The sequence below is a fragment of the Balaenoptera ricei genome, chromosome 14 (genome assembly GCF_028023285.1).
Source record: "Balaenoptera ricei isolate mBalRic1 chromosome 14, mBalRic1.hap2, whole genome shotgun sequence".
NCBI classification, from domain to species: Eukaryota; Metazoa; Chordata; class Mammalia; order Artiodactyla; family Balaenopteridae; genus Balaenoptera; species Balaenoptera ricei.
This window is the reverse complement of record NC_082652.1, coordinates 25,987,859-26,121,498: the sequence shown is the minus strand read 5'-3', so window position 1 is coordinate 26,121,498 and position 133,640 is coordinate 25,987,859. Positions and strand designations below refer to the sequence as shown.

General features: G+C 49.5%; 4 protein-coding genes and 1 long non-coding RNA gene across 8 annotated transcripts; 3 read left to right on the top strand and 2 right to left on the bottom strand.

The window, feature by feature from the left end:
- The first annotated feature begins 6,672 nt into the window (after positions 1-6,672).
- On the top strand, positions 6,673-13,613 carry LRRC75B (leucine rich repeat containing 75B). 2 transcript variants are annotated; one of them, XM_059894034.1, is made up of 5 exons: positions 6,673-7,172; positions 9,689-9,817; positions 10,126-10,218; positions 11,378-11,493; positions 12,873-13,613. In XM_059894034.1, exons 1-5 carry the CDS (start codon positions 6,996-6,998, stop codon positions 13,396-13,398), a joined length of 1,041 nt encoding a protein of 346 aa, XP_059750017.1. In that variant the 5' UTR covers positions 6,673-6,995; the 3' UTR covers positions 13,399-13,613. The 2 variants fall into 2 exon arrangements, with proteins under 2 accessions (XP_059750017.1, XP_059750019.1); XM_059894036.1 differs by lacking the exon at positions 10,126-10,218 and having other exon boundaries at positions 6,677-7,172.
- Positions 13,614-30,559: 16,946 nt separating this feature from the next.
- On the bottom strand, positions 30,560-41,198 carry SNRPD3 (small nuclear ribonucleoprotein D3 polypeptide). The gene is made up of 4 exons (XM_059893751.1): positions 41,071-41,198; positions 39,565-39,708; positions 32,550-32,742; positions 30,560-30,790 (listed from the first exon to the last, which is right to left on the bottom strand). Exons 2-4 carry the CDS (start codon positions 39,688-39,690, stop codon positions 30,729-30,731), a joined length of 381 nt encoding a protein of 126 aa, XP_059749734.1. The 5' UTR covers positions 39,691-39,708; positions 41,071-41,198; the 3' UTR covers positions 30,560-30,728.
- A 615-nt stretch (positions 41,199-41,813) lies between these two features.
- On the top strand, positions 41,814-54,023 carry GUCD1 (guanylyl cyclase domain containing 1). Its single transcript, XM_059893750.1, has 6 exons — positions 41,814-42,119; positions 46,441-46,525; positions 47,375-47,540; positions 48,721-48,812; positions 50,693-50,934; positions 51,639-54,023. The coding sequence occupies exons 1-6, from the start codon at positions 42,077-42,079 to the stop codon at positions 51,728-51,730; spliced, it is 720 nt and encodes a 239-aa protein (XP_059749733.1). The 5' UTR covers positions 41,814-42,076; the 3' UTR covers positions 51,731-54,023.
- Positions 54,024-63,714: 9,691 nt separating this feature from the next.
- On the bottom strand, positions 63,715-91,592 carry UPB1 (beta-ureidopropionase 1). Of its 3 annotated transcripts, XM_059894421.1 has the most exons (10): positions 91,425-91,588; positions 85,628-85,799; positions 84,180-84,267; positions 77,593-77,687; positions 73,834-73,995; positions 72,077-72,246; positions 68,128-68,209; positions 67,174-67,216; positions 65,861-66,015; positions 63,715-64,116 (listed from the first exon to the last, which is right to left on the bottom strand). In XM_059894421.1, exons 1-10 carry the CDS (start codon positions 91,526-91,528, stop codon positions 64,033-64,035), a joined length of 1,155 nt encoding a protein of 384 aa, XP_059750404.1. In that variant the 5' UTR covers positions 91,529-91,588; the 3' UTR covers positions 63,715-64,032. The 3 variants fall into 3 exon arrangements, with proteins under 3 accessions (XP_059750404.1, XP_059750406.1, XP_059750405.1); XM_059894423.1 differs by lacking the exons at positions 85,628-85,799; positions 91,425-91,588 and adding an exon at positions 84,649-84,952; XM_059894422.1 differs by lacking the exon at positions 67,174-67,216 and having other exon boundaries at positions 64,028-64,116; positions 91,425-91,592.
- On the top strand, positions 86,760-89,184 carry LOC132347678 (uncharacterized). Its single transcript, XR_009497259.1, has 2 exons — positions 86,760-87,118; positions 88,835-89,184. It is a non-coding gene; the product is annotated as an uncharacterized LOC132347678 (long non-coding RNA).
- Positions 91,593-133,640: the final 42,048 nt, after the last annotated feature.

The following is a 133,640-nucleotide window of genomic DNA, read 5'->3' as shown; positions in this document are numbered from 1 at the left end:
AAAGAGGGGTCCCACAGTGCTGGGGCGCAGCCAGATGCCTCCATCAACAGGGGTGGGTGTGTGAGCATCACAGGCCCCGCCAGGTCTGAGAAGCCTGACGTTTTCTCTAGAGTTCTTGGTCAGGGGATGCCCTCTCCCCCGCCCCCGGGGATGCAGATGTCCACAGGCTGTCACTCCAAGGACCCTGGTCACCGTCACCAGGACAGAAAGGAGTCACATGACCCAGGGAGCCTTTCCTCATCCCTCAGCTTTCTGGGGTTGAGGAGGCAGGCTGATGGAGGATGGGGCCATCTGCTCACATCCCCCCACCTGCTCCAGCCCAACAGGATGGGGTGGGTGCCCCCACAGGACTGGGAGGCCCAAGCCTGCCCATTCTTCTGAGGTCCACACGCAGCCTGCTGCTTACATGTATTCATCCATCATTCATTCATTCACTCACTCTCCCATCTGATCCTGGCCCATTCAGATTCTTCTCTCAAGGAGCCCCCAGCCAGACTGAAGATGGGATAGTATAGTCAACCAAGGAGGAAGAGGAGCCCAGGACCCCCAGGGAGGGGCAGAAACTATGGGGGGGATCCAGACAGCACTGGGATTGGACTGTGGAGGCCAGCCAGGCAGAGGGAACAATTTGAGCCTGGGGCATCTCCACAGCAGTGAGGGTACAAGGGAGACTCTTGACCGCCCTGACCCTTCCCGAGCCCTGAGGCATCAAAGCTGGAAAAGGAAGTGGCTGAGCTCAGACCCTGAAGGCCAGGCCAGTGCATCTGGACTTTGAGAGCCGGGGGAGGCTGGTGAATGTGCCACCGGGCTGGGTAACCCATTAACCCCAGCTCACCCATTAAGACCCTGGTGGGTGACCATTAGCTCCTCAGCCATTCCGGGAGTCAGGCAGAGGGCAGGGGCCATGGGAAGAAGGGAGTGTTGACGGGGTGCTGGCTGGGGGCTGCCTGAGCTTGGGTCTCTGTGTCCCTGCTCCTGGAGGAGCTCCCCTGGGTCAGGCTGGCCTCCAGCCAGGGGAGCTGCCAAGGCAGCCTGGGGGCCCCACCCCACCATCCCGAAGCCTTTCATCAGCTAATCACCCCTGCGGTGCTGGCACCAGCGACCTAGAGAGTGTGGGGGCCTTGGCCAGACAGGAGGCTCAGGCCCTGGACCAGTGGGCAGGGAGGCAGGCACCTGGCCCATCCCCCCGTCTGAGAAATGGGCCCACAGAGGCCTTGGAGGCCACTTTCCTGCTCTAACAGGCTCAGGTCTGCCCCACTTCTATGCCTGGAAAAACAAAGCACTGGTGGGGCAAGCAGGGTGCTCCTGGCACAGGAAACCTCAGCCTAAGCGGAAAAAGGACTTACCCAAAGCTACTCGGCAGGACAGCAACCCAGGAAATGGGGAAGGACCTGCAAACCACTTCCTGCCAGTGGTGCCCCACCCTGCTGTCAGGTCCTGGGAGGGGCTGTGTTTGAGCCCCCGGAAGTGCCAGTGTCTGAGCTCCCGGAAGTGCCAGGTGAGCCTGTGCCCCAGGTGGGCCACATCTGGCTGGTAGAGACACAACATCCTGGGCGTTCCCTGGTGGCCTAGTGGTTAGGATTCTGGGCTTTCACTGCCGGGGCCTGGGTTCAATACCTGGTGGGGAACTGGGATCCCACAAGCCACGCGACTCGGCCAGAAAAAAAGACACAACATCCCAAAATGCAGTTGGGAACCTCACAGTGAGTGAGCCAGGCAGGCAGGTCCAGACGCAAGCAGCACCTAACCCATCCTCCAGAACTGCTGGGCCAGGATCTCAGGGCCCACCGGGAGTCAGGAAACCTAATATCATCCAAGACATTTTGTGTCCCCTGGTATCTGCACCAAGGAGATATCTGGTCAGTTGGCTGAACAAAAGTTCATCTTCATCAACTTGAGGACCACAGAATCTCAAATGTTTGGCCTCTGAGCTCCTATCTCCATCACCCCAGAAAGGTCGGCTTGCACACCTGCCCTGACAGGGAACTCACTACCTCTAAGGACAGTGAGACTGGTTGTTTGGCAGGTTCTTCCCAATGTCAAGCCCCAATTTCCCTTCTTGGAATGCCTTCTGCACCTGCTTCAGGGGGACCTGGCCTAACACCCTACCCACTGTCAGAGGCCACAGAGCAGGGCTCCCCACACCCTATGGCTATTTGGCCACCACCTCTCAGAGCCACACAGACCACACTGAAGGGATGGAAGGAGAACTCGGGCTTGGTGAAGGGGCTGGTGAGGCCCAGTGGTGGTGGGAAGTGAGCTCTGGCCAATTGCAGGCATAGGCAGAGAGCCCCCTGTGCCCCAGACACTCCCTGGCGCCCTTGGAGCGGTTCACCTTCTCAGCACCCACCTTTGATGTGAGGACAGAGGCTGGAGCTCGGGCAAGTACATGGGCCTCCAGGGCTAGCAGCTTCTTAACACCTGGGAACTTCCGGCAGCAGAGCCAGTCTGGCACCTGCTGGACCAAGCCTAATTCCCAAACTCATAGGCAGCGCAACCAAGGGCATGGGCTCTACAGTCCCTAGGTTCAAGTTCAATCCCAGCCCTGATGGCCCAGGGTATCCTCTTCCTGCCTTCAGTTTTCTATCTGGAGAGCAGGGATCATTAAAATAGTTGTTGGGCAGATGCACTGAGACGGCCATGCACAGGCTGCTGTGAGCACCATGACCTCCATGGTCCAGCACCCGGGCCTGCAGCTGCCTCTCCCTCCTGGATGAGCAGCTAAGAGCCCAGAGGTCATAAGTGGCCCCCTCCTGGCTGCCCCATCCTCCCTGCCTATGGCTCCCTGCACAGGTAGCATTTATCACATCACCTCATAATTATCTGCGGTGTCTGGGAGCTTCAGGGGGTGGGGGAAGAAGGCTGCCTCATCCACACCCCAGCCCCCAGCCCAGCACGTGGCTTGGTCTCCCGGAGAGCTGACATACTCCTATCTCCAGGTGGGGGGATGGGTGCAACGCCCAAGCCCACCTGTCCACGGCTGCCATCCCCCACCCCGTGACCCTGCACAGGGCTAAGTGGATGTGCAGTTCCGCTAATGCCAAAACTGCCCCACACTCTCCATACACACCCTGCTCAGCCTGCCTGGGCTTGTAGAAGCCCTGCCCCCACCCCCCTTTTTCAGCATCTCTTTGGCCCCCTTCACTGAAACATCCTGTTGCCTGATGTTTCAGACGCCTTGGGTTAACCAACAAGCCGGAACCTGAGCTAGGCAGCTACCCTCCCAGACCTCCACCGGCCACGTTAGCCAGGGCCTAGCCCTGGACAGCAGCCCACGCATCCTCACCGGCCCTGTCCAGCAGCCCCTACCTCTACACCCCCTCCCGCTCACCACACCTGACCCCCAGCCCCCCGCACCGCCCCCTCTCACCTGGCAACTTCGCAGGGTCCCCAGCCGCTCTACTACTGCATCCTCAGTGCTCTGAGCACATCCCTCCCCCACTGAAAAACCCTTCAAAGGTTCACGTGGCCCTCCAGATAAATTCCTGTCAGCTGGGGCCTGCCCCTTTCTCTGTGCGATTCACCCACTGCCCTACTGCTGGGACTTTTCCATCAGGCCCCAACCTCAACGCCACCGCCTCCTCATTGAAGCCCTCCTCTGTCTCCTGGTCTGATGTCTTCCTGGGCTCCAGCAGTGTCTGGGACCCCCATCACAGCTCCCCACCTCCGCTGTTCCTTTAACCTCCTGCGTGTTTGTCTCTGAAGTATCCACAGGGCCCAGTGATCATCAGTAAATGTAAGTATAATGGCTGTCAGGTGGCTGGGTGGATTCGGCATGAAGCCACGGAAGATTGATTAGAGCCTACACATGCCACGTGCATGTGCGCTGGACGCTTTCCTTGCTGCGTCTAATCCTACACCTTTGCCAGATGGGCATTCTATTTTCCCCATTTTACAGAGGAGGAAACAGTTTTGCAGAAGCTACTGTAGTGGGCTGAATAGTTTTCCCCAAAATCGACATCCATCTGGGAGCTCTGAATGGGACCCTATTTGGAAATAGAGTCTTTGTAGAAGTCATTAGTTAAGATGAGATCATCCTGGGTTAAGGTAGGCTCTAAATTCAAGGTAGGCTCCCTGTAAGAAGGGAGACACACAGACACAGTGAAGGAGGACTTGTGGCCATGGAGGCAGAGATTGCAGTGAAGCAGCTACAAGCCAAGGAAGGCCGAGGACTGCTGGCCATCACCAGAAGCTGGCAACGGGCAGAGAAAGATGATTCCCTAGCACCTTCAGAGAGCACAGCCCCGCCAACACCTTGATTTCAGACTTCTGGCCTCCAGAACTGGGAGAGAATACATTTCTGTCGTTTTAAGCCATTATCAAGTTTGTGGTAATTTGTTATGACAGCCACAGAAAACTAATACCACTAACTACCTTGCCCATGTTTATATACCCCAAAAGAGGGCAGGTCCAGGGGATTAGGAGCTGGGGCCTGAGCCTACACCTGTGACCCCCGTGGTGACTCCTAGCCCTGCAGGAAGCTCACAACCTATTCCTTAGAGCCAGATCCAGGGGAAACTGTCTCCATAGACTGTCTGTCTGCTTTCTTCCTCCTAGTGAGTTCCGAATCCATCCTGCATCCGTCTCTGCAGTGGCTGCCAGGAGGCTCAGTGGCACCTGGCTCCTTGCTGAGGTACCATCAGCCCTGGGCTGCCCTTCCTCCTCCTGGGCTTGAAATATCCCACTGGGTGGGTAGAGAAGACGCCCGAAGGTGGGACAGGTCCAGCTGCAGCACCAGCCACAGCCCTCCACCCCACCTGCTGGGTCATCAGGACCCTGCTTCCCTGTCATTCCACCTGCGCCACCAGCTGTCGGTGCTACTTGTCTCCTGGAAGTTCCCACTTGGGGCCCAAGATGCCCCCAGCAGGGCCTGGGGTCCGTCCACCTGACTCTCTGGCTCCCCAACCTCCCACCTCGCTGGCTCTCAGGGGTGGTAAGGCTGCCCCGAGAACCCCTGAACCTCCACATCAGCCCTGGGGGCTGAGAGGGCAACACCACAGCCCCCCACCTACAGAGTCTCCCCAAACACAGCTCAGCTGCCCAGGACAACTCCAGGGAGAGGGGCCAGCAGGCTTTAGTTAAGCATACATGGAGGCCGGCCAGTGGGGGGACAATGCTCCCACTCCCGAGGGCACAGCTCTGTCTCTGGGGTCCCCTGTCCCAATCAGGTTAGGCCAGAAAGAGTTAACCTCGCCACCCCCCATAGGAGGCTGAGGGAGGCCCATGCAGGGATTTGGGCCCAGATGCCACCCCTCCCTCCTTTCCTGGAAAATGTTCTCCAGGAATCTCTCAGCCAAGGACACAGAGGGTGGGGCAGGGGGTGAGGGGTGGGGCTGGGGAGCAGTTCTCCACTTTCCATGGGACTCCAAGCTCTGGGCATACCCCCTCGGCCGCTGCCTGATGCCCCCCCTTCATGACATCCAGGCTCAGCCCTCCTTTGCCTCCCTCCGCCCCCGCCCCCCCAACCTCGGCCTTCTCGCTTTTGAGGCGACAATGTCCAGACCTGGCTCAGCCTCTGGAAGGATATGGTCACGATCTGGGAATCATCCCAGCTCTGGCTCCAGCCCTGAGATTGGGGTGGGGGAGGTCTTACCAGCCTGCCAGCTCTGGGTGGGGGTCTGCGAGGCCCCTGGGGCAACGGGGCTGCTGCTGAAGTCTCTGGCTCAGTTTAGCGACAGCACCTTCCTGGAGGAAGGCAGGCCGGGCAGTCATGCAGGTTTGCCAGGGAGGAAACCTGTGGTGCCAAGGTGGCCCCAGGACAAAGCTGGCTACATAGCAGGGAAGGGAGGTGTCTGGGTCCAGTCGCAGATGGAAGGAAAGAAGGGGGTCCAGGATAGGAAGGCCCCAGGAACAGGCCCAATGGGGGCGCCCAAGCAGGCAATGACAAGGGCTGGGGTTCAGTGGGTGGTCAGGCCCTCTGCCTTGTCTCAGGGGCTCAGCCTCAGGGCACCACAGAGCCCAGCACTCTGTCTTGGACACAGTCCTGGGGGGGCAATTCTTAACTCAGAAGAAGGAGCCTAACTCTGCCTTCACTTACCACAGGCCCTCGGACAGCCTCCCCTCCCCCTATCGCTGTCCATGATCAACCCCCTGCACCCGTGCCCAGCTACACTGTCCTCCCAGGCCGGACACACCCTCCTTGCTGTGGAGGTCAGGGTCTGGAGCCCCCTACCCTGGGAATGTGAGGGGCCCAGAGCTGGGTGGGGGGTGCTATAAGGGGCAGCAAGCCTCCAACAAAGACCCCTCCAGCTAGTGGGTTCCTGGCTCAAACCTGGTCCCTGGAGTAGCCAGCCCCCACCCCATACACTTTCCCCACTTCTGTCACGGGGAAGACTGAAGCAGGGGCAGGTGCGGCTGGCCTGCTGCCAGCCTGCCCACAGCCAGGCTGAGATAGTTAACCAGCATCCCCCATCCCATTTATCTCCCAGGTGGCTGGCAGAGGAGGCCGGCCTGCCCAAGTCTGCCCCCAACCAAGCAAGGAGGGGTGATAAACATTTGTCAACTCATTAGTGTCCACGCAGGGTGGACAGGTCAGATGCTACAACTGCTCGCTGCGGTTGGGGCGGGCGAGATTCTGAAAGCAGGCGCTGGCACTGTCTAAAGCTGGCAAACGGCAGCGGAACCCCCACCCACCCCGCCCTGACTCCAAGTCCAGTGCTCTTTGCCCCGCCAAAGCGACTGTTCCACAATCAGCACGGGGGCGCGGAGCCTTTAAAGGCGCCGAGCGCCACCTCGTCCCGGCGGCTCCTGTTCCTGGCGACAGGGCTCGAGCCAGGTCTAGCGCGGGCGAGGGCCTCCTCCAGCGACACCCCCAAACCGAGTGTGGGAGCTCCGGGGCCCCCAGCAGGAACCCTCCCCCCTTCCTCCGCTTCGGCCCGGCCGGGGCGCGCAACCTCGGATCCCGCGCTCCCCGCCCGGAGCATCCCGGGCGGGGCCAGAGGCGGGGCGCAAGCGGCCCTTCCTCCAGCCGGCTCGGCGCCCGCCGCGCGGCGACCATGGGGGCGCGGCTGGGCCGGCGGGCCGGGCCCGAAGCGGGCTCGGAGGCTGGGGCGGCGGCGGGGTGCGGGCCGGCGCCCTATGAGCGCCGGGTGCGCTGGCTCCGCGAGATCCAGTCCACGCTCCGCGAGCGGCGGCCAGAGCGCGCCCAGCAGCTGCTGCGCCTCCTGCGCCAGGTGAGAGAAGCAGCCAAGCAGCCGGCCGGCCGGCCGGGGCTGGAGACCGAGGAGGGGCCGGGAGGAGATGCGGAGCTGGCCTCGGGCGCGCGGGCCGGGCGGGTTCCGAGGGGAGGGGACGACTGGCTTCAGGGGGTGGGGGTCTTGTCTGGGCCGGAGGGCGAGGGAGGGAAAGCAGTCAGCTAGAGTTGTGGGGTCGGGGGGACTGTGAGTGTGGAGGGGGTCCCATGACTGTATGCGTCTCTGGGGTTTGAGGTCAGTTGTGGGTGTTGAGGGTGCTCCCAAGCCTGGAGCTATGAGTCCACATTCAGGCCCTGCCAAGAAAGGAGGGCGGCTGGGAAGAGGGCAGGTGGGGGTGAATCATCTTGTATTGAGGGACAATGGGAAGAGGATGGTTCCCCCCTCCAGGGTGAAGGGAGGCGCTGCACTGGACCCCGGAGCAAGGACCTGGGGAAGGGACAGCCCAGCTGGTCAGCGGGTGCAACCTCTCCACGTCAGCTCAGACAAAGCCACAGCACACAATGCCCATCCTCCTAGCAGGCAGCTCTCGCCCATTGAGTACACACACCTGGCATCTGTACATCACAACATCACATCACGACGGGCGGGGGCTCTGGTTCCACATACACCAGGTACCTGAGTCCCATATCCCTAGCCCTGGGTTGCCTTAAGAGACATGAGGTCTGATCCCAGCATCACCACTGAGCAAGCCACTCCTCTCTCTGCCCACATCCCTATACCCTGCAGCAGCTGCCACCACAATCTGCCCCATCCTGTAAGCCGAAATCAGCTGTGCCGGTGGTCTTTGACCTGCAGGTGGATGATTGGGAAACTGAGGCTTGGAGAAAAGCAGTGAGCCTAGGGCCACAGAGCAAATTGGGGGCCAGCCAAGGCCAGAGCTCACCCTCCAGTCTCCCAGCTCTGCTCCTCCTGCTGCACTGGGTTTCATTTCTCTGGGCTCAGCAGGCTGGAAAGGTGGGGCTGGCCCTTTAAGAGGAGCTGTCCACATCAGCAGAAGGCAGGCTGTGGTCTGGGACCCTGACTGGGTCAGCCCAGGCTCACCAGCCATCCTTCCCTTCTACTGGATCCTCCCTAGCTGTCATCTCCAACTTGAGCCGTGTTTAAAATGCAAACAACAGAGCAGCACAAATCAGCCAGAGACTATTCAGAGGCACTATCTCTGTCCAGCATGGCGTCTGCAGCCCAAGGCACCAGCTGGAAATTTTAGCTGGGGAACGAGCTAGGTTGCCCACTGGTGTCCCAAAGGTTGGAATTTGAGGCCCAGTGAGGGGCCTGTCCTGCCCCATAACCTTCAGGGACTCTGCAGTTATGGACCTTGGTCATTCTGGCCTGGCCTGGCCTACTGTGCCCTGGGCTTATACACAGAACATGTTACTCCCTGGCTTGGGGAGGGCCCACATGGGGTCTCGAGGCCCCTCCTGGCTGTGCCTGTCCCATCAGCTTGTCGGCATATCCTCTAAACGGACCCCCTAAAGGACACCACGCCAGGCCTATGGGAATAACAGGAGGAAGAGGCCAAGGGGTGAAGGCAGGAAGGCCAGGGCAGGCCAGGGACCTGACGGTGGGATCTGTGTGAGGGGTGGGAGGCTTGGAGGCTGGACAGGAAGGCTGGTGGGCGAGAGAGGGTGTGAAGGCCAGGCCACGGGGAGTTCTGAGACTGCAGGCTGTGTGCGAGTCTCTGCCATCACACAACCTTGAGAGCATTTGGTTTCCACTGAAGGGGTTAAGGGGTCAAGTGTGTGTTTCATAGAGCTGGCTCTGGCAGCATTAGGGTGGACGGGAAGGGTATCAGGAGGCCGGGAGCCCCGGGAGGAGGCTGTGAGGGGATGAGGCCTGAAGCTCCTTGAGCAGTGGGTTGGGGTGGGGAGAGCTGGGCAGAGGAGGGATGAGAGAAGAGTGTGGGGTGATTCCTGGGCTCTGGCCCAAGTGCCTGGGAAGATGGGATGGTGGCACCCTTTACTGAGCGGAGGCACAGGAGGCGAGACACACCCAGTCTGAGCTGCCTTTGTGTCGTATGAGCTGAGAGAGAGAGAGTTCCACCCTGACAGGAACAGTCTGGACCCGTCAGCAAAGAGGTGGCAGCCGCAGCTCAGGAGTGCTCGGGGATAGGTGGATAGAGGCAGGGGGCCCAAAGGGAATGAGGAGGGCAGGGGCATTTGGGGATATCAAGGAGCCCCAGAGAATCCCCCAGACAAGCCCAATCCCAGAGGAGCCAGGGGGCCTCAGCAGAACGTTTCACCTCCAGGGAACCAGTCTAAGGGTTCCCAGACCCACTTACCGCCTCCCTGAGGCCCCCGATGCACCGACCCTCTGCTCATCCAAAGGGTCCACCTGCCCCGGACAGTTGGCCCATCGCCACTGTGGGGAGGGCTCCAGCAAGCCTCAGGGGGGAAATGGAGAGAGGGGAACGGATGTGAGAGCCTCTGGCTGGCTGGGATGGGGGCTAGGGGAGGGAGGCCTCGACCCCTGGCTCACTCCACTCTCACTACCTGCAGGACCTGGGCCTCGAGGGGACCCTCCTCACAGACATCCTCTACAGGAATGTGGCCTTCCTCAATCTGGTGGACCCCATCTCCCACGACCTGCTTGTGAACCTGGCCCGGGACCTACAGTGCCCCAAGTCGGTGAGGCACGGGCCCCAGGCTGGGTAGTGTGGTTGACAGGCCAGAAGAGCCCAGAGCTGGGAGCTAGGATCTGGGCCTTCACCTGGTCTGCTGCGTGGCCTTAGGCGGGTCACTGTCCCTCTCTGGGACCTGATGCCATTTTCAGTGTATGAGGCTGGCCAGCAGCTGGAGCACATGGGAACTCTGCTTTCCCAGCCCTGGAAAGTCATCTGTTGGGTAGACCCGTTTCCTCTTTTTTTTTTGGCCCTGCAGCACAGCATCCAGTATTTTAGTTCCCTGACCAGGGATTAAACCTGTGCCCCCTGCAGTGGAAGCACGGAGCCCTAACCACTGGACCGCCAGGGAATTCCCTAGACCCGTTTCCTGAATTTCAGCACTGTGCGCCAGGCCCTGGGACCCAGGCAGGTAGTCGTATGGGGACCCTTCGGGATACAGGACATTCTGACAAATCCACTGATGTAACCAGGCTCCCAGCCCCTGAGTCCCAGAGCCAGAAGAGAGCGCCCTTGGCTGGAACCCCTGTCCACATGTTCCCACTGCGTCCCACAGCAACTCAAGCCACAAGAAAATCCCTCCTCGTGTTGAGCTGGCACCTGCCACCTGCAGCCTTGACTCCCCTCCTGCCACCGCGTCTGCCCAGAACACCTGTCCCCACCTGCTATGTTGGCACCTGCGGACGTCCTGCCATAAGCATGGAAGGTGCCGCACTCCTGACACAGCCTATGGCCGGCCCCCAGCCCCCGGCCCTTTGTCACAGTGAGCCCCCGTGTGAAACAGGAATGCCCACTCTGGGCCCTGCCAGCTCTGAACTGCCACGTCCAGGTGCACTTGTCACTGAGGGGTCTCTGAGGCTAGCCTAGAGCCATCGCGGTGACCCCTGGGGCTTGCTGCCACTGTGTGTGCCCGCTGTTAACAGAGGGACTGGATAAAAGAATGTGCTGGGTGGTGGAGCGTGCTTAGTGCCAGCTTGTGGAAAGCAGTCCACCCCGCATCCTGCCCGAGCTGGGCCTCTGCAAGGGCCCACTTGGGAGCCAGAGAGAGCCAGGTGGTGGTGCTGGAAAATGGTAACCCTCCCCGCTGGCAGCCCAGACCCAGGCCCCACGGGTGCGGTCTCGCTTGGAGAGTGAGAGGAAGAAGAGCGTGCTGACCTGGCTTGTTCCTATTCCCTGGGGGTGGCGTCAGTGGAGCAGGGCTCCCTGGAGAGGCCTGGTCCTGCCTCCCCCTGTGGTGAGTCCCAGGGAGGCACCGAGGGTAGACAGGGAGCCAGCGGCTGATAGCCCGAGACTCTGGCCCAGGGCCTGAGGACAGGGAACAAGTGCCCATTGTCTAGGCTTCCTCCCGCCGGGCACCACGGGCCTCGGACCAGCCTGTCCAGCTCCCAGTGGGCAGCCTCCCCTGGCTCTGTGCCAGGCCACGGGGCAGGGGGGCGGGGGTGGAGGGGGAAAGCCAGTGGGCGGCTCAGTGATCCGTGATGAATGGCTGTGCGCATGCACACACTTGGGTCCCCAAGGCCTGGGGGCGCACAGGGCTCTGCCTCCCCTGACAGCGCTGCCCCCGCAGGACTATGAGCTCTGGAAGTCCTCGGACAAGACCTGCCGGCAGCTCATCTACCACCTCACCCCTCACTCCAAGTGGCAGCAGGGGTCCAGCCTGCCCCGAAGGAAGACCCAGAGCTGGTAAGGGAGCCCAGACACAGCCCAGCCGCCTGGCCCCTGGGGGTCCCTTCCCAGGCCTCTGTCAACAAGAGCTGGGGCCTGAAATCCCACCCTGCAGGCCCTCACCCTTGGCTGCATCACAGCCCGTCACTGGCCAGTGGCAATGGAGGCGGATGCTCCCCAAGGCCAGCTCCTGGCCTTGACTGACTGCCAGTCAATGGAGGTGACTGCCTCCTGCCATCTGCCTGTCCCTCAACGCCCCGCCTGTCACAGGGCCTGGCCCCCCTGGGGGCCTCAGCTGGAGTCAGCAGTCCCTAGGACAGGCTGGGGGGGAGGTGGAGTCTGGGTCATGATTCCCATTTTCCAGGGAAGGAAACTGAGGCCAGGGGAGGCAGAGTGTCTTGCCCAAGGCCACACTGCCCTGCTTCCTGAAGCCCTCTGGGGACTCTTTGCCAGGCTGCCTGAAGCTGAGGCCTCCACGGCCAGCCCAGCAGCTCACTCTGCAACGGGGTCCCCCTTAGTCACTCCATCACAACCTCGTGGCCACAAACTCAGCCTGGGAACAGGCCACTGGCACCTGGGCCCCGGTGCTCTCCCCTGCTTGCCCCCCAACCTCCTGCCCCCTCCCTCAGGCCTGGTGGCCCATGCTGAGCCTGGAGCCCATGGGGTTGTTCCCTGCCTTGGCAGGTGAGGGCCCTGGAGGTGTTCCCACCTCTGTCAGCCCCCAGGCAGGCCCATGTTCAAATGACAGGAGAGAACTAGAGGGGGTTCTGGGGGTAGTGGGGGACCGTCCTCAGTCTCTAAACCTCCCTTCCAGCTTAGGACACAGGGAGCCCTCCCCTAGGGCAGATCCCACCCACATCCCCCAACATGGCCCTCTTGCTTACCCTGGGCCTGTTCCCACATCTATCCTTATTCCAAAAGGGTCAACCTTAGAGGAGGCACGTGAAAAAAAAGCATGGGCTCAGGGGTCAGAACACCCCGATTTGGAGACCTGGCTCCCCCTTAGTGGTGTGTGACCGTGGAAGGGTCACGTCACCCCTCCAAGCACCCGTTTGCTCCTCTGCAGAATAGGATAATCATTCCCACCCCACTGAGTTGGCATAAAAATAAGAGACAACAGATGTAACAGGTGTGGTGATGCAAGCACACAGAGGGTTTTTGTAACAGCTCATGGAGCCTTAATGCAAGTGCATCTAATCCTCACAGGCAGGTCACCTCTTAACCAAAGGGGACTAAGGCTCAGAGCGATTCAGAGTATTGCCCGTGGCCACTCATCTAGAAAGTGGCCATCTGCAGGGCCTGGGCCTTGCTGCCCTGCGCTGCCCTGACGGAGGGGTCACTGTCTGAGGCAGGTGGGGCCCTTGCTCAGTCCCTCCCCACCCTCGACCCTCCCGCAGCCTCAAGAGCAACCTCCAGAAGACTCTGCCGGCGGGGGAGACCGTGAACCTATCGGGGATACCACTGTCAGTACAGGACGTGCAGCATATCATGCACTACCTGGGCAGCCAGGGCGCCAGGCTGGCAGTGCTGGACCTGAGCTTCACGGGGCTGAGTGATGAGCTGCTGCACCAGCTGCTGCCCAGCCTCTGGACGCTGCCCCGCCTCACCCAGCTTCTGCTCAACGGCAACCGGCTGACGCGGGCTGCCGCCCGTGAGCTCACTGAGGCCATCAAGGACACCACCAAGTTCCCGGTGCTGGCCTGGGTGGACCTGGGCAACAACGTGGATGTGGCCTCCCTGCCCCAGCCCCTGCTGGTTGGCCTGCGCCGGCGGCTAAGCCAGCGCACCTCGCTGCCCACCATCTACGAGAGCCTGGACCCAGAGCCTGAGGGTGGCGTGGCCGGGGCCACGGCCCTTGCCTCCACCTGGGGCTCTGCAGCTGCTGGGCCAGGGCCCGAGCCCCAGGCCTGCTGCACCAGGTGACCCGCCGCCCGCCCTGGCTCCTTCCTGACTGGCAAAGCACTCGAGCACATGGGAGGGGGTGATGGAGGTGGAGTTACCCCCCAGGACCCAGATCCAGTGCACAGAGGAGGATGGGCTCATTGGAGACTGGATGGTCGGTCCAGGCTGGAGTCTCAGCCTTCCCTCAGCAGGCACCTACTGTGCAGACCCCACAATAAAGGCTGTTGCCACCTCCACCTCAGCCTTTCTGCATTGTGGGCGTCAGGGCCACTGAGCACCAGCCCTGCGGCTGAGTTTGGGAGAAGGGGTGGCTGGGACTCAGGGGCCTTGCCTGCCCAAAAGGGAGGGACCAAGCTCACACTGATCTCCCCTGGGTGCTCCCTGGGCAGGGTTCCCATGGAAACCAAAGAAGGGGGGAGGGTCCGTCTGTGGTCGGGGAGTTAGAGGAGGCCTCCAGAGACCTGGCACTCACGTCTGGGCAGTGCTTGGGCACTTTGAGGAAGGAGCAGGGGAGGAGCAGTTTGGGAGCCCAGAGAGGAGCGCAGGCTGCTGACCTCCCCACCAGGGCCCCCTGGGCTGGGCACGAGACTGTGCAGACAGGGGGCAAGGATCATTTCCCACAGGGCACAGCACTGCCCACCAGCCCTGGTACCCACCCCCCAGGCCTCCTGTACTTGGCGAGTGGGCAACTCCATGGGGTGGGGGAGGAGAGACATCAGGCCAGAGACAAAGAGCTCTGTGTTCCCTCCAGGCCCTGGGGGCCCACATGCAGAGTCCTCCCCCCATGCGGGACCCCAAGGGAGCATGCAGGGGTGAGGTGGGCACGGCCCACAGAGGTGGGGGGCCCCAGGAGAGAGCAGTACTGGAGCTGCCCCAGCAGGGAGCCGTCTCCTGTCTTCCCCAAGCAGCACAAGGGCAGGCTCCAGACCAGACACCACAGTCACCTCCCAGCCCAGTGTGCGGAGCTGGAGTTCAGCCCCACTAGGAGTTGGGCCGGGACAAGGAAGGAATTTCGAGGTGTCGGGTGGACTGAGGCTGCAGCAGGGGAGCCAGGGCCCAAGGCTCCCCTGCAGCGCTGGGAGGTCAGGACTAGGGTAGCTGGATCCTGCAGCACGAGGAGAGACCCGGCAGCGGAGAGAGCCCCACAGGCCAAGGAGAAGGTGGGGGTCCCCCGGGCCCACATCCCTGGGCCCACCAGCTGACCTTCCCCCATAGCTCTGGCCCACAGGGGACTGTGAGTCAGCACTGATTACACACGTCCCCAGGCAGCCGGATGCACAACGGCCTCTTGGGACAGAAGGGAGATGGCCAAGAAGGGTGACGTCGGTCCCAGGACCAACAAGAGGCAGTGAGGAAAAGGAGCTCCTCTCCTGCGCTGCCTGCCAGCCCCGAGGTCAGGCCCAGCCGCCCTCACTGCTTTTGGCGGAACCCCTATCGGGAGAAAGCCAGAAAGGCATGAGGAGCACCCGGTTCAGCCCAGGTCTGCTTCCTCTCTGGCCCCCGGTCTCTCCTCTCCTCTGTCCACCATCCCTTCCAGCTCTCAATGCTCCATCCTGGGGTCCTGGACCCTCCCTGGCCTCCTTGCTTTAAAGACATGAGCCTGCGCAGTGGCTTGGGAGCCACAGAAGTATCTCCCTGTGTCCCCTGCTCTGGGACAGGGGGCTCAGGCTCCCCAGGGGAAGGCAAAGCGGGTGGGGGTAGAAGAGGCCACAGAGAGGAGAAGGATGAGGAAGCCGGCCCAGGGCCGGGCAAGCTGATAAGCCCGTGTCCTGCAGCTCCCGGCTGGAGAAACGCCAAGCTGTCTGTGTCCCTCCTGCCCCTCGCTCCCTGCCCATCCCTGGCCCTCATCTGCCCACAAACGTTGAATGTGACGAACATGACCACTCAAAGAGATTCTTACCAGGATGGTGTGAGGACCTTGGCCGGGTGTTGCCAGGCGAGCTCTGGGAGAATCCAGGCGAAGACAGCTGTTCTCAAGCTCCCCGCCTCTCAGGTGGATGCACGCAATGCACTGGCTGGGCCGGAGCATGAAACAGCTGGAGAGAGACAGGCTGCCCTTGTTCCCACGCAGGTGTCCAGGGCCCCTTTGAGGGGTCCTTACGACCACCAGCGAGGCTACTCTGCAGGCAGGGACACCCCAGTAAGTCACGCAGCCTGGTGGGCAGAGTGTGCCCTCCAGGCCGGCTCCAGCCCGAGTTCCAGACCAAGGAGGCGCTAGGTGGGCCTCGCTTGGGCCAGTCCTCTCCTAGGCCCAGTCTCGGAGGCAGACAGACCTGGCCTGGTCCCACCGTGTCACCTGCTGGTGGTGTGGTCCCCTCGGGGTCTGTTCCCTCATCTTGGGAATGAGGCTCACGAAGCCTCCCCTTATCCTGCTGGAGTGAGGCTGAAACAAGGATTGGAAAGTGCCTGCCGCGTGGGGGGCACAGGGCAGATGCTCTGTAGTGTCAGTGGGGCCTCCACCCAGGGCTCTCTGGGTGGGAATGGCAGGAGCCCAAACCTCGGGACTAGACAGGGCTGAAGCCATTTATTTATTTAAGAGTGCTTCTGTAGCCTCTCTCGGGGCCAAGCACTGTTCCAATGGCTTTACACCCCTTTAATTCTCTTTGCACTTGTAGGAGGTGAGTGCTATTACCACCTCCGTTTTGGAGGTGAGTGAGCTGAGTCAGGGAGAGGTTGAGTGACCTGTCCAAGGTCAAAGGGCTAGAACTGGAGATGCCGAGAAGTGAGCCAGGTGGCCTGGCTTTAGTCTGGGATGCTAACCCCTGCCTGCTTCACCCAAATTCCTGCCAGGGGAATTCCACCAAGCCCTGCCAGAGGCCATTCGAGGCAGGAGACATCACGGTGGCCCTGCTGGCAGGTGCCCTGCAGTGGAGAGCGACCTCCAGCTGCACTGCCCTGGAACAAGACCAGGCAGGACCTCCCTGGCCTCCATTTCCTCATGTGCAAAATGGGTGGGGAGGGGAGCCCTCTTCTGGGATGGAAAGGGAGTGGTGAGGAGTGGGTTTGGAAGTACATGTCAGACTGAGCTCCACTCTGGGGTGTGGGATTCACGCCCACTTCCGGTGGCCTGGCTGGGACAGCTGCAGGTGAGGTGCCTTCACCTCCTCAGGTCTTGCTAGGATGTTGAGAGCATCAAAAGGAAAGATGTAGAAAAGATGCCTGTTCTCTGCAGGACCTCGGTGACCAACACTTGGGAACATCTGTTCTGTCCCTGAAGGGAGGACATTTGAGTCCAGATAAAGTTCTTTAAGATATGAGTCTCCACAAAGGTCAGCCTCTGCAGACAGTCTTTTTGAGAATCCAGAATCTCAGATGACTGATCATCCCAGTGGCTGATATTAACGCAGCACAGAAGTTTTTCTCTAGGTCCTGGAGAGAAAGGAAAACATACTTCTTCCTCTTAGAGATAGTTGCCAACCAACAATGGAAAGCAGTATTTCCTTTCCCAGCTGTATACTTTAATTTTATTTTTAAAAAATAATACCGGGAGTTCCCTGGTGGTCTATGGTTAGGATTCAGCACTTCCACTGCTGGGGCCCAGGTTCAATCCCTGGTCCAGGAACTGAGATCCTGCAAGCCGCGTGGCGCGGCCAAATAATAATAATAATAACAACAACAATAATGATAACAATACCTTATTTAAAAAACAATTCTTCATTGTCATACAACTAAAATACAATTAAGTACACTTCCCTGGTGGTCCAGTGGTTAAGACTCGGTGCTTCCACTGCAGGGACTCGGGTTTGATCCCTGGTCGGGGAAGTTCCACATGCCATGTGGTACAGCAAAAAATAAATAAATAAAAAACGTTAAAAAAAAAACAAACCCAATTAAGAGGACATCCCAAGTGTTACAAGTTGAAATTGTGCTACATGGCGCATTCTGACTTGTGTTTAAATCCATGAAGTAAACGTATCTGTCACACCCAAAAGTCTCCTTGTGCCCCTTGGCAATGTCTCCCTCCCACCGTCCCTTTCCCCTCCTTCCCCAAGCAACAATTGACCTGCTTTCTGTCTCTATAGATTAGTGTGCATTTTCTAGTTTTAGATATATGGAATCATACAGGGTGTACTCTTTTTTATATGACTTCTCTCACTTGGCATAATTGAAACTCCCACAGTGATGCATGTATCAATGGTCCCTTTTAATTGCTGAGTAGCATTCTACTGGATGGATGTACCACAATTCACTCACCTGTTGGTGGACATTTGTGTTGTTTCCAGTGTTTAGCTATTACAAATAAAACTGCTATGAATATCATGTACAAGTTTTTGCATGAACAGATATTTCCTTTTCTCTTGGGTAGTGATATCTCAGTGTGGTTCTCTCTTCTTGTAATATCTTTGCCTGGTTTTGGTGTCAGGGTAATGCTGGTCTCATAGAATGAGCTGAGACATATTCCCTTCTCTTAAATTTTTTGGGAACGGTTTGTGTAAAATTGATATTATTTCTTCCTTAAATATTTGATAGAATTCCTCAGTGAAGGCACACAAGCCTAAGGTTTTCTTTGTGGGAAGGTTTTCAACTACAATTCCAATTTCTTTAATAAATGTAGGGCTTTTCAGGTTAGCTATTACTCCTTGAGAGAGTGTTTGTATTTTGGATCTTTCAAAGAATTTGTCCATTTCATCTAAGTTGTGGAATTTGTTGACATGAAGTTGTTCATAACATTCTCTCTCTCTTTTTTTTGGACGTGTCGCGCAGCTTGTGGGATCTTAGTTCCTTGACCAGGTATTGAACCCGGGCCCTTGGCAGTGAAAGCGCAGAGTCCTAACCACCGGACTGCCAGGGAATTCCCTGTAACATTCTCTTTTAATATCTGTGGAATCTGTAGCAGTCACCTCTCTCATCCCTGAGATTGGTAATTTTGTCTTCCTCTTTCCGCGCCTCCCCCCCCATTGCCTGAGCAGTCTGACTAGAGATTTATCAATTTTATTCATCTTGTTAAAGAATCATCTTTTGGTTTCACTGATTATTCTCTATAGTTTTCTATTTCATTGATACCCACTTAAATCCTTACTTGTTTTCTTCCACTTACTTCAAATTTCATTGGCTCTTCTTTTTCTAGATTTTTTTTTGGGGGGGGCAGCTTGTGGGATCTTAGTTCTCCAACCATGGATTGAACCCGGGCCACGGCAGTGAAAGCACAGATTCCTAACCACTGGACCGCCAGGAAATTCCCTCTAGATTCTTTTTTTTTTTTTTTGGCTGCGTTGTGTCTTGCTGTGCATGGGCTTTCTCTAATTGCGGCGAGCTGGGACTACTCTTCGTTGCGGTGCGCAGGCTTCTCCTTGCGGTGGCTTCTCTAGTTGCGGTGCACGGGCTCTAGGCACGCGGGCTTCAGTAGTTGCAGCATGCGGGCGCAGTAGTTGTGGCGCACGGGCTCTAGGGCTCACGGGCTTCGGTAGTTGTGGTGCATGGGCTCAAGTAGTTGTGGCTCACGGGCTTCAGTAGTTGTGGTGTATGGGCTTAGTTGCTCCGTGGCATGTGGGATCTTCCCGGACCAGGGATGGAACCTGCATCCACTGCACTGGCAGGCAGATTCTTTTTTTTAAAATAAATTTATTTATTTATTTATTTTTGGCTGCATTGGGTCTTCATTGCTGTGTGCGGGCTTTCTCTAGTTGTGGCGAGTGGGGGCTACTCTTTGTTGTGGTGCGTGGGCTTCTCACTGCGGTGGCTTCTCTTGTTGCAGAGCGCAGGCTCTAGGTGCGCGGGCTTCAGTAGTTGTGGCTCGCAGGCTCTAGAGCACAGGCTCAGTAGTTGTGGCACACAGGCTTAGTTGCTCCGCGGCATGTGGGATCTTTCCAGACCAGGGATTGAACCCGTGTCTCCTGCATTGGCAGGCGGATTATTAACCACTGTGTCGCCAGGGAAGTCCCATGAAATCTTCTTGTCTGATAGTAATATAGCTGAGATCATTGACCTGAGACCTTTCTTTTTTCCTAATATAGGTGTTTACTGCTACTTAAAAAAACAAAAACAAAAACGCACGATGTACAAGCTGTGAGTGGAGTTTATCCAGTGTTTTACTGAGGACTGTAGCCCGGGAGAGAGCCTCTCAGATAGCTCAAGAAACTGTGCAGAAGAGGTAAGGGGAGAGGTCAGTATATATGTGATTTTGGCAAAGGGGGTAGGTGCAACCAAGCACACATCTCAGTAGAAGGTTGCTGCTAGTCACAAGGAATGCAAATCTTAGTTAATGATTTAGTGCTTTTCTAAGGGAAGATGCAAGAATCCAGGTTCATAAAAAATTTCTCCTGAAAATATCTAACTATCTTATGGTCTGTTCTGCCAGTTTTCCCAGAGCACGGAGTGCCTCATTCCTGATCTCTGCCCTGAACTCTTTTCAGGGTGTGTCGAAGGTCAATGGCTGCAGTGGCTTATATTCAATCCTTGTGGAGCCAAATGTCTAGTGACATTCTTTAGTGGGTAGTGCTATAAATTACTTCTCTAAGTTCTGCTTTAGTGGCATCCCACAAATTCTGATATGTTGTGTTTCCATTTTCAAGTCAGTACAGACTACTTTCCAATTTCTCTTTTGGTTTCTTCTTTGATCTATGGGTTACTTAGAAATGTGTTATTTTGTTTCCAAATATTTAGAGATTTCCCAAGGATCCTTGTGATAAATGATTTCTAATTTAATTACAGTGTGGTCAGACAACATAATATGGCTTGAAGCCTTTTGAATCTTGATAAATGTTCTGTGTGCACTTGAGAAGAATGTGTATTCTACTATTGTTGGGTGTCCTGTGTTAATCAAAGTCAAGTTGACTTACCATGTTGTTCGAGTCTACTATATCCTTGCTGATTTTCTGCTTACTTGGTCTATCAATTATTGAGAGGAGAACTGAACTCTGACTGTACTTGTATTTGTCTGTTTCTTATTTCTATCCATTTTTTGTTTCATGTATTTTGAAGCTTTATTATTAGGTGCATAAATGTTTAAGATTGCTATGGCTCCTTGATTAACTGACCCTATCATCATTATGAAATAACCTTCATTATCCCTGAAACCTACTTGTCTGATATTAATATAGCTACTCCAGCTTTCTTTTGACTAGTGTTAGCAATGGTATTCTTCTCCATCCTTTTACTTTTAACCTATTTATGTCTTTATATTTAAAGTGTTTCTGGACTTCCCTGGTGGTGCAGTGGTTGAGAATCTGCCTGCCAATGCAGGGAACACAGATTCGATCCCTGGTCTGGGAAGATCCCACATGCTGTGGAGCAACTAAGCCCATGCACAACTACTGAGCCTGCGCTCTAGAGCCTGTGAGCCACAACTACTGAGCCCACATGCCGCAACTACTGAAGCCCGTGTGCTTAGAGCCTGTGCTCCACAACAAGGGAAGCCACCGCAATGAGAAGCCTGGGCACCGCAAGGAAGAGTAGCCCCCACTCACTGCAACTAGAGAAAGCCCGTGCGCAGCAATGAAGACCCAATGCAGCCAAAAATAAACAAATAAATAATAAAGTGTTTCTTGTAGGTAGCATGTAGTTGGGTTTTGTTTTTTTAATCCAATCTGACATTCTCTGCTTTTTAATTGGAGTGTTTATACCATTTACATTTACTGTGATTATTGATATGGTTAGACTTAAGCCTATCATCTTGCTATTTATTTTCTATTTACCCCATCTGTTCTTTTAAATGTATTTATTTATTTATTTTTGTCTGTGTTGGGTCCTTATTGCTGCACGCGGGCTTTCTCTAGTTGCAGCGAGAGGGGGCTACTCTTCGTTGCGTGGGCTTCTCATTGCGGTAGCTTCTCTTGCTGCGGAGCACAGACTCTAGGCGTGCCGGCTTAGGTAGTTGTGGCATGCGGGCTTCAGTAGTTGTGGCTCGCAGTCTCCAGAGCCAGGCTCAGTAGCCAGGCTCAGTAGTACCTCATGTGGTGCATGGGCTTAGTTGCTCCGTGTCATGTGGGATCCTCCCGGCCCAGGGCTCAAACCCGTGTCCCCTGCATCGGCAGGCGGATTCTTAACCACTGCGCCACTAGGGAAGCCCCCATCTGTTCTTTGTTCCTCTTTCTCTTTTTCTGCCTTATTTTGGTATAATTATTTATTTATAAATCTCCTCTGTTGGCTTAACTCTTTTTATTGAAGTAAAATCCACATAATATAAAATTCTTCATGTTAACCATTTTAAAGTGTGCAATTGAGTTGTTTTTAGTACATTTTCCATGTTGTGCAACCATCATCACTATCTAATGACAGAACATTTTCATTACCCCAAAAAGAAACCCCATACCCATTAAGCAGGCACTCCGTATTCTCCCCTCTCCCAATCTCTGGCAATCACTAATCTGCTTTGTGTCTATGAATTTGCCTATTATGGACATTTCATATACATGGAAACGTACAATATGTGGCCTTTTGTGTCTTCTTTCACTTACCATGTTTTCATAATTCATCCATGTTGTAGCATGTGTCAGTAATTCATTCCTTTTAATGGCTAAATAATATTCTAATTGTACGGATATACCACTTTTGTTTACCCATTCATCAGCTGTTGGATATTTGAATGTTGGCATAATTCTTTGTTATTTTAGTGTTGCTTTGGGGTTTATATTATACATTTTTAAATTATCACAGACTTCAAGTAATATACCACTTCTAGTATAAGAAATTTACAGTAGTATATGTTTTCCCCTCTTGGCCTTTATGCTAATATTGTCATGCATTTTACTTTTACATGTCATAAGCGCCATAATACAATCTTCACTCGTTTGTGTAGATCCAGATTTCCATATGGTCTAGTTTTCCTTTTTCTAGAAGGATGTCCTTTAACATTTTTTGTATAGCAGGCCTCCTGGTGATGAATTTTTTTCAGCCTTTGTGTGTCTGAAAACATTTTATTTTGCCTTCATCTTAAAAAGATTTATCCCCCCCCAGGTATTGAATTCTAGATTGATAATTTTTTCTGTCAATACTTCGAAGTTGTTGCTTCACTGTCTTCATGTTTGCATGGTTCCCAATGAGAAATGTCATCCTTATCTTTGTTCCTCTAATATAACATTTTTTTTTCTCCAGCTGCTTTTTGGAATTTTTCTCTTCACCACTGGTTTTGAGTTATGATATATGCTTTGGTGTCGTTTTCTTGTGCTTGGAGTTCATTTAGCTTTTGGGATCTGTGGGTTTATAGTTTTCATCCAGTTAGGAAAGGTTTTGGCCATTATTACTTCAAGTACTTTTTCTGTCCCCTCATCACCTCTCTTTTGGGGACTCCAACTACCCATATATTAGGAAACTTGGAGTTGTCCCAAAGCTCTTTTCTTTTTCAAATTCTTTTTCTCTGTGTGTGTCTCACCTTGGATAGTTTCTATAGCTTATGCCTTAAAGTTCATTGAGCTTTTCTTCTGTAATGTCTAATCTGCTGTGAATCCCATCCAGCTATAGAAATTCAATGAGAAGTTTCTCTTTCTCTTTTCCTTCTCCTTTCTCCTTCTGTTACACCCCCTCATCCTTCTTTTTATTTTTATTATTATTATTATTATTTTGGCTGTGCTACATGGCTTGTGGGATCTCAGTTCCCCAGCCAGGGATTGAACCCAGGCCACGGCAGTGAAAGTGCTGAGTCCTAACCACTAGACTACCAAAGAACTCCCTCGTCCTTCTTTTTAGATAGTACATGTCTCTACTTAACTTTTTGAATATCTGAAAGAGTTAAAACAACCGTCTTGGGCTTCCCTGGTGGCGCAGTGGTTAAGAATCCACCTTCCAATGCAGGGGACACAGGTTCGAGCCCTGATCTGGGAAGATCCCACATGCCATGGAGCAACTAAGCCTGTGTGCCACAACTACTAAGCCTGCGCTCTAGAGCCCATGAGCCACAACTACTGAGCCCACCTGCCACAACTACTGAAGCCCACATGCCTAGAGCCCGTGCTCCACAACAAGAGAAGCCACCGCAATGAGAAGCCCACACACCGCAATGAAGAGTAGCCCCCACTCGCTGCAACTAGAGAAAGCCCGCAAACAGCAACAAAGACCCAACACAGCCAAAAATAAATAAATAAATTTATAAAAACAAAACAAAACAAACAAAAAACACAACCATCTTAATGTCCTTCTCTGCTACTTCTAACATCTGTGTCAGTTTTGGATGTTTTGATTATTCTTATTACGGGTTGTGCTTTCCTGCCTCTTTGCATTCCTGGTAATCTTTGACTGGATGCCAGACATTGTGAATTTTACTTTGTAGGGTGCTAGATGTTTTTATGTTCCTATAAATCTTTTTGGACTTTGTTCTAGAATACAGCTAATTGACCTGGAAACAGCGTGATCCTTTCAAGTCCTGTTTTTATGATTTGTTAGCTGGGTCCAGAGCAATGCTCAAACTAGGGCTAATAGTTCATTTACGAGGCGAGACTTTCCTGGATACTTGTCTTAAAATACATCATATTTTTGTATTATTCATGTTTAATGTTTTTTTATTCAATGTTTTAAAATTTTTAAAATGGTGCTTTGACATCTTGGGGCCTTGCTAATCCTGGAGAGACTGCCCCTCCTAGAGTTAGTTATTTCCTAGAGATAGTAAACAATTTGCCTGCACAGTATACCTTTCACATAAAAACTAACCAATCCAAAGTCTACCCGCAACGATGTTTAACTCTCACACACCAAGCCATTATCTGCCCTGCTATAAATCACCACAGGGCCAGGTACCACATAACTGTAGACTACCCCTATAGCTTAAAGCCCTCTGATTTGTTCAAATTATCCAACTCTAGACTTACTCAAACTGGCCTACGCTGCCTCACCCATGCTTTCCCTATGGAAACCATAACAGAGGCTCTGGGCCATGCTCTCCTTTCACTCCTGCCTCTTGACCCACCTGATGTTTCCTCGTGTGACCCTGCATGGCATGGCATGCTCCCTGCTCTTGGGAATTGTAATAAACTCTTCTTTCAAGGAAGTCATCTCATGTCTGTCACCTTATTATACCTGTTTAAAATAAAATTATTGGTATAATAGTCTATCCACTATCCTGTGAGTTGAGTTTTTCTCTGGCCGGTGGGAAGGCACTGTTATAATCCTTTTTTTTTTTTTTTTTTAATTTTTTTTTATAATCCTTTTTGATGGTTCCTTCCCCATCCTGTTTCCTCACACTCGTATGCTGATCGGTATTCTAAATAGTCAAGAGGGATCTTCTGCAGACCTCCTGGGTCCTCTGTGCAGCTTTCTTCTCCTGCTGTTCTGTCCTATGAACTCGAGCGGCCTCCTCAACCCAGATAGCCTGGTGGTTCCGCCTGTGTCATAGTCTGGAAACTCTCACAAGGCAGTAAGCCCACCTTATTTGTTTCCCATCTCTCAGGGATTACTCTCCTTCAATGTCCTGAGTTTTGATTTTTTTTTGAGGTATGAGGGTAAGTCTAGGCAATTACCTCCGTCTTGGCCAGAAGCAGAAAAAATCCTGTGTGCTTTGACTTTATTTTTTTGAAAAGGTTATGAAATACTCAGCAGGTGAGTATAGAAGCTGAGACAGTATCAATGAATCAACTGAGTCTAAACCCTCCCTTGTATAGATAACAAACCAGAGGCTTAGACAGAATTGGTAGTGGAGGTAGTCAGAGCCAGAATCCATTTCTTAAGTCTTGGTCTAGTTATCTTTCTATGACATCATCCTTTGTTCTGTATCTTCTTTACCTTGCCAAGTTGTTTTCAATTTTAAAGTAGTATATTTTCCAAGAAAAGACATGTTTTTTAAAAAGAGAGAACGTGGGGCTTCCCTTGTGGCGCAGTGGTTGAGAACCTGCCTGCCAATGCAGGGGACACGGGTTCGAGCCCTGGTCTGGGAAGATCCCACATGCCGCGGAGCAACTGGGCCCGTGAGCCACAACTACTGAGCCTGAGCGTCTGGAGCCTGTGCTCCGCAACAAGAGAGGCCGCGATAGTGAGAGGCCCGCGCACTGCGATGACGAGTGGCCCCCGCTTGCCACAACTAGAGGAAGCCCTCACACAGAAACGAAGACCCAACACAGCCAAAAATAAAAATAATAAATAAATAATAAATTAAAAAATTAAAAAAAAAAAGAGAGAACGTGCTTAAATATTCAGACCTTCATATGATCTTGAGACTGCCCCTTCCCAACTTTGGCAAAAAGTTGGATGTGTACTCTCTAGAGGGGGTTAGAAGCTTTCTGGACTAGGAAGCCTTCCCAGAGACCTGGAAGATGAAGTGAATCTGGACATGAATGCTGAAAATCCCCAGTCCTCTTCCCCTACTGAGCTCCCAGTAGGCCAGCAGTTCAAGGTAAACCCACCTGACAAGACTGAAGGTTTCTCCAAGGAATCTGACCAGCCCAAGAGGAAAGTCCTAAAGATATGGACATTGGAGATTTACTCAAAAAAGTTCAATCAGGTCACCTTACAAACATATATTCTTTTTAATACCCTGCTCTTAAATGTAAGTAGACTACCAATGATTGCCAGGCAGCTAAGGAAAGTCTATAACATGAAAGACTAAAACAGAAAGGAGTAAGAAAACATCACGCAGGAGATGAAAGTTTCAACACAGCATATTAATTAACGTCCTCAGAGATAGGAAGATATTGCAACCCTGGAATGAGGTCCTATTTTTTTTTTTTTTGCCCGTGCCTCACGGCATGTGGGATCTTAGTTCCCCAACCAGGGTTCGAATCCGTGCCCCCTGCAGTGGAAGCGTGGAGTCTTAACCACTGGACCGCCAGGGAAGTCCCAAGGTCCTATTAAAAACAACAAAACAGGACTGGTGTTCCCTGGTGGCGCTGTGGTTAAGAATCCGCCTGCCAATGCAGGGGACATGGGTTCAAGTCCTGGTCCGGGAAGATCCCATATGCCGCGGAGCAACTAAGCCCGTGCGCCACAACTACTGAGCCTGCACTCTAGAGCCTGCGAGCCACAACTACTGAGCCTGCACGCCTAGAGCCCGTGCTCCACAACAAGAGAAGCCACCACAATGAGAAGCCCATGCACCACAAGAAGAGTAGCCCCCACTAGCCGCAACTAGAGAAAGCCTGCACACAGCAACGAAGACCCAATGCAACCAAAAAATAAATAAAATTTAAAAATTAAAAAAAAAAAAAAAGAAAAATGAACCTTCAGAGAATCAACTTGGGGAAATCTACAAAGGAGATCAAAAAACAAGAAAATGGGGGATAGGGGAGGCAAGGAGAGAAAAGAGGAGAAACACAGGTAAGTCCAGGAGATCCAACATCTGAATAACAGGAATTCCAGAAAGAAAAATCAGAAAACCAAAGGTAGGAAATCATTAACAAGTAATTCAAGAAAGTTTCCCAGAAATGAAGGATTAAAGTCCATTCTGAAGAGGTACAGCAAGAGCCTAGCACAATGCACCAACAGACCTTTGCCAAGGCACGTCAGTGTGAATCTCAGAACACTGGCAACAGAAAGGAGAGAGTCACAAAGGTCAGCACTCAGAACGGTCTCAGACTTCTCCACAGCAACACAAGATGCTAGATGAAAAAGTAACGATGCCTTCAAAATTCTAAAGGAAAACAAACTCCAACCTAGAATTTCATACTCAATCGAGTATGAGAGAACAAGCCACTTTCAGACATGCAACGTCTCTCAAAAAATTACTTCCCATGCACCCCTTCCACAGCAGGTCTCTACTGGACGAGGTAATAAACCATGAGAGGAAGAGGTTACACAAACAACAGGAGATTCAACAGAGGAAAGCCCATGATAACGGAAATACCTTAGGCACAAAGGAAAGCCAGTCCAGAGTGGGGCCAATCAAGAAGAAACTGATCAAATAGATGATGTATTAATGTCTATAGAGAAGTCTGAGGTTAAACCAGTGACAAGTTGACAGAAAATTAAGCCAATAAGAATGTAAGCGAATTAATTCTAGGAAAAAGAAAGTTCTGCAGGAAAGTAATCGAGTCTACCACCTGGCTCAGCTGTGATTTAAATACCCAGCCCTAATAACATAAACACTGAATATGATCTAACCAGAATTATAATATCAGGGAGGTGGGCGATGGGGAGTCCACACATGGTGGGCAGGAGGAAGGAGAAGCTGAAAGATAAATGCCTAAAACGAAACATCAAGGAGTAGCCATACAAACAGGTTTAAATTGAGACATGGAGGCAAATACAAACAACCAGCCAAGAGTTGAAAGGGACTCCCCAGAAGCAGGGGAAATGGGGGAGAGGGTCAGACAGGGCAGGAGGGCTGCTGTTTTTCATAATAAGCCTCTCAGAACTATTTGCTCTTTCAATGTAACTGATTTTTTTCTCAAGTGCAGGATATAAAACTGTTTATAAAGCTCTATGTTTTAGGTTAATCTTCTTTATTGTTTTATAAAATTTCCAGGGAATTCCCTGGCAGTCCAGTTTGGGACTCAGCTGCTGAGAGCCCGGGTTCAATCCCTGTCAGGGAAGTGAGATCACACAAGCCGTGTGGTGCAGCCAAAAATTAGAATTAAAATTAAAAAATGTAGCGCTTACATAAAATAACACACTCCACACCAGGGTCAAAATGTGGCCTTGGATATACCGAATGAGACTCATGGAGCCGTGGCGGCAAGGGCATGGTTTAAAATGCAGATTCCTGGGCTCCAATTCCAGACCAAGTAATAGGCACCTCTAGGGCTGGTGCTGTGGAACCTTCACTTCTAACAAGATCTCTAGCTGATGTGGAAACCACTGCTCTAACTCACTATATTACTAATTCAGGAGGCTCAATTAAGAAGCCAATAAATCAATGTCTAAATCAAGGGGAAGGGGGAGGGTATTCCAGACAGGGCACTATGGGTATCATAACTTCTACCTGAAAGAAACCCACTCTATATGTAACTCAATGTGCATGTTTCTTTTCTTATCAGAACAAGTTAACTCTTTGTCACATCTAAAACAAACTAACTCCCTTCCACAGTGAGTTCACTGGAAACCACCCCATGTGCAGGAAACCCTCCACTGGAGCAGCACTGCTTGTGGAGCCACTGGCCACACTGCATCCGAATGTATCAGAGGAGCTGGGGGTGGGGGAGCAAGAGACACAACACAGGGGCTGCTCTTGGGCGGAACGGTCTTGTTAGCTGACAGACCCAATGATGCTCACTCTCCTCAAGTTATTACAGGAATGATACAAGGTCTGTCACCATGTGGTTGTGTCATGACCACAAGACAAAGCTTACTAGAAAATCTCTACTTGATACAGATGGCCAACACATGAAAAGATGCTCAACATCACTAATTATTAGAGAAATGCAAATCAAAACCACAATGAGGTATCACCTCACACCAGTCAGAATGGCCATCATCAAAAAAATCTATAAACAATAAATGCTGGAGATATAAATGCTGGAGAGGTTGTAGAGAAAAGGGAACCCTCTTGCACTGTTGGTGGGAATGTAAATTGATACAGCCACTATGGAGAACAGTATGGAGGTTCCTTAAAAAACTAAAAATAGCACTACCATACGACCTAGCAATCCCACTACTGGGCATATACCCTGAGAAAAACAATTAAAAAGGATACATGTATCCCAAAGTTCACTGCAGCACTATTTACAATAGCCATGACATGGAAGCAACCTAAATGTCCATCAGCAGATGAATGGATAAAGAAGATGTGGTACATATATACAATGGAATATTACTCAGCCATAAAAAGGAACGAAATTAGGTCATTTACAGTGATGTGGATGAACCTAGAGTCTGTCATACAGAGTGAAGTAAGAAAGAGAAAAAAATATACCGTTTATTAACACATACATATGGAATCTAGAAAAATGGTACTGATGAACCTATTTGCAGGGCAGGAAAAGAGACGCGGACATTGAGAACGGACTTGTGGACACAGAGGGTGGGGCGAATTGAGAGAGTAGCACTGACATATATACACTACCATGTGTAAAATAGCTAGTGGGAACCTGCTGTATAGCACAGGGAGCTCAGCTCGGTGCTCTGTGATGACCTAGAGGGGTGGGATGGGGGGTGGGGGGTGGGAGGGAGGCTCAACAGGGAGGGGATATAGCTTATTCACTTTGTTCTACAGCAGAAACACAACACTGTAAAGCAATTATACTCCAATAAAAATAAAAAATCTCTGCGTGATCTAGGTTCTTCCTCTCCCTCCAGTACTTGAACCATCTGTTCAATGAGCAACATTCTAAGGGCCGATAATTGATCCCTTTTCCTCAATAGTTTTTGCTGTAGCTCATCCTTCACGGAATCCCTGCAAGACCTCTCTTCAGTGTCTGACTTCTCCAGGTTGCTTTCCCAATTTCTGTGCTTTTGTCAGCTATTCACTTTGCACACCCTGTGCTCTTTAGTTACCTTCGCTGCATTAAGAGCTGCAGCTGTTTCAGTCCATGCTGAGATACTCTGATAAACGCACAAGAACCTGTCCCCTGAATCACCACAAAACTGCTTATGAAGCCAGTACAGCAGCCACTAGGACTCTCTGAATTACCTTTTTTTTTTTTAAAGTCCTGACACATCAGGATCATTTTTTTAAAATTAATTAATTAATTTGGTTTTGGTTGTGTTGGGTCTTCATTGCTGTGCGCAGGCTTTCTTTAGTTGCGGCGAGTGGGGGCTTCTCTTCATTGCGGTGCACGGGCTTCTAATTGTGGTGGCTTCTCTTGTTGCAGAGTACAGGCTCTAGCCGCGCAGACTTCAGTAGTTGTAGCACACGGACTCTAGAGCACAGGTTCAGTAGTTGTGGCACACGGGCTTAGTTGCTCCGCGGCATGTGGGATCTTTCTGGACCAGGGATGGAACCCGTGTCCCCTGTGTTAGCAGGCGGATTCGTAACCACTGTGCCACCAGGGAAGCCCTGAATTACCTTTTAATATTGGATTACTTTTGCTAAATGCTGAGTCACTGGGGTTTCCAGGCTACAAGGTCACAGCATTAGGTTTTTTTCACAGACCATGACCACGTGTGTTGTGTTGTTCAAGCTGAACTGATGGTGCGCCCACAAACGCTGCCTGAACAAAGTGCTGCATGAATGTCCGTGCCGACAAATGAGGCAATCTGTGCACCCTCGGAGTTGTTCCAAGGGCTTAACCAGCAACTGGCCTGGAACAGCAGCTTACGCTCTTATCAGTAACTATGCTACTTCAAACTGGAAAAATGCAGGGCATCTCCCAGGGTGTGAAAGTTTAACCTGCTGCCAAAGCAAACACACACACACAAAAAAAACTACAAAATGAACACACAGTCCTTATAGTCTCAAAAAGAAAAGAACCCACATTTATTTAGTTTAACATTTACCCAGATCTAAAGAAAAAGATGTCAAAAGATAACCTAGGACATATACATACGCACGCACCTCCTGACCCAGATAACCTAAAAGAAAAAAATAAGGGCAAAGTTCTGTCCAACAGATAAATTTATCTTCGCTTCTGGAAGATGTTTCCACGTCCCATTCCACGTCCTCTCCCTCTTGCGGCCACTGAAAGAAAGGTGGGGAAGAGAAAGGACAAGGCCAGGTCAGTAAGGACTCATATCACAGAGCAGCCAGAGACCCAGGACATGGCCCAGGAAGGGGCCTGAAAGGCCACCCGGTCCAGCACCACGCTCACCCCGTCACATTTCACGGGGGAAACAGAGACCCTGGGCGGGGCAGGTGCCTGGCATCAGAGCTGGAGAGGCCCTGGACTCCTGCCTTCCAGCCCAGCACTGTTCCCCACCAGAGGCAAGGCCTTGTGGCAAAGGTGGTTTGGGGACCCAGTCTGGGAACCATAGAAAAGATGACTTCTCAGAGCTGGCCCAGGGTGAGCTAATAAAACACGACAGATGCATTTAATTCACACTTAAAATTCTGAAACAAACAGATGTTAAATGTTAATATCTATTAAATCTGGGTGAGGGGTTTTATTATTCTTCGAGCTATTCTGCAGGTGTGAAATATTTTGGAATGGGGGGAAAAAACCAAAACCACTCCCCACATAAAGATAGCTGTTCTCTGTGACCCAAAGGTTCTAGAAAACCAGTGGCTTTGAAGAACAGGTGAAAATATCCTGATGGCTACTAACTGGAGCCTCACCCCTCTCCTCTTACAGATCCTGGGGCTGGCGCAGGCAGTGGCTCAGGCAGAGGTCAGCGGGCCGAGGCAGACTCACTGCCAAGCGCCTTCTAGTGCACGACCACTGGGCTCCTCCCTTTGCTAGAGAAGATGGTATCGTTACACAGTGACAACGAGGGCAGCCTTCCTTGAGGAAGCAGAGAGAACAACAGCTGTAGCACAAAGCTGGAACTTCTGAAAATCGTTCCTTCTCCAGGACAAAGGTCCAGAGCTTTGGTCCCATCTCCCCACAACTATCTCTCTTCCAGGAAGGGCAAGGAGATTCTCTGATCAGTTTTTCTGGAGGGCATTTTAAAGGGTTACTCTACTGTGTCTTTAAACTCAACATATGTACTGCAGCTAAAGATACTGACAGAGACGCCAGTGACCTTCCTGCACTGTAAAGCCTTTTACCAATAAATACTAAGACGGTTCCTAGCGACTGCATTTGCTTTCTTAGCTAATCAACATGGCAGAACTTTTCAGGACCCACATACAAAACTCTGGTTGGGCTAACCAAGAAAAGAGGTCAGACCAAGTCACTGGGAAAAGGCTAGTCCCACTTTTGGAAAGTGGTAAAGGAAGGACTTATTTTCAAATGTAAGAAGTTTTGAAAATTAAGTCAGCCCCCTTTAATGGGTAAAGATGGCTCAAATCTGCTTACTTCTTATCTGAAAGTGGATGCCCCCCCCCCCATTTCCCTTATTTATGTTGCGTATCAGTAGACATCCCCAGCCTCAAGAGGAACTATTATCCCATTGCTTTAGGAGTCAGCTAATCAATACCACAGTGCCTCTACTCAGCAAACTAGACCAGGGCAAGCTTCCCCCAGACACCCCAGAATTTCTGAAAACAAAGGGCTTCCTAGAGAGTCATTATAGGAGACTTATCTACTCTTTCATTTAAGTCCCCATCTTCTTTCTAAGGAGCCACTTTGGATTTTGCATAACTCCTGTGAATGGGATCAGGTGAGGCAGACAGAGAAGGCAGGGTACTTGGATCCCCCAAGACTGAAGGGAAAAGGGGTGGCAGTGGGTATGGAAATGGCTCAGGTCAGGTCCACCCCCATGCCCCAGCAATAACAGGGCATTTCTAAAAGGTACACGACACACCCACATGTCACAACCAGTGCACGAGGAGCACCTACCTTGGGCCTTCAGAATAGCAGCCTTTCCCCGACCGGCCCCCGAGCCTTGGTTTTTATTTTTCATGCTCTTTAACATGGGTGCGTTTTTCAGCATGTCAGGCAAAATCAGAAAGCGGATCTTGCTGCCACGGATGTACACCTGCTCCAGCTGTGCCACTCGGCCATCTCTGTATGTGACTGTGATGTTGGACATCTGGAAGGGAACCACCGGCTCATGAGTAAAGGCCAACAGCACCAGTGGAGAGCAGGGTATGTGAGACAAGCCTTGGCAAGGAGGGGAGTCCAGAAATGCAGAAACTCACATCACTAAATAAAGCTGGGGGAACTCCAGAGGGCCTACTGTGTGCGCCAGGGACTGCGCTCAGCACTTCACAGAGATGGCCCTAACAGTATGAGATTTCCCATTTTTAAAGATAAAAAAACTAATGCACTTGTCCAAGATCCAACAGCCAGAAGGCAGCGACTCCTGATTCAAATGCCTGGACTGGCCCCCAGAGCCCCAGCTCTGCCATCCTCGCTCTCCCACCAGCACATGATAAACTAACTGAAATGGCTTAGAATTGCTTGTCCAAACCCTGTGTCCCCTCCCGCATCTGCCCAGCACACGGACTGCAAAGGCACCGTGAGGGTTACGAGCGTGCACCAGATGCTGTCCCTGACCTCCCAGGGAACACACTCGAGCAGGTGAGACAGAGCCCCTCTGGCTTGGCTGACAGGGACTGAGAAGTGGGGGTGGCAGTGCATGCATGAATGGCCCAGAATACAGGACAGGTGTGAGGCGAGAGTTCGCACAAAGACCAGACAGGACACGGAGCAGGGGAACTGGGACTGAGCGCAGGGTCGCCACCTCAGAGACTATGGGGCCGTGCAAGTTTGTGGACAGAGGCAGGGCGGACAGGGCTAGGGCGGCACTTCGGACAGATGAATGCGTGAACCGTGGGACAGGGGGTGGGGGATGGAGGGGGGCTTAGAGGAGAATCCAGCCAGGATAGGCCGGGCGCAGGAACGTGACACAAACCTGCCAGTGCCAATCTCAACAGGCACCACGTTTATCAGATAAAACAGCTTATTTTACCAGCCTTCTGCATGGAAAAGGACTACAATTTATTCAGAATGGGTCAAACCCACATGGGAGAGAGGTGTGCTGGCTCCCCAATTTCTGACTGCTTGTTGTCACCTCAGCCTGACTTGCTCTTTTCTTCAAGTGTTAACTGGCCCCCGCGGCCTCTGCATGAGCACCCAGTGGCAGAAAGATCAAACACGCTCTAAGGCTGCCCTGCCGCTGCCAAACCGCCTCCCCTCCAGCACATCCTGGTACATCTCACTCCCTCCTCTGTCACTGCCTCCCCAACCCTCTCTGAGAATCCCTGACAGAGGCTGTTACAGAAGATCAACAACACTTACACTGAGTGCTTTCACAAACGGCACATGTCCACCTGGGCTGAAGCAAGAAGGAGCCCAGCATCACTAGTCCTATTACAGCCTAGGAACCAGGCGGGCCGCTGCTCTCGCGCTCTCTCCACGGCACCAGCAGAGAAATGGCCGTGCCGTGTATCCCTCTGCCGGGTACACAGCTTGTCAACAAGCCCAAGCCGTACTCGCATCATGAGCTAAAGGCAGCAACTTGCGTGAACTCGGTTTAAATGAAAGTCAGGCAGGAACACACCATCCATTCAACTCTCCCAAACAGCCACAATGAAACACAGATGACATAAGCCAGGTGCCCAACTGCAATGACACTTTGGGGAGAGAAGATCTTAGTACAGACCGTCTCTGTACTCATTACCCACATGTCTGGGGCCGGGATGGAGAGTGCCGGGTGGCCACGGAGAGTCGGTCACAGCATCCCAGCTGCGGGGCACACGGCGAGCAGCCAGCAGATGTTCACCCCCTCCCTGTCCCACCATCCTCATTTTCCTGTCTGGAATCTGACAGTCAGAACTGAGGGCTTGATGCTTTCAGAGGCAATGGGATCCAGCAGGTTTACTCTAGGCCTCATTTTAGAGACTGTCGCCAAGTTCACAGACTTGGGAGTCAGACACTTGGGTTTAGATCGGCTCCTTCCATGCTTGGTCACCCTGGGCATCTGGAAGCTTGTCCTCGGAGAGGTCCTGTGATGACTCAAGGACCTATTGTGTGTAAAACCCCAGCATAGTACCTGGCACAGAATGTGCATGCAATGAACAGAACCTTCTGGCACTATTAAGCACACAGCCGTTTGGAGACAGGTCCTAGTTTGACAAGTTAAACTAAGACTTTAAAATACATAACAGCACCCAGTAGAATTTAGAATTTGGTTTCTAAATTCTACTCCCAACCTAAAAGAAAGCAAGGCTCCTGAAGAAATGGCTGATTTCAGAGCTGGGTTAGGGAAGGTAAAAGATGAGCCTGTAACAAGCATCTTATACCAGAAGGTAGGGATGTGCTCCCCCAAAATGACCAGGACACACCAAAGGACACAGGAGTCAGCTTGAGAGGCTCCTACTGGTCAAATCTGGGATAACTGGAACATCAAAATAAACAATGACAGCAACGGATTATAACACCCTTAACAAAACATATTGACAGTATGAGCGTATATTGATAGTAAATGAATGGATAAATGGGGGGTAAGGGAAGGCACTTCCATGCAGCAGACCCAATAAATACAGAAAGAATGATGGAGGAAAAAAAAATTATTCTTTGCAACCGTAATAGTAAAAAGATTCAAGCAAGAATCTTCACGGGAAGCTAAAAGGGGCTGAGGAATGGAACAATAATGAGGAACCGAATGCTCACAAGGTATTCACTTAAAGAACCTCCCCACAAAATTCTCATTAGTTACAAAAGGAAAAGGAACATACAGTGGAGAGACCACATAACACCTTAACCAAAAGATCAAGGTTAACATTGCAAACAAGGGGCAAACAGGTGTTTAGGCCTGACTGACCCTCTGAGGAGACAAAAATCACACAATAACAGCCCATAAAAGCATAACCCAAATCTAATTAGGAAGAAGCATCAGAGAAACCCCAATCAAGGGACATTCTAACAAAATAACTGGCCTCTAGTCTTCAAAATCATCAATGGTGTGAAAAGCAAACTTGGAGGAACCGTCCCAGACCAAAGAAGCATCAAATGAGTTGACAACTAAACCCAGGAATGAGGCAGAGGACTATACGGCCAGAAAGGACACACTGTGCACCTGTAGAAACTGGTTACACTGCAGGTTAAAGTACTGACTCAATCTTGGAGTTCCTGAATTAATAACTGTACTATGGATACAGTAAGAGGAAACATACACATATATACACAACATATTATGCAATAAAGGAGTATGATGACTGCAATCCACTCTCAAAGAGCTCAGAAGAAACATCTAGGTAGATTTTTCCACAGACCATTATGCCACAGCCAAGAAAACAGTTCAAACAGTCCTGTCACCGATGGGGTGATCATGCCAAAGCCCCCAAAGCATCATTTCTGCAGAATCTATTAACTATCACTTTTCCCCCACCAAAACGTCTAGGAATTACGTCACTTTAAAGATAATGAAATTTTGGATTTGGTCCTTACTCTCTTTTTAAAAAATAACATTTACTGTGCTTTATGATCACAAGCTTAACACATGATTGTCATTTTAAAGTAAGAAAAATATTTTTTAAAATTCCCCCCCGCCGCCGCCGGCCCAGCTATTTTTTAAAATTTAATCACATATAATTTCCCACGAAAAAACAACAATTCACTTTGGTCCTCCTCAAAAACTTTTTTTTTTTTAAATTTTACTTATTTATTTTTTGGCTGCATTGGGTCTTCGTTGCTGCGTGCGGGCTTTCTCTAGTTGCAGTGAGAGGGGGCTACTCCTCGTTGCGGGGCATGGGCTTCTCATTGCGGTGGCTTCTCTTGTTGCGGAGCACGGGCTCTAGGCACACGGGCTCAGTAGTTGTGGCTCGCAGGCTCTAGAGCACAGGCTCAGTAGCTGTGGCACATGGGCTTAGTTGCTCCGCGGCATGTGGGATCTTCCCGGACCAGGGCTTGAACCCGTGTCCCCTGCATTGGCAGGCAGATTCCTAACCACTGTGCCACCAGGGAAGTCCCCCACACCATTTTTATAATAGAAAATGTTATTAAAACCCAACATCAAATGGCAAACACTGAACTCCAGCTGCCCTCTAGCAAAGAACAAGCAGAGGGAGAGCCAAGAGGACACTCTCATCCCCAAAGGGCAGACTTACTGGGACTAGGAAGAAAGGAGAATAGCAGGCACCATTGGCCTCCCACCCCGGGGACACGTGAGTCAACTGTGCTGGGTGCTCACCACAGCGGGCTCAGCTCCGCCACAGCCTGCTGGGGTCTATCCAATGCGCCAGGTTTCGCTATACACCGTGAGGCCTCGAATCTTGGCATGGGCAGGGTAACAGGCTGAATTGTACCCACCCCCCAAATTCATATATTGAAGTCTTAGCCCCCACCAACGTGACTATATTTCAAGACTGGATCTTTACAGAGGTAACTGGGCCGTAGTCCAATATGACTTATGTCCTCATAAGAAGAGATTATGATATGGACACACACAGAGGGAAGACCACGTGAAGATAAAGGAAGAAGACAGCCATCTATAAGCCAAGGAGAGAGGCTTGGAATAGATCCTTCCCTCACGGCCCTCAGAAGAAACAACCTTGCAACACCTTGATCTCGAACTTCTAGCCTCCAGAACCCTGAGAATAAATTTCTGTTGTTTAAGCCACCCAGCATGGGACTCTGTTATGGCAGCCCTAGCAGATTAACACAGGTGGAAGGAGGTGGCAGGCCCCCACTATCTGACATGCAACGGCTCATTTATTCTGCACTACAGTCCTGAGGCTGAGGTGCTATTTTTATCCCTGATTTAGAAAGGAGGGAACAGAGGGTGAGGGAGGTCCAAAGCTCACGAAAAGTCACACCAGGTGGCAGGCTGCAATGATTCCAGATCCATCACAGGGTCTGTGTGCTTTACTTCACACTGGCTACCATCAGAGAGAACACCAAGGTCACGCGGTCAGACACCTTACCTTCACGTTACAGATGGGAAGTCTGAAGCTCTGCAAACTCAGAAAGTTATCCAAATAAACAGCTGAATAAACACACGAAGATTCCCTATCCTAGTCTTGCATTCTACTCACCAAACTGAAGCACCTTAAAATGGATGAGGATGCCTTCAGTCAGAGGACTGGACCTATGACAGCCATACCTCACGAAGGCAAAGGAGGCCTGGCTCCACCAGACCTGCAGAGAGCCCACCCACCCACCTCTGTGGCGTTAACACCGAGGAGAGAAACCTGCAGTCACCAGATGTCTATTTCCCCAAACACGAGGGAACCCCCAGCTGGTCAACCTGGCAGGAAGAGGATGCTTAAAGCTACAGAGAAATCACAAATAAACCAATGAACCCCGTGAAACAATGGATACTTAGGACACGTGTCCTGCAACATGACCTTGGGTAAGTCACCTCACCTCTCTGACCTTCAGTTTTCTCACCTAGAAAATATCAACAGGTACCATATGTTGACATTTACAATGTGCAAGGCGCTGAGCTAGTTGCCACACACACTCATCTGATCTTCAGAACAGCCCTGGGGTGGGGGTGTTACCCCAGTGGCAGTCTTGGGAGTGCACTGCTCAGACTGGGATCCACCACAGCATTCACCCTGAAGCCACTCTCTTGTCAAGCTGCCAGCCAATGACTGACCACAGTGGGGGTATAGCGCCAGGCCACCTGTGCCCCATGCTAGACTCTTCCAATGAGAAACCTTCCTTTGCCTGGCTGAGACTTCCTCAGAGATACACTACCGTCTAAGGCTCTTCCTACTCAACCCTCCTTCCTTTCCCCTCTCCTTTCCCCAGTGTCAGACCAGCACCCCAGACTGAAAGCTCTCCTGCTCCCTCTCCTTTACCCTTTATTGTTAGCTTTCCCAGTCAATCTCTTGCAGAACTAATTCTGTTCTCATTTCACAGATGAGAAAACTGAGGTGATTAACATGCCCAAGGTCAATCAGAATTCAAAGCCACATCTGATTCCAAAGTCCAAGCTCTTAAGGAGAAATTATGTTACACACTTTGTAAAGCGATGCCATACAAATCCACATGACTATTAGCAAAAAGCAACGCTGTGCCACGGGAAGGGCACCACATCAAGAAGTGGCTCCAACATTAACAGAGTGACGTTCAGTAGATGAGTCCTTTAATCTTATTCTTCCTATCTTTTTTTTTTTAAGGTTTATTATTTATTTATTTTATTTATCTCTGGCTGCGTTGGGTCTTAGTTGCGGCATGCGGGATCTTTCGTTGCGGCTTTCCTCTCTCTGGTTGTGGTGCGCGGGTTCCAGAGCACGTGAGCTCTGTAGTTTTCGGCACACGGGCTCTAGTTTAGACATGTGAGCTCAGCAGTTGTAGCGCTCAGGCTTAGTTGCCCCATGGCATGTGGTATCTTAGTTCCCTGACCAGGGATCGAACCCACGTTCCCTGCATTGTAAGGCGGATTCTTTACTACTGGACCACCAGGGAAGTCCCCTATTCTTCCTATCTTATGGATGATAAAACTATCACCAAACCTGCTTACCTCACAAGGTAGTTGCTATAAATGCAATCAAACGAGATGCCTCCCCCAAGAAAAATGGCAAATAAACACAATATGTGAGCGGAGGATTCTGCTAACTGCAAAGCACTATGCAAACATATGGGGGTAATGAACAGTGGCCCCGAACCCGATGGTTCTCTTGAAGGTAGTGTCACTTTTCTTAAACAGGTCCCCAAAATACGGGAGAAAATGATTATGGGATTGGGAGACACAAAAGAACAAAGTTAAATATTCCAAACTTCCGAATGGCTCTTATTTATACTCACATCCCCAGTACCTGTAGCAGTGCCTGGCACACATTAGGCACTTGGTAAATAACTGCTGAATGAGAACTTCAAAAAGACCCCCCACCACCATCTTTCTGTCCTCCAAGGCACAGGCTCAAGCTTCCCCCACAGCCTCAAGTGCAAAGCAGGATACCTGGCAGTTCATGTTGTCCTCTGCTTCAATGAGCTTCCCTCGATACACCTCACCAGTGTTTGTCTCACATGTCACAATGTGACCCTCAGCCTCATGTAGGACTTTAATCGGTACGCCAATAGACATCTCGGCAGGAAGAGAGTTCTACAGTGAAAAAGACAACAGTTAGTTCACCTTTCAGAGCCCAAGAAGACATGTGGCAAACACCACGCCCTCAAGGCCTGAAACTACACAAAACTTAGCAAAGATGCCAAAGGTGCATTTGTTATTTTTTTTTTTTTTTTACAGAAAAAAGTAGCTTAACTCCTAGCTTGAAGGCCCTATCTGGCAAACACATGCAAGATGTGGGTGGGGAGGAATAGGGGGGCTAGAGGGAAAGCTAATGGGAATGAAAAGTGCCTCCCACTGCAGATCGCTTACTTTTCATCAAATAACTATGTGTTCCCCAATACTGTGTGTTGGAGAAGAGAAGGTTGGAATGCATGTATATTTGTCAACCCTCAGTTGTGGGTAACATCTCTTGGAGAACCTATGACACAGACCTGAGCTGTCCAAGGCAGCAGCCACTGTCTGCATGCAGCTACTGAAATTAAACTCAATTAAAATGAAATAAAATTAAAATAGAAAATTCAGTCCCTCAGTCACATTAGCCACGTTTCAAGAGCCCAATGCAGTGGGCACTAAGCAGTGCAGATACAGACCAAAAGATCCAGGCAAATCTAGAAGAGGCTGTGCATTTAATTCAACCCATTAAGTGCTCTCTGACCCTCCACTTACTTCACCATCAAGGCTAAAGAGAAAACAGCAAAGTGTTCACAAAGTGACAATGTGCTAAAAGCAGGAAATGCTTATCTTGGAGGAAAAACATAATCAGGGCAAGAGACTGACTTGACCTAATTAAAAAGGAAAAGCAGTGGACTTTTTCTGTTCCAAGATGGGCACATCTTGTGTGGTCAAGAGAGGAAAAGGAACAGGAGAGGTTGGGAAAGACTTAGGAGTGTGGATTTTATGCTGAACGCAGTGGGGGATCCACGGCAGTATAGGAATTATCCGATGGAAAGGCATCCGCACTTACAAGATAAATCGAACACGATTTAGAAGCAGGGAAACTTGATAAAAACTTGTGTACAGTGTAGAAAGCACGAGGGGACCAGTGTCTGAAAGGGGGATGGAGGCAGAGATGCAAAGGGCTTTGAAAAGGATCACCCAGGTAGGATTTGGGGAAAGGAGGCAATCAGCCAGAAATGATCTCAAGACCATTACCTGGATGATTCAAAAAACACTGGCCTGGAGAGGTATAGAAACTGAAGAGCATGTACTTTGGGGAAAAGCTAACGAACTCACTCCCAGGCGCTAGTGAGGCGACGCTCATGTTTGTGTGGCCGAGCTTCCCGCTCTTCTCCCTCCCCGAGCACCGCAAAGCTTCCCGGCAGCGAGTCCTCCTCCAGCCCCCGGCCCCTCGCGGGTACCTCGGCCTACCCTCGCCCGCCCCCGGCCTCTCCTCACCGGTTCCGGTCTCCTCTTCCTTTCTGGTGCAGAGGTATCTCTTGCGACTGCGAAGGCGTGAAGCGAGTGAATGGCGGCTCCCACGCTCCCAGAATACCACGCGTTCCCAAGATGCCTCGCGCAGGGCCCGCCCCCTTCCTTTTCCTAGTGGCGGGCGCAGTCTCGCCTCCGCTTCCTCCTCACCCCGCCGGCTGGGAAACTTGGGCTCTGGTACAATAGTTCCGGGCCCGGAAGAGAGGGCTGATGACCGGACCCAGGTGCCGCCGGAAACATCGACCCTCGGGCCGGCAAGGGCAGAGGGGGGTCGCGTTTCCAAGCACCCCATACCAGCGACGGGCTGGACGGCAAGGCGGGCATCGGGGGCGACAGGCGGTGGGGCCGAGGGTCAAGACCTGCCCTCACAATCTAACCTTGAGAACCCGGCAGCGCCAGGTAAGGGGCGCCCTAAGCGAGGCGAGTATCCCACCATACGGAAAGGGAAACAGGGACGGAGCGGAGCGGGGGCGGCCCGTGACCGTCCCTCCAGGGGGTCGGAGTGGGGCTTGGTCTCCCGGAGCCCCGCGCTCTGCCTCAGCCCGAGGCTGGCGGAGGAGCTGGCCGGGCAGAGGCGGAGCTTGCCCGGGGAAGAGCCTCTGGGGAGCCCGCGTTCGCGGAACGCCCGGGCCTGGGCGGAGCTTCCGGGGAGCCGGGCGGGGAAGGGGTGCGAGGCCCGGGAGGCCAGGGGCGGGGCTCCCGGGAGCCGGGACCGCTAGCGACCAGACGCGCTGAGATCCCGAGCCCGGGGGCCTGGAGGCGTAGGAGTCGGGGCGGGGCGGGCCGCGGCCTGGAAGGGCCAGGGCGGGGCTTGGGGCGGCCCAGCCGCTGCCTCCCCTTCACCCCAGCGCGCTGGTGCTGGCGGTGGCTGCCCAGGAACCCGGCGCGCACGGGTCCCGCTCCAGCCCCAGTCAAAGCCGAAGCTGCAGCCGGCTCCGGGCCGGGGCCATGGGAGCCCCCCGCCGCCCGCGTCATGAGGACGGAGGCGGAGGTAGCGGGGCCGCCGCTCGAACCCGGTCAGTGCTCCTCGAGGGCTCAGCTCTCACCCCGGGGAACAGGGGGGACCCCGCCCTAGCGCGGGGCAGGGTACGGCCGCGCGACCTTGGGCCGACGGCCGCCGCGTCCCGGGCTGTAGAGCTTTGAGCGAAACCTGGCCAGGTGTGCACTCCGCCTTGGCCACCCCACCGCCAGCCCGGGTTAGTTGGGGTTTCCTGATACTCCCTGGGCTGGGACCCCAGGCAGCTCTGATTGCGGTCATGGTGGGAGGGTCCCCGTTGAGAGGCAGGAGCGGCACCTTCCCCAGAAGCGAAAAGTCCTCCTGGGGCTTGGAAGATCTTGTCCCCTCGGGTAGTTAAGGCCTAGAAGGACTGGGAACTGGTTGGGAGTACAGAGCAATGGGGGAGGGCCTTCCCCTGGCCTTCCAGACTCGGCGTTTTGTCTTGCTATAGTTCTTCACTCTCTAGTTCCTCTGGCCCAGGTGGCCTGAGTTCCTTTGGGGCGGAAACACAGACTGACCCGTTCAGTGCCGCGGGCCTCAATTTGCTTTTCTAAGTGGGGGAGGGGGAAAGCAGTGATTCCTGCTCTGCTTAAGGCACAGGGTTGATGAGAAAGAGAAAGGGGTGGTAAACTCTAAAGTGAAGTGCCAACACACTGAAGAGGTCAGGAGCACAGGAGACCCCAACCCTATGGCATTAGTGGGACACTGTGATTGCAGCAAGGAGTAGGGCCCGGGGCTACCCTGGGATTTGCCTGCCTACTCCTCTAATTACCTAACTCTTGTGATCTTGGATCAGACACTTGCCTTTCCTGAGCCCCTGCGGAGTAGTGACTCAAGTTTACAGGGAGCTTTCTGTGGGCAGGCACTATGCTAAGTTGTTTACGTGCAGAGCCTCGTTAATGCTCATAATGACAAAGTCGGTTACCAATGTTATTTGCACTTTTGCAGATGAGCAGACTGAGGCCGAGAGGGGTTAAGTATTCAGGGCCAGTGAGCTGTCTTCCTTCCTTGGCGACAGCTGCCAACTGAAGCCAGGCCAGCACTTTCCAGGCAGACCCTAGCTCTCAGGTAGGACAGTCCCTTGGCTCCAGGCATCAACATCTGGCAGCAGTTTGGGCTTGGAAGGCCTCGCCTACTCTTATCACCCCCCACAGGAGTATCTCTGGGTCCCTGTTGGCTGACCTGCTTGTGCCAGGATTCGGGATGGCCATGTGGGGACGTTTAGCCACATTGGGGGTGGGGTAAGGATAAAAGAGTTAGAGATCAGGGCAAGAAGAGAAGGGGCAGCAGAGTTCCCGAGGGCCCTAGAGAGCCGCCGACCTCTGCGAGGTTTACAGCTGGGCATAGGGGAGGCACAGGAAGAGTCAAAGCCTGGCCAAAGATGGCCCAGCTAGCTAGTGTCAGAGCCCAGGCCACAGAGCAAGGAGGGAGCTGTGAACAGAGGGCCACAGTCTGGAAGCCTGAGGGAAAGGGGAGTATTGTGGTGACACATAGGCCTAGGTATCTCGAGGGATAAGGCCTTTTTGGAAAAAAACGCCTTCCATTCGCAATTCAAGCATGTCTGTGTTCCTGCTGTGGTCTGAGGGTTGGGAGGAGGCAAAGGTTGTCTGCCTGCCACTGAGGAATTCCCAGTCTGTCCAGTGGGGAAGTTACACACCACCTCCAATCCTCCATATAGAGGGCCTCAGGGAGGGAAAGAGACCAGAACATTTGGATGGGAGACCACCTTTCGGACTAAGGGATATGCAAGAGCAAAGACTAGGGAGTAAACAGCCCATGTAGAGAAAAACAAAAAGGCAGTTTAAAGCCACAGTGAGGGGTTCTTGAAGAGGGAGGCACCCCCCACAAGGGGACAGCACACCGCATAGGCTTCTCCCTCCACTCAGCCCATTGGGGGATTACTTTAGGATGTGAACACCTGGAGGGCAGGGCTTGGTCTCAGTTACCTGTAATGTCCCCAGAGCCTGGCACAACAGTGGTGCTTAATAAGTTCGTTTTTTTTTCCAGCAAAGGTTTGAGTTACTACTAAGCATCAGACACTAGGCACTGGGAATAACAGTGAACAAGATTAGCACATTCTCTGCCCTTAGGAAGCTTAAAGCCTAGTGGGGAGACAGGATAGCTTTATTTTATTTTTCTTGTTTTTGTTACTTTTGCTAAGTACTGTGAAGGAAACAAGGAAGTACTGTGAAGAAGAGCCCCTTCTCCCAAAGGTACAGTCAGAAAACACCTCTCATGGGAGGAGACTTTGAGCTGGGACCTGAATGACAAAAAGGGGAAGACTTGAGTACTGAGGGTAAGAGAGTTCCAGAGCTGCACATATAAAGGTCCTGGGGTGAGGGCCAAGGTGAAGCGAGTGGGGTGGGCCCTGCAGGCCTTAGTAAGAGATAAGAACGTTATTCTAAGAGCAATGGGAGACTGTGGAAGGGATCCCTCCAGCTGCTGTGTACAGAAACAGGAGAGGGGCTGGGGGTAGAAATTGGGGCAGAGGACAGGCAGAAGTAAAGCAGGATGGAGCCCTGGGGGCTGAATCCATGACAGTGGGTGGAGGGGAATATCAGAAGGCCTCTAGTCATGGCCTGGGTTCCTTTTAGAGCCTCCTGGGGTCGGGGAAGGAGGGAGCAAAGCCTGAGCCTGCCTGGTCTCAGTGTGCCAGACCCCAGCTAGATGGAGGTCAGGGCTCACGGCAGCGCCTGTGAAGGGCTTCGCACACATTCTTGCCCCAAGTGCCCACAGCACCCTGCGGGCTGGCGTCTGTGAGAAAGGAGCAGGCACCGAGAGGCCGTGTCACTCAGCCAGCTGGTGACCTGCACTCACCCGTGCCATCCTGCCTTCCAAGGGCCCCGCAGGTGAGGCATAGGAGGAGAGAGGACAGTACAGTGCAGCAAAGGAGCAGTCACGGGTCCCTGCCTCCTGGGAATCCGTGACAGCCCAGCAGGGCACAGATGAGCTCGATGCGAGGATCTCCTCCTGTGAGCCAAAGCATGAACTCTGGCCCGGCAGAGTGCAGATTAGGGAAGGGGCATAGCCAGCCTGGGATCAGGGAAGGCCGCAGAAGTGCTGGCATCTGAGCCAGGTCTTGAGAGCCGGGGAGTGTTTAGACATGGGGAGTAGGAGCTTGGGACCCACTCCAGGCGAGAGGCTGCCCGGACAAGACCAGCAGGTTGAAAGGCCAGGACAGACTCCAGGATTCATGGGCGGCCCTCCTGGTTGGTGCACGCGGGGGAGGCCAGGGCAGCTCTGCACAGACCAGTAGTGGGTTCAGGAGAGTCCCCCGGAGACCCCTGAGGCAGGGAAACCACATGGGCTGAAAGGGCGTCCTAAGTGAACAGAGTGCTCCCAGCCGGAGAGAAATCCTTCCAGTTCTTTAGACTCTAAGCTCTGTCCAGACTCACAGGATCCCAGGGCAGGAGGGTCCCGCAGGCCACGTGCCAGCTTGCCCGCTGCAGCCCTGCCTGGCGCCCCCTGGCTCTCCTATCTAAGGCGCACCCCCCGGCTTCCCCTATCCTGGCCCCTTGTTTTTCTCCTATGCTGCTTGTTTTTGCTGTCCACCAGGGCAGGGACCTGTCTGTGTCACTCACAACCATCTCTGGTTCACATGCCAGGCACTTATAGGCTCTTGGGAATTATTTGTTGATTGAACAACTGAATCAGACCAAAGTCCCTACTTTAGAGATGGCCAGACTCAGTCCAGCATGAGGGAGTCAGTGGCCTAGCCCACAGCCGGCCAGTGACAGAGCCGGGGCTGGAATGCCGGAATGCCTAGGTCGGGCCCTTTCTGCTCCGCCCAGGGTTCCACATGCAGACACGTGACAGTCCCCTCCTTGTAGCCCTGGGGGCTGTGGAGTCAGGGGCCTCAGGAATTCAGACATGAGTATCTGCTGAGTGCCTCCCGGCTGCCGCCCTGTCCCTGCCTCCTCGGAGCGCCCACCACAGAGAGGGCTCTGGAGAGGGGCCTTTGGGGCTGGGAATGCACGGAGTGGGGGGCCAGGCACGACAGGGGTCGTCATGGAGAAGTGACATCCGTGGACAGGAGTTAGCTGGTGAGGATGCGGGGAGGCGAGGAAGCAGAGGGTGCCGGGGCAGCAGCCATGAAGGCCTTGCCCTGGGAGGTATGGGAGCCAGCCCACTGGAGGGTTTTGTGTAGGGCTGGCCTGCTCTGACTGGCATTTCGGGGAGATCACTGCCGTGGTGAGGAGAATGGATTGAGGGGCCTTTTGTAAGGCTGTGGACTGGTCCCTGAACGGCCCCTGCAGGATCTGGGCAGCAGCTGATTATGGTGGGAGTGGCAGTGGTGGGCCCTACACCAGGGTCTGTGACCTCCGTGTGTTTCCATGCAGGGGACTTTGTGCAGCTGCCCGTGCCCATTATCCAGCAGCTCTACCACTGGGACTGCGGCCTGGCCTGCTCCAGGATGGTTCTGCGGTGAGTGGGCAGGCCTTAGCCCTCCCAGTCCACAGCACCTGCTCTTACGGGGGGGCACACAGGGAGAGACCTGGGTGGGATTCATCGTCCACGTGGCTCTCCTCTGTTGGGGCTTGTGGGAGGCCCAGCTTCCATCCAGGCTCCATCCCACCTGCAAAAGCAAGCAATGGTGGACCAGGCCTTCCAGGTCTGCGTCCTGAGAATGCCAGGGGCTCTGGAATGGCCAGGAAGTCCCAGGTGCCCGGGCCTGGCCCACAGAGTGACCCCATGATTGAGATGCGGTGTCCTCCCCACTCCTGGCCTTGGACTCTTGGGAGACTGAGTCACTAGGGAGCTGACCGCTGAGCTGAGGCTGCATGAATATCACAAGAACCTTGACCACTGGGGCACGGAGGGACCATAGCCATCTCCTTGTCAGAGTTTTCAGGCAGCAGCCTAGAACCCCAGGGCAGCCTCTTCCTTACCCATTTTACCTCCTGGAATTCCAGGCAAGATAGGGTTCAAGAAAAGGATTCTGTGCCTAAAACTTAGAAAACCACTGATGTGGTCCAAGCACTTAGATGGTCCTAGAGATGAAGCTGGCGAGGCCAGAGAGGATGGCAAGACTTGACCAAAGTCACAGCCAGCAAGAGAGGTCAGACGCAGAATCCAGGCCCTGGACTCCGTGGCCGGCGCAGTGCCCCCAGCAGCCTCGGGTTGTGCCTGGCGGTGTGTGGGCAGGACGTAGGAGTTATGACAAGAGACAGAGCCTTCCGGGGGGCACAGGAGCTCAGACAGTGGCTGGCAGGCCCTCGGGTAGAGGGTGACCCGGGCCAGCTCCCCTGACCTCAGCAGCCCATCTGCCCACAGCTACCTGGGCCAGCTGGACGACAGTGAGTTCGAAAGTGCCCTGCAGGAGCTGCGACTGACCAGGAGCATCTGGACCATCGACCTGGCCTACCTGATGCGCCACTTTGGCGTGAGGCATCGCTTCTGCACCCAGACCCTGGGCGTGGACAAGGGCTACAAGAACCAGGTGAGCGCTGGCCACTGGCCTTCACCAGGTGTGGTGATCAGAAGAGGGTGTGGTCCAGACCTGGACACCCAGGTGAGCACGTGGTGTGCAGAGACCGGGGAACCGAGGCAGATGCACTATGGGCAGGACTTGTGAGCTGTCGGACCAGATCACCTTGGGTCCAGCTGCTCAGAGGACCCCAGTGGCGAGCCGGGTCCCTCCTGACACCCCCACCACAGACACCCACCACCTGCCTTCGACAGCACCTGACGATGCACAGAGGAGCGTCCGGGTGACCTTCCTGTGTCCTTCCCTGTGTCCCAGCATGAGCCGGGCCAGGCCTCAGAGCACACACTGTCCTCCTCCGCCATCATTCGCCGATTTTCTTCCTTCTCATGGGGACAGCTGGCTCCAAGTTGGGTCATTGGTGTTCTGGAAGAAAAACCAATATACTGTCTTTCGTTTCTTTTATTTTTCTTTTTAAAAAGAATGCCAGCATAGCCTTGCCAATACCCCAGTGCATTTTCCCACCCTGCACAGCTGGAGCTGGTGTCACCTGCCTCCCGCAGGGTGGCTCACAGCCCACGCTCCAAACTTTGGCAGAGCAGAGTCGCTACCGGCATCGCTGGCAAGAGGGTTGTCGCATGGTGGCCAGTGCCCGTCAACCTAACTCTCCTTTGAACCTTCTAGGCCAGGGGAAGAAGGCTCACGGATCTGGCTTGGTCAGCGTGGCCGTGAGGCAGAGGAAAGGGCCTAAGAGCAGGGTCTTTTCTGCCTCCCCCACAGGGGCTCTGGCCCCCTTAAGACCCCTGCACCAAACAGAGATTGTTCCTTGCTAACATATACTGGCTGAGCCGAGTGGTGGCTAGATATCTAGGGGCCTCAGCCAGCCCATTTGCTCATTTACTTCAGACTCCTGCCCATCAGGGTACACAAGCCCAGGGGCGGCTAACCTTCCTCCGGGGGCCAGCCTGAGCCTGCTGCCCACCCATCTCCTGAGCATCCTCCGCATTCTCTGTGTGGTCCTGTGCTCCCGGCCAGCCGCCCTGCCCGCTCGGGACAGACACAGCTTTCCGCCCAGGCATGCTGCCTGTGCTGTCGTCCTGCAGGCTGGGCTCCTCTGCTAACTCCAGAAGGTGCTGTTTACTTCATCCAAGTGGGGTGAGGGCAGTGGCCTCTCCAACTGCCCTTCTCTCTTCAGTCCTTCTACAGGAAGCACTTCGACACAGAGGAGACCCGGGTGAACCAGCTGTTCGCACAAGCCAAGGCCTGCAAGGTGCTGGTGGAGAAGTGGTGAGTCCACCCCACCCCTGCCCTTCCTTGTGCACCTGCTCACCCACAGACTTGCAGGTTGCGGGGAGGCCTCAGGAAAGGCTGGGGAGTCAGGCAGAACTGGGGTTTCCTACCCAGCTGGCCCTGGGCACTGACTGACTTGCCCCCCCTCCCCAGGCCTTAGTTTTTCCATCCATAAAATAGGGACAAGTGGGGCTACATGACCTACTATACACAAAACTCTGGCCTGGAGTAGATCCTGAGTGGGGGATGGAGGGACAGGTGAGCAAGACAGACTCCAGCCAGCCCTTGGGCTGCTCACAGAATGGTGGCATAGAACAGAACACAGGGACCCTAATAAAGGGGTGATGGCCTGGGGAGCATGCTGGCACGGTGACGGAGGGTGACAGGGACAGCCCAGGGTGACACTGTCTAGGGAGGCCTGGCTGCCAGATCTCCCCACGGGCTGCTTGACCTTACGTGGCTCCCCCTTCTCATCTACACGTGGGGGCAGGACTCAGGAGACCCCGCGAGCGACTTGCCCAGATGCGAGCCATTTCTTTCCCTGGGCTCCCTGTAGGCACTGCGCCCAGGCCTGCTGGCTCAGACCTGGGCTGGGCCCCCAAGACCTCTCTTGGGTCTCCCATTCCCCCCAGATTTCTGTTTTCATTGTAACGTAATCTAGGCACACGAAAGCCCACTGGGAAACAGGGAAAATGTCTCCACACATCCTTGGGCCCCGTGAGCACATGTTGGAGGGAGAGGCAGCCGATGTGTGCTTAGTGGCACTTGACAGGTGTTGCCTTGTTGAGTGGAGAGCTGGGGCTGTCCCCATCCTCCAGGTGAGGAAACTGATGGGAAAAACAGTGTGAGCCACCACGGCCACCCCAACAACTCAGCCGTGCTGTGACTCGAACCTGGGACTTGCACCCCCGGGGTCCCATGGAGTCTGCTCTTTTCCTTCCAGCCCAGCCCCTGCTTTTCCCGGTAGCTGAAATCCCACTCTAGTACATACCATTGGCAACTCAGCCAGCTGTTTCATTTCAAAGACCAAATGGAAAAATGGCATGTTTCCCTGGGCCAAGGCAACAGACCAGATGGTCCTGTGACTCAGCGTGGCTGGAGTTGGGCCAGGCCATGAGGTGCTAATGTGTACTCCTGAGGAGCTTGTAAGGACGGAGGGCCCAGAGTGGGTGAGCGTCCCCCCGTGAAGATAGTGGGGCCCCAGGCATAGAGGACCCTTGCAGCCCTTCTCCCCTCTGGGTCTTACTTGGACTTGCTTCCTTTTGGGGGCATTGGAGGGGGGCCGTGCCTAAGAGTCTGGAGCAGCTGGCTGAACTGGGGGTTCCCCTCGACATGCTGCTGACCAGTCCTTCCTGGGCAGCCCCTTCTGCCACGAGGAGCCTTAGAGAAAAAGAAAAATAACCCTTTCAGAGAAGCATTTGGTTTTGAAACTGGTGAAGGCGTGCTTGGCTCAGATTTTGGGAAGCAAATTAAACCAACAGTTTACATTAATCACGTGTCATTTAGGGTAAAAGACCAAGGCGGGGGGTGCTTGTACAAAAGAATTCACTAACCAGGTCAAGAGGTGGGGTGCTGCTCCAGTGGCCCTTGATGGGGGTCTGTCTGGAGCTGAACTGTCACCCTGTGAAGGGCCTGATGGGGCCAGCTTGTCTGGGCACACTCAGAGCCCTCCAACCCTGGTCCCATGCTTGGCCCCCAATCTGAGCCTGGGCCACCGTAACAAAGCAGGACATTCCCACCTGCGAGGAGCTCAGGGCAGACACGAGCCATGTCCCCAAGCTTTGTGACACAGGACAGGACGGGGTCCAAGGGGGGGTCCACTTGAGAGACGGGGAATGGGGCCCAGCGGTGCCAGCTGACCCTCCTCCTGCCCACAGCACAGTGAGCGTGCAGGACATCCAGGCCCACCTGGCACAGGGCCACGTGGCCATCGTGTTGGTGAACTCAGGGGTGCTGCACTGCGACCTCTGCTCCAGCCCTGTCAAGTACTGCTGCTTTGCCCCCAGTGGCCACCGCTGCTTTTGCCGCACCCCCGACTACCAGGGCCATTTCATCGTGCTGCGCGGCTACAACCGGGCCACTGGCTGCATCTTCTACAACAACCCGGCCTATGCCGACCGTAAGTGTGGCAGGTGGGAACAGTGGTCAGGGCGGCCCCTGGCCCCCATGACTCCTCCCATTCAACCTGGTGTGGCCAAGACCTACCTCAGTGCCTTCTCCCCAGAGCCCCTGCTCCCCCTGGACTCCCTCATCCTTGCCACCCCTCTGGCCATGTAGGAAACCAGCCACAACTTGGGGCTGTGCCAGCCTCCACACCCCCATCATCACAGGCCAGCCCTCTCTCCCTCCCACTGCGCCAGCCCCCTGCCACCTCCCGGGGCCCACCCCGCTGTCTCAGCTGCGCGGGCCGCAGTTTCCATCTCCCCCAGTCCAGCTCTCCGAGGACAGCCAGCACACTTGTCAGAAAGGGAAGTCTGCCCAGCCCTGGCCCCAGCCCTGGCTCCAGAACCCACCAGGGCTCCCATGGCCCTGGGGATGGGGAAGGACCACCCTAACTCACACAGACTTGTCCCGTGCGACCTCGCGCGTGTTTCTTCCCCTCTCTGGGCCTCACTTTCTCCATCTGCTGAGCTGGGGAAAGGTCAGAGAACAAGCTCACAAAGGCTGCAGTAGGCAAGGAGGGCTTCCTGAGCAGTGAGGGGCAGCCAGGCATGTGGGATGTGGCTTCCCTGGGCGCTAGTCAGGAAGGTGCTCGCCTCACCTGCTGACCCTGCTCTGCCCCTCCTGCCCCTCCTGCCCCTCCTGCCCCTCCTGCCCCAGCAGGAATGTGCAGCACCAGCATCAGTAACTTCGAGGAGGCCAGAACCAGCTACGGCACGGATGAGGACATCCTCTTTGTCTACTTGGACAGCTGACAGCAGGAGCCTGGTGTGCCCAGGCCCTTGGACCCCACCCTGCCCTGCCCCAGCTGGGCCCACTCAGGAGGCCCTGGCCCAGGCCTGGGGCTGCCAGGGCTCAGATGTGGAACTGTGGCTCCGGCTCATGTGACCAAACCCCAGGGAGTTCTAGGAGGCTGAGTCCCACCTGCTTAATCCACCAGCGCTGAGCCGTCGTGCCACTTACCCTGCACTCCTGCTGGTTGCTGGGCCTTCCCCGGAGCATCTGAGTGGAGCCTCCCCCAGGACCCCAAGGCTGACTCCAGCTGTGCTCAGGGGACATCCACCCTTACAGGTGCCCTTGTTGCCTGTGAGCCAGACCCAGGGCAGAGGGAGAAGCCTGAGCCCGTCTCCCCACAGACCTGGTGACTGAGCCCTGAAGAGAGATGTTGCTTGTCTGTTTGTTTGGAGACTGTGTAGCCGGCCTGGGCCCCAGGGGCTGGGACCGCTCCAGCCTTGCAGGGACCTGGAAGTACTGCAGATCCCCCTGGGCCCTTTGGTGGATGCTGCTGCCCCCTCCCACCTTCCAGTGGGACCAGTTCCTGCAGCTGATTGCAAGGCTTCTGGCCCCTAGGGAGGGCTGGACCTCAGGCAGAAAGGACTCTGAGGCCCCTACGGCCTTCCAGGTACTCCAGCTCCTTGGGGTGGAAACCTGGGCTGCAGGTGGGACCCTGGCTCCTGCTGGCCAGCAGTGCTCACAATGCCTGACCCCGAGGGCCAGGAATAGCTGCCTGGGCCCCAAAGATGCTCACACCCACGAGGCTTCCTGACTAGGCAGGCAGCGGGGCTTGCGTCTGAGGGTGGGGAGCCCCAAGTTTCGCAGGGTTGGTTGCTGGGGCCCTGGGCCTGCGTGGCTGATCAGTGGCTGGGGATGGGGGGGGGGACTGTGACCCTCTACCACCCACCCTGGTGTTCACATCAGGACCTTTTGCACAGAACTTTGGGTCTCTTCTGTCTGACAGGAGGGGTGTTGCCTACCCAGGATCACACAGCACGGCACCATAGCATGGACTAGAGCTGTTTTCTTTTTCTTTTTTTTTTTTTTTTTTGAGAGGGGGAGGGTGGTGTTTTTGAGATTTAAGTTTTCACTTTATGGGGGTGAGGCTCAACCTCAAGACAATAATAGTGAGATTGTAGGTACTTTGGAACCACTGACACCTCTCTTCACGGGGCAGGTAAGCCAGCCCAAGTTCTCTTTCAAAGGGGCCTCTCACTATACGGACAGAATCTGGCCCAGGAGAGTGGTGGAGCTGGGTCTTGAACCTGGGTCTGCACCTGAAAAATAAGGACAATGGATTGTTCCCAAAGGGGCTGGGGACACCCACGCCTCGGGTTGCCTCTGGCTCGTGGGGTAGGGATGCCCCAACAGCCACACCGCTGCGGCACCCTGCATCTCGGTCTTCCGGTGCCCAAGGCATGATGTAGGGCAGCTGCTACCCCTCCCTCAGACTGCAGACCATGGCCATGCTCTGCGTCTGCCCCCAGGGAGCCGTGGCAGCCACGGGGTGGGCTTTGCTGACAAGGGCTGTCAGACCACCTAACCACATTGTTCCTCAACACCAGACAGCCTTGACCAAGAGAGAGGCGTTGGCTGGGCAGCCACCCTGGGTTTCAGAGACTAGTGCTGCCTGCAGACTGGCCTCGTGTCCACTGCCTTAATGCTGGGTGGCCCAAGATCCCAGGGAGCGCTGTCCCACGCCCAGGAGTACCACACATGGTGGCTTTGGGTTTGGGTGTCCTCAGCAGGGGTCCGGGTAACACTGGTGAGGACAGATGTGTCAAGGGAAACAGAGGAAGTGGAGCTTTCAGGATGGCTGCCTGTGAGTGAGGCTGGCACGGAGAGCAGCAGCCTCCACAAAGAGCGGTCACGGCACCTCTGTCCATCAGAGACACTCAATCCCTGGGCTTGGAGGAGGGCTTCTCAGGGCAAGTGCAGGTTAGAGGTCACCTGTCTGGAAGATTCACAAGAGCCGCCTGCCCCTGGGATGGTGCCACCTTCCTGGGGAGGGTCATGGAGGCAGGACGCAAACATTGTGTCGTGTTCCTGCACAAATCATGAAAATGGGGCTGGAGACAGAGCCCAGACAGCAGGAACTCTGCCTACAGCACGTGGCACCACAACCCCCTGGCCACACACAGGGTGCCACGCTGGACAGTTGGCTATGTTCACTCCAGCCACCTGGGGACAAAAGGGATCTTTTACATTACAGAGATTTTATACATATATTTTGTTTGTAATGAGCCATTCTCAATAAACATCCTCACTGCGAAATGAGTGGTTCTTGTCTTCTCCCCGGGTTCTCAGCATCAGTGCACGGGAACCCGAGCCCTCGACCTGCCACAGCGGGTTTAGCTGGGACTGGAATAGCTTCCTGCTTCTCAGGCTTGCATCCCTTCCAGTGCCTGTGGAGGCACAGGCAAGCGGTGCTGGAGGTGGAAGAGCCTCGGAGCTCAGCTCGACCTTGACCATGGTTCTTGGAGAGGGCCTGGATGATGCATAGCTGTGGGCAGGAGGAGGACCTGGGGGGGCGGGTGAGGAGTGGGGGGACAGTGGGGCTCACAGGAGGGCATGGGGGGTGCAGAGGGCAGGACTACAGCCCTCCCTGCACCCTGAACCCTTATCTGCTGGCTACTGCACTCCTGGCATTTTGCTTGATAAGAATCTACAGAAAAGGACTTCCCTGGTGGCACAGTGGTTAAGAATCCGCCTGCCAATGCAGGGGACACGGGTTCGATCCCTGGTCCAGGAGGATCCCACATGCCGCAGAGCAACTAAGCCCGTGCACAACTACTGAGCCCGCGTGCCTAGAGCCCGTGCTCCTCAACAAGAGAAGCCACTGCAATGAGAAGCCCGTGCACCGCAAGAAAGAGTAGCCCTCGCTCGCCGCAACTAGAGAAAGCCCGCGTGCAGCAACGAAGACCCAACGCAGCCATAAATAAATAAACAAATAATAAAGTTAAAAAAAAAAAAAAGAATCTACAGAAAAAGGAAGTGTTTGGAAATCCTGCCTTATCTGGCATCCTCAGACCTGCCCCAGGTCCTACAGAGAGCTGATGGAGCCGGAGCCTGTAGGTCCTGGTCTCCGGCCAGTGCTCTCATGCTGGCTGACTGCTGCTCGGCCCCTCCCCAAGCCCCACATTGTGGAGACAGAGGTCTCTAAACTGGAGAACAGCCCTCTGGACACAGCTTCAGTCAGGGAGCTGACCACCTGAGGTCAGTGTGCCCAGCTAGTGTGCCAGGCAGCAGGGCAGGTGTCCTATGAGTGTAGCCAATAGCATGTGAGCCCTGGCAGGGAGCGCACCCTCTGCACTTGAGCATGAGCCCCTTGCCCACCCGGGGGGAAGGAGCCCATCCTGAATGGACATATCATGGGTCGGGACAGGCATGGAAGAGATTGGTTTGGGGCCTCTGAGTGGCCCCTGAATACAATTATGCGAGGAAAATGACAGAATGAGGGAGGCATTGAAGCAGGAGGGACCAAAGGCAGGGGGCGGGGCATGGTGAGTCCTGGGTGGGATACGCTGCCCAGAGCATGTGGTGGGGGGGCATAGCGAGGGGACAGGCTGAGGACTCCTGGGAAGGGCCCCACTGGGAGCCAAGGGGCCAGACCAAAGCAGAGGTTTGGGTGCAGGTAAGCTGGCGCCTTTTGCCCAGGGTCGCTCATGGGGTTACATGAGGGTCTCTCAAGCTGTTGGGCAGGGTTGCAATTGCCTCAGGGCTGGACTGGGGCTGAAGCATCTTCTTCCAAGCTCACTCATAGGGCTGCTGGTCACAGGCTGCCTGGGTGTCCTCATGACATGACAGGAGGTAATAAGAGAGAGGGAGGGAAGGAGGGAGGGAGAGAGCAAGAGCACGAGAGCGTGAGAGCAAGCGTGAACACCAGGAGGCAAGGATCACTAGAGGTCCCATAGACCAGAGCTAGGAACGTTCCGGAGACCATCCTCTCTAGCGTGTCCTGAGCCACGCCCTTCAGAATACTAATGGTGAGAAGTTCTATATGACGGGGTGCCCTGGTCAGATCAGCTTGGCAAACACTGCATGCTACAGCCCCCGCCCAGAGATTTAGGATGTGCAGAAAAGACTCTATAATCCTGCGGCAGGGGGACCCCATTCATTTAGGGTTTCCCCAAACTGCTTTGCCACAGAGCTTGTTTCTGTGGAACACTGGTATTCTGTGAAACATGCCCATCCTTGGGTAACCACTGGTCTAGTCCAGTGGAGAGACTGCAGCCCAGAGAGGGGAGCAACTGGCCCGAGGTCATTGTTCAAAGGGTTATGGACAGAGCTTGACCCAAACCCATCATTGCTGCTTTCCCAACCCTTGGCCCAGGTCACGGTCAGAAGCAACCCAGTGGCCCTGCAGGAGTGAGCAATGCCAGCAGAGCCAGGAAGTGAACTCTGAGTTCTGGAGCCAGAGCTGGGCTGCACTGGCCCCGGGCGGCCTGTCTCCAGGTAGGGAGCCTGGCGTGTGGCCCCAACGCTCTGGAGGAGCACAGATCCTGCTCTCCTCTGACTCACCTCCGTCCAACTGCCCCAGCTGCAGTATCCAGGGACCCACATCATGGATTTGCCCTGGCCTGAGGGACACCTCAGATTTACCTGAAAAAACTGGCAGCTGATCCTCCAGGGGGAACTTACATCCCCATCTCCTTCTACCAAAGCAAAGCCACTGGTTCTATGGTGACCTCAAGTTCCCCCAAATGCCTGGGTCTTATTCACCAATGGGTCAACTAAGCTGAAATCCAGTGGTGTCCACTGGCTGCTCTGCTGTTTACCCTCAGCAGCACGGCCCAGAACCAGAAATGGGTGTGAGTCCTCTGCTCAGTAGCGAGAATCCCAGGCCGTTCTCATGCACTAGGCCAATCCTCCACCTGGTAAACCCCGATGTGTTTTTACTGGCTCTTGGGCTGTTGTTGGGTCTGCCACCCCGCAAACTTCAAACTGTCTAGATCACTCATGTGGATGCCCAGGTCTGTTCTCTGATGCGACCAACTGGGATAAGGCTGGTGATTGCACCCCTGTGCCACCTGATTGCCACCTGGATTCATCACTGGGCTGGGTATGACAACACACCCGCCACCTTGGACCTGGAGCAAAGGAAAAGTGGTTTCTGATGCAGAGGCTACCACTGCATGCCAGAGTTGTGATTCCTGCCAAGGGCTGGCCCATTTCTCTTGCAGGGAAGGAGGTCACCTTGCCCAGGGTGTGGCTCCGGGAGGCACACCTCCGACTCCATCATACCTCCCACCTGCTCTCGTGGCTATTCATGGTGACTCATCACGGTTGACACTTTCTAGGGTTATGGAGTTGCTGTTCCATTCCAATCAGCCAACTCTGGGCACACCATTGTGGCCCTTGAAACTAATCTGTGTGGTGTTTTTTGGCTTTTGGGGCCATTTGCAGTCTGACAAGGTGTACCTTTCATCACAAAAGCTAATCAGCAATGAGCAGAAGTCAAGATATTCAGTGGACCCTCCACACTCCCTGCCATCCATCCACAGGCATCTGGAATCATTCAACACTGTAATGCCTCCTCAAAAATCAACACAAAAAGGTTTCTGGCTCTACTTCCCTCACTGCCTCCTGGTCCACACACTTCTGTAAAGCATTTTGGTCATTGAATGCACCTGTACCTAGAAAAGCCACTTCCTGGGGACATCTGGATGAAAGTGGTAAGAAGGTCATAAGGACCTATTTCGAAATTTGGGGATTCAGACTTGACTATTCCTGGACACCTTGCTTCTTTATTTCCCCTGAGAGCAGCTCTGGGCCGGCCTGGTTGGCACATTTTCTAGGTGAAAGCCAAGCCAAAAGGGGGCCTAGGGATTCAAACTTGATTCTGGTTCAGCCACTTTGATTCTCTTGACGGACTGGCACGGTCTTAGATCACAAGGGCTGCAACCACTTGGGTGAGGACATTGCTCGAGGAGAACCCCTACGGCAGCCCATGCAGGACAAAGTGGGGAATATATTGGGTCTCTCTGCATTTTATAAAAATGCCCTTTTCTTCTTGCACCTGACCCTTCCAAACAAAAGGCTTGGGTCTGAGAAGGAGAAAATGGAGGAAAAAAAATTAACAGGTGACATTTTAGCTACTGGAGTTTAGCTATGCTGATTTTGGAGGGGGAGCAGCAACTCTGGCCCCTAGGTAGGAAACACCTTAGATCCCAGGAGATAGGTAGGGAGAGGCATTAATCACGAATGATCTTTGCCTTTCATAATTGCCTCTGGAGCCTTCCCAAAAAATGCCCTGGTGCAGTTCTCCCAAACTTCTGCAAGCACCTTAAATGTAACAGGGTTTGCCCTCTTCCTGACCAGATGGCTTTGACTACAGTGTGATTCCTGTTAACCTCACCAGAAGTCTATTGGAAATGCAGGAGATGTGGTTGGCTCCTGTATCTTCCAGGAAAAATTCCTGCAGTACCACCAGATGCCTTCCCAACCCCCATTCCCATAGAACTCACTCAGTCACCCTGTGGGGAAGAAGAATGCCACGCAGCTGGCGGCATGGGCAAACAGAATAGATTGGATGACTGCCCTCAGGCAGTCCTTCCAAATAGGAGGATCAGACTCAATTATTCAAACTCACCTGGGAACCCAAAGGCCTACCAGCTGGCCCGGAGGCCACACTAGAGGCATTATCAACCTCTGTCTTGATGGATGGAGGTCCCTCTTGGGGGACCCCAACACTTGTAAATAACACTTTCTTTCTAGGGGCACCATGTGTGCCCTGATGACTGTACTTGTGTGGACGCCATGCATGAACTCACCAACCTCCCTGAACAGTGTCTTGCATCTTTGTGGTGGTTGTAACAGACCTTCAAGTGTTTATTTATTTTGTTTTGGTTTTTTTTTTTTGACCGCGCCGTGGCTTGCAGGATCTTAGTTCCCTGATCAGGGATCGAACCTGGGCCCTCGGCATTGAGAGCGCAGACTCCTAACCACTGGACCGCCAGGGAATTCCCCCTTCAAGTGCTTAAACAAATACCACCAGTAGGTTGGGTAGCCCACAGACAACTGTGGAGACCTCACTGAAATGAGGCTATCCTGAGTTACCCTGGGGAGCTTCCTGGACCAATAACTGACCCATTATTTAGGTGGACTCTGTGGGTAGTTATCCCTGGGATGGTAGTCATTGATTAGAAACAGTGATGTCCCTGACAGTAGCTGAAGTGACCAGTGGTACCACCTTGGCCCTGGAAGTCATTCAGGTCAGTGTCAACTTACTGGCCAGAGTGGGTACGAATGATAAACTTGCCTAGACTTCTTCCTTGTGGGCCAAAGCGTCGACTGGGCAATACCTAATATAACCTGCCATTCTTGGATTAATGACGTAGGCTAAGTGGAGAGGTCAGTATTTGAGAAAGCCATTTGACTTTTTCTAAGATAGACCTTGATGGTTTATGGGATTTGTCCAGCCTGTTGGGTCAAGGACCCAGGGGTGGGGGGCGGGTGGGGGAGGTGGGATTGAGGTTAATACTGCAGGTGGGACTCATTCTGCTCCTTGAAGCGCTGTGGATGAAATTAATTAAATGCCGAGAGACAAACTGAATTGATTTAGTCCAGCTTCTGTTGATCAGATTAACGAGAGCAACTGTTGGCGTGGTACACTCATGGGGAAGTTGCCAGAAGTCAAGATGGTGTAGAAATGAGGGGTGGATATTTTTGGAAGTTATCGTTGTGGGTCTCTCACATTTCTCGAGTTTCTGCCTGACTTGCGAGCTAAAACCATGAATGCCTTTGTCCCAGACTATTTTTCAAGGATGTCTGCAGAGCCAACAGCCTTGTAAGATAGAGATAGGTCTCCCTCCAGAGCAAAGCATAGGTGTTCTTGCGACCTTGGTAGAGAGGGGCAGCGTCTGTCTTTAGAACAAGGAGCAGACATACTTTACCATCCAGTATAAAAGAGTCAAATTCTCTAAGCTCTCATCTCTCTTTTTCCCTTTCTCTCCTTAATGCAACTCACTGTGTGTGTAGGAGTCACTTGGCCCTCTTTGTGTTGTCTTGTGGGAATTGGGGCTCAAGGAACTCCTGCAAGAAAATGCTGGTACTCTGGCTGCTGCTATTGTTGTAACGAAGTCCTTTGTCTCTGATCCAGGAGTGTTGTGTCTTTTGCTGAGCATCCATGAAACTGAGGTCAGCTAACTCATCAGCTTGCACATAGGGTAAGATCTCAGATTCTTCCCAGTTCTTGACAAGACGTTCATGCTTTTCAACACAGTGAATTCCATTTCTTGGGACCTACCCTAAAGAAAACAATAGAAATAAGACTAATTTAGCCATTAAAGTATTCATACCAGCATCATTTGTAACAGCAATGAATAAGTACATACATACATACCTTAATGTCTAATGTAGGGGAATAATTAAATAAATAGGGGGCCATCTACATGTCGAACACTATGCAGCTGGTAAAGTGTTTAAAAACAATTTTTTTTTTTTTATGGTGAAGGAAAATGTTCACATTACATTGAGAAACAGAAGGGAACACCACAAAATTATATGGACATTATGATCCCAATTATGTTAAAATAGGCATAGTCCATAAAATAGGACTGAAAAGAAATATGCCAAAATGTTAGCTATGATCTATCTCTGGGTTGGAGGACTAGAGATGATTTTTTTCTCCCTTCTCTGTATTTTCCCTTATCTTCTAAATTTTCTATAAAATATTTGCTCACTACAATCAGAAGAAAAAAGCCGATTTCTCTTTTGAATACCACAGTCCCCAGCCATGAGATCCTCTGCCCAGGGTCCCAGCTGAACCAGCGTGCCTTCCTTTGCTCTACAGAATTTCCCCAGGGGCCTGCTGTGCACCTGGAGCTGGGGACAGGAGAAACAAGAGCAGAAGCCCAGCCCTCAGCCTGCACCATGCAGACATCTGCATTCCAGGGCCCATGACTCATCGTGGACTGAGGCGTGTGACCAGGATGGACTTCCCAGCACAATCATTTAATGGGTGTTGTTGGTTTTTTGGATTTTTTAAAAAAAATAATAACTAGCATTTATTGAGCTCTTACAAAGTGCCAGACTATTCTGAGTGCTTTACATCCTCATAACAAATCTATTAGGTAAATATTACTAATTTTTTTTTTTTGGCCGCATTGCATGGCTTGTGGGATCTCAGTTACCCAACCAGGGATTGAACCTGCGCCTTCGGCAGTGAAAGCCCCGAGTCCTAACCACTGCAGCACCAGGGAATTCCCTGTAGTTTTCATTGTAGAAGTCTTTCACCTCCTTGGTTAATTCCTAAGTATTTCTTTTTGATGCTATTCTAAGTGGAATTGTTTTCTTAATTTCCTTTTCAAATTGTTTAGTGTATAGAAATACAACGGATTTTTGTGTGTTGCTTTTGTGTCTTGTTGCTTTGCTAAATTCATTTATTAGTTCTAATACTTTTTTGGTATGAAATCTTTAGGGTTTTCTATATACAGGATGTCATCTACAAACAGATGATTTTACTTCTTTCAAATTGGGATATGATTATTTATTTATTTAATTGCTCTGGCTATAACTTCCAACACTATGTTGAATAGAAGTGCAAAAAGTGGCCATTGAGTCTTTCACCATTAACTATGCATGATGTTAACTGTGGGTTTTTCATATATGGTCTCTGTTATGTAGTTTACTTCTGTTCCGAGTTATGTTGAGTGTTTTTTTAAATCATGAAAGGGTTTTCAATTTTGTGAAATGCTTTTTCTACATCAATTAAGTTGATCATCTGAGATTTTAATGTGGCATATTACATTGATTTTTGTATTTTGGATAATCCTCGCATTCTGGGAATGAATCCCACTTGGTCATGGTGTATAATCCTTTTAACATGCTGCTGATTTCAGTTTGCTAGTATTTTGTTGAGGGTATTTGCATCAATATTCAAAGGGATATTGGTCTGTAGTTTTGTTTTCTTGTAGCATCTTTATCTGGCTTGGGTGTCAGGGTAATGTTGGCCCTACAGAATGAGTTAAGAAGTGCTCCCTCCTCTTCAGTTTTTTGGAAAAATGTGAGAAGAATTGGTGTTAGTTCTTCTTTGACTGTTTGGTAGAATTCGTCAGTGAAACCATCAGGTCCCAGGCTTTTCTTTTTTGGGGGAGCGTTTTGATTACTCCTTCAGTCTCCTTACTAGTTATAGGTCTATTCAGATTTTCTATTTCTCTGTGACTCAGTCTTTTTTTAATAAATTTATTTTATTTATTTATTTTTGGCTGCATTGGGTCTTCATTGCTGTGCGTGGGCTTTCTCTAGTTGCAGTGAGCGGGGGTGTGCGGGCTTCTCATTGCGGTGGATTCTCTTGTTGTGGAGCACGGGCTCTAGGCGTGTGGGTTTCAGTAGTTGTGGCACGCAGTCTCAGTAGTTGTGACACACCTTAGTTGCTCCGCGGCACGTGAGATCTCCCCTGATCAGGGCTCGAACCCATTTCCTCTGCATTGGCAGGCGGATTCTTAACAACTGCGCCACCAGGGAAGCCCCTGTGACTCAGACTTGATAGGTTTTGTATTTCTAGGTATTTGTCCATTTCATCTAGGGTATCCAATTTGTTGGCGTACAATTATGTTGGTTCGCAACCTCAGGAGTTCCCCGGGTGAAATTTAAAACTGGCCCCTGCTCTCGGAGGGCAAGAAGAGACCAAAGAAAGAAGCAGCCACTCCAGATTGGCAGGTGGCAGTTTTAATAAAAGGACTTACATAGGAAGCTTGTCTTGGGCGGCTGCAAGATGAATAGATCTCTGCCACCTGCCTGTCAGAATTTTAAGAGTTTACACAGTTGCCTTAATGGGGTTCAGTCACTAATACAGTCCAGATGGCTTCAATAACACACCACTCTCTCAAGGCTGCATCACCAATGTCACTCCTAATGTAGGAACAGTGGGCAGAATGGACATTCCAAGGACACGGAAGAGGGTAAGAGCCTCCAATTGCCCAGGTCCAGCTCACAGCTCATCAGTGCCTTTAAATCCAATCGAATTAGAGAAGAATTCCAGGAATCCTAGAACCAACACAGAAGACTCATCCTTGAGATTCTGTTCCTCTAGAAACAGTTCCAATACCAGAACCTACATCAGTCAGGGTCCACCAAAGAAAGAGAAACAGGGGAATTCCCTGGTGGTCCAGTGGTTAGGACTCTGAGCTTTCACTGCCGAGGGCGCGGGTTCAGTCCCTGGTCAGGGAACTAAGATCCCGCAAGCAGTGAGGCATGGCCAAAAAAAAGAAGAAGAAATGGTAGGATACACATTAAGGAATTCATTGCAAGGAATTGATTTCAGTGACTGTGGGGTCTGGATGGACAAGCCTGAAATCTGGAGAGCAGGCTGTCAGGAAGGGCAGACTGGAATGCTCGGGCCTGGGCTGAGGCTGCTGTACACACGTGAATCCCTTCCTCATCCGGGAAGCCCTGCTCCCGGGGCCTTTTGACGGATTAAGTCAGGCCTACCCAGATTATCTAGGATAATCTCACTTGCTTGGTTAACTGGCTATGGGCTTTAATCACATTGACTAAATACCTTCACAGCAACACCCAGATTAGCATCTGATTGAATAAGTGGAGACTATAGCCAAGATGACTCTTCCAATGACTTTCCCCCTGCCCGCAGCCACCAGGTGCCTCAGTGACTCTGGTCAGCCTCACCTCCCTCTAGCGCATACACTCCCACGCTGACCCTCGAATTGCTGCCAGTCTAAACGGAGAAGCGGAGAAACTCAGGACTGGGGCCTCCCACCTGTGTAACTTCAAACCAACTTGCACAATGGGTGCCTGGGAATGTCTTTATTTATTTTTTTAAATATTTATTTATTTATTTATTTATTTTGGCTGTGCCGGGTCTTCGTTGTGGCACACGGGATCGTTTTAGTTGCGGCACGCGGGCCTCTTGGTTGCAGCATGCATGTGGGATCTAGTTCCCCGACCAGGGATCGAACCCGGGCCCCCTGCATTGGGAGTCATAGCCACAGGACAACCACGGAAGTCCCTGGGATTGTCTTTAATTGAATTTCTAAAATTCACTTAACAAAGTTTAATCATTTCAAAGTGAACAATTCAATGGATTTGGTACATTCACAATGTTGTATAGCCATCACCTCTATCCAGTCCCCAAACATTTTCATCACCACAGAAGGAAACCTGGTACTCATTCGACCCTCCCCACCCAGGCACTTTAAAACCAATCTGGGCAGCAGTGCTATCAGGGCATCAAGCAGGGAGAATTTGGACACTAGAGCCTGGAGCCCTGGCTGATCTGCTGTGGGCAGAGGTGCCCTCCTTGGCGGGCAGCGGCTGAAGGCTGCTACTCTTTCACAATCTTGGGGCTGTAGCTGGGTTGGACAGCTTCGGCAAGCTCCCGTGCATACATCTCGTATCTGCCTGTCATCTGAAAGTGAAACACAGACTTTAGAGGTTCCCGTTTCATAAACGCCCTCATTTGCTCGCCACCACCTGCTGCCACTGGAGGGCAGCCATGGGACAGAAATCCTTTAGGAAGGCTGGTTGACAGGACAGTCTCAGAGTATGATATAGAGGCACAACCCCCGTGTAACCTTTTGGCAACGATTCTGGGGCTGTGGCGAAGATCACGGGTGCCGGTGATGACTCACACCCCCTAGCCCCTCCTGCTGAAAGACCTCTGTGATCTTCCGCCAGAAGGTGTGGTGGCTCCAAGGCAGGAGGGAGGAGGGCTTGACCTGCTCCCGGTCACGAGCCAGGAGTGGAGTTGCCGAGATTCGCACCCTGGTCCCCTGGCTCTGGAGGCCCATCCATTCCACATGGCAGCTCATCGTGGACACAGAGAGGCTGGGAGAGGCTGGGGGTGGGGCCGGAAAGCCCACCCAGGGTGCTCACACCCCAGCATTCCCTCCCTCCCTCCTTTCCAAAGCCTTGACGGGAACTCATGCCCATCACCATGGCTTGGGAAGCCTTCCGCTTTCAAAAAGTTACTAACGAGAAACCATTCTGTTTATTGGTTCCAACTTCTAATTTGTGTGGAATCCTGCATTAATCTAAACTTCTGGAGGAGGAGAGATAGGCCAGGAGACTTTCATGTGGGAAGTGCCTTCTCTGTCCAGTGAGAATCTGGGACTCAGGAAACGTGCCCAAGGACCCACCCTCACATAAACAGGGGAGTCAGGCCTGAAGCCCTTGTCTGGCTGGATCCGAAGTCCTGGTCCCTCCCAGATATGCTGCACAAAGTCATTCCGTCCTGACAATGAGATGTTCATTTGTGTGTATGATTTTCTTTCTTTTTTTTTTAAATTTAATTTTTTTTATACAGTATGTTCTTATTAGTTATCTATTTTATACCTATTAGTGTATGTATATATGTCAATCCCAATCTCCCAATTCATCCCACCCCCGCCCCCGCCCACCCCCTGCTGCTTTCCCACCTTGGTGTGCATACGTTTGTTCTCTACATCTGATGATTTTCTTATAAGTGGGTGCAGAGTTGGTGGAAATACTGCTAGACACTAACACAGCAAACTCCATCTGTGTCCTTGATGAGATGCCGTATTTTGGGGGGGTCCCAGGCTGCAAGCACCCTATCCCAGGAGGTGGGCACTTACACTCCGTGGTGTCACAGGGTATTGGTCTCCAAGGCCACCTGGGGCCTTCGAGTTCAGCCTCTTGTTTTACAAATGGGAGTACTAAGGCTGGGAGCAGAAGGGGCTTGCAAAGCAGTGGCAGAGCCAGGCCTGGATCCCATTTCTCCGCTTGACCCACTTCCCTCCATTGTCAAGGCCTAGACTTGGGGCCTGGCCACAGGCAGAGCCAGACATGCACATTTACCTTGTGATAAGTGCAAATGCCTGGAAAGGAAAAAAGGATTAGCGAGGCCAATCCACTCTATTCTCTGGACAAATGAAATTGAGATTAATTTGCTTGAAAGCGCCCAGAATCTAAATCAGATGAGCAGAGAATTTATTGAGGCCTGCTGCCTGGGCATCGTTTGACCCAGTGGTTCCTCCCCTGAGCACCGGCCCTGGCCTTCAAGGAGGCAGACACTGGGCCTTCTGCTCAACTCGTAGCCTCATGAGGCTGTCCCTGAGGCCCCCAGCAGCCGCGGCTCCCAGGGCTGGGGGCAGGACGGGCCCACGCGGAGGAGCAGGGGACTCAGGACCCACCTTGAAGCCCCAGATGTCATTCACCTGCCGGCAGAGGTTGAGGTCGAGCTCGGTGACCAGCAGCCCATCCCGGTTGCGGGAGAGCCCGGGGGTGCGGCTACCATCAGGGGCCGCCACGTAGCTTGAGCCATAAAAGTAGCCGAAGTCCCGGTGAGCTGTGAAGGAGCAAAGGCAAGGCCCCCGTGAGCTCAGGCAGACATGGGTGGACTCTGCAGGGGGATGGGTGCACCAAGAGACTCCCAGGACAAAGGGTCCCCACCTCCCTCCCCAGTGGTGGCCAAGGTCCCAAGGACCTGCCTCCCTCCTTGGGCCTGGAGGCCCAGCAAGTGGCTGCATGTCACCCTCAGCGCCCTCACCTCTGCCCCGGGAACCTTTTACAGGTCACCCTAGTAGAGGTATTGGCCTCCAGCTCCAGCATCAGCCACCATAGCCCAAGGGAGTTGCATGGCTCTGCAGGGCTTCCTGTGGTGGCCCCGCATGGTGAGCTGGTGGCTCTGCCCTCGCCAGCCGTGCCAGCTGTGTCACCCTACCCTCCCTCCACGCCTCAGTCCCCTCACCAGTAAAGCAGGGTAACAGCCACCCTGAAGGTGCGTAGGGAGCATGTGGGCGCAGTGCAGGGCCCAGCTGGCCTCACTTTCCTGCAGGGAGCTAAGTGGGACCAGAGACTCAGGAGGTCTCCAAGGCCTCACATTGGGGGGGATATGGAGCCCTTTCAGGAAATGCTCTTCTGGGAGACAGACCCCCTCAGCCCCCTCTGCTTCCCAGGGCGGGAACCATGAGCGAGTTCAGACACCTCCTTGGTGAGGGGGCAGCCCCCCTCCCACATTCCAGGCCAGAGAGGTGAGGCGGGTTGGCGGGGGGGCGGGGAGTGGCAGATTCCTAGCAGAGGTGAGGTGAGACCTGTCCTCAGATCAAAACAAGCTGTGGATTCTAGGAACCCAAGGCAGCCATGCTGGGCTCTGGGGCATTTGTACAGCTGGGGAGTGAGGGGTGTGGACGAGGACAAAGGGAGGGGGGAGTGAGGTCTGCGGGGTGGATGATGCACCCCTATTTCAGGGCGCTCACAAAGGGCTCCCCCACACCTCAGTCCATCTTCACCCTAGTCCCGGGGGAGGGATGGAGTCTGATCCGATCTCTACTCCATCCTCATCCAGGGAATGAGGTGGTCACAGGGCCAGAACTGCCGATCCATATGGGGACACAGCTGTGCAGACACAGTCTGTGGGGTAGACCCTGCCCGGAAGCGGCAGATGGGGAAGAAACAGTGAGGCCCACCCCTCATATGCAGTCCCACGGAAAGTCACGGGACATACCTTTCTTGCCATCCCCAGAGGTGAACTCATTCGGAAAGAACTCCTGGGAAATAAAACCAAGGTAAGACACACCTATAGGGGGCGCTGCTGGGTTGTTCATCAACGTCAGGCTGGGGTGAGGGAGTTAGGAGTTAAAGTGATGAGGACCAGCCTGAACTTAACCATCCCTGCTGAGTCCCAGCCCCAGGCCAGCAGGCAGCCAGCGGGGCATCTGACCAGCCAGGGGAAGACCCGGATTTTGCCATCTGCTGGGAGAAGGCAAAGTCATTGAAGAGAGTGGTTCCCAGGGCTGTGGAGGGCGTCTGAGGCTCGCCTGCTGGAGTCATAAAGCCCAGCCTGGGGTCTGCAAAGGCAGCAGGGGTGGGTATCTGCTCGTGGCTCTCAATATCTTCCAGAAGCCTAATGGAAACTGCGTGTCCAGCAGGGACAGGGATACGCGGGCTAATTAAAACACTGAGTTTCTTTACGTTGTCAGAAATTAGACTGACTTAGTGTTCTCTCAGACTGATCAGATGCTCTGATTAGAGTTTGACATCTGATTCGTAAGAATGAGGAAGAGGATTTGTTTTGCAATAAATACATGGTGTTTGTAGTCAGAATCCTTTGGTGCGTGAGGTCAAGGGTGGGTGGAGAGAAATTGGGTACTTGGCAGTACTGAGGTGAGAGCCTTTCAAAATGGTTTCAGCTAAAGACAAAACAGACAAAAACAGGGGAGGGACAGTGTTTTCTTTCAAAGTGACAGAAGCCAGTCTGCCCCCTGCTGGGACCCTAGCATGTGGGGCGTGCGTGCATGCAGAGAGGAGGTGTAACACCAGGTGTCCCCAGCAGGGCCACAGCAACAGCAGTTCTTTCCCTTGTGGCTTTTGCTGCTCTGAAGAGGCTGGGCCCCGCTGGCAGGCAGGTTTCGCAGCAGCTGCAGGAGGGCTCCCTGGAGGCCAGGCCTCGGGCACTTACCTCGCCTACCCGGTTGATGGCGCAGGTGAAGCAGTGATTGGCGATGGCTGCGTTTCTGGCCTCGATTGGCCACAGGGACTCACTGTGAGAGCGGAAGGAGAGGAACCAGGTTGCCGACTTCCCAGCCAGGCTCAGAGGATGCTCGGCCCCGAGCTGCAGCCCGGGTGCCAGCCTTCTAGGCCTGTGGTGGGGATGGCCAGGGAGACTCACTGCGTCCGTGGGTGACCCCAAACCCACAAACAGGCCAGCTCATCCCCGGCTCAAGCCAAAGCGGCCTTTTGGAGAGGGCCCAACGCAGCAGAAGCAGCCCTGGATCAAAGCCTCACCCTGACTCAGTTTCCTTTTCTGAAACATCCTCAGAGACCATGCAGATGAAGCTTCTGGGGGCGGGGTGGGGGTGGGAGGCTGTGTGGCAGGAACCCCTTAACCGCTGCTTCTCACTCGTTCCCTCCTCCCAGGTGGGGGTCAGGAACCCACTTCCCAGGCTGGTAAATGTCAGAAGGGAGCTGGGGCCCTGGTGGCTTGTGTGTAGCGTGTCCCCCAATCCCTACCCTGCTGTGCTGCCTTGCAAAGCAATCTCTACAGGGGGAGATTTCAGGCCTAGCAAACAGAGTACACCTGAAAGGAATTTAGGTTGTAGGTGGACATCGCCTCCCCTGTGCTGGCTCCCATTTCCCAGTGCCCCCCCATCTCCCTCTTCTGAACCCTGAGTCTCGCAGCCGAGGCCCCCTGGTTCTCCTACGGGCCCGGGAAGGAGTCATTCCACAGGCACAGCTGAGCTGCAGGCCTCCCTCAGTCCAGCACCTGCCAAGGGGGGACGGGGTGGGAAACTTCGCCCCAACCAGACACCCTGTCCTTCCCCAGCCCACCAAAGAAAATGTGCCACAGGATTCAATGGGCCTCCTTGTCACTAATTATCTGTCTGAGGAGCAAGGTGATTAGGATTCTGAACTGACAGATGTAATGCCCACTTAGAAACGCTGAGTGACTGGGAGCGGGATGCCCTGGAATCTTCCTTCCTGTCAGCATGCACCTGGTTTAAACCAGAGAGTAGGTGGAAGGGGTGGGTGGGTGCTTGTCACAAGCCTAATTCTCAGGAGGATTCACGAGTCTGGAAGAAAAAAAATCACAGGCTTGATTGAGGGGACTCATTTTGCCGCTTTTCTCCCCCCTCCAGCTGCTAAGCCGAGCTGACAAAACTTTTAAGAAAGGATTTTTACAGAAACACACCCGTCAATGACATTTTCGGGAATTAAGCAGACAGTGGCAGAGCGAGTGCCATAAAACATCGTTCTTGCAGTTCTCCAGGGAGGGTGCGGAGTGCAGGACTCAAACCCACAGCTGGCAATAAAACGGAGGCTCTCAAAACAAGCAACGGAAAGGAAGCCGGAGGTTCGTGAGAGCCGGGGCGTGCGGGAATCGTGGAGAGCCCGGCGGGGGTATGGGGACATTTGCCACTTTCCCAGCGCGGTGTACACAAGCCCTTAAAAATAATCACAGTGGGAAGGGGAAGGCATCGAGGGGTGGGGATGGCGGCTTTCCTATTAACACACATACATGGTAGAAATCCTGGACCACACGGCTGCACAGTTTGTCAGGATGACTCAGTTCATCAAAAAGCACTTTGCTTCCATTGGGTGCTTGGAACTGTGGGACCCACAAATGAGGATACCCTTCCAATCTGTGCATGTGCACGTGTGTGTGTGTATGTGTGTGTGTGTGTGTGTGTGTGTGTCTGGGGGGCTCTGATACAGAAGGTGGGAGATGCCGGAGAAGGGGATGGATGCTTCCAGAAGCTGTGAGCCGATGCTTGTGCGCAGCTGGGGGGGATCTGCCTGGCATCGTGCTTGCCATCAATTCTACAAATAATCATTCAGTATTTTAAGAAACTCAGAGTTGCACCATCCTAGTGAACCACCTGTTGTAATTTTCCCCCACTCTACGACCATCTTCAGTCTTTGCAGAGTTCTGATCCCAGCCTGGAAACACCTTTTTGCTCACAGGCTTTCATCATGATGCTGCAGTACCTCCATGAAGATTTGTTTTAGTGGCTGTACGATAACCCATGGAAGAGACGGGCTGGTGTTGACCTGACTCTGACCTCTCTCTCCCTTCCAGCTTTTCTTGTAATCAATCACGCTGCCATGAGCATCTTCAGGCAGGCAGCCTTCCCCTCCTCTCTCAGATGCGTCCTCAGGCTAAGGTTCTCAGACTATAATTATCTGGTCAAGGTGTGGACACTGTGGGAACTTGTGAGACATACTGCTTCTGAAAGACCTGTCAGAGTTTTAACTGCCAGCAGAACCACATCCTTGGAGGGCACCAGTTGGACCACTGTTGGCCAAGGAAGGAAGATCAATAACTTTTAATAAGCCGAGGACACGTGTGTATTATGTTGAGGTGCTTCTGTTTTCTCAACTGGGGCTGATAAAAGCCTGGGGGCGCTTGGTTGGAGAGGTGACCATCTGATTCCAGGACACAGCTGTGCCCAGCCCGGCCTGACAGCAGCTGTACCTGGTGGGGCACTGGCTTCAGGATCCTCCAGGGACCCCTCTGGGGAGCTGGAGCTTGCTGGATGTCTTACACATGGCCGGCAGGAGGGGCTGCTCTAGGACCCAGAGGTTCTGCCCAGGCTTGGTGGCCCGACGACCAGGAATCACCCTTTGTCGCAACTGCCAACAGACGTTGTCATAGTGGCCACGCTGCCAGGAGGCCCCCAGAGATTCTCTGAGGGGAGATCCAAGACTCGAGTGTCCCCTTCTGCCTGACGGTGCCCCCCCTAGACTCAGACAAGATGGGGTGCATGGATGGGGTGGCAGGTCTGGGGTAGCAGAGGGGGGTCTGCGTTCTGTGAGGGACCTGCTGTGCAGATCAGATCACGGAGGGAAGTTAACGCTGTGGAGGGGGCATCACGCTCAAGAGAAAGGCAAAGTGAATGTCACATCCTGACTTTTAGAAGAAATTCGACTGAAATTTCATGGAGAGCGAGGACAAGAATGACAGGGGTGGGGTGACAGGGAACTCAAGGCTGCCCACCAGAACTCCCCCAGCTGACCCCACGTGGGGACCGGGACTCCCCCTCCCGGCCCTGCCCCGATGACAGAGAGTGAAAGCCAGCACCTCCCGACCCAGGAATGCTGCTTTGGAGGAAGTGAGCTGGGGAGAGAGATATTTACACACAAATTCCTAGAGCTTTGGTACTTGTTGATGATGCAAAGCTGGAAACCACCCAGAAGCTCAGCCGTTGGGGAGAGAGAAGCAGCGGAAGTGCAGTCGTGCTGGGTCATCTCAGCTGCCTGCTCTTATTCAGTGAGGGGCCCGGGGCTTGCCCAGGAGCTCAGGGCTGCCAGGCCCACCCTCTACCCTGGTCACAACAGCTTTATCTACTCAGGGGTGAGGTTAACACCCAAACACGGGTTCTGTGTTATCAGAAGGAAACACTTGGTTGGCTAAAAACAGGTTTCAGAGCCACCTGACTGATGTCTTAAGGACCCTCTCAGCTCCAACCCATCGTCTGCCCCTTCTCTCGTCCGGGTGTCTGCTCTCCGTGCTCCGGACTCTGCAGACAGGAGACTTAGGACTCCTCATTCGTCACCCCACCTCCCAACCCCCCAGGAGCACAGCTGTGACACGAGGGGGAGCTGAAGCTGGCCAGGTACCTCTGATGCTCCAGACCCCTTAGAAGGGGAGCTTTTCTGAATCCTGTCAGCGATGGGGGAGATTATTATTACCTGAGACACCATCGTAGCCAAGGATGGTATTTTACAGTACAGCACAGCTCTTTAGGAGGGATCGTAATTGACACTTGGAGAATTTTTTCACAGAAAAGTTGGCACCATCCCAGGGTTCAGACAACCTGGTGGTTGCACCTGCCTGCTGTTTCCCAAACCTGCCTCCGCGCCCTGCAGCCTGCCCCCAGAAACCTCCCAAGTCCCTTGTGCCAAGTGACCTGAGTGCTCCGATGGTGGCCGAGGGGTTGAAGATGACCTCAGCACCGTTGATGCTATACATGAGCCAGTTGAGGGGGTGGTGCCGCCCGTAGCAAATGTTCACGGCGATCCTCCCGAACTGAGTCTGGAACACGGGGTGGCCCAGGTTTCCCTCCATGTAGTATGTGGACTGGAAGACAAAGGGTCATGTATGGATGCCTCTGAGCTGCCAAGTTTCCCTTTCCTTAGACTTGACAGAAAATGAAATGTCACCCATACTCCAAAAGGGATGCTCCTGGTATGACTCTACTTTAAGTTCCAAAATTTCAATCCACTTAAAAAAAAACCCAAAATCTGAAAACCCAGACACAATAACAGCAAGCTGACCCAAGGGGAAATCACCGTGGCTTGAGCACTTACCCACAATTTCTTTTGTGGCATGTTAAAAAGTCCCCAAAGCAACTTCCCACAGTATTTCAAAGATAAACTTGGTGAGGTTTCAATCATGGTACAACTAGAGGCTGAGGTGTGTGGTCAGTGTTAACACAAGTTGGTCAATGTCCTCACCAACCACCTGTTCCCATCGGAAGGTTAGAGCTGAAGGGACGGGGGCTCATCCACAGCAGCTCTCACCCTGCTTGGGGGGCACACCGTAGCCCAGTGGACACAGGACCTGCCCGGCTAACGAAGGCCAACATGAGACTAGAATCCCACTCTGAAAGTGCTCTTCTCCACAAAGCTCCCTGGGCACCCTGCCTGGGGTCAAGGACGTCCCTGCACAGCAGGCAGGTGGGACACAGTCCTGCCAACCCTGCCTCTCCGCCTGCCCCCTTGGGGTGCTGGTCAGGGTCTCACACAGATCTGCTTCCTGCCTTTTGCCTCCTCCCATTAATTTCAAAATTCGTCAGAGTCGGGCAGCAACCAGGATGTGCACACAGGGTGGACGCCGGAGCAGATCCTGGTGCGTTGAGACAAGCCCGTCACTATCCGTGGGGAGCTAAAGATTAATCCCAGGGTAAACAGGTGAGGGGCACGTCTTCCGGCCCTCGCCTCCAGCTGTCACTGGGGAACGCTGGCTTCTTCTTTCTCCCCAGAGGGCCTTGGCTAGCTCTGCACATCCTTTCTCATCTGCCTAACCAGCCTGAGAGTGGCTGGGACCCCCACCATCAGGCAGGGCGGCGAAGGATGGGGATATCACATCCTGAACAACTGTACTTACTGCAGATCAAGTTCAGACTTCATATCTTAGGCATTAGGTGGAGTTCATTTCCCTCCTTCAAACATCCACCTCCCTCCACCTACACACCCATGATGGGCATTAACTGATCAGAACAGCTCCCCTGACTTACAGCCTGATTACGGGCACCAAGCCCCAGCTAACATACCTGACACATTCCTCGCTGTCACCCGACACGTGGACATGGCTGACTCAGACCCCACGGGAGCCATGGACAAGGACCTCTCCCCACCAAACAAGAACTAGACTGTGACGGACGAGGAGCTCAGGGCCTGAAAGGGGCCACGGGAATCATTTCACGCTTGTGCACTATTGATTTTGGTTTTAATTTGTATACGAATTACTTCAAAGAAAAATCCCAGGAAGCCAAATCAGGTTATATTTAAAAAAAAATAGCCCTCTGCACTAAAGGCGTTTGGGACTCACCGGGAATCCCACTGCATCCCATCCACCTGTGTGACGCAGTGCAGTGCAGGGAGGCCCCCAGCGCTGCTGCCACACTGTGCTGCAGCTGTGCTGGTCATCCAAGGGGCAGCTCACCTCATTGAAGTCGCCCACTCTGGGGATGTGGTTTTTCCTCGTCTTGCCCAGGATGGCTCCAGAGTTGGAGATCACCACGGCTGTGTTCCACAAGATGTCCCCATGTTCCGTGTCTCGCTCCAGGATGGGGGACACCACCACCATGTCATGCTTCCTCGCCAGCTGGAAAAATGAGTACGGCACAGTCTTATTTTCAAATCAAGTGTCATAACATTTTTATGGAAGAATCTAATGGTCCTCCTAGATAGTTAGACGGGGTTCTGAGCTCTCCCTGCATCTATTCTTTGAAGACTAAATGCCAGAGTTGTCCTGACGCCCAAGCTTAGCTAAATAGGAACCAGCATTGTCCTTGTGCAGTGTTGGTGGGAGTGTAAAAACGGTGCAGCTGCTGTGGAAAACAGTATGGCAATTCCTCAAAAATTAAAAACAGAACTACCGTATGACCCCATAATGCCACTTCTGGGTATATACCCAAAATAACTGAAATTAGTCTTTTTTCTCTTTCTGATACAAGTGAGAATAATAACTATTTACTCATTCACTTTACCATTTACTATATGCCATGTTTGTGCTAAGAGGTGAAATGCATTCTCTATTCTTTTTTTTTTTTTTAAAGACACCAATTGTACTTGAACATTTGTTACTTTTTTTTTTTTTAATGAATTAATTAATTTATTTATTTTTGGCTGTGTTGGGTCTTCGTTTCTGTGCGAGGGCTTTCTCTAGTTGTGGCAAGCGGGGGCCACTCTTCATCGCAGTGCGCGGGCCCCCCACTATCGCGGCTTCTCTTGTTGCGGAGCGCAGGCTCCAGACGCGCAGGCTCAGTAGTTGTGGCTCACGGGCCTAGTCGCTCCGTGGCATGTGGGATCTTCCCAGACCAGGGCTCAAACCCGTGTCCCCTGCATTAGCAGGCAGACTCTCAACCACTGTGCCACCAGGGAAGCCCCCATTCTCTATTCTTAAGCAGTCTAAACTTAAATAATTCTAGTCAGAATTAAATCACTTGAAATTTCAATTAGCCTAGCAACCCTAATGAGAGGGTGTATGGGTTATATCAGGATTTCTGAAATATTGAAAATAGCCCTGGGGACCTTTTTAGTGTGGATAAGGCTGATTTCCTAATTCTAAAGGGTGCCCAGAGAGCTAAGTCTTTTGTTTTCCAACCCTGTGAGCCCTATACAAAGATCACAGACCCTACAGTACAAATAAAATAAAAGCAAGACTTAATGCCACTTCCCATAGACCTTCAGATCCAGAGGCAATAACAAGACAAAACAAAAAAGAAGGTAACAAGCGTTGACAAGGATGTGGGGAAACAGGAACCTTCTTAAACTGCCAGCGGGAATGTAAATGATGCCGCATTCCTGGTGGAGTTAAACACAGTTACCATAGGACCAGCAACCGTGCAGGAAAGTAGATTTTCACACCCATGTTCTGAGCAGCACTATTCACAACAGCCAAAAGGTGGAAGCAACACAAGCATCTAAATAAATCGTGGTGTATATATGCAATGGAGTATTATTCAGCCTTAAAAAGGAAGGAAATCCTGGCCTATGGATGACATGGCTGTCATCCCTGACATGGATGAACCTGACGACGTTATGCCAAGTGAAATCAGCCAGGTGCAAGAGGACAAACACTGCAGGAGTGTACTCACGTGAGGCATCTAAGCTAGGCAAATTCACAGAAACAAAGTGGAACGTCAGGCACCAGCAGCTGGGGGTGGAGGGGGTTGTTCCATGGGTGGAGGGTTTCAGATTTACAAGATGACAGAGTTCTAGAGGTTTGCTTCACAACACTGTGAAGATACTTAACATGACTGACCTGTACACTTAAAAATGGTTAAGATGATTAATTTTATGTTATGTGTTTCTTTCCATAATAACAAAGAAAAAAGGGATTTCCCTGGCGGTCCAGTGGTTAAGACTCTGCGCTTCCATGGCAGGGGGTGTGGGTTTGATCCCTGGTTGGGGAACTAGGATCCCACATGCCACATGGCACAGCCAAAATAAATAAATAAAATAAAATAAAATAAAATAAATCATATGTTTCATCTATACAAAAAAATCCCAGAAAGAAAACCAAACATAACTCTTGACACCAAATTCCTTTTGTCTCAAATAAGAAGTTCAGGATCTGGTGACCAGGATGAGCAGCCCCAGCTGGTCATTTGTCATCAGCTCTTACCAGCCCGTTGCTACTTCTGACCTTAATGACAGAACAGAGGGATGGCACGGCGGGCAGAAGGGGATGCTACGAGCACGTGGGGGCAGCTGTGGTCCCGGGGCCCTCGATGCAGACAGGGGTCCCCTGGGACCAGCTCATCCCCATCCTCCCTTTGCTCTTCCTTCCTCCCACCCTGGTTCAGGCACGCCGTCTGCAATCACTTCCTGCCTCGTAGCACAGAATCAACAATCTGGTGGCTGAGAGAATTTTCCCTACAGCCTGAGAACAGGGATGTTTGGAATCACAACTCAGTATTGATAGAATCACTATGATTATAGTTCTGCTCCAAAAGCCCTTAAGTATATGTAGAAAGTCTGAAATGCGACATTGGAGAAATGAAAGGAGTTATTTTTTTCGAGGTGAGAATAAGCATAAGTCACCATTCGTAACCTCTTGGAACGTCATTGGGGTTTTCTGGATGGCCGCTTTATTAAGATACAATTCACGGAGCATAAAGTCCATTCTTTCAAAGTGTGCCATTCAGTGGTTTTCAGTACATTCAGAGTTGTGCAACCAACACCACAAACTAATTTTAGAACATTTTCAACACCCCAAGTGGAAACCCTGTCCCCATGAGCAGTCACTCCCCATCCCCTCTCCCCGCCCAGCCCCTGGCAACCACTAATCTGCTTTCTGCCTCCAAGCATTTGCCTATCCGGGACATTTCATATAAATGGGATCATAGAACATGTATTATGAGGTTTTAATAAAGAAAAAGGAAGCCCAGTTTCTACACTGATGAGATGGGCCATGCAGAGATGCTTCCATAACTCAGGTGAACAGCAAGTGGGGTAGCAGAGCTCTGGACACAGACTCAAACTTGACCTCAGTCCCCGAGTGCCAGCGCCGCACTTGCCAGCTGCAGACCCTACTACGGGAGTCATCTCCAGGACCCCCTCCGTGGGCTGCAGCCCCCTCACTTAAAAAGCCATTAAGGGCCCTTCTGGCTCTGAAACTCTGATTTTAAGTGAAAGTACACTAGGGACTTCCCTGGTGGTGCAGTGGTTAAGAATCCGCTTGCCAGTGCAGGGGACATGGGTTCGAGCCCTGGTCTGGGAAGATCCCACATGCCACAGAGCAACTAAGCCTGTGTGCCACAACTACTGAGCCTGCGCTCTAGAGCCCACGAGCCACAACTACTGAAGCCCAGGTTCCTAGAGCCCGTTCTCCGCAACAAGAGAAGCCACCGCAATGAGAAGCCTGTGCACCGCAACAAAGAGTCGCCCCCGCTCGCCACAACTAGAAAAATTCTGCGCGCAGCAACGAAGACCCAACACTGCCAAAAATAAATAAATAAATACATAAATAAATAAACTTATTAAAAAAAAAAAAAGAAAATACACTTAAAAAAAGGGGGGGGGGTAGGGGCAGTAAATAGTCTTATCTATTCTTACCTGGCAAAGCAAGAGCCAAATGGGCGCGTTTTCCACGGAGAAGGGCCACCTCTGGCAGCTGCGGCCTCTCTTTGTGACCTGCCCGTGTTTGGCCGCTGCCAGAGGTTAGTTAACAGTTAAAGGTAGGTTAACATCCTACCTCTTGACAGAACTTCGTGGTGGGCCCGTCCTCTGCTGACTCGGCAAATTCCGTCCATGGAAGCTTCTCTCTCGTACAGAAAGCAAAGGGCATAGCTGTGGAGAGGAGAAAGGTCAGAATCACATCCAAGCTCATGGCCTCTGAGGGGGGTCCTTGGCCTGGTGGGGGAGGGTTTCCACAGGAGACCCCAGCCCCAAGAGCCTTGGCCTGCCTTCTGAGGCCCATCCCTGGCTGTGGGGACACCTCCCCTTTAGGCTTCATGGCAGAATAAGAGGCGAGGCCAAATGTCCTTCCTTTGGTCTTAAAAACACTTGCAGCAGAAATCTGAACAGATACTTGCACACCCACGTTCACAGCAGCATGATTCACAACAGCCAAAAGATGGCAATGACCCAAGTGTCCATCAGTGGACAAATGGATTAACAAAATGTGGTCCATCCATTAGATGGAATATTATTCAGCCTTCAAAAGGAAGGAAAGTTTGACACTTGCTACAACATGGGTGAACCTTGAAGACGTTATGCGCATTGAAATAAGCCAGACACAGAAGGACAAGTGCTATATGGTTCCACTTACATGGGGGACTTAGGATAGGCACGTTCACAGAGACAGAAAGTAGATGGTGGGTGCCAGGGGCTGGGGGAGGGGAGAATGGGGAGATGTTGTTTAAGGGGGACAGAGTGTCAGTTTGGGAAGATGCAAAGGTTCTGGAGATGGATGGTGGCGATGGTTACACAATAATGTGAATGTACTTAATGCTACAGAACTGTGCACTTGAAAACGGTTAAAATGGTAAATTTTACGTTATGTCTATTTTACCACAATTTTAACAATACATATATATGTTAAAAATTTTTTGCAAAAGGTACAGCCAGAAACTGTTCCCAACCAGCAGATCCCGAGCTGCTGGCCAATCTGCTGGTTGGTTAAGAGCACAACCAAGGCTCCTTGGGGACAGCGTCAGAGGGCCACCAAGGATGGCGCTGGGACCCTCACACATCACCATAGGAATGTTCATCCTCCCAGGGACTGAGGCTTGCTCAGGAACAAGAAAAGCCATTCATTTAATGACCCCATCAGAAGTTTGGGAACCACTGGGTAGGCTGAGCACTCCCCAAGGATAAAAGCATTATTTCTGTGACCTCTGGCTAGATGCCACCATCTAGGGGGCTAATTCAATAGGAAATTTCATTAACTCACTGATTTTTGTTTGCTTAAAAAAAAAAAAAGCAGGTACATATACACGCAGTAACAATTCAAAGAATGCCATGCACACCAGATTCTCAACGGCAGTTTCCTTTGTGGGGTGGAGGGGGCTGTGATGGGGGTAGGCACCAGGGACCTCTGGCTGAGTGTGTCCCACTGCTCCACAGCCTCGGCCACGTGCATCCACACCCGCCAGTCTGATGCTGTGAGCTGGGATCTCACTGGGATTAGACATGCGTTTCCCGTGTCACCAGTGAGGTGGAGCACCTGGCCACATGGTTGCTGGCCTTTCTGGATTCATCCTCCAGATGATCTTGTCCGTAACCTTGGTCCACTTCCTGCTGAGCTGTTTGTCTTTTTCTTCTTGATTTGGAGTACTGAATTCCTTGTTTGGACCAATCCCGCATACAGTTGGCCCTCTGCATCTGCGGGTTCCCCCAACAGCAGGCGGAAAATATTTGAAAAAAAATTCCACAAAGTTCCGAAAAGCAGAACTTGAATTTGCCACACATGGGCAACTATTTACTTGGCATTTACACTGTATTAGGTATTACAAGTAACCTCCAGATGATTTAAAGATTTAAAGTATATGGGAGGATGTGCGTAAGTAACATGCAAATACTACACTATTTTATATAAAGGACTTGAGCATCCCTGGATTTTGGTCTCTGCAGGGTTGGGGGTCCTGGAACCAATCTCTACAGATACCGAGGGACGACTGTACTCTTTAGATCTTCCTCCTCCCAATAACCCAAGTCCATTTCTTTTAGGAGGATTAGCCTAATGGATGTTTCCAGATGCTTGCTACTGTTCCGGTCACTCTGAAACTCAGAGTGCAGGGAAGGTTTGTAGGAAGCTGTGTGATGTGGCTGGCGAGGACCACCTGGTTGCTGCGTGGGTTGTGTGGCCTGTTTGGAGGTAATAATTGCAACCAACCTTTTCCCAACACGGGCCATGTGCCCAGCACGGTGCCAGGCCTGGTAATAGGCAGCATGTCCCCAATACCCCTGCGAAGTTGGTGTGACTCCTCATTTCACAGAGAAGAGAAGCACCAGCCTCCAGATTCCTTCCAGTCCCTGGAAGCCTGGTGCTATGATGGCATCACCACCATCTCAGCTGCCAGGGCGGTAGCCCATGGAGGCAGCTAAGTGGGCAGCAGGCTCTGCCAGCACCAGCCCAGGGGGCCTTGGCACCAGGATCAAGACTCCCCAGGCGCCATCGGCGAAGATGGATGAGCTATTTTAAGGAAGCCAACAAGAAAGCTGTTGATAACAAAGAACAATCCTTAATGACCGTTGTTCACTCTCAGCTTTCAGAGCATTAGGAGAGACTCAAATGCCCCAAGAGAATAAAACCTCCCTTTCCGATTTCATTTCAGCTTGCTAAGCTCTCCAAATTTCTCCATTTCCATTTTAATGGCTTCTTTTCCTGTTTTCACAACTGCTGTAACGTAAACAAACTTTCAAAAGAAGCATGTGGAAGGGAGGTTGGGGGAGGTCGGCTGTGAAGTTCCAACTACAGTTTCCAAATTAGAGGGGAAGGGGGTTCCACATTCACTGAACCAACACTCCACGAGGCAGGCTCAGACTTGGACCGGGCCCTGCCCTCAGGAGCTGCCAGCCAAGACGGGAGCTGAAAGGGAACCTGTGTAGGGGAGTCCCCAGGGTCCCCCCAAAGGAGGGGGTGCCCGTGCTAGGCCTTGATGGATGTGCAGGAGTTTTCCAGATCCAAGAAAGAGAAGTTGGTTAAACCATCCAATAAATATTTTTTAGTGTCTGTCATGTACCAAGGATTATTCAAGTCACTAAAGATAAAATCTGGGTAGGGGAAAGAATAAACAGAATGTGGTCCATCCAAACAATGGAATATTATGCAGCCATAAAAAGGAAGGACACTCTGACACATGCAACTACACAGACGGACCTTGAAACCATGATGCTCAGTGAAATACGCCAGACACAAAAGGCTAAATACTGTAGGATTCCACTTACATGAGGCCCCTAGAGTAGTCAAATTCATAGAGACAGAAAGTAGAATAGAGGTTATCAGGGGTGGAAGAGGAAGGGGAGTACAGAGTTTTGGCTGGAGATGATGAAAAGGTTTGGGTATAGATGGTAATGACAGTTACATAATTTTGCAAATGTATTTAATGTTGCTGAATTGTACACTTACCAATAGTAATAGTATGCATATTTTACAATTAAATTTTTTTAATGTTAAAAAAATAGAGGGCTTCCCTGGTGGTGCAGTGGTTGAGAGTCTGCCTGCTAATGCAGGGGACATGGGTTCGAGCCCTGGTCTGGGAAGATCCCACATGCTGCGGAGCAACTAGGCCCGTGGGCCGCAACTACTGAGACTGCGCGTCTGGAGCCTGTGCTCTGCAACAAGAGAGGCCGCGATAGTGAGAGGCCCGCGCACCGCAATGAAGAGTGGCCCCCGCTTGCCACAACTGGAGAAAGCCCTCGCACAGAAACGAAGACCCAACACAGCCAAAAATAAATAAATAAATTTAAAAAAAAAATAGAGGTGGGGATTGGGGTGGGAAAAATAAACACCACCAAGGCACTGATCACACGGAGCTTACAGTCTAATGGAAGAGGCAGACAAATCAAAAGCATCACACAAGAGTACACGTATAACGAGAAATGTGAAGAACGTGATGAACTTCTGGGTACAGGTGGCAGATGGGACGCACTCCTTTGCTCTTTCCTGAAACCCCACCAAATGAGAGTAAAGGGTTTTTTGTGTACAGGTATAAACCCACAGGGATGAGGCACGAGCCAGGGACAAAAACAACAAAACATGGGAGGCTGGAGAGCCGAGGGAGGCGGAAGATATCTTAGTGAATCTGAGAACACTGAGTCCCCCCCGCAGTGGAGGAGGCCAGGAAGCACCCCACTCTCCATCACAGACCCCTTGAAAGCTCAGGAGCCAGAGGCACCATGCAGCTCTGAAGGTGGGGACACAGGGAGGGGCGACAAATAAGTAGGATTGGTCAAAAGTCTACTTAAGAAGTTAGATCCCTTCTCCACTCCAAGAGGCTGGATTGAGCCTCTCCCACCCCAGCTAGAGGCTCACTCTCTAGAGACAGTTAAACAGAGGATCTCTGGCCTTGGGGAACCCAGGACAAAGGTGAGTAGAGTGATAAAAACAAAGGGATTAACTAAACATAAGCATACTGGACTCCTGTCCTTTCCTCTTGGCAGGAGATTAGATGAATTTTCTCTGGGGAATCTGACCAGCCTGAAAAGAATGACCTAAAGATACTACCATAGGTGATTGATTTCCTAACAAACAGCTAAACCCGGTCATCCTATAATGAAACTCAGTGGAGGAGCCCCTCCCACAAACTCAGAGCTTGCAATCAGTTTTTTAATCCCCAATTCTTAAAATATAAGTAATCAGGGCAGCAGCGGGGAGACCAACTTGGAGTAACTAGGAACCATGCAGGGAGAAAAAAAAATATTACTTAATATCCTTAGAGATAAGAGAAGATATTGTAACTATAAAACGAGAACAGGATGTGATAAAATAGAAAATTTCAGACCAAAAGAACTCTCATAAATTCAAAATATGACAGCAAAAACAAAACACTAACTAGAAGGCTGAATGACAAATTAGATAAAATCTACCAGAAAATTGAACAAAAAGACAAAGAGATGAAAAATAGGCACAAATACAAAAGAAAATGAGGGATCCAGTCCAGAGTTCCAACATCCTAACAGCAAGGAGTATCAAAACAAGAGGAGAGAAAAAAGGGGAGAAAATCACGAATGAAACAATCTAAGAACATCTAGATCTGAAAGACTCAAGTTTCTAGACTGTTAGAACTCACTGAAGTATCTAGAAGGATGGATTAAAATAGATACACTCCATGGCACATCATTATGAAATTTCAAAGTACTGGAGAAGAGATCCTACAACCTTCTAGAGAAAAACAGGCCACATACAATGGGGCATAAATCAAAATAGTCTTAGACTAGTCAACAACACCCAAAGCCAGAAGACACGGAGCAAAGTGTTCAAACTTCTGAAGGAAAATTTTTTCTAACCCAGAATTCTATACCCAAACAAACTATCCAGCAATATTTTCAGATGTGCAAGGTCTCAAACAGTCTACTCAACCAAAATGAGGGGGAAAAGCAAGAAAGAGGAAGCTGTGAGATAGGAGAAACACAAGAGCAAGGCAGAGGGACCCCCCCCGCCCCGGATGATGGTGAAGGGAGTCCTGGGATGGCAGAGAGGGGGAAACCAATTCAGAACAGAGCAGCCAGAAGGCTCTGGGACAGATTTCTGTGAGGAGATGAAACCGATAAACTACTTCATATGTCTAAACCTCTTAGGGGGATTTAGGAAACCAGCAGAAAGTTTGGGGTAGACTTTGTGGTAAGCATGTAGAAAACAAAGCAAACTCCAGGGAAAACAGAAAGCTATTCAGGGAAAGAAATCAAAGCGATTTCCTTTGAATCTTGGTAGCAAATGGACTGGGGACAGACCAGGAAGGGTACATGTGCGTAGAGGGGGCAGGAGAGGGCAAAGGACCACACTGTCTCCTTCCATCATGGGAAGTCAATAAATGATGCAAAACTGAAAAATTAGGAAGCAGCAACACAAGCAAAGGTAAATTCCAAAAGAACCAGCTCAGAGAAGAAGTAGCTGCCTCTGGGGAAAAGGATAGCTATTTTTTGGTAACAGACCTTGTAGACCCATTTGACTCTAAACCATGAATGTGTATAACTATGACAAAAAAATAAAAATAAAATAAAGAGGTACAAGGTAGCAGGAGTATTTAATAGGGATGCAACTTTACACGGGGAGGCAGGCTCTGAGCTGAGATCCGAAGGTCGAGCAGCGTTACAGGCCAGGGGAGAGGAATGCTCCAGCTCCAGCTCTGGCTCTGGGTGGAGGGAACAGCGGGCGCAGTGGCCTCAGGGGAGCGGAGTAAAGTATCAGAAGGTCAAGGCAGAGCCCGGCAGAGATGGGGAGGAACAGATGATGCAGTGCAGAGTTTTCATACAGCTCTTTCCTAGAAGGTGTGGGCAGCCAGTTAGAAGGGGCCAGAGTGGAGGAGACCAGCTGGAGGTGATTACAGAAGCTGAGGAGACGCTGACATGCCTTGGATCAGGGCAGAGGTAAGGAGGTGAGAGGAAGGAGTAAACGGATTCAAGTTTGGAAGGAAGGCCGAGGCTCAGATGAGAGACTGAGGCACGTGAGAAGGAGGAAGGCTGGGGTTCTGGGGTTGCTGGTGTTGTTGACAAAGAACCTTTCTATGGATGAGAAAAGAAAGGAGATTTTAAGAAATCAAGCAGCAGACACTCTTGGCGACGTGGAGATAAGACAGCACTGAAGGCAGCAGAGAAAGCACCCCGAGAGAGACTTACTCCATGCTTCCTGGAAACAGATGATGTTGACTCCACACATGGCAGCCACCTCTATGATGGCCTCGATGCGTCTGTGCAGGGCAGTGACCTGGCAATTTAAACAGCGAGGATTAGTTGGTTGAGACCATCTTTAGAACTCAACCACCATGTGGCCGGCTGCAAGAGGACAAGGAGGGTGGGAGGTTCTGGTATGTTGGACTGTCCTTGGGTCCAAGTCTACAGTCAAAGGTGGCGGTACAGAGGCTCTGGGGTCCCACACACACTCAATGCTGCCTCGCTAAGCCTCGGTTTCCTTGACTGGAGAATGGGGAGAACGCCACCCACCTCGTGGGGTTGCTAAGCGGAGGACGTGAGGATGTGAGCGCTTACTGCGAGAGGGGCCACACTCAGGGGGCCCACCACACACCACAACCATCCCCTGGGTTAACTGCTCCCTCGCCCCCTACCCCCCAGGACCCAGTCCACTTACGACGTCCTGCATCCACAGCTTCGGGGATGCCTTGTCCTGCCACTTCTGTTCTCCCATGTGTATCGTGTCTTCCAATGACTCGCCTTTCCCAGCTGTGCCCTCTGCCAGAATGTGCTCCCTTTCCCCACCCAAAATTCCCTGGATGTGTTATCCACAACACGTGTTGCCCACAGAGGGGTAGCTCTCCCAGCAAGGGGCCGAGAATCGGGGTACCTGTATTCTCCCCGGCCTGCGTGTGTCCCTATGGTGGCGCTGTTCCCATTGTGCTGTCACATTCCTCCACTGTCACTCCCATGACCCCACGAGCTCCTTGGGAGCAGTGTCCTCAAGTTCTCTGTGCTCAGCATGACGTCTGGCTCCCAGGAGACATTCAGAAGTGTTTGTTCAAAGACAGACCAGAGGAACCAGGCTGAAAACCCAGAGACCACAAACGCTTCCTGATGGACGCTTGGTCTCCCTCGAGGGACTGCGTGCACGGGGCCCCGTGGATGACTGCTGGGTGCCAAGCGTGCTTCTAGGCTCTGGGGGGTGGTGATGACAGCATCCCTGCCCCCCGATGACCTGACAACCTGGGCTGAGGAGACATATTCACAATCTGACCGATGTCTGGGGATCTTAGGATCCAGGCAGAGGGACACACGGTGGACAGATGGGTCCTGACTGGCGTGTGCCGGCAGGAGCCCGAGAGGCAGTTCCACGGAGAGTGCGTGAGCCACAGGGGCACCCTCCCAACTGGTAAACGGAACTTCAGCTCGATCACAGGAGAGGAAGTGGAAAGGAAGGTGGACAGAATAGTGAGGAGTGAGAGGAAGGCAGAGAAAGGGTAGGAGCCAGAAGAGAAAGAAAAGCAAGTGACACGGCTGGAAGGAAGGGGGGGCCAGGGCAGAGCCGCTGGGCAACCATCCGGGGACAAGATCGAGTTCAAAACACAGAGCAGCCCGCTGCCCGTTTATGTATTTACAGTCAAAAGAGGCCAAACCTGTTTCACCACAGGGGTGTCCGCGGGGAGGGGGGTTCTGTTCTGAACGAGCCCCATGCGCACGGTCCGGGGCCTCCTCTGCTGCTCCGCCACAGCCTGAAAGGCATAGCCCTGCAGCTCAAAGTCCCCTTTGGAGGCGGCTTCAAAAGCCCTGCTGGGCAGGTCGAGCTTCCTAAACAGGCAGGAAAGAGGGGACATGATCTGCCTGAGGTCTGCTGCATTTAATGACCCTCTAGAGTCACTCCTCAGGCAGAGAAGAGGTGGGTGCGTCCCAGCAAGAAGGCCCAGGAGCCGGCCAGGGCCGCGGCCACGCGTGGGAAGCTGGGGCGGGGCTGGAGAATTGGGCCCGGTGGGTGGAGACTGGGCTTCCCTGGGGAGACTGGAGCCGGGAGCGGAGCGGCATGGTCAGGCTGGGTGGAGGAGGGCAGTGGGGAGGGGGCAGCAGGGAAACTAGTCACGAGGTTGATGCTGGAGCTGCTGAAATCGGGGGGTGGGGGGTGGTGGCAGGAATTGAGGTCTCAGCAGGCAGCACAGGAGAGAGGGAAGAGATTCCCAAAAATGTCTGTGGACTAGAGTCAGAGGGCCGTGCTGAGCCTGGGGGCTGCGGCAGGCCGTGATGAGACAAAGGAGCTGTTGAGAAGGAGGCTGGGAGCCGGCTAGGAAGAGAGGCCAGGACGACAGCAAGACGGAGGGTCCCGTGGCCATTTGCCACTAAGGATTACAAGTCTTTGGTGACCCCCCCACCCCATCCTGTCCTGCTTCCCACCAGGGGAGAGGGCAGCTCCTTGCCCGATGCTGGGTGAGCGTGGCGGGGCCCAGATGTCCAGACCAAAGGCTGAAGGGCTCATGCCTGTTTGTGATTTATTAACACAGGCAAGTGGATTATTTATAAAACCTCCCACCAAAGTGACCATGGGCCACATGGTCTGTTTTGTGCCTGGCCCAGGGGTGAAACCCGCAGGGGCATGGGACAGGGCCCCCAGCCAGGAAGGCCTTACCATCTAGGGGCATGGTGGTTATGAAATACCCAGAGAATGCATCAAAAAATAACCTGACAACCATTATCTAACAATATTTCTCTCCTACTTTAAACCACTTTCTTAAAGACATTTCTTTCAAAATCACAGCCCTGTCAGCCTGAGCCCCCTGCCACCGCCCCCTGCCAGGCAGTTTCCCCGTGATGGCCCTGACAGCTCGGAGTTGGGTTCCGCCCCTGACAATCAGCCTGCTTTTCAACTAGTCAGGGTTCCGTGCACTTCAGCAGGTTAGAAATAGCAGCAGTGCCCACACTGCGCCTCCTGTTGCCATGACTGCCTCAGAGACAGTCCCCCACCTGCAGGCAGACGCCCCCACTCCCCCGGACAAGTCACCATGGTGGCCAGGACAAGAAGGAGGGCCTGGGGGCCGGCTGCCCTTGGGAGTGGTCCTGGTAGGCCGTCCTCAGCCTGCACCGTCAACCAGGAAGACATCAGGTGGAAAAGCTCGCCTCAGGTTTGCAAGCCCAGCTGTAACCATCACCTGGAAGGGGTCCTTCATCCTCTGGCTAACTCTCCCCACCCACTGACCGCAGCTGTCTGCTCTCCCCACGTTTCTACCTTCAACACTCAGCCCTGTCATTCCACGATGCTCAGCCTCCCTGCCTCCATGCCCATCCCTGTCCCCAGCTCCCTGCAGACACGCGTCCCCTAGGCCATGCAGGCCAGGCCTCCACTACCTTCTGGGCTCTACATTTCCCCAGCACCCCCCACTGTCTGGCCACTACCTGAAGGTTTCCCCGCCCTCCAGTTACCCTGGCATTCCTTCACCCAATCCTGCCTGCTTCATCCTGGAGAACCCAACTGGCCCTCGAGCCCCATTCTCTAACCATGTGCTGTGTCCACCAAAGGCTTGGCTCAAGGATGTGGTGTGGCACCGACCAGCCATGGTGGAGACCAGCAAATGGGCCACAACCTCACAAAGGGGGCTCTGTGCTGCCCCCAACCCTCCCTTGGTCCCCATAGTTGGCTCTTGCCCCTCTGCCCCTCATCCTGATACTAAGGCCCCCACCCTGGTGGCCTCACCTAAAACTTCAAGGAGGAAAGCCCATCACTTCCTGTCCTGGCTCCACACATCCCCTGGCCTTTCCCCCGGGAACCCCCCTTTCCAGCGAGGTCAAGGCAGACCTTGCCCAAGGGAGCCCAGCCCCAGCTTCCTTGGCAAGCTCTCGCTTCTGGAACTTCTCTTTCCCCTCTAATGGCTCTTTACCATCAGTGTTTTAAATAATTAAACCAGAGCTTTGTTACAAAAGAAACACATGCTCATGGGGGGAAAAAAATCAAACAGTGGAAAATGTAAAATGAGTTCCCCTCCATCTCAGAACCTAGAGACAACCCCCTTAACAATGTCTTATGTGTCTTTCCAATATTTTTCAATATGCGTGTGTTACACATACAAAGTTGTCCTTCTGTATGTTCTGCTCTTCCATTTACATGCTTTTATTGTTTTTTTGGCCACGCCAAGCGGCATGTGGGATCTTAGGTCCCTGACCAGGGATCGAATCTGTGCCCCACTGCATTGAAAGCACGGAGTCTTAACCACTGTACCACCAGGGAAGTCCCTTCATGCCTTTTTCACTTAACGATATACCCACTTTGGACATCTCTCCCTGTCTCCTGCAGACCTGCCACATTCACCATGACAGCTGTTTGAGTCTCTCCCATTAAAAAAACAGGAAAAAAAAGAAAGAAGGGAAGTGTGCTCTACACAGGCCTCTCTTGTTCTGGAACCACCAGCCTACTGGTTGCTAAAGCCAGTGGACTCCCTGCTGACCCTATCCTTCCAGACCTCCTTGAGCCACCTGACACTCTGTCCCTGTCCCGATCAGCATCCTTGATACTGGCCCTAGGGTCCCCCCCGCATCCTTACCTCTGGAGTCTCCCACAAAATCTCCACCTCCTCTGCCCCTTTAACACTGGGACCCCCAGATTCCTACTCTGCCCCCATTCCTCCACCTGGAATGACCATCTCTAGGACAATCCCAAACCCAGCCTCCCCCCACCCTGATGCCCACCTCTGCAGAGTCTCTGTAGTGGGCTGACCTGTGGCCCCCCCCAAAAGATATGTCCAACGTCCTAATGCTCAGAACCTGTGAATGGGACCTTATTTGGAAAAAGAGTCTTTGTGGATGTAATTAAGGATCTCAAGATAAGATCATCCTGTATTACCCAGGTGAGCCCTAAATCCAGTGATGGGTTAAGAAACGCCCAGAGGAGAGACACAGGGAGAAAAGAAGACCAAGTGAAGACAGAAGCAGAGATTGGAGTGATACTGCCACAAGCCAAGGAATGCCAGAAGCCACAGAAACTAGAAAAGGCATGGAAGGATTCTCCCCCAGAACCTTTGGAAGACTGTATTCCTGCCAATACTTTGATTTTGTACTTCTGGTCTTCAGAACCATGATGTAGGACAACCATCAAAAGACAGAAAGTCCCTCAAGAGTAGGAACCGTGGCTAACTCATCCTTGTACCTCTAGTGCCCAAGACAAAAATAAACAATAAATGTTTGTTGAATGAATAAATGTTTCGTGGTTCTGGCTGTCTTAAAACTGAGAGTTGATGTTCTCTGGGGATTTCATCTGTCTGGCACAGGCAAAGGCCCATTTAGCTCATTCACTTAGCAAACATTTACTAAGCATCATCTTTGTGTTGGGCGTGGCAAGTACTGGGGTGGGAAGCTGGTCTTGTGTGGAGCAAAGGGGGAGTCCAGGGGAGGGACTGAGGATTCAGGTCCACCAGGCATTCATAGAGGCAGCCATGCCCGAGTCAGGCCACGAGAAGTGAACAGAAGAAGTTTTAAATGACTAATTTTCTTTTCTTTTCTTTTTAATAAATTTATTTATTTATTTATTTGTGGCTGCATTGGGTCTGTTGCTGCGCGTGGGCCTTCTCTAGTTGCTGTGAGTGGGGGCTGCTCTTCGTTGTAGTGCACGGGCTTCTCATTGTGGTGGCTTCTCTTGTTGCGGAGCACTGGCTCTAGGCACGTGGGCTCAGTAGTTGTGGCTCGTGGGCTCTAGAGCGCAGGCTCAGTAGTTGTGGCACACGGGCTTAGTTCCTCTGCGGCATGTGGGATCGTCCCGGACCAGGGCTTGAACCTGTGTCTCGTGCATTGGCAGATGGATTCTTAACCACTGCGCCACCAGGGAAGTCCCTAAATGACTAATTTTCTATCTTCACTTTGCAGCCTGTTCATAGCCAAATCCCACTCAATCACAAGTACAAAGGTTTATACCCTAGAGGTGAAGCTTGGAAGGGCTCAGTTCTGGGTGGAACAGAACCAAGAAAAGCAAAAAGGAGAAAGAATGGAAAAGGGGAACCACTTACTCAGTTATTGTGAGCGAAGCCCCAGGAAGAGGCCTGGTGGTCACTGATTAATGGAATCTGGTTCCCATTTTACCTCCCATTCCAATCCCTCCCTACCCTGGAGCGATCCAAATGTGCACACAAAGTCCCTTTTACAAGGCAGTCCTTACTCTGAGCTCTAGAATGGATCCCAGCTAGTCCCCTATGTGGGAAACTTATTTCTATTTTCCTAAGACTCTCCCTGACACCCATGAGCTGTCTTTTCCCAGTGGAACATGCCCACCTCACCCTTAAACACCCTGAGACACCCCCTGCTTCAGGACACCTTCTTTAGGAGCCTCAATTCTAAGAGGCTTCCCCCGGGACGAGCCTTTACACGCGCGGTGGGAAGCAGTAATCCAGCATGAGCACACTGGAGGGGCCTTGAAGGTCATCCAGTCCCAGGCACCCCTCTTTGGGTACAAAGAGCCCTTTTGGACAAAGTTCTGTACCATGCCCACCCCGAAAGGCAGCTGTTCTACCTTTACCATCCACTAGCTGTGAAAACACCTGAGACTCTGAGGTCTGGCCTCCCTGCAGGAACTCCACATCAGCTGGTGGCTGGGAATCTCTGATCCAATCAACACCCTCCAGTTTCAGGTGAGCTGATCAGGTTCCTGCCTCAAGGTCACTGCCACAAGGGCAGGGAGTGCGCAGTCTGGCTGGATTGCGGGAGCCCACAAATGGGCAAGAAAGTGGAAGGACGTTTAGTCAGGAGTTGCATGGGGTCAGAGTTTGCATTACACTCTAAGGGCCGTGGGAATCCCTGATAGAGTTTTAAGCAGGATATGATTTACATCTTCTGGTTGCTTTGAGAAAAGTGGACTGAAGAGAAACAAGAGTGGAAGGGGAAGTGTCTTCCAGCTCTGTATGCCCAGCGTCCAGCAGTGCACTGCCCTCAGAAAGTCCTAGTGATGCACACAGCTGCCTGGGAGTGAAAAAAATTTGCTCTGAGCATGGGAACTAACTCCTGTGGCTTGCCAGTGGGAAAAGTTCCTTCGCCAACCAGATTCAGAGGCCTCTGCCTCCAAGGATCCGCCAGAGGCTGGGTCACTGCAGGAAGGAGGGGCTGGGGGCTCTGACAGGAGGTAATGACCCAGACAGACGCCTAGAGGACAGGCCTGGCTCTGGGGAAGAAGCTAGTCACTGGAAGCTGGGAAAGAGAGCTGGGTGGTCACAGAGAAAGCACAAAGAGTAAAAACCGTCCTTTCCCTCTGGGCTTGTAAAGTTCACTCTCTGTTGTGCAACCCTGAGCTCCCAGAGCTGTCACATCTAGACCTCCCAGGGTCTCAGCTCGCCAATTCAGTACTTCACCACCGCCCTTGCAGAGCCCTTCAGATTCTGAAGCACTCTGCCTGGTCCCCCAGACCCACACCCGCTGGCCCCAAGGTCCCCCACCTTCCCAGTCTAGGCCCCACACCTGGTCTCTTTGCCATAGAGAATGCGTTTGACCTCCTGCAGGTCTGCGACTGGCAGATGCTTCTCCAAGCACCGCTCCAGCGACTCAAATCCAGCCCCGGCCATGGCTGAAGTCCGCACGTTTCTTTAGACGCAAACTGCCTGACGGCCTTTGCCCCCAGGAAGAGGAGCAGGACGGTGCGTCTGCTGACGGCCAGGGCCGCGCACGCGCCCTCCCCTCTACTCATGCGCCCTCCCCTCTACTCCCACGCCCTCGGCCCCAGAGGGCTCACGTGGGGACACGCCCCCCCCTCCTCGCACATCAGCAGCTCGCAGCCAATCAGCGCCCCAGGACGTCGCGGGTGGCACCGCCCCTCGCCCTTCCCGCCTCCTTCGGCACGCGCCGGCCACGCCCCCTCCACGAGGGACGCGGGAGTGCTGCGCCTCAGCGCTGTGGTTCCTGCCAGCCTGGCTGCCTGACTGCCCGTCAGTCAGTCCACCAGCCGCCCTCGGAGGCCCTCGCTCAGGTGCCCGGCCGCGTGCTTGTCTCTCGCTCTCCTCACCTCAGGTTCCCGCCCCGAGAGTCGGGACGGAGGACGCGGAGAGGCGGCAAGAGTGGCCAGGATGCGGCCTGCAGGGCTGCGGCGGGCCTGAGGTGAACAGACCGTTGCGGGGCCTTCCCGTCAAGCCCTCAGGGTCCGGCGCAGCGCCCGGGACGCGGACGGAGGTACGGGACGAGCTGAGCCCTGGGCCGGAGGCCTCACCACTGCCTTCCGGGGCCTGGTTTCTAGAGTTGGGGGGCCGGGCTGCGCGCCCCTACCCAGGGACCCTCACGCCGTCGTGGGGCCGATACCACCGACTGCGGTGCGGTCCACGCGGGGCGGGCGGGGGGGGTGGCTAGGTGTCCGCATGGCCCCCTGGTGGGGGTTGGGGCCGCTGCCCATAGGCCAGGGTGGGCCCTCCCAGAACCCAAGGAGCCCCCGAGCCTGGCCCACCCGGCCCGACGGGGCAGGCGCCGGCAGGGACAGCCTGGTCAGCCACCTGCAGGCCTTGACACCCCAGACGCGGGGCTTCTGTTGCTTCTCTGTGGACCGGAATCCCGCTGCCGAGCGGGGTTGTTTAAACATCAGATAAGATGAACACACAGGGAGCTCAGAGTAGGTGCTGTGTGGCCCAAGGCTTTAGAGACGTTACAGAAGCCTCTCACGCACAGGTTTGGGTCATTGATTTAATGCATGTTCACGGGCAGTTTCCAGTATCTGATGGAGCCGCCTTTCAAGAATGCAGACTTTGAAGGCTTGCTGTGTCTAAGGCTCCGAGATAAGGGCATTGCACAGACCAGCAAGACCTAGTACCTTTCATCTGTGATTTAAGGTAGGGACAAACTTTGTAATTACTGCAGATTTAAATAATTCGGTGTGGAAACAGTATACTAGGTGCCGTGGAGCTCAGAGGAAGGGGTGATTTCTGGCTTAGAAGGGGAAATCGTTGAAGGCCTTAAAGGAGAGGATTCATTGCCGACTCAAAATGCCTCAGAGGGAATTTGAACCCCCCTTCTTCTGCCCTGCTCTTGTCTTCTGTACGGTATTTCCTAGTTTAGTTAATGGCCTTGTTGCCCACTCATTTGCCAAGCCTTTGGGAGTCATCCCCAACTCCTCCATGTTCTTTTTTTCCCCCATGCAATCAAGTTCTGCTAAATTTATCTCCTGACTTTTGCTAAAATCCTTCCTTCTCCCACCTCATGCCTGCAATATGTCATCTTTTGCTTGAATTGCTGCCAGTCTTCTAACTTTACTCCCTACCTCTGATGTCTATCCTTAGTTGTCCCTCTAAAACTAACATCTTAACATCCTTTGTTCCCTTTCATTCAGTCTCTCCCTGCCTAGAATGACCTTCTGTCTTCTGTTTTGTGAACTCCTACTCATCCTCCAAGATGCAGCTTAGATATCACCTCCTCTGTAAAGTTTTCTCCAGGTGCTCCAAGAGAAGTTAGACTCCACTAACCCTTTATGGATAGTTCTATTAGTGCATTTATCAAACACTATTGGGTAATTATTTCTGAGCTCTGGGCAGGAACTGGGTCTGATCTACTATTGTATCTTCAGGGCTTCGGCACTCAATAAATGACCGCTGAAGGAATTAATTCTGAAGGGATTGAGGACAGATTCATTAAGGTGGTGACATTTTGAGCTGGACCTTGAAGCAGAAGTAGAAACTATTTATTATAGTTAAATTGCTTAATCTATCTTATTGTTTGGTGACAGGTCATTCATACTAGGTCATTATAAACCAGGGTTTCACAAATATGAAACATGTACTTGAGAAGGATTTAAAAAGTTGTGTTAAAATTTTTATATTTACCCAATTTATTTTCACTCTAATAAGACACTTGATTAGATCCTTCTGTGGTAATCAGTAAAAAAGACTAAGCTCTGTCCTAGTTTCTTTTTGCAAATCCAGCCAAACCAAAGGTTTTAACTGCATGCAAGCTCACTACAGTGAGGGACTCTTCCTTGTTTTGAAGACCAACTCTTTCTGTGGCAACATGGTTTGGTTTATGGATATATAATAATTTGGTAATTATATACAACATGAACAGGAAGAATGGAATATACCACAACCTCAGTATGGTGGTTGCCTCTGGAGAAGGAGGTAGGGGAATGTAATAGAGGAATGGGGATCATCTGCTGATATATATTTCTTTTTAAAAAAGATTCGAAGCATATGATATTTTAAAAATCTGGGTCTTGTTATGCTTTTCTTGTGTTTGAAATATTATTTTATAGAAAATTACTTTATAGAAAAAAGAGCCTTATACTAGAAGTCAGGAAATCTGTAGTTTAGTCTGGGTTTTATCATTACCTCAGTTTTCCCGTTGTAAGAAAGATGGGGAAGGGGAGGCAGCTGGGCAGACAGTCTGTAGCAATGATCTAAGCCTTTTCTAATTCTAATAAAATATGAGTCTAATTATCTAGTCATATATAAATTTCTCTATTTACACGCTTGTTTGTGACAAGAGAGTTTCATTATAGAGGCTGGTTAGAAAGAGTTGATTTGTTAAAACTGTATTAGTGTCTGCTTTTAGGCGTTACTTAAAAAAAATTTTTTTTTTTGATGTGGACAATTCTTAAAGTCTTTTTTTTTTTTTTTTCTTTAAAGAATGAGGCTTGGCCCCATCTCATATCTTACAGTTTTTTTTTTTTAATTTATTTTTTGGCTGCATTGGGTCTTTGTTGCTGCGTGGGCTTTCTCTAGTTGCGGCGAGCACGGGCTACTCTTTGTTGCAGTGAGTGGGCATCATATTGTGGTGGCTTCTCTAGTTGCAGAGCAGGGGCTCTAGGCGCGTGGGCTTCAGTAGTTGTGGCGCATGGGCTTAGTTGCTCCGCGGCATGTGGGATCTTCCCGGACCAGGGCTCGAACCCGTGTCCCCTGCATTGGCAGGCGGATCCTTAACCATTGCACCACCAGGGAAGTCCTAGGTGTTACTTTTAAATTCACAATGTACGTTAATTTTAATCCTTAGGGAAGGTACTTAAGGTGCTGTGGACTCCGCTCATCAACATTTGGAAGATTTGAACGATTTTACGATCGTCGTTCGTGAGCAGCCCTTGCGAGGGCCATGACATGGAGACCCCATCTTTCTCTTTTCTCCTGTGAACCAGAGGGGCTGCTTTTGACCTCATTTAGCTTTACAGCACATAAAAGCTTTTGCCTCTTTTTGTCCCATTTGATCCTCGCAGTAATACTGTGAACAGTATTACACTCCTGTGGCAGGAGTTCTTGGTATTTGTCAGATTTCCAAGTTAAACATGATACTTACTGGAATGAAAATACAGGTGCCAATATTTCACTTATAGTCAAGGGGGAAAAGATCTTAAGTGACCCGATTTCTAGGAAACTTTCTACAGGTCCAATGTCTGGGTTAACTTGTCCCTATATGGTGTTCCTTAGCTCAGAAGTCATAGTTCTTCTTTCTTTGCTAGGGTGTATTTTATTGTTAATATTATTATCCTCGTGTAGACTTTAAGTGGCTCATATGAAAGAGTTTCGGAATAACGCAGTCAAGCTGCCTGAAAATGGATTTTGTAGCAGGGCAGGGCCAGCCCAGCCAAAATGGTGACATGGAATTTCATTGTCTCCTTTTGAGCAGTCTGAACTTTTGTCCCTTGTTTTTGCTTTGAGTCCCTTGCTTCTCCCCTCATGACTAATTCTGCCCATCCCTGCAAGGCCTTCTTTACTCCCAGTAAACTTTCATAGTCCATCTCTTTTTGGTTTTTTTTGGCCGTGTGGCAATGTGGGATCTTAGTTCCCCGACCAGGGATTGAACCCACACCCCCCTGCATTGGAAGCGCGGAGTCTTAACCACTGGACCCCCAGGGAAGTCCCTCATAATCCATCTTAATGTTAGCTGAGCAACAATAAAATGCAGTGATCACCTCCATTTTAGTGGTGGAGATCCTACAGAAGGAACCTCTGATGATGAAAGTGTCAGGCATGAGAAAAAGCCCTGAGAGAAATATTTAAGTCAGGAGACCCCACCCCTCAGAAAACATTCAATGGCCTCATTTTTTCTGGAATGTGACCTATCTGATACATCTTGTACATTCCTATTGCTACTTATACATCTGTGTACAGGCTCTCACCATTTAAATTACTTCAACCAACTCATGATCAGTCTTTCTGCCTCCCAACTTCAAATTCCTCCTCAGCCTTGGTTCCCAGGGTGATCTGTTCTTCAGTGGCACTTCATTAGTTTAGGCCGAAGTCCTAGAGGGCATGGCATCAGGCCCTCTGATTGGTCTCATCTCATGCTATAACTCTTCCCTGCCCATACTTTGGGCTCCAGCATTGTCAGACTGTTTCTAGTTGCACAAACCCTCCATACCATTTCATGCCCATGTCTTTGCTCGGCTCCTTCTTCACCTAGAAAATTCTCAAAACCTTAAGATTCATCAGGTGTCTCCTCTTCAATAAATCTTTCCTGGGTCCTCAGGCTTGCTTGAGTTCCCACCTCTGTGTTTCCATAATATCGAATCTGTTAAGTTTCTTGAGGATAGAAGTATGACGTGTCTTTGGACAAAAGATTGTTGAAGCAAATTGAACACCACATCAATATTTATAAATGTTTATATAGTCATTTACCGGGTCCTTTTATAGCTGTATATTTAGCCTGCTTTTTTAAAAAAATTAATTATTTTGGCTGTGCCAGGTCTTGATGTGGCACGTGGGACCTTTTAGTTGCAGCATGCAAACTCTTTAGTTGTGGCATGCATGCAGGATCTAGTTCCCCGACCTGGGATCGAACCCACGCCCTCTGCATTGGGAGCATGGAGTCTTACCCACTGGACCACCAGGGAAGTCCCTTAGCCTGCTTTTTTTTTTTTTTTTTTTTTTTAAATCTTGATTCTCATCGTGTCTCTCTCTGCAAACTCTTTTTTTTTCTTTAATTAATTTATTTACTTATTTATTTATTTATTTTTGGCTGTGTTGGGTCTTCGTTTCTGTGTGAGGGCTTTCTCCAGTTGCGGCAAGCGGGGGCCACTCTTCATCGCGGTGCGCGGGCCTCTCACCATCGCGGCCTCTCTTGTTGCGGAGCACAGGCTCCAGACGCACAGGCTCAGTAGTTGTGGCTCACGGGCCCAGTTGCTCCGCGGCATGTGGGATCTTCCCAGACCAGGGCTCGAACCCGTGTCCCCTGCATTAGCGGGCAGACTCGCAACCACTGCGCCACCAGGGAAACCCTAGCCTGCTTTTTAAAAAGACCACCCTTAGCTGTGGCAGATTCATAATCCTCTCCTTTCAGTAAGACTCTCAGCTGTCTTTAAACCCTGGTCATCTAGGACACAAGTAGTCCAAGTCCTTGAGTGGTTCCAATACCAGTATTGTTGTTGGGGGAAAGAAGTCCACGCTCAGGGGCTACTTCATATAGCATAGCTCTGTTTACTCGGAAGTTGCCAGTTCAGTATGTCATGATTCATCCCTCTCTGATTATCTTCTGGCCCATAGTCACTTGGATTAGGAGTTTGGCAGGATCTTTAGCCATCACATTCTTGAGTTGTAGATAACATACATCAGACCTCATTTTCAGAAATGTCCTAGCTATAGGTAACAGAGGGCTGCCTACATGTATTTTGAGAAACAGTATAGTATAACAGAAAGAACATTGAATTGGGTATATAAATAGGTTCTAATCCTGGTTTCGGTATTAGGTAACTGCAGCTTTAGATAAATTACTTGATTTCTCTTCCTAATCTATCAAGTTAAAGGTATTGGACTAATTCTCATAAATTTTATGATTTTATGATTGCTGGAGTTTGGCATCTCTTAAGTGTTGTAACAACTTTTTATCTTTTCACTGAGACCTTTTTTTATCTGTATGGCAAGGGCAAGTAGAGCACATGTGGCTAACAGCTAATGGAGAACTCCTTGGATATTGGTGCCTTAAGGCCAGGACTGGGCCACCCTTGTGTTATCGAGTGCCATGGGTACAGTGGGAATTGCACTGGACTAGAAATCCAAGGACTTGGGGTTCACTCCTGGTTCTACGCCAGGACAAGTCATGAGCTTTCTGGGTCTTTTTCTCCATCTATAAATGAGGATGATAATACCCACTGTACTTTCTTTGAACTGAAATAATCCAATAAGCTAAGTGGAAATATCTTTGAAAATCTATATTTCTACAAGGTATTTTTAATCAGGGAAAAGGTATTTAGATATAATATTCCCATGGAAAATCATAAATATACCATCCTTAATGTACTGGATGCTTATCTTTGGGGTATTTTTTCCAGTGGTGGTAATGCCTTTGCATTGAATCATTTATACTCTTTCCGCCAGTTCTTCTGGTAATAAATAGCACACATTTGAAAGACGAGTAATTTTGAAGAAGGCTGCATTCTGAGGGAAGCCATGAAATAAATCAAAGCTGACTAGCCTAAGCTGAAATCTAGTCCATGACCCATCACTAGTTTGTCTAATCATTTGGGCTAGCAAACTAAGTAAGCACAGGCTGGTGTATCATTAGGAAAGCAAAATCCCAGGTTGAACTTTTGGGACCTAGATTTCATGAAGTTTCAACGTGGTAAATGAACCTTCTTAAATGAACCTTCCTCTCTACTTCCTGCTCTTCCTAAAACAATTGTATACATATGCAGTGGGGTTAGTAACAATATGTGTAGCATTTAGGGGTATTTGGCAGATTATAAGCTCAGTGTGAGTCAGCAGTGTGTTGTAGCTGCAAAAAAGATGATATAGTCTTAGGTTGCGTTATGAGAGGTATAGTGTCCAGAACACACCTGTAATCTGTCTTGGTCTGGGCTAGGTACGAGGCATGTAGATCATCTTGAATACACCCAGAAAAGAAAGAGATGATGTTGGTGAGAACATCTAACAGCAACAAATTGTTGAAGGCACTAGCAAAACAAAGCAGACAAACTCAGGATATTGTCACTTTATTCAGATATCTGAAGGGGGCCATGTATAAGAGGTTTATATTTGTTCTATATGGCCCTAAGGAGAGGAGCTGGAGTCAGTGGATAGAAACTCAGGGAGGCATATTTCAGCCCCAGTTACTTCCAGCAGGTGATTCAAAGATGAAATTGGCTGCCTCTGCAGACAGTGAGTTCTCAGTCATTCTGAGTGTTCAAGTACGGTCCCGATGACCACTTGGTGGGAGTGTTGTAGAAGAAAGTCAGTCATCAGATGGGTAGTTGAACCAGATAGTCCATGATTTGTATGTATTGCTTTAACATGAACCAAAAAAAACCTAGGGATATTAAATCCAAAGAGCCGCAAACAGACCATAGACCAATACAAGATAGTTTGGTATCTGAAGAAGTGAAAGTCAAGAAGAGTGCTCTTACTGAAGAACCAGGTGATGGGAAGATTTTAGTAGTAGTAGTAGTACTAGTAGTAGTAGTGTTTGTTGTAGTGTATTTGTTTGGTTTGGTTCGTTTTAATGGAAAAGGACCAATTTTTTTTTAATTAATTTATTTTTGGCTGCATTGGGTCTTCGTTGCCGTGTGTGGGCTTTCTCTAGCTGTGGTGAGCGGGGGCTACTCTTCGTTGTGGTGCGCAGGCTTCTCATTGTGGTGGCTTCTCTTGTTGCAGAGCACGGGCTCTAGGTGCGCGGGCTCAGTAGTTGTGGCGCGCAGGCTCAGTAGTTGTGGCGCATGGGCTTAGTTGCTCCGCGGCATGTGGGATCTTCCCGGACCAGGGCTCGAACCCATGTCCCCTGCATTGGCAGGTGGATTCTTAACCACTGCGCCACCAGGGAAGTCCAAGGACCACTTTTATTGCTAGTAGTGTGGACCTAGATTCTGAGACCTAATAGTGACAGGAGTTTTGGTCCCAGAATCAGAGGATGAAACAACTATCTTGTGGTAGTAAAGAGTAATTTCAACTTGGAAGTGGTTGTATCTGGGGATCAGTTAGGAGAGAAACACTGTAGTGGGATTAAGAGACTAGGCAGGTACAGCCCAGGGTGAAACAAGTGTATAGAAAGAATTAGATATTTGTTAAGCCAGACCAAACATTTGTATTTGGTACTCTACCATCTATAGATAACTGGTGTCTCAAAATCCTTAGCACTGAAGCCAAGTAGAATGTGTGCTCTGAGAGACTGTACTGTGTGCTAATTATCCATTGTGGAAGGTTTGCAGTGTTGTAGTAAGGTGCCGGGTTCTCTGCCCCACCAACAACCTTACCACTAGCAAGCCCTGTCCTTAGTCCCAGAATCTGAGTCCCACTTCAGATTTCAACCTTGCTGCTAGCCCTGCCTGAATAATTAATGCCCCAAATGAAATAACTAGTCTGCCATGTTTGCGGCATTAAACCTGTTTGCACTGTAGTTCAGTAACTGAATCTGGGTTTTGTTTCCTTAAATCCAGGTCTCTCTCTGGCATCCCAGTGCACTGCCCCCTTTTAAACTTAGCACTGCCAAAGACTTGAATCTGGATTTTGAGTCTCATTCTGCTCACTGGGCCCTGCTAGCTGTTGCCAGATTCCAACACAGACTACTTCCTGCCACTGCCAAATCCCAGGGCCCCAGAGACTCACCTTTGGGTCTCTGTGGGTGCTGCAGGTATAGGCTTCCATTCTCTAAGAATGAGGTACCCCCTTCATCATCAGGAGCCTTTCCTACAGTCCCAAATTTCTCCCTGATCAAGGGAGTTCGTCTGACCATGCCATCTGCATATGGGAGCCAAACTGATCCTGGCCTGTGCTCAGAGCAGTCCACAGGAGGCTGTCTTCCATAATCAACCTCTGCACTCACCAGCCAACAAGAGCTTTCTGAACGTGGTACCATGCATCCTCCTGGACCTCTAGGCAGTGCTTCCATGCTCCCCAGCCCCATCTCTGTTTACTTAACTGGGTACTTTTCCTGTCTAGACTCTGAAGAGTTAGTTTTAGCAGTCCATGGCAAGCTGCACAGCTTGTCTCACAAGGCTTGTATAGCCATTTAACATTTATTCTCTTCATTGGTTAGTTTTATAAACATGTATTGAGTGAGCCAGACACTGTACCAGGCACTGGGGTCAAACATGAATAAGTCATATGGTGCTCGTTCTCATAATCATAATAATGGCTCCTATTTCTTGAGCACCTGCTGTGTGCAAGACACTGCTAGGCCTCTAAGTGACAGACTTCATAGGGGATGGGAGGTGTGTTGTGAGGGGGTAGGAGGAAAAGCTGGGTAGTTTGTATTACAGACATAAGGCTCCAGGGACAGCACATGGTTAGTGCTTAATAAACAGTAGCTGTGTTTACAATGTTAGGTGATAACATTACCAAAAGTGCCACACAGGTCCAGAGGTGGGAGAACAGGCATCTGAGCCAGAAGGATGTGTGAGGACACAGGAAGGTCAATCCAAGAAGGAGGAAAAGCAAGATTTCAAGCAGAAAAAGGTGACCATTGCAGAGTAGCCAGTCTGTCTGGGGCACCAGAGTAGATAAATGGTCGCACTGTACCAGTGTACAGGAAGATAGCTTGAGTTCTAGAGACGTGTGCTAAAGAAAGATTCTAGACATGAAACCTTTTACTGTATTCACAGGAGAAAATGATTGCATGAAGTTGTAATAACAGGAAGGGTAAGACAAGCCTGAAAATTATCTAATTAAAGGAAGGAAGATTGCAGACTGCTTAGTCACCTGAAGAGAGAAAGTAGACCTTACAAAATGAGAGGAGATGATTACATCACTTTTTTTTTTTTTTTTTTTTTTTTTTTTTTTTTTAAATTTATTTATTTATTTTTGGCTGTGTTTGGTCTTCGTTTCTGTGCGAGGGCTTTCTCTAGTTGTGGCAAGCGGGGGTCACTCTTCATCGCGGTGCGCGGGTCTCTCACTGTCGCGGCCTCTCTTGTTGCGGAGCACAGGCTCCAGACGCGCAGGCTCAGTAGTTGTGGCTCACGGGCTTAGTTGCTCCGCGGCATGTGGGATCTTCCCAGACCGCATGTGGGATCTTCCCAGACCGCATGTGGGATCTTCCCAGACCAGGGCTCGAACCCGTGTCCCCTGCATTAGCAGGCAGATTCTCAACCACTGCGCCACCAGGGAAGCCCGAGATGATTACATCACTTAAGTGAACATTGATCAACGTGTTTGGCAGGACAAGTGGAAATGTTTTTCTCTTAAATAATTCAAGCCTGCAGGCTTCCAACCCAGCTTAAGATAGTATAATCGTCTGCTATATATAAATGTGGATGGTGTTCCAGTGGTGAAGGAGTAGAATTTAAAGGAGGAATAAGTAAAACTTACTGTCTGTATTCAACAGAGGGTGCGTGAATAAAGCCCTGATGGCAAATACACGAGAGCCTTCAGCTGAACACATTATCTGTGGCGAAAGAATTACTATTTGCTTGTTGACCTGGATTGTAACATACTTAAACCATATGATATAATCAGGGGAGTCAGGCCTGATGATTTAAAGACATTTCTATTTCTAATGTTCTATGTTTCTAAAAGGTAGACTTAATTCAATATCTATGACAAGTTTTCATGGCTGGTTCTTCATATTTTCCTAAATTAGTAGATACAGAAAGTGGTGGGGAAAAAAATTAAAGGAGTATTAAAATTATGGCCATATGAGATAAGATTATATAGTAATGATACTATTTAATAATGTTCCCATACATTGAGTTATTTTATCAAAAGCAACATGATACAGTGGTAAAATCATAAGTTTTAAAATTTCCAACTCTGCTATGTATTAGTTTTATAACCCTGAGCAAGTTGCTTAACTTTTCTGGACCTTCTTTTACTCTTCTTTAACATAAGATGATAATGATAATACTTGCTTCTATGGCTTCTTCAAGGATTAAATGAAAAGTGGGTCTGTGAAATAATTAGCAGTATGATGCCCCACTCTTGGTAGGGGCATCCCTTCCCTGCAGTGATGTAGCCAGTACTCAGAATATTTGGAAAGCCTCTCTGGAAGTTGCCTACAGTCTGTGGCACAGCTTCTGGAACAGCCTTACTGCTGCTAAGCGTTTGTTTTTGTTTTTGTTTTTTTGAGGGTAGATTTTATTTTTGAAAAAGCAAGAGCTAAATTATTGAGTGATGAGGTTGGAGGTGTTAACAGAGTGTGATGGTAAAGTTTGGATTGTAGGTTGACCCTGAAAGCAACTCCAACAGAGAAGTTCCAGAGAAGTGTTGAGCAAAAACAGCATTTTTGGAATCAGTTTTGGACAGATAAGTTCTTGTGTGTTTAAACTTCAGCTTTGTTATATTATAATCACACTTCATTTCTGTGGAAAGGATGAGGCAAGACAGAATTGATAATAGAGACTAGCAGAACGTGAGGAGAAAATAAAACCACAGGAAATACGTAGAGGCCAACCTAATGGCACAGGGTTCGTTAAAATATTTTAAAATTCTTTCATTATGTACAACTCAAGGCTGGGTGCTAACAATGTAAAAAGTCTCATTTCTAAATTTGACTATATTAAGGCCTATTACATTCTCCCAGAGCTGAATGGTCCTACTTTGTCTTCAACTCAGTATACCTTCAAGTGAATTTATCTTTCTCTTATTAATGTCCTTCTCTCAGTTTCCCAGACTTAAAAATGTGTCTGATTCTCTTTTTCTTACGTTAAACCTTTTCTGCTTTAGAATGGTTTGCATTCTGCCTCTTTTCCAGTCTTACTGCTTCCCCCATCATCACCTCACTTGCTGGATCTTGCCTGAATCACTGTATTAGCCAGGAAGCTAATTTCTCCGATTTCAGTGTTTTTGTCTTCTGATAGAGCCTTTTACTTTTAACCTAATACTTTTAGATTAATTTTCCTAAAATAACTCTCCCATCTTGTGTATATATTTGTTACATTACCTAACACATTGACGTATAAGTAATTGTTTATGAGGTAATCATTTGTGCCCCTGTCTCTGTTTGGATCTTGAGATCTTTGAAAGCAGGAGTTATTTTCTTTATCTGTGCCTGTAGCGCTTAGGGGCTTGCACACAGCTGTGTGGCCCCAAGCAAATTATTTATGGCTCTGTGTCTCATTTTCCTCAACTGCAAAATGGGGATAATAGTGTCTGTCAAAGGATTGCTGCATTAAAAGAGTGTGTTTCCGTGTATATCAAAAGTAGCTTTTGTATTATTATAGTTTTTGTATATGACAGTTTTTTATTGTTAGAGCACTCAAAAAAGTTACTGCTTTCTTACTCTGGGCAAACTCCTTTTTCCTTGACCTTTGAGGGCCTCTGTTTTTTTTTTTTAATTAATTAATTAATTTATTTTTGGCCGCGTTGGGTTTTTGTTGCTGCGCACGGGCTTTCTCTAGTTGTGGTGAGCGGGGGTTACTCTTCATTGCGGTGTGCGGGCTTCTCATTGCGGTGGCGTCTCTTGTTGTAGAGCACAGGCTCCAGGGCGTGGGCTTCAGTAGTTGTGGCACACGGGCTCAGTAGTTGTGGTGCACGGGCTTAGTTGCTCTGCGGCACGTGGAATATTCCCGGACCAGGACTCGAACCCATGTCCCCTGCATTGGCAGGCGGATTGTTAACCACTGTGCCACGAGAGAAGTCCCGAGGGCCTCTCTTTTCTGACCCACCTGTTCTCTCCAGGTTAGTCTCATTGGTCCCCAGCATAATTTCCCATTCCCATTAGGCCCATCCTTTCAGATCCTTGGGAAGCCTCTTCTCTGTGAGGTCTTCACCAGAAGTTCCACCTTATACTGACCTGTCTCTCTTCTGAGCTCCTCTGGTATTTAGAGTTTGTATCTCAGTTTAGGTACTTAATAGTTTCTTGTGTTTGTTTTGTCTCTCTAAAAAGAGTATAAGCTCCTAGAGGACAGGGACCACATCATATTTCTTTCATATTCTCTACGTGCCATGATTCTGGGTTTATAGTCATATAATAAGCTTTCTTGATGCATATTTAATGTACTCTACTAGGCAATGGGATACAGTAATTAATAAGAGGTGCCTTTATTCTAATGGGGAGCTAGAGATATAAATATTCAGGATTTCACCTGGTCACGGCTATGGAAGGTTTTAGAGAAGATGATTAATATGCTCAGATCTATTAATTAGATAAATCACGGATCTGTGCAGAGGGTGAGCAGGGTGAGTAACTGGAAGTAAGGGCTTCCAATCTGCAGTATGAGCTGAGACCTGACAAAGCCCTGATCTAAGTAAGGCACTGGAAGTGGAGAGGGTGAATTCAGGAAATACTGTGGAAATAAAAATCAAAGAGATTTGTGACCCCTCAAACAAAGAGTATGGCATATGGAAGATAGGGACGTTCAAGATGAGTCAGGCTTCTTTCTTAAGCATTGGCTTAGTGGTGAAGCCATTTAGGAAACAGGAGCCATAAGTGAAAAAGCAAATTTGGAGATTTAGGTGCTCAAGAAACCTCCAAAGAGAGATCCCTGTGAACAGTTGGGAACTCAGGTTTGGGGCCTAAGGATTGGAATTTGAACTAGAGAGAGCGAGAGTTGGAAATCTAAGCAAATAGTGATTGTTGAATCCATGGGAAGAGATCACCCAGAGACAGGATGCAGAAAGATGAGAGGTAGAAAGTGGTGAGACAGAAAGTTCAGAGGACTTGGAGGAGATGCAGAAATGAGCAGGTCACCCGAGGTCAGAGTGCTGGGCAGCAGTTAATGCTGCAGTGGCGTCAGTTCACAAGTGTGTATTGAATTCAGAGTTTGGGAAAGTATTGAAATGGGCTGAGCTGGTCCCTAGTAGGGTTCAATATATAGTGGCCAAAATGAATTGAATAGGGGGAAGGAAGGGCCAACAGTGAGGGTAAACTGTGAATATGGTTGGAATGACAGGAAGGAGAAAGAACAGTTCATTGTTTGAGGATGAGTTAGGGCTTTTTGAAAAACGAAGGTCTTTGAACATTTTTTTGTGAAAAGGGAAGGAACCGGAGGAGAGGAAGAAGGCAGTGTCAGTTGTGTGCTAGGTGGTCTGTTAACCCCTTTACACGTTCTCTCGTTCCATTCTCATAATCACCTTGAAGTGGGGTCTCCTATCCACTTGACATATGGGGCTCAGCTCAGTCAACAAACTTGACCAGAGAGATGAAGATTTGTTTGACTACAAAGACCAAACTTTTTCCACCACATGTTGCTCTTTCTAGGCTCTTACCCACCTCTTTATAATCTGTTGGTCCGGATAAAGAAGGGAGTGGGAAGGAATGGGGCCACGGTCATCGTGTTGAGACTGCCTGGGGTGCAGTGTGGACACCCTCTCCATGACAGGAGGCAGGATGTGAGGAAGAACCTGTGCAGAGCGGGAACTGAAGATCGACACATGGGAGCTGAGGGGACATAACGAGCCTTAGTGGTCATCTCTTAAGAGGGAGGGGCAGGGAAGGATAGTGAGGAGATCAAAAGCACTTACTGGATGATTGACAATTAGAAATCATAGCTGAATAGCAGTGTTTAAAATGCTTTGGTAAAAGAAGGGAAACTTGGTTAAAAGATTTTTTAAAAATCCTGTTTGAAACTGCTTTCACTTTCTTGAGATTTAAAAAAAAAAGGAGAAGGCAAAAAGGAGCCAAGTTAAAGAAAAAAAAAAAAAAGTCCGTAAAAAAGGGTAGGAAGAATTGAGGGGTCAATATTTTATAGAAAAAGTCTGTGAAAGTATTTTTATGTTTATATATAGTTCCAATCCCTAAAAAATAAGGAATAAGATATCAAAGAACTCCACATCCTTAAGATGAATCAGAGAACCCGAGGCCTTCTGATACAGCAGAGAGAGCGTTGAACCCTGGAGTAGAGAGACCAGCCTCGAATCCTGGCTCTGTCACTAGGCACTTCCCATCATCTCACTAGGTCTGTTTTCTCAGCTGCAGAATTTGGGGGTTGGTCTGTGATATCTAAAGTGCTTTTGAGTTCGGAATATCTGTACTGGTGTTGGATACAGTATGACATAGTGGTTAGGAACACAGACTCTGGAGTCAGAATGCTTACATTAAATCTCAGCACCTCACACCGAAGCTTTGTGACCAAGGGCAAGTTATTAGCCTCTCTGGACCTCAGTTTTCTCATTTGTAAACTAGGGATACTAATAGTAAATACCCCACTGGGTAGTTGTAAAGATTCAATGAAAAAAATCTATAAAAAGTGCCTAACAATGGTAAGTACTAGATAAATATGAACTATTGTAATTGTAGATTGTAGATGCTGTTATTCTGATACCCTTTTGCCACCGCTGAGAGCACACTACTCTGCACCTACATCTTGCAAGGAACAGAAGGTAAATGGAATTAACCAATTGGAGTTTGCCAGGTTCCCCTTTGGGAAAGGAATGAAAGGAATCTTCAAGGATTTGAGTAGTCAGGACCTCTGGGTTATGATTCAGCTGCAGTCAACTGTCAAATTTTCCCACAGCTCAGTGGAAAGTCACTGAAGGCTCCGTGAAAGCAGTGCCACCCCTCCTTCAGTGTTTCTCTTCTAGGATGCACCGCCAGCCCTGGAGGTCTGAGTCTGTTGGTATCCCAGCAGGGAGAGGATCTTAGCAGGTCTGGTAGACTCACCATCCAAAGTACTCAGTGTCTGCCATTGCTTCCGCTTTATCAACGATGCTGAAAGACTCAAGCCTGTGAGAGTTTGTTATCAACCCAACTGTGGGGCATCAAAGAAGAAAAGTTTGGGGTCCAGATTATTTTCCTAGGCAGGAACAGTGATGTAGTAACTGTCAGGTTATTTTGGAATTCAGAATCTCATGTCTCCATCATCCATGCTATTCCCTGCCTCTCTCTGTGGGTAAAGTTAAGATTATGGATGCCACCTCATAAGATAACATACGTTAGTGATAGTCACAAAGATTTTCAAGTTTTCTCAAATTTCCCCAACAGAAGCTTCATCTCTATGTAACTGGCCATAGTTCCACAAAAGTGGAAGCATCTACACATTTGCTTATAGTTCTGACATCTTTTGAAATCTTCTTAGATCACTTTCCCAAATTTGAGTTCAGTGTCCCTTTTATGAATTGAATGTTTCTCAAGCTTCCTGCTTTTACCCGTGCAGAGGAAACTTTAGTTAGCCTTAACATGATGTTTATCATGATATTCAAGTAACGGTGATCTGGGCCAAACCTCCGTTTATTTCTTATGGTTCCCTTTTCAAGAGCAGACAGGGTAGGTCCAAATCTAGCCTGGATTTTCCCTTGCATTGAGGTCTACTCAGTATAAGAATAGAATTTGAAACCTAGGTCTCTTGTCGAAGTGTTAACTCCCTTTATGGCTAACCTCAAACTTGACACTGGGTGCCATTCATCAACATTGTTATGACATTGGTCGTCATAACATACTTCTTGATAGCATTTTAGTGGTTCTAGCACCTCCAATCTGAAAATTTCTGCCTTTAGCCTCACTACTCTGTATACTCCTTTGTCTTTAGGTAGATCATTGGGGTCCCTGCCCTTTGCAGAATAATCTACTCCATGGTGCTTGAAATGCCATATAATTTACAACATTTTTCAGATAAAGAAATTGAGGCCCAGAAAAGGTAATTGATTTGCCCAGGTTCATATAAGCACTCATCAACAGAGGTCAAGCCCAGAATGCTGACTTCTCTAAATCCTGCTCCATACTGACTGTGTTAAACAAGAAGGCGTCTTCTTTTAAAGGAGAGGTTAGGATGAGTGAAGGGGATAAGACCCTCCATGAAGAAAGGACAGGGCTGAAGGAGGTTAGAACCCAGGCAGGGGTAGGGCACTGTGTAGGCAGAAGGCCCAGGGAAGCTGTGGGTGCCTGGTTGTAGGGGGAGCAGAGGTGCCACTGGGTGAGAAAAGGGCACAGAGAGTTAGGAGACCACCACCACACACTTGGCCTGCTTGAAAAATCTCACCCTGCCAAACAGATACAACTGCCTGTCCGGTTCTTATTATTTCTACAGCTGTGATTTAGCTGCTGCTTATCTTTCCTCTAGGAGATTCCTTGGAATGAAACCAATGGGAGATTAGGGTTTGGGAGAGTCTCATCAGAGCAGATGGGCCAGCAGCAGCCAGAAAGCTTGTTGCCTTTGGCTGAGAGCACCATCCTGGATCTGAACGTCTTGTGAGTAAACCCCAGCAGGCTCAGCCTTAGGCCCGAGTGAAATTGTCCTGCTTCTCCTTGAAGAAGGACGTTGTGTACTCCCACATCTTCCCTCCCCTCTTGCTGATGTTGAAAATCACGTTCTCAGAGAACTCTTCAACCTAAAATCATGATGCCGTTAGCAGCCCCGGGCGGATGGCTTCTTAGTGCTTTAGGTCCCTGGGTATATTTGGAAGTAGTACTGCAGGGAAGGTCAGGAGACCTGGGTTCTGATTCTTACCCAGCCACTAATTTTCCTTGGGACCTTAGGCAAATTGTTCCTCCATAGGGCACAGTTTCCTCACCTGTAAGGTTGTTTATAATAATATTAGCTCAATTTATGAAATGTTCACTATTATCTACCAGAGATAACCTCATTGAATTCTTCCAATAGTCCTATGAGATGGGTACTGTTATTGTCCCATCTTACAGATAAGGAAACTGAGGCTTAGAATTCTCATACCCTGCCATCCTATTTCAATTGCCAATCCCCATCCCCACCCCTGACCAACACTCCTTTCTCTGCTTTATTTTAGCCATAGCATTTATTACCACCTGAAATATTACATATTTTACTTTTTTGTTTGCCCTCTCCCCCTACAAGAGTGTAAGCTCCATTAGGTAATGGATTTGTCTTGTCGTCGTTGTTGTTGTCATCCATTTGCTGTGTTCCCAGGGCCTAGAATAGTGCCTGGTACACAACGGGCATTCCAATATTGGTTGAATGAAAAAAATGAATGAATGAATTCTTGATAGGAGTATATATTGGTAGACTCTAGAGAAATCGATTTAGCAATGTTAATATTTAACATGCATTAACCTTTTGAACCTATAATACCAGAACTAGGAATTTATTCTGTTGATGATACATTCATGCCTGTGTTTAAAGCCATAAGTGCAAGGATGTTTCCTGCAATACTGTTTGCCATAGAAAAAGGCTAGAGACAATCAAACCGTTCGTCAATGAGGGAACTCATTAAGTAAATTGTGATAGCTCCCTATAGTGGAATTCTGTGCAGAAGCAGAAAAGAATGAAGTAGATTTGTGTGTGCTGATATGCAACAACCTGAAATATGTTAGTAAGTGAAATTAAGCAGAAGCCAGAGCAGAACATCACTTCCCCCATTTGCGTTAAAAGAAAAAGATACGGTAGATTTCAAAATATACTTGTTGGGCTTCCCTGGTGGCGCAGTGGTTGAGAATCTGCCTGCTAATGCAGGGGACACGGGTTCGAGCCCTGGTCTGGGAAGATCCCACATGCCGCGGAGCAACTGGGCCCGTGTGCCACAACTACCGAGCCTGCGCGTCTGGAGCCTATGCTCCGCAACAAGAGAGGCCGCGATAGTGAGAGGCCCGCGCACCGCGATGAAGAGTGACCCCCGCTTGCCGCAACTAGAGAAAGCCCTCGCACAGAAACGGAGACCCAACACAGCCAAAAATAAAAAAATAAAATAAATTAAAAAAAAAAGTTAAGTACATTGGAAATTGGAAGTAATGTTAAAAAAAAAAAAAAAAATATATATATATATATATATATATATATATATATATATATATATATATATATACTTGTTTATGTCTGGACTGTTTCTAGAAGGAGAAACAAGAAATAGTTGCCTCTGGGGAGGGGACCAGATTCTGGCTTGGACTGGAGGATTTTCTCCAGTCTCTCACTCTTGTAGTATACTCTTCTTTAAAGTTTTTTTTTTTTTTAGCAGTTTTATTGAAATACAATTCACCCATTTAAAGTGTATAATTCAGTGAGTTTTGTAATATTACATTATTAATTTTTAAAATTGTAAATATATATAATATAAAATTTGCCATTTTAACCATTTTAAGGTATATAATTCAGTGGTATTAACTACATTCACAGTACTGTGCAACCGTCACCACTATCTATTTCCACAGCTTTTTTAGCCCTCAAATAGGAACTCTAACCTTTATAGCATAGTCTTTTTTTTTTTTTTTTTGCTGCGTTGGGTCTTTGTTGCTGCGTGCAGGCTTTCTCTAGTTGGGGCGAGCGGGAGCTATTCTTTGTTGTGGTGCGTGGGCTTCTCATTGCGGTGGCTTTGGCTTCTCTTGTTGCAGAGCACAGGCTCTAGGCGCATGGGCTTCAGTGGTTGCAGCATGCGGGCTCAGTAGTTGTGGCTCGCAGGCCCTAGAGTGCGCGGGCTTCAGTAGTTGTGGCACGTGGGCTCAATAGTTGTGGCATGCAGGCTCTAGGGTGCATGGGCTTCAGTAGTTGTGGCGCACAGGCTCAGTAGTTGTGGCTCACAGGCTCTAGAGTGCAGACTCAGTAGTTGTGGCACACGGGCTTAGTTGCTCCACGGCATGTGGGATCTTCCTGGACCAGGGATTGAAACTGTGTCCCTTGCGTTGCCAGGTGGATTCTTAACCACTGCGCCACAAGGGAAGTCCCTGTTACATACACTTCTTTATTTTTCAGACTTCACATGTAAGTGATAAGAAAGAGTATTTATCTTTTTCTGTCTGAGTTACTTCACCAAGCATAATGCTCTCTAGGTTCGTATACATTGTTGCAAATGGCAGAATTTCATTCTTTTTATGGCTGAATAATATTCCATTTTATACACACACACACACACACACACACACACACGCATATCTTCTTTATCCATTCATCTGTTGATGGACACTTATGTTGTTTCCATATCTTGGCTGTTGTAAATAATGCTGCTATGAACATTGGGGTGCATGTATCTTTTCAATGAGTGTTTTCATTCTCTTCATATATATACCCAGGAGTGGAATTGCTGGATCATATGGTATTTCTATTTTTAGTTTTTTGAGGAACCTCCATACTATTTTTCATAGTGGCTACAGCAAGCTACATTCCCAAAAAAACAGTGTATAAGGGCTCGCTTTTCTCTATGTCCTTGCCAACATTTGTTATTTGTGGCCTTTTTGGTGATAGCCATTCTGACAGGTATGAGGTGATATTTCATTATGGCTTTGATTTGCATTTCTCTGATGATTAGTGATGTTGAGCATCTTTTCATGTGCCTGTTGACCTCTATATGTCCTTTTTGGAACAATGTCTATTCAGGTCTTCTACCCATTTTTTTTTAAAATTTTTTTTTTATTTTTGGCTGCATTGGGTCTTTGTTGCTGTGCGCGGGACTTCTCTAGTTGTGGTGAGTGGGGGCTACTCTTCGTTGCGGTGTGCGAGCTTCCGTTGCAGTGGCTTCTCTTGTTGCAGAGCACGGGCTCTAGGCGCCCAGGCTTCAGGAGTTGTGGCTCCTGGGCTCTGGAACGCAGGCGCAGTAGTTGTGGTGCGTGGGCTTAGTTGTTCCGCAGCATGTGGGATCTTCCCGGACCAGGGCTCGAACCCGTGTCCCCTGCCTTGGCAGGCGGATTCTTAACCACTGCACCACCAGGGAGGCCCCTTCTACCCATTTCTTAATCGAGTTGTTTGTTTTTTTGATATTGAATGTATGAAGTGTTTATGTGTTTTGGATAATAACCCCAATTGGTCATATAATTTGCAAATATTTTCTCCCATTTAGTAAGTTGTCTTTTCATTTTGTCAGTGGTTTCCTTTGCTGTGCAAAAGCTCTTAAGTTTAATTAGGTGTCATTTATTTTCAATTTTATTTCTTTTGCCTTAGGAGACAGGTCCAAAGAAATATTGCCATGATTTATGTCAAAGTGTTCTGCCTATGTTCTCTTTTAGGACTTTTATGGTTTCAGATCTTATATTTAGGTCTTTAATCTATTTTGGGTTTATTTTTGTATATGATGTGAGGAAATGTTCTAACCTCATTCTTTTACATGTAGCTGTCCAGTTTTCCCAGCACCACTTATTGAAGAGACTGTCTTTTTTCCTATTATATATTTTTGCCTCCTTTGCTGTAGATTAATTGACCATAATTGTTGGGTTTATTTCTGGGCTCTCTATTCTGTTCTCTTGATCCATGTGTATGTTTTTGTGCCATTACCATGCTGTTTTGATCACTGTAGCTTTGTAGTATAGTCTGAAGTCAGGGAGTGTGACATCCAGCTTTGTTCTTTTTTCTCTCACTAGTAGTGAAATTGAATTTGTAATTAAAAAAAAAACTCCCAGCAAACAAAAGTGCAGGACTGTACAGCTTTACAGGAGAATGCTACCAAACATATAAAGAAGAGTTAATACCTATCCTTCTCAAATTATTCTGAAAAATTGGAGAGGATGGAATACTGCCAAATTCATTCTACAAGGTCACCTTGTAGAATTATCCTGATACCAAAACCGGAAAAAGACAACACAAAAAAGGAAAATTATAGGCCAAAATCTCTGATGAACATAGATGCAAAAATCCTCAACAAAATATCAGCAAACTGAATTCAGTAAAATAGAGAAAGGATCATACACCATAATCAGGTGGGATTTATCCCAGGGACCTAAGGATGGGTCAACATATGCAAATCAATCAGTGTGATACAGCACATTAACAAAAGGAAAGATAAAAATCACCTGATCATCTCAATAGATGCAGAAAAACCATTTGACAAAATTCAACATCCATTCATGATAAAAACTCTCGTCAGAGTTGGTATAGAGGGAACATATCTCAACATAATAAAGGCCATTTATGACAAACCTGCAGCTAATATCATACTCAACAGTGAAAAGCTGAAAGCGTTTCCTCTAAAATCAGGAATAAGACAAGGATGCCCACTCTTGCCACTTCTACTTAACATTGTCATGGATGTCCTAGCCAGAGTAATCAGACAAGAAAAAGAAATAAAAGGCATCCAGATTGGAAGGGAAGAAGTAAAACTATCACTATTTGCAGATGACATGATATTATATATAGAAAATCTTAAAGTCTCCACCAGAAAACTATTAGAACTAATAAATGAATTCAATAAAGTTGCAGGATACAAGATTAATATACAGAAATCTGTTGCTTTTCTATACATTAATAATGAACTATCAGAAAGAGAAAGCAAGAAAATAATTCTGTTTACAATTACATCAAAAGAATAAAATACCTAGGAATAAACTTAACCAAGGAGATGAAAGATCTATACTCAGAAAACTATAAAACGTTGATGAAGGAATTTGAAAATGATACAAAGAAATGGAAAGATATATCCCATGTTCTTCGACTGGAAGAATTACTATAGTTTAAATATCTGTACTCATTAAAACTATCTATAGATTTAATGCAATCCCTGTCAGAATATTCATGACATTTTTCATAAAACCAGAACAAATAATCCTAAAATTTATATAGAACTACAAAAGACCCCAAATTGCCAAAGCAATCTTGAGAAAAAAGAATATAATATTTGATTGTTTAAAATCATGTGCATGGGCTTCCCTGGTTGCGCAGCGGTTAAGAATCCGCCTGCCAATGCAGGGGACATGGGTTCGAGCCCTGGTCCGGGAAGATCCCACATGCCGCAGAGCAACTAAGCCCATGCGCCACAACTACTGAGCCTGCGCTCTAGAGCCCGCGTGCCACAACTACTGAAGCTCGTGTGCCTAGAGCCCCTGCTCCACAACAAGAGAAGCCACCACAATGAGAAGACTGCGCACCACAACGAAGAGTAGCTCCCGCTCACTACAACTAGAGAAGGCCTGCCTGCAGCAACGAAGACCCAACGTAGCCAAAAATAAATAAATAAAATAAATAAATTTATTTAAAAAAAAATCATGTGCATGTATCACCTTTTAATTCTAAAAACTAATGTAAAAAAAGAAGTAAATCATGTTTAGAAAACTTAGTAACATGTCTAAGATCCCACAGCTCCTACTCCATGGCAGCAACTACCAGTTTTATTATAAAATAATAAAAATACTTACAAAGAATCAAATTTTAGCCATCTTTCTGGGTGCTCTAAGGGATGTTGGATATCATCCAACCCCTTCATTTTACAAATGAGATAACAGACTCACAGAGGTGAGGTGGCCACCCCAAGTCAGGCTGCTCATCTGTAGCAGTCCTCCCAATCCAAGGGACAGTATTCAGAGTAGGTCACAGAAGAGGTCTCTTGCTCCTTGAGAAAAAGTGGGACTTGTATCCCTCCTGCCCCAAAGGGGATTAAGGAATCTCCCACTTGAGATCTCTCTTGTATGTCCCATGTACTTTTTCTGTCTAGTAGTAGGGAATGGGGCCATTGCACCCTGATAAGAGTGTTTCTGTTTATCTAAAATTATGCAGCAAACCTTCAGGGCCTACCTCAGTTTCTACTTCTAAGAAAATGTCTCTGATTGCCCTAGCACATCCAAATCCCCACTTGATTCTTAATTCTTATAAACATTATTATTTAAAGCATATAATTAGCCGTCAGAATGGTGTGAGACATTTTGTAGCTGTGTCAGTTTATGATTTTATTCTGCCCACTAGTGTAAGCTCCAGGAAGCTGGGAGTTGGTGGTTGATTCCCTGTCGTATGTACCCAGTAGATGAGTGATGGTTGATTGGGTTAATTGAGCTGTACTGTTCTGGAAAAAAAAAAAAAGCTATGGTATGAGATGTGAGTTCATCAAAGGGTTTCTCTTTGCCGCCCAGCAGAGACGCCTGTTGGATCACAGAACATTGGAATTGAGGGAGGTTGCGAGTATCCCTCAGTCAGCAAAACCAAGTATGATCCTTCCTTTATCGTACTTACCTTGGCATTAATGACACCCTCATTTACATGACTGATTACAGTTCATCTTTTCCTCTTTTCCACTGCCACCAGTAGACTTGAAATTCCATGAGAACATGGACCACGTCTGTCTAGATTCACCATCATATCTCTAGCACCAAGCCTGGTAATGTAGTAGGTGCTCAAAAAGTATTTGTTGAAGGAATGGATGAATGAATATATCACCTTGTTTTATAGATGAAGAAACAGAGGCCCAAAGAGGTTGGGCTTCTTAGTGACAAGGCTGGGACAAGAAGTCAGGTCTCCTGCATCCCAAGTGGGTTAGCATCCTTTCTATTGGGTCGGCCAAAAAGTTCGTTTGGGTTTTTCTGTAACATCTGATGGGAAAGCCCGAATGAACCTTTTGGCTGACCTAATATTTTCCTTTGCGTTCTGTCAGTATTGGAATCTAGTCCAACCCTTTTGTTTCCAAATGGGAAACTGAGGCCCAGAGAGGGGAAGGACTCACCCAAGGTCACAGAAGAAGGCACCAGCAGAGCCAGGCCTAGAACTCAGTTCTCCTGACTCCTAAGCTAGTGCTCTTTCTTTGTAAAGGCGTAGAAAAAACAAAGCTGGATCGGGCTTATTGCCAAGCCCCTGTAGGAGGTCACATAGCCGAGCAGCTCTCAGAGTTCCTTGTCTATTCTTAGCTTGAACTTTTAGTGACTCTGGTCTTCAGCAGCCTTTTTCCCCTTTTTCCTTTGCATTTGGTTTTTTGTGTATATGTGGTATGTGTTTTAAATAAATGTGCTACGTGTAGGAAATGGGCTTCAGCACCGTCCTGCTACAGAGGCCCTGAAAAGAATAAACGTGAGAGAGGGGACCTGAGAAAACAATTAGCTTCCCTCCTCTGAAGTGACCCCAGTGCCCCAGAGCCACCCTCTCTGTTGCCTCTCACAACTGCCAACATAAGGCTAAGCTCCTCACACAATAAGAAGGAAATTGCCAGAAAGAATTTACAAGGAGGACTGACTGTTAGTATTAGCCGCTGATGCCTCACATAGGTGAAGTCCAAAAATTAGCTCTTCTCAAGCTATAGTCCCTTTTCTAACTTCCATGTCAGTTTCCCACCTCCAAGTCATTATCCGTCAGCCACCAAATATGAACTAAAAGCCCATTTCTGCACAAAATTCTAGCCTCTCAAAACCTTTCTCTACTTTGCCAAATACTTGCTCTGAACAGGGACACAACAGAAATTTAAGCAGCTATTGATCTTGGGTTACTTGGAAAGGACCAGAAACACAGAGGATAGAAGGTAAATAATGTTGCAAAGGTATAAAATGACCAATGAGAGCAGCTCTACAAGTTCAAAGGAGGTAGAAGTTGCTTTGGGCTAGGCTAGGTCAAAGAAACCTCAGGGGGTAGTTTGAACCAGGTCTTGTGTGTTAGTTGTCTGTTGCTGTGTAACAAATTACCTGAAAACTTAGTGGCTTAGAGTAAAAAAAATATCATCTCACAGTTTCTGTGGGCTAAGAATTGGGTCCAGCTTAGCAGGGCGACTCTGGCTCAAGGTCTTTTGTGAGGTTGTGGTCCAGCTCCCAGCCTAAAGTCTCAACAGGACATAGAGGGGAACCCAGTTTCAAGCTCACTGAATTGGTCGTTGGCAGGCCTCAGTCCCTTGTGACACAGGCCTCTCCACACGCTTCTTCAAGCCTTGGTGCTGGCTTCCCCCAGGGTGAGAGATTTAAGAGAGAGCAAGAGTGACCAAGATAGACACCACAGCCCTTTTGTAACCTAATCTCAGAAGTGATATCCCATCACTTTTGTTCACTCAGTGGAAGCAAGTCACTAGGTTCAGCCCACATAACAAGGGTGTGAATACCAAGAGGCAGAGGTCATTGGGAGCCATCTTAGAGGCTGCCTACCACTCCTTGCTGGATGGATAGGATTTAAATACGGTATAGAAAGCATTCCAGGTAGGGAATAAGCGTGAAAGCACAGAGGTTAGAAAGGTTTGACTGGGGTGATTTGGTTGGAGCAAGGCATTTCAGTAGGAGTGTAGGTGGTACCTGGAGAGGTTGTCTGGGCCCAAATTAAACTGGGTTTTCAAATGCCAGGCCACAGAGTTTTATTTCTATCCTCTGGCTCTTGTCTCTATTCTCCCACTCAACTGTAAGCTCTGTAAGTACAGGAACTATGTCTGCTTTATTCTTAGTATATCTCTGAGATTTACAATAGAAGTTGGCATGTAGTAGGTGATCAAGAAAATTTGTTGAATGAATAAACCTATGAAGTCAGTGTATAGGGAGAATACAGAGTGCCAGATTTGTCATTTTCATTCTGACAGGATTCAACATAATTACTTGTGGAGCTCCCAATCAAGATTTAAACATTGTCCCTTATTTCTAAGGTACAACTATTCAAATTGCATAGCACACAACAAAGAGGAAAGTTGAGCTTTAATTGTGTGCTACATCCTTCCCTTGGACTAAAAGCTCTTTAAACAGCTTATTCTGTTGAGTCTCAGAATCTTGGTACATAGGCAGAAGAAGACAATCTTGGTATCTAAGAGCAGACAAAGATGGTTTCACTCACTCAGCAGTTCAGGGACATAACCCACAAGTAGACTGGGCAAGCTCCTAACACGTGGTCCTGACCACTTGCCATGCTGCCTCCTCCCTTTGCTGGCTTGCTGGAATGCCTCTAGGAACCACTTTTGTGTATTACCCTTCAGTGTGAAGGGAGAATCTGTTCTGGGGAAAGGAGTAAAGGCAGCAAAACTATTAGGTGGAGTGTTAGTTTGCTCAGGCTGCCATAATAAAATGCCACAGCCTGAGGGGCTTAAACAATAGAAACTCATTTCTCATAGTTCTGGAGGCTGGAAGTCCAAGATCAAAGTGTCGGCAAGTTTGGTTTCTCCTGAGACCTCTCTCTGTGCCTTACAGGTGGTTGTCCTCCCGCTGTGTCCTCACATGGCCGTTTCTCTGTGTGTATACATCCCTGGTGTCTTTTCCTCATCTTACAAGGACACCAGTCCTATTGGATTAGTACCCCACCCTTATGACCTCACTTAACCTTAATAACCTCTTTAAAGGCCCCATCTCCAAATACAATCACATTGGGGGTTAGGGCTTCCTCATATGAACCTGGGGGGACACAATTCAGTCCATAACAGTGGGCAAGGTTTATTATACATGTGCCTTATATCCTGTCATCCATGTTCTTCTAAAGGAATGATAATCTCCCATTTGCAGAGATGGTGATCAATGATTCTTAAAGATTCTTCACAGCCACCATCTCACATGATCTTACAGGAGTCTCCAAGTTAGTAGAGGTGGTATTATCTCTCCTCTACAGAAGAGGAAACCCACCAGGAGGGCTCACAGGTCCCCCCAGTCACGAAGTCTAGAAACCGGTTTCCAGATCATGGGCCAGCTCTCCCTATGCCCTGCCTTGGTGTAATCTGCTCTTGACCACTCAGGACCAGCCCCTGCAGCACCGCCACCTAGATTCTAACTGCCCACTTCTTCCTCCTGCCCCCTCCATCAGAACTTACCCCCCTTCAAGGTCCTTACATCTGATTTTCAAAGCGATAATTAGCTGGCTGAAGAAAACTATCATTAATAATCCATGTTGATTTGTTAGTGTGAGATACTCAGGAGGGATCCTAGCCAAACAGGTTAACAATCTGTGATACTTTATAGCCTGTAAAATATTTTCTTCATATACCATATCTAACTTACTTTCACTCTAACAGGAATTCTCTAAAGCAGATGCTATTATTATCCATACTTTTTAGACTCAGATAAGGTAGTTAGCCCCAAATCACACAGGTGAGTAGCAGAGGTGGGACTTGAACCAGATACTGTGTGCTCTTTTTACTCTATCTTGCTTCACTGCCCAACTTTACTAGTTAGTTCAGAATAGTATTTTGTTACACTGATGTTTTCCTCTAAATATTCCAATATGTGGCTCTTTCCCTTCCCTGTCTATTCTGTCCTGATCTACCCTCTATTGAGCTCCCACAGGGTTGGGACTTGAGACTCAGCTCTATTCCTGCTTAGCTGGGGTGACCACAAACACATGTGTTCCCTTCTCACTAGACTTTTGTTTCTTCATCTGTGATGAATTTCATTGACTGGGGTCATTTTCCAGCTTTAAGACTCTAATAAACTGATTGTCTTTATCTTCTATTTCATTCATTCTGTAGTTATCGAATATCTGCTATGTGTCAGGCATTGTGCTACGTACTTTTTTCCATTTCTTTTTAAAATAAACTTGGATCTTTGGGTGTGTCCTGCCAACAGAAAACAACAGCAACAAAAGAGAAAACCCAAAAGAATGAAAAATAAAGAAAGAAAAAAAGAAAGAGAACTTCTGCAACAGGTTCTTCCCTCTCCCCCTTCCCCCTGCCCCACCATGTGAATGTGTAGACCTGGGGACCACAGCAGGTTTACAGAATGCAGTATACAATCCACCAGAACAAGACAGACACGGACCCTGCCTTTGGGTGTGTACTTTCTTACATGCCAGGATTGCCCCTTGAAAGCATCTAGTCAAGTACTTTTACAGAAAAGAAAAGTTGAGCCATGTGTATGAGTGACTTATAAAGCAAAGAAAGGGCACAAAGCAAGAAGTGGCAGAGAGGAAATCTGGGAAGCTGGGTCTTTTCATTCCTAGTTTGGGTGTTTTTCTTCCACTCTTATTGTGAGTTCTCCCTTCTCAGCTTGCTAATGAGACTGTGGCCTCTCTGATGGGTGTTTCTGCCTGAGATCTGGCCCTATGCTGCTGCTGATGGTGGTAGCTGACAACAGGACTCATGGGGTCACCATTTCAACATCCTTAAGGAGAAACTCTCCAGTTTCCACTGAAATTTAAGACACAAGAGTATAAGAAACAAAGCCTGATGCTCAGGGTATGAGACAACTCATAAAGAGGGCTTCCTTCTTGTTCTTTTCATGCTGCTGGGGCCAGTCTGTTAGCTACTAGAGGATGGCACAATTTTCTGTCCCACTCACCACATTTCTACTCCCTGCTCTTCTCCAAATTAGGACCTGAAGCAGCTGGCTGTAGATCTAGGCTCTGCTCACTCTGTATTCTCTAGACATTTGCTTAAAAAAGCCTTCACCATTCCTTGCATCGGGTTTCTCAAGGAGACACCCTGAGATTTAGGCCAAGTAACTTACTGAGGAGGCAGTAAGCACTGTGGGATTACCCCCCGTGTTACTTTCCAAATGGACGCACCCTCATCCATGTGTTTTTAATAAAACCATGGTGCCTACATGTGGAACACCTGTTTGCACTGCAGGCCCTCAATAAGTGTGAATTTCACCACACTCATTTTTTTTTTTTTTTTAAACATCTTTATTGAAGTATAATTGCCTTACAATGGTGTGTTAGCTTCTGCTTTATAACAAAGTTAATCAGTTATACATATACAATATGTTCCCATATCTCTTCCCTCTTGCATCTCCCTCCCTCCCACCCTCCCCATCCCACCCCTCTAGGTGGTCACAAAGCACCGAGCTGATCTCCCTGTGCTATGCGGCTGCTTCCCACTAGCTATCTATTTTACATTTGGTAGTGTATATATGTCCATGACACTCTCTCACCCTGTCACATCTCACCCCACCTCCTCCCCATATCCTCAAGTCCATTCTCTAGTAGGTCTGTGTCTTTATTCCCGTCATGCCACTAGGTTCTTCATGGCTTTTTTTTTTTCCTTAGATTCCGTATATATGTGTTAGCATACTGTATTTGTTTTTCTCTTTCTGACTTACTTCACTCTGTATGACAGACTCTAACTCCATCCACCTCATTACAAATACCTCCATTTCATTTCTTTTTATGGCTGAGTAATATTCCATTGTATATATGTGCCACATCTTCTTTATCCATTCATCTGTCGATGGACACTTAGGTTGCTTCCATGTCCTGGCTATTGTAAATAGAGCTGCAATGAACATTTTGGTACATGACTCTTTTTGAACTATGGTTTTCTCAGGGTATATGCCCAGTAGTGGGATTGCTGGATCGTATGGTAGTTCTATTTTTAGTTTTTTAAGGAACCTCCATACTGTTCTCCATAGTGGCTGTATCAATTTACATTCCCACCAACAGTGCAAGAGAGTTCCCTTTCCTCCACACCCTCTCCAGCATTTATTGTTTCTAGATTTTTTGATGATGGCCATTCTGACCGGTGTGAGATGATATCTCATTGTAGTTTTGATTTGCATTTCTCTAATGATTAATGATGTTGAGCATTCTTTCATGTGTCTGTAGGCCATCTGTATATCTTCTTTGGAGAAATGTCTGTTTAGGTCTTCTGCCCATTTTTGGATTGGGTTGTTCTTTTTTTTGTTATTGAGCTGCATGAGCTGCTTGTAAATCTTGGAGATTAATCCTTTGTCAGTTGCTTCATTTGCAAATATTTTCTCCCATTCTGATGGTTGTCTTTTGGTCTTGTTTATGGTTTCCTTTGCTGTGCAAAAGCTTTTAAGTTTCATTAGGTCCCATTTGTTTATTTGTCACCACACTCATTTTTTAAGTTATTTTATCAAAGTTATACAGGCATGTAATTTATGTTCTTTTATTTTTATTATTTTATTTTTTGGCTGCGCTGCAAGGCAGCGTGGGATCTTAGTTCCCCAACCAGGGGTCGAACCTGTGCCCCCTGCAGTGGAAGCATGGAGTCCTAACCACTGGACCTCCAGGGAATTCCCTACAGGCACATAATTTAAAAAGTCAACTTCTACAGTGCTACAAGGTTTATTAAGACAAAGAGTGGTCCTCAGCTTCCCTCCACCACCCTACCCCCACTTTTCCTTCTCTAGAGGGACCATTTTCAACTTGTTTAGCTCATTTTTTAACCTATCTATAAATAACATGTTTGTATTGCTACTTCCTGATTTTTCAGTTCAGGCATTATCTGTTGACTTCCCACCATGGGAGATGAGGATTCAGCTCCCTTTTCTCCACTCACCCCCTCTACACATGTTATACTTCCTATGCCCAATATAGTTCCCAATATAGTTATAGTGTAATTTTGGGTAGATCAGTAATTAGTGCACTTGTCATTATGACAATGTAAACCCCATTCACAGCTAAGCAGTGGAGTCAACTATGATTGGTTTTCCTTCCCAACATATCTTTTTGTTTTGATTATCTTGTTTTTTCATGCATTTAGGTTTCTAAGATCTTAGCACTAATTAACCCTAAACCCTGCCAGTTATCCAGATCTCTCAATATGTTCTTGGGACAGTCTCTTGGAGGCTTTCTTCTCTCCTGCTCTGGGGGCACTGCTGCCGTCTCGGGAACCTCTCCCCCATACTGTCATCCAGGGAATTCCGAATTCCCTTGCCTCTTTCCTGTCTTGGATCACCTGTTTCTGGATCCCATGTGTTCTCATTTTTTTGCTTCCTTCCCTCTTTTTGATGACATATTCTCTAGAACTTCTGAGAGTGCATGAAAGGGAAATTTTTTGAAAGCTTACATGTTGATTAAGTGTAGGGCCCTAGATAAGAGTCACTTGGTAGTGTGGCTCCACTGTCTTCTAGCTTTCAGGACTGCTGTTGAGGCCATGCTTTCTTTGCATGTGGCCTGGTAGGATTTCTTTGTCCCCAGCATTAAGAAATGTCACGAGGCCATACCTATTGTGCTGGCCACTTGGTGGCCCTTTCAGTCTGAAAGTTCATGTCCTTTGATTCTGGAGTGTTTTCTTGAATTATTTTATATCCTTCATTGTATTTCTAAAACTCCTGTGATTCAGCTATTGGGATTAATTTCTCATCTGTTCTTTCCTAGTCTCTATCTTTGTCTTTTCATTCTACTCTCTGGGAAATTTCCTCAATCTGTCTTCTAATGCTTTTATTACATTTTTATTTCTGATGTCGTATTTTTCCTTTCCAAGAGCTCCCACTGGAGACTTTGCCCTAAAAAAGAATCCTTTTTAGTGGAGTTTTAGATATTTTGAAATTAGACACGTGTTTAATCCACTATTTTTACTCAGTATCTCTATATACATTGGCTATTAATTCCTGCCTTCTATTTGAATCAAATCCTTTAAGCTTTTATAATGGTTTCCTATTAGTTAATATATTTGACCCTCACAGCCTAGAATGTGATATCTGGATAGAACCTTGGGATTGTCTAGTTCATTCCTATCAACTTACAGAGAGAATACCCAATTCTCAGAGAGATGAGGTGTCTTCTTGGAAAACACTTGTTTCTGTCAGAACTTACCAGAGGCATGTGAGATGGATGATTTGGCAGGCACACTGTACTCACGTAGCTTTTTTTTTTTACTGTTTTCCAAAAAGTGTTATTGAGGTATAACTGACATATAATAAATAAACTGCACATATATAAAGTGTGTGATTTGATAAATTTTGATCCATATATATACACACTTCTGAAACCATCATCATAATCAAGATACTGATCACTCCCCAAATTTCCCCATTCCCTTTGTCATTCCTCCCTCCTGCCTCCCCGCAACCTGCCCAGGCAACCACTGATCTGCTTTCTGTCACTGTAGATTACTTTGCATTTGCTAGATATAAATGGAATCATAGAGTGTGATCTATTTTTTTGCCTGGCTTTTTTTACATGTAGTTCTTCTGTGTGCTTTGGAGGCTGCACCTGACTGTCCAGGTCAAAAGGCTTCAGCAGCTCCACCCCCTCTACATCCTTTCTCTTCTGCACGCTTCCCATCTTCCCTCTTAGAGCCCCAGGGGCTGCGCTGGCAATCTTCTAGCCTTCTCATCTCCATCCGAGCCTATTGTCAGGAAAGGACCAATTTATTTCATTCACAATGAGGTGACTGATGCGATTTTATATGTATGATTTGTGTGATTGTACAGAAGACAAAAACTCACATTTGGCTTGTGCCAAAGAAGTAAAGCTCTAATGATGGATTTCCAAGCATGAGCAAATAAGTTTGGAAGAGATTTTTGGACAAAGGCCTCCCTTGAACCTCTGGAAGTGCACCCTGTGTAATAGAATCCCAAAGTAAGACTGACCCTGCCTGCAGACAGGCAGAGTGAATTGAAATCCCCTCTGGTCCCATTCAGAATTTTGGTTTCCTGAAATGTCAGCCATTGAGAAGCTAAGAAAAGAACTAATGTCTTGCTGGCCTTCCTTCCTTTTGGTCTATTTGTCAGAGAAAACAATCCTGTGTAGATAAAAGGTCACTCAGGAGGGCAGGGTTCCTGTGTTTAATCCCTATGTCTCTGGTCTGGGTGAGAGGAGGGCCCCCAGAAGTGGCCACGGGCAGCCAGACCGACGTCTAAGTTGGCAGTGGCCTGAGGATCGCAGTCAGGAGGGTCTGGCAGACCAGCCTGGCTCTGGAGATGCCTTGCCTGTCTCACTTCTCTTCTTACTTGTTTTCACATTTAATCTTTAATTCTTAATTAATTCACATTTAGTTCTTAACAGTACTGTGAAGGAGGAGAATGGGAAATATTTCTACATTTTAAAAATGAGAAGAGAAGTAGCATAACCTCAACTTCGAAGCATTTCTCAGTGCCAGCCCTGTCCGTGGGGAACCCCAGGCCACTGCCCTTGCCAGGGAACGTGGTGGTGTGAAACCTATGGGCAGCAGCAGAGGAGTCAGGGCAGGGAGCCAAGTCCCCGGCCCATACACTCCCTCCACTGCGCTATGTGACCATCTCCCAGGTTTACCAGCGCTCCCCACAGGCCTGTTGGAAAAAGCACAGAGCCTGGGAGGGGAGGGCAAAGGCAGTGATTCCCAAAAGCCTGTGGGAAGGGACCCATCAGACATCTTCCTTGTGAGCAAGAGGCCCAGCTCAGCACAATGCACCTGGTAAGGGAGGGATACACAGGCAGTACCTTGGCTCAATTCAGCATTTGCTGAATACGGACTCTGCCAAGATGGGGCCAGGCATAGTTTCCAACCTCAGGGTCCTTATACGTCTTACTTAAATAGTGGGAAACCTAACAGTGGTGGGTAGAAGGGGAGGAGGTGGAACCAGAAGCCCTCCCTCAGTAACCCAGGAAAGATGTAGTGAAGCCTAGACCAGGAGAAAGGGCACAGGGAAGAGATTTTGAAGACCAACTTGGCTAACTTCAATATTTTGTCAGGGCTGGCTGGCCCTGCCTCCAGGAACCCTGGACTGCCTGCTAGTCTCCTGTGCCAGAGAGCTGAGTCGCACAGAGGTGACAAGCCAGAGGAGGTGGGGAAAGGGAGTAGAGCCTCCAGAGTCCTGCTTCTGGTATAAGGCCAGCACCCCCCACTCCACTACCATGCTTCACGGCAAAATGCCCTACATCAAATCTCTACAAATTGGAAATCCCATGATCTCTGTAGCAAGAGGGCAGGCATTTATGCATCCTGAGAAAAATAAAAAGTTAATAATTTCTCATTTATTTCACACATGTATTGCTTCTTATCCTTTATTTAACTTGATGCTGTTAATGAGGTCATGTGACAGCCAGGCAGAGATTATTGGCATCTAACGTGAGAAAACTGAGTCACAGAGAGATTGACTTAACTGAGTCACACGGTGATTGAAAGGTGAAGCTAGATCTAAACACTTCATTAGCTAGAAGTTGTAGCAGCTGAGACCAGGGCTATCCAGGGATGTTGAAAGGATGGAGTGCCCCAGGCTGGGAGGTGGGATAGATTCTGCATTTACCATTCTCTGAGATTCTCTGCAGCCTTACTTGAGGAGTCAGAAGGCTAGAGTTCTGGTTCTGGTTCCGGTTCTGCTCATCTGCCATGTGAAGTTAGCATGACTCAGCCTCTGTGGATCTTGGTTTTCCCATCTGTAATGTCAAGATTAAAGGACTCAGGGATTTGTTGGGCTCAAAGTGAGGGGAAGGACAATAGCCATGAGCACTGGCACATAAGGCAGAAATTCAAGGCTTAGTTTGGAAATTGCTAGATAAATTTAACTTAGAGTACAGAATAAGTGTTGATATGGCGAGTTCATTCATTTTGTCTTCTGTATGACAGTTCCCTGTAGGAACAAACCACAGTTTATGTATCCATTTCACCTCTGAGAGTTGCTTCAGCTTTTTAGTATTGCATTGTAATGAATGTCCGTATGCATGGTTTTATATATATATGTGTGTGTCTTTATTGGGGCCTAGAAGTGGAAAATGAGAGGATATTCACATCTCCAACTATACTAGGTATTACATATTTCTGTCTTTTCACATCCCCACCAACACTTTTTATTTAAACTTACAGGTTTTTTTTTGTTTGTTTGTTTTAAAGTGAAGGTACTGGTTATTGCTCATTAAAGGATTTGTATACCTCCATTTTTTTAAAAATTAATTTTATTTATTTATTTATGGCTGTGTTGGGTCCTCGTTTCTGTGTGAGGGCTTTCTCTAGTTGCGGCAAGCGGGGGCCACTCTTCATCGCGGTGCGCGGGCCTCTCACCACCGCGGCTTCACTTGTTGCGGAGCACAGGCTCCAGATGCGCAGGCTCAGTAACTGTGGCTCACGGGCCCAGCTGCTCTGCGGCATGTGGGATCTTCCCAGACCAGGGCTCGAACCCGTGTCGCCTGCATTGGCAGGCAGACTCTCAACCACTGCGCCACCAGGGAAGCCCTAAACTTACAGTTTTATAATAGCAAAAATAATACAAATCAGGACCAGCCAAAAGAAGAGATGTATAGGGCAAGGTCTGGGAGGGTCCTAAATTCAAAGCTTCTGTGTTGTCTCCCTGTGGAGTGAGGACACATCACTCTCCTTGCACATCAGTGTATGACAATATGCACTGAGTATGTTAACCAGGGAAGCTCACCCGAACTTTGTTGTCCAGAGTTTTGCTTTTATTGGGGTTTTATTACATAGGCATGATTGATTGGATCACTGGCCATGATGTTGAATTCAATCTCTAGTCCTCCCCCCTCCCTGAAGGTCCCTTAAAGCCCCAACCCTCTAATCACATGAATGGGCCCCATTGACACTTTCAAATGGTTGCCAGTTGGCTGACTGTGAATGGCCAGAAAATATATTTTAATTTGCCTTTCCCTAATTACTAGTGAGATTGAATTTTTTTTTAATTTTTAAAACTTTTCAAAAAATTGAATAAAGTTAACATGTAACATTGTGTAAGTTTAGGGTATACAGTGTTACTTTGATACATTTATATATTGTAATATGATTGCCAATGCAACAATATTTATCACATTACGTAATTATATTTGTTAAGGCAAATTATTGTCTATTCATCATATTGTGCATTAGAACTCTGTGGCTTATTTACTACTCATTACAAGTTTGTACCCTTAAACACCATCAATCTTACCCCCCCCCCCCCACACGCACACACACACCCATCCCCTGGTACCACCATTTTACTCTGTTTTTTTACAGGTTAAACGTTTTTAGATTCCACATGTAAGTGATATCATACAGTGCTTGTCTTTCTCTGTGTGACTTATCTCACTTAACTCAAGGTCCACCTGTATTACAAATGGCAGGATATTCTCCTTTTCCATTGTGTATATGTACCACATCTTTTTTATCCATTCATCCATTGATGGGCATTTGAGTTGTTTCCATATCTTGGCTATTGTGAATAATGCTGTGATAAACATGGGAGTGCAGATATCTTGTTGAAATCCTGTTTTCATTTCCTTTGGGTATATACCCCGGAGTGGGATTGCTGGATCATATGGTAAATCTATTTGTACTTTTTTGAGGAACCTCCATATTGTTTTCCATAGAGGTTGGACCAATTTACATTCCCACCAATAATGTATAAGGAGATTGAACTTATTTTCACATGTTTATTGATCACTTAGACTTCTTCATCTAAATTGGTTATAACTTCACCCATTTATCTAATAGGTTGTTATTTATTATATATTATTTGTTTACTTTTGGCTGCTTTTGTTCTTTGTTGCTGTGTGTGGCTTTCTCTAGTTGCGGCGAGTGGGGGCTACTCTCTGTTGCGGTGCATGGGCTTCTCAGTGCGGTGGCTTCTCTTGTTGCGGAGCACATGCTCTAGGTGCGCGGGCTTCAGTAGTTGTGGCACACGGGCTCAGTAGTTGTGGCTCGCGGGCTCTAGAGTGAAGGCTCAGTAGTTGTGGCACACAGGCTTAGTTGCTCCGCGGCATGTGGGATCTTCCTGGACCAGGGCTCGAACCTGTGTCCCCTGCATTGGCAGGTGGATTCTTAACCACTGCGCCACCAGGGAAGCCCTCTAATAGGTTGTTTATTTTCATAGGAGTTATATATTATGGACACTAATCCTTTATTGATTATTGATTATATGCACTATAGTTACTTTTTCCTAGATTGTGGCTTTTCTTTGTACTTTTTGAATTTTTTTTGTGGGAAAAAAAGTTAAAAAATTTTAATAAGTCGATTTAGCAGCATTTTCTCTTAAAGCTTTTGCTTTGTGTTTTAAAAAATCCATCTTTCTTCAGAGATCATAAAGATATTTTCTTATGTTTGCTTTTAAAAGAGTTAGTTTTTTTTTTTACCACCTTTATTTTGTTTTCAATTTTATTTTTCCATGAAGAAACTCTGTTGTCTCAGAACCATTTAAGGAACACTCTGTCCTTTTTCTGTGATTTGTAATGTGACCTCTACTATGTAACACATGCCCATACAAGATAAATTTGCTTCTAACCTTTATATCCCATTCACTTTGTCTATTTGCCTGTTTGCCTATTGTAATGACTTGAACTTTATACTTTAGATACGTTAAGGCAAAATTTCACCTTCTTCAAAAGGAAGAAAATTATTTTAGCTCTTCTTGACCCTGCCTTTTTTTTTTCCACATGATTTTTTTTGGATCCAAATTGTCAAATTTCATGGAAACCCTTTTGGGATTTTTAAGGGAATTGTACTTGATATCAAATTAATTTGGGGATAATTTCCAGTTTTATAATATCAACTCTTCCCGTCCATGAACATGGCACGTCTCTTCATCAGTTTGAGTCTTCTCTTTTGTGCATATTTGTTAGATTTATTCTTAGGTACCCTCTAGTTTTTGTTGCTATTGTAAATAATGTATTTGTAAATTACTTCTTATAATAGTTTTTGCTGATATATAGGAATGCTATTGATTATTTATATTGACCATATACCCAGCAGCCTTGATGAACTCTCATTAGTACAATAATCTCTAAAGAAATTTTTTTGAATTTTTCAATACAGACAATTAATGCAAATAATATCACTTTATTTCCTTTCCCAGTCTTGTATCTTTTTCGTGTCTTACTGTGATCTCTCAGACCTTTAGTACAATATTGAATAGCATAGTGGGTTTGGTCTTTACTAGAAAGAGAAGGCTTCTAACATTTCACCACTGAGTATGATGTCTGCTGTAGGTTTTTGAAAAATACTGTTTATTGGATTAAGAAAATACCTTTATATTTCTAGTTTGCTATGAGTTTTTAATATGAATGGATGTTGAATTTTTTAAATCATTTTCTGTGTCTATTGAGATATGTTTCTTTATTAATATGAATAATATTGATTGATTATCTAATGTTAAACCACCGTTGCATTCCTGGGATAAACTCTAATGGGTCATGATTTATATTATTTTTATACATTGCTATATATGGTTTGCTAATATTGAGTATTTTATACCTAAATTCATGAATAATATTGGCCTCAAATTTTCCTTTCTCATGCTTTACTTACAGTGTATACAAGTGTAAACAAACTATTTTTATAAGGATTGGAATCATTAGGATTAGAAGGGAATTTAAAGAGCGTCCCATTTGATCTTATTACTTTATAGTAGGAAAAACTGGAACCCAGAGAAAGGAAATAGCCTTTCCAAAATCATACAGAGTTTGTTAGAAGCAGAGTTAGGACTAAAGTACTTGGCAGACCACTTATAGATTTCCAGTTACTTTCCCATTCATGATGTTACTTTATCTTCACAACAGCCTTGCAGGGAGAGTATTGCTTATTGCCCCCATTTATGGATGGGCTGAGGACCAGAGAAATCATATCATGAATTATGTGACCCAGTAGAGCTGGGACTAGAAGCCAGGCATCTGACTCTAGACCATAGCCCCCTCCCAAGTTTCTTTTGTTCTGTGCCCAACCCCCTGACAGATCCACTTTTTAGCCTGAAAGAAGGGAACCCTGAGACCTGCATCCAAAATTATTATTTTATAAGAGTCCAGCAATATTTTCACAGGCATGTCAAACAAATGGCCCATCTGCAGATAAACCCCAGTGGGCAGGGATGAGGGCTTCATGATCCCTAAGGATGATCTTATCTTGGTGGAGGGATACCCTCAAGGCCCGACTAAGTCCAGGGTCTCTAAGAATGTCCCCTAAAGTGGAAATGGGTCCAAGGCCCCTAAATGGAATCTTTGTTACAGATTCAGAGCACAGGGTCCCTAAGGGCCTGTCCTTAATGTCCCCCACAGAATGGGGGCTTCAGTTTCCCTTCCATCCCCCTCCCCCACCTCCTAACCACCACAGCCCCTCCCCCATATCTCTCAGCAAGCTGCTTCCTGCACCAGCGCCTTGTTTTGCTTGTGCTATTTGTGTCTGCTTCTAACAGCTGGCCCTAGCCTGGCAGCCCCTCGCTCTGAGGATTATCCAATTATCCCATTAGCCCAGCATGTCCTTCCTTCCTCCAGAGCTATTAGCTCCGCACCTCCCTCTCCCTTGCTCCCTCCAAGGGCTGTTCCATAGCTTCCCTTGCTCCTTCCCTAGCCAGGCCTAGGGCTGGGTCAGTCCGCAGTCACACAGACTTGGGGAGCACCAGAGGTGGAAGGGACGTTTTGCATTGCCCCTCTGCTTCATCATTTTGCAGGGAAAGAAGCTTGCCACCATGCTTAAAGTCACGTGACCCGTTAGGACTGCAAAGGGCTAAGACCCAGGTCTCTCAACTTCATGGCCATGCTCTTTCCCACCATGTCTGGTCACCACGCCTTATCAAATGCTCACTATGCTTAGCCCTGGGTTGGAGGAGATGCCATTCCCACTCCACTCTCTGGAAATCTATGGTTAGGATTAGAACTTATGGTCTAGGTAGGGAGACAGAACACACACTGGTGAAACCAGCACATTATCCAGGAGCTAAGTTATACCTTAGCAGAAGAGATGTTACCAGAAGTAGGTGACAAACTTCCAGTGCACAGGACAGGCACTAAGTGCTAAAGGAACTGGGAAGAGGGAGAAGAGGCTTCCAGCGGAGGGTTCAGGAGGGCCTCCTGGAGGAGGTGGCTCTTCAGCTGGTTGTGAAGCATGGGATGTGTTGAAAATAGGAGAGATTCAGAGTCAGCCTTCCTAGCAGAGGCCTCCCTGAAAGGGAGAGGCAGGGAATGGGTTAGGAGGGAGGAGGGTGGGAGCTGTTCAGTTTGGCTCAGCTGGGGAGGCTGGGGGCGTGGGTGGAGGCAAGGCTGAAGAGCAAAGCTGTGGCCTGACTGCCATTCTAGAGGGAGGCTTGATGTGATATACACTGAACGTTCTGAGCAAGGAGGGGCGTGATCGGAGGTGCTGTGGGAAGGGTTATCTGACTGCAGGGGCTGAATCGATTACGGTAAAAAGAGAAACGCAGAGAGGTTGGTTTGGAGCTTATCCAGGTGGGTGAGAGATGGTGAGGCCTCAGCTAACACCATGACTTTTGGGAGGTTCCTGGGAGTAGGATGGATTGAACAGATTCAGAAGACATCTGGAAAGAGGAATTAGCAGGATACAATAGATTGGACTTGGGGAGATAAGGAAAGGATTAGGGCAGTTAGGAGTGGCAGTGGGAAGTATGGGGGTAGGGAGGAGGTGGGTGAGGACCCTCCCATACTTCACCCTCGGGCACTCATTGGGTAGAGTACTTCATAAACTGGCAGTTTGCTTAACCCTGTGCTGCGTGAAACCTTATCTACCCCATGTCCCAGCTCCTCAAGCTTCTCCACCAGATGTCCACATGCTAACCCGATAAATTACATGTTGCCCCCACCAGACAGCAGTGCACTTCAGCTGTTACCACCTGCTGTCACTGCAGGTGGCTCTGGTGGGAAGAATTTTAGGTCTTGGGTATATTCCGTCGATATAGGGCACTGGGCCCTTTTGATTCCTTTCAGTTCACACCTGGTCATCGCCCCTCACCTATACCTATAAACTTGAGTCAGGTGATGGTTTTATTTTGTTTATACTTTGTCATTCCCTCTTCCTTATCACCTATCTTATCCCCCCGTTCCTGCTTCGGGCTTCCAGGATCCTGAGACAATTCTGGGCAAGAAAGAAGAGCCATCCTTATCTGGCCTTATGCCCTCGTGGTTCGGGGGAGGCTCCTCAAAGGCTCACAACGGTGCCCAGGCCCCTTGCAGGCCAGTGAGGCCTGAGTGCCCTTGGAGGGGTCTCCATTTGCTGCAGCCTGGTAGCCTCAAACATGAACTATAGTTGTTCCACCAGAGTTGATGTGAGCCCCAGAACTCCTGTAGGTTGTCCTACTAAGCCTAGTTGTGCCCTTTGGGACAGCACATGACAAGCTGCTTCCCTCTTCTGGTCTGCTCACCTGGTGTCATGGCTCTCCTGCAGTCATCTCCAGCCTTCTTTCCTCCAACCGTTTTCAGTTTCTGGTTTGCAGACACACCCCGCCTCCGCCCCCAGTCTTGAGTGCCTTCCTTTGGTTACTTGTTAATCCTGCCAGGTGTCACTGAGAGACTACCTTCTCTGGGTGGGCACGTCTTCATAGGGTACTTCAGTTTGTCGATGATCAGCTGTGGTGTTGGGAACTGAACACCAGCCTCCTGCCTTGAGCCAGGAACTGGATCCTGTGAGCTCTTCCCGCCTGGGGCTCCTGTTAACGGCAATGCAATGCAGCTTGAGGCTGCAGCCATTTCTTTCTCTGGCATTTTGCACAAAGTTGGCCACTGCTGACCTTAGCAACTGAAGTGTTCATTGTCGTGACATGAACTGATGGTAGCTGGGTTCTCTCTTCCCACTTCTCCCTGCACATTTGCTTTTTCAAACTCAGTACAGGACTTTACACTGATCTTTGCTCAGTTTTCTCTTTCCGGCGCCCCTGAGGTCATTTTGAATCCTGATTCTGTCAGCTCAGACATTTATAATATCTTCTCTGTTGCATCTTTGATAAACCTTAACTCCCCTGGACTTGAGATGTTGAATGTATGGGACAGGATTGGGCTGCAGACAGCAAGTGATCCATAGTCTG

Bases quoted from the DNA above. Each gene is read 5' to 3' on its own strand.
- LRRC75B (XM_059894034.1), top strand. From the start codon at position 6,996: ATGGGGGCGCGGCTGGGCCGGCGGGCCGGGCCCGAAGCGGGCTCGGAG. The intron at 7,173-9,688 runs GTGAGAGAAGCA...CACTACCTGCAG, and splicing joins TGCTGCGCCTCCTGCGCCAG to GACCTGGGCCTCGAGGGGAC. The intron at 10,219-11,377 runs GCAGGTAGTCGT...CTGCCCCCGCAG, and splicing joins CGCCAGGCCCTGGGACCCAG to GACTATGAGCTCTGGAAGTC.
- SNRPD3 (XM_059893751.1), bottom strand. From the start codon at position 39,690: ATGTCTATTGGCGTACCGATTAAAGTCCTACATGAGGCTGAGGGTCAC. The intron at 32,743-39,564 runs GTATCCTGCTTT...GTTCCCTTCCAG, and splicing joins AGGACAACATGAACTGCCAG to ATGTCCAACATCACAGTCAC. The intron at 30,791-32,549 runs GTAGGTGCTCCT...CCTTTCTTTCAG, and splicing joins TGCTATTCTGAAGGCCCAAG to TGGCCGCAAGAGGGAGAGGA.
- GUCD1 (XM_059893750.1), top strand. From the start codon at position 42,077: ATGAGGACGGAGGCGGAGGTAGCGGGGCCGCCGCTCGAACCCG. The intron at 42,120-46,440 runs GTCAGTGCTCCT...GTTTCCATGCAG, and splicing joins GGGGCCGCCGCTCGAACCCG to GGGACTTTGTGCAGCTGCCC. The intron at 46,526-47,374 runs GTGAGTGGGCAG...ATCTGCCCACAG, and splicing joins TGCTCCAGGATGGTTCTGCG to CTACCTGGGCCAGCTGGACG.
- UPB1 (XM_059894421.1), bottom strand. From the start codon at position 91,528: ATGGCCGGGGCTGGATTTGAGTCGCTGGAGCGGTGCTTGGAGAAGCAT. The intron at 73,996-77,592 runs GTAGGATGTTAA...TCATTTTTCCAG, and splicing joins CCACGAAGTTCTGTCAAGAG to CTGGCGAGGAAGCATGACAT. The intron at 66,016-67,173 runs GTATGTCCCGTG...GCTCCTTCACAG, and splicing joins CTCTGGGGATGGCAAGAAAG to CTCACCGGGACTTCGGCTAC.